This window comes from Lynx rufus, unplaced genomic scaffold (assembly GCF_022079265.1).
Source record: "Lynx rufus isolate CCGP_SWC_20201006 ecotype Redwood Valley unplaced genomic scaffold, mLynRuf1.p SCAF_9, whole genome shotgun sequence".
NCBI classification, from domain to species: Eukaryota; Metazoa; Chordata; class Mammalia; order Carnivora; family Felidae; genus Lynx; species Lynx rufus.
This window is the reverse complement of record NW_025814897.1, coordinates 88905730-89038561: the sequence shown is the minus strand read 5'-3', so window position 1 is coordinate 89038561 and position 132832 is coordinate 88905730. Positions and strand designations below refer to the sequence as shown.

General features: G+C 40.0%; 2 protein-coding genes across 2 annotated transcripts; one reads left to right on the top strand and one right to left on the bottom strand.

Moving 5' to 3' along the window:
- Nucleotides 1-12264: 12264 nt before the first annotated feature.
- On the bottom strand, nucleotides 12265-85027 carry PDHX (pyruvate dehydrogenase complex component X). Its single transcript, XM_047071733.1, has 11 exons — nucleotides 84859-85027; nucleotides 68766-68846; nucleotides 56388-56488; nucleotides 49033-49232; nucleotides 45550-45648; nucleotides 36731-36905; nucleotides 34562-34709; nucleotides 26709-26767; nucleotides 23184-23342; nucleotides 18791-18855; nucleotides 12265-15610 (listed from the first exon to the last, which is right to left on the bottom strand). The coding sequence occupies exons 1-11, from the start codon at nucleotides 85016-85018 to the stop codon at nucleotides 15352-15354; spliced, it is 1506 nt and encodes a 501-aa protein (XP_046927689.1). The 5' UTR covers nucleotides 85019-85027; the 3' UTR covers nucleotides 12265-15351.
- Nucleotides 85028-85271: 244 nt separating this feature from the next.
- Nucleotides 85272-109541, top strand: APIP (APAF1 interacting protein). The gene is made up of 7 exons (XM_047072315.1): nucleotides 85272-85453; nucleotides 95965-96065; nucleotides 101700-101748; nucleotides 102833-102950; nucleotides 104526-104661; nucleotides 107987-108154; nucleotides 109228-109541. The coding sequence occupies exons 1-7, from the start codon at nucleotides 85397-85399 to the stop codon at nucleotides 109325-109327; spliced, it is 729 nt and encodes a 242-aa protein (XP_046928271.1). The 5' UTR covers nucleotides 85272-85396; the 3' UTR covers nucleotides 109328-109541.
- The last annotated feature ends 23291 nt before the right edge of the window (nucleotides 109542-132832 follow it).

The window sequence follows — 132832 nt, the reverse complement described above, 5'->3', positions numbered from 1 at the left end:
GACAAGGATAGTCATGATCTTGGGGTGGGCTGGGGGGGATTTAGTGTAGATATGTGAGACAGGACCAAAGATTGAAGGCGTCCGTTTTACCGCCTGGCTGGTGAAGCCAATTTCACTGCTTGACTGCCACATATGAATATGGACTGCAGGTCTTTTCTTAGCCCTTCCTGGCAAATACACTTGTAGCTCCTCCTCTCCCGGTCCCTCCCTGGCCATCAATTACCTCCAAAGCAAAGTCCCATGGCCCTCAAAGTATGGGACCTCTGGCCACTTGGTATTTGTAATGTTGCCCCCTGAAGCCCTTATGTCTCCTGAGCTCACACACTTGGATTTTGGCATCATATTCTTCAACTGTAAAGCCCTTCACTTCACGGCCATTCAGAAGACCTAACTAAGCAGGCAAGACTAATGCATCTAGGCAATGGCCAATTGACTCCACGGAAATTTGTTCCTCTCATTGCCCAGGACAGCTAGGTTTCACTCTGTCCCTAATAGCCATTTGACTTTGGGGAAAGACCTGTCTTTTCTCTAGATTTTAGTTTTCTCCTCTTTACAAATGAGAAGCTGGCTGGGCAGTCAGTCATATTTGTTTCACCTGCACGTTCTTTTTTTTTTTTTTTTTTTTTAACTTGAGAGAGCGCTCAAGCAGGGTGGGGGAACAGAGGGACAGAGAGAGAATCTTAAGCAGGCTCCGCACTCAGCAGGGCTCCATCCCACAACCCTGGGATCGTGACCCGAGCCGAAAGCAAGTCAGACACTCAACCGACTGAACCACCCAGGCGCCCCTCCGCTGTACGTTCTGTGCTTTGTAATTGAAATGTTGAAGATCAGAACCGCACGCTCCAGAAGGACTTAAAAATAATAGTACCTAACGTGCACTCTCCACGTATTAAGGCATTTAATCCTCTTTAGAATCCTATGAGTGAGCATTGTAATTGTGACTCCTATTTGCTGGGTGAGGAGAATGGCACACAGAGGTCGAGCAGCTTAAACTGTCATGCAGCGGGTGGTGCAAAGGGATTTGAACTCAGACATTCTGGCCGTAAGCTAGGTACTAGAGACCAGGAGAGATACAGGATAATAGGTAGATCTGAGGACAGAGCTCACTTGACGTTATTGTGCTTAGGTGAGAATCACAGTTTATCTGCCAGTCAATAGTAGTTAGCAGGAACCAAGACGAGAACCAGCCGGTGCCCTCTCCACCACCTGCTTGGTTCTCCTGCGTTATTTTGGACACCTATTACCATGGATAAGCACAAGCACTGTGTGGCAGTGGTGTGAATCAGGATGATTCTGGAAGGCAAAGCCTAGAATCACGAAGATAAAACGACCAGCTTGGGATCTCTTCGCCACCTACCGACCTGTCAGCGTATGGATGTCGTTCGGGGTAAGAAATGTTCACGTGATACTGAATGAGGGAACACAAGAAACCTGCCAAAGAGAGCCACTCCCAAGACCCATTTCAAGAAATAAGCTGTGTCTCCAGGGGTCTTGCAAACATAGCCACCCTGAGGTCCTGACTGCCCTATTCTGATGTCCTGGCTGTTCCCCTCAAGAGCAAGTGCCTTTAGTGCCTTTCATGGAAGCCAATCCTAGCCCAGGGAGATCTTTGCACGGGAAAGACAACATGCTCACTCATTTCTAAAACAGGCCCGTTGGGGCGCCTGGGTGGCGCAGTCAGTTAAGCGTCCGACTTCAGCCAGGTCACGATCTCGCGGTCCGTGAGTTCGAGCCCCGCGTCGGGCTCTGGGTGGATGGCTCGGAGCCTGGAGCCTGTTTCCGATTCTGTGTCTCCCTCTCTCTCTGCCCCTCCCCCGTTCATGCTCTGTCTCTCTCTGTCCCAAAAATAAATAATAAAACAAAAAATAAATAAATAAAACAGGCCCATTAAGAACCCCAAACTCAACAAGACTCTACGAGGAAAGTTCTTGCCAGTTCACTACAGAGAGGTAGTGATGAAAATGTAGAAAGCTATCTTGAGTCTAAGCTCATGGCCATTAGGGCCCAAGGTCTTGAATGGGGCCTCTTTTCAACGCTAAAACATCATGGGGTGTTAGACGTTGTTTCGTTCTGTGCCCTTCGGGTCTTTTCCATCTTCAGTCCTCTTGGAGCAGGGTGGGGCTGAGCCGGGAACTAGTGTAACAACTCAGGTTGCAGTTATCCTTGGGCGAACCAGCACAGCCGCAAGTCAACACCACCTTTTGGGGGAATCTAACACACCAGTGCTGTTTGATGACAGGTGTTATGGCCAACTTGGAAGGAATGCCACGCATCGACACTTTCTTTGACCTTATCAACTGAATAGCTATGTGGCATACGTCCTATCATACTGAGTGCAATACCTTTCTTCCCCCGGAGCTAACAGCACGCCATAATAAGAAGTTACAGATTCTTTGCCACCATGTCACTGACTTATCTACTGTACTTTGTAACCCAAAACTATGAATCATCCTTCCTAACTTTTCAGCTAACAAAACGTGTTCCTTTTGATACAATCTCTTCTTTATCTAGATTTATTTGTTCTGAAGCCTGATGCATTCTTAGGGCATTATTTCTTACCGAAGGCACCTCTCCCTCAGTGTTTGTTTAATGATAATTTTTCTTTTAAGCTCTTCCTGAGTAGTATGCTTGTCCTTTCTCAAGGCTTTATACTCCTAGTCAACTGAGTCAACTGTCAGATTTCCCGCCTTCATCAAATACGGGCAAGGGGGGGGGGCATCTTTCCTTTCCTCTCTGAACAGTGCTAAAATTCTGAATTCCTTAGGAATAGAACTCAGAGACAATCTCTTAACTTTCCCCCACTTCTCTTCTTATTCATTAGTTTTAATTTCTAATGAATAGAATTCAGTGATTCTGAGTGATGCAACAGATCATTTATTCATTCCAGCACTAGTTGAAGAGTAACCATTCTTTGTTGGGGACCCAGAGATGAAGAAACATGGTCTGCTCTCAGGACGCTCACAATACGGTGAGCAAGATAAGGTCATGATTAGAAAAGCAATATGTGCTCCGAGAAAAGGTCTGTAAGGCCTTTGTAGGTGTGCAGATCCCAGAAAATCCATCCAAAAGCCAAGAAATGATGCTTGACCTGAACTTTAGGACAAATAGCAGGCCTTTTGGAAGAGTCCAAAAAACAAGTGGATTGATGTGGTTGCAGCAGACAGAGGGACATAACCAAGGGAGTGGCTGGAGTCATGGTCGGTTCATGAAGGCCTTTGTCCCGTGGGCTAAGAAATTTGAACTTTCTCTTTAAAAAGAGAGGACGCACCAAAGGGGAGAGACAGCAGAATTGGAATATAGACGGGTATCACGTATGAAAGAATGAGATCTCTGCTAAGTTCACAGAAGTTAGTGAGATTCTATGTCCCCATTTGCTTCATCTGACACTGCCTTTTGGCCCCAGGCATGGCTTACAGAGCATGTGGAGACTAGTCCGGGCTTAGCGCCAGTTCATGGTGCCAGCCTGCCTCTCCAGGAGACTTACGGCAATGACCTTCTTCAAACTCTGAGAGGGTTGTGCTTGTTCGGTATTCTGCTCTGCACAGTGATCATCCCAGAAGCCTTCTGGAACACGCTCTCATTGCATAAGCTCATGAAATAAGGAATCTAGATGGTGGAGAGCCGTGTAAATGGCACTCGGAGATGGGAAGAGACAGCGTGTGCAGAGACAGTTAGCAAGCCCCACGTGTGACATCTCAAATAAAGGGAGGTAGGGGAAGAGGGGGAAAAAAAGAAAATTCGCTGATTCTCTTCCATGAGAGTGTTGCTGCACGGAATCTTACACATTTCCACCTAGAAGCCAGGGTACCAAGAGATAGAGTAAATGGTCTCAGCCCACACGGCAAAGCAGTAGAAAATTAAGAAAACAAAGCACTTGGGTTTGCTTGCTTCTTTTTTCCAATCTCTGGTCTCCATGCCCAAAGCAGCCTTCCTGTCACATCAGGTTAAACATTCTCCCTTGGAAATCATGCCTTCGCAGAGCTGAAGGAGGCTTGTAAGTGGAAATGTCATTACTTAAAAAAAAAAGGCTCATGTAATGTCCTAATCATCTCCTATTATTGTTCCGATCTGTAGCATGGCCCACGGTGCACGAATGCACTTAAGGCTCATCAGAGACCCGGGAAACTGCTCGGGAGAACAATTTGATGCCTAACGATCCCTGAAAAATTATTTTCATGTTTTTCCCTGGACACTGACTTTCTAAATTTTCCTTGAGAAATTATGGGCACAGCTAATTAATACCTACCAGAATCTGATGAGTGAGCGGAACTTAGTTTATCTGGTTCCGTGAATACCAGCCTCCCTGCTCCACATCAACCCATGATTTTTTTTCCCTTCCCATAAATGTCTTATGATGGATTTTTCAGGACTTTAGATTTTCACCAAAGCCGAGGTTCCTCAATGTTCATTAGTAAGTTCATTGGCCAGAGTGTGTTACAGGGACAAAAAGCAATTTCAAAACTGCTGGCGTAGTGACTCTCAGCGTAGCAAAGAAGAAAAAGTTGTGTCGTTATTGTCCTCAAACGTACCCTATGTGCTCGTATGTGACCCCCTAGTTCCTCTCATTTGGGTCACATTTCCTATTTCACAAGTGGAAAAAGACCGATTCTGGATGCTGTACGATAAATGTAAGTTTCCTGTGTTTAATGCAATCGGTGTGTTTCTACAAGATATTTTAAAAAAAAATTTTACAAAATTTCTACACAAATAAGGATTTTTGTAAGCACCATTTAAAAACGATCTGAAGGGTATTTTCCAGGGACCTTTCTGTGGCTCTTTCCAAAAAACAAAAGGCCCTTTGGAAAAGTATCCATCTCTACTTCGTGATTCCGGTTCTGATTTCCGGTTTTCGTGACCTAAGCTCAAACACTGACGAGGCCCCCATTCTCTTTCCTTTGCCGAGCCGGCTCCGCACCAACCCAAGAGACAATCGAGCTTTGCTCTTCAGCTTTACCAAACGGTGACATTTGGCGCCGTGGACTACCGAAACTGAAAACTTCCCCGTGAGTCAGTAGCCACCCCCAGCAAAAGATCTCACGGTTCCAACTAACGAGCCCACAGCCTTTCATATCCAGTTCTGCTTTTTCAGTGGTCTCTTAAGAGTCGAATTTCTGGTTAGGAACTGAAAGATCGGGTTGGTCCTGACTTCCGTAGAACAGCAGTGGTGCTAGCCGCCAGAGCCCAGGGGTTTCAGGATCTCAAGCGCATCAACGCTTGCCCACCTGAGGCCCCCCACACTCACCTCTGCCCTGTGGGGTTCCAAAGGGACACCGTGTATGAGGGGAGAAAGGAGGCCAGGCGAGAAAGACAGCTTGTTAGTGGGACCCCGCTTCGAACTCGGGAGTAGTGGGTCCAGGGGGACTGGCGTGGACGATGAGCACTCTCGCCAAAGGAACGGTTCCTGAGTCTCCTCGCCCATCGTAATCGCCTGGGGAGCTCTGGGTTTTGCAGCCCGGCCTCTCGCCTCAGACTGATCTCCAGGGGTAGGGCCCTGGATTCTGTATTTTAAAAGGCACATTGGCATGCGTCTCCCCCGTCCCCCAAGCCACGGGCATTAAGGAAGCACCGGTCGGAGTTGGAGGGTGAAGAGCCAGTGGTGCGCTGAGGTTGTCTCGCACCAGCTTGGGCAAGCGGTACCCGGCCTGTACCGCTGTACCGTTAAGGGAAGCAGATGGTTTCAGGAAATTTTGCAAGCCTTTGTTAAAAGTTGTTACATAAGCTTACTATTAAATAATTATCAAAACCCCAAATAATGCCCAGCACTCCTGACCTCCTTCTCATGTACTGTGATCCATGTGCGTGATGTTTTTCACATCTATTGTATCTGTACTAATGGCACGAAATTTATCTAACGGTGCGCAGGCCACGTGCCTCTTCCCAACTCTCTATTCAGTGGCATCACATTGGTAGCCTGAGGTCAGAGCATTGATGTAATAGGCAAAAGCTAAAAATCAGGGCTTGGCTTATTGTTGATTATCTCCAGGCTTAAGGAAGTGCCGGAAAAGTGTAAATAATGCAGATGAAACTTAAAAATACGTCGCATCGATAGCTGGCACGTTGTGAATGGCACAAAATTTGAGGAAATGTGCTTCCAGTATGTGAAAATGATCTGATTTCAGTAAATAAGTGACTCTCTTCATTGACAAATAAGCGAAATTCCAACATACGTCTTTGTTTTAACTTCCATCTTACTCTCTGGTGTGAAGTAAAATATCAACCAACATTCGTGCTGGGAATCCTACTTACTCATCAACTGCAACCATAGTTTGGCTACCGATAGAAGAGTTCCATAAAATCAATGAATGCATTCTGTGAGAATCAATGAGCTCTATAAAATTGACAATTAAGAGCGTTGTATGTTCTAGTACTATTTGTGAATTGTATATTGTATTGCATTGTATTATTAATGTATTTATACACTATTGTATTTTATAGCATATCCTTTCCAACTTGTTATTTATGTATTTTATTATTTATCAGTAACATTTATAACAGACTTACATTTGATTATAGGCACCTATACATTCCCCCCCCCCCCCCCCCGCCCCCACCAGAGCCAGCTGTTAAACATTTACCAGCAGGCCACTGCCTAAGCCAAGAACAAAAACAGGTTGAACAGCTTCCTTGGCTTCTATCCTATAGGTCCACACCCTTATCTCAGCCATTAAGTTTACCATTCTCCTGTCAAGAAAAATACAAAGAATTGTACAAGAACGTGAATCAAAGGGAAAAGAGATTTTCCTAAAGACCCGAAGCAGATAATTTAATCTGCCTAATCCAGCCCTTTCTAAGAAGGTTGCCTTCCAAGCAGGGACAGCTTTGGGCTGATCCGACCACACCTGCCATGTGGAAAGAAAGAAAGAACCGTAACAGATGGCAGTTTGGCCACCACTGCCCAATAAATATCCTCCTAAGATGTACAGAAATGTTAAAAATTCTGTTACTTCCTAGTTTTGTTTGGTAACTTTAGGCCAACAGCCAACACCGATCACTAAGGAGTTTACTTTCATGCTGGAAAAATAGATTGCAATGAAACTTTAAAGTTTTCTTAAAAAGAAAAAGAAAAAGAAAAAAAGCCTGTCCTGTCTCTAATCAAGTCAAATTACTGACTGTCCATGTTAACCCTGAGTCCTTGTCTAGGTGCCTATTTAATACCATGAATCTTTTTCCATTTGTGTCTTATTCCTCCCACCCCATCTTTTCTTTAATGATTTTTCTCTTAAAAAGCGAAGGAGGCAAAAGTCCACCAAATATCTGTTATTATCTGAGTATCGTGAGTTAGAAACCTTTTCTAAAGAGTCATCCTCCATTTACAGAGACTGTAGTCTTTCAATTATGAAAAAAAACCACACACACAATTGATGCAGATAAGGAGACTTCATCATTCAAAAGGCAAGTTGCTTTGGAATGTCTTATATAAGGTATTGCAAACATAAACACACAAGACTTCCTTGACCTTCAAGTAAGAGAGGATTCTGCTACCAGCCGAAAATGTTCATATATCTACCCACCATATACGGGAAATTGGCCACAGAACTCATCTTACAGAAAGCGTAATGTTATGGGTTAGTCTTGATAAATGGTAACATTCTTACTTGATCAGTATGTTCTTGAAACGTAGGCACAGAACTGCTCCAACAAGATTCCCCAGGCCCTTAAAAAAGGAAGTGTTTGGTGAAGGTCAGACTGACACATCAGGGGATTGGGAAGGGGGGAAGACGGGAGAAACCCAGTCTGGAATCCTACCAGGTATGAGTCTTATGTTCTGTATTTTGAATTAATAGCTGTGATGGTGATAGAGGATGAGGGGTGAAGTGATCATGCTTCAAACAAAAACATATCCGAGAAACTTGCAAAACAATCCGGGAAAAATCAAGATGTCTCTACTTACCTGTTATCAGTAACTTATCTGGTGTCTGCACAGAAAGAACATATACTTTCAAGCACAAAGACACTTACTATGCTTCTTTAAAAAATTATTAGACACTTCTTTTTCCATAACTTGTTATCTCAGACAAAAATTAAAGAACTCTGGTCATCACCCAAAAATTTGCCCTGTAAATAAGGTCAAGGTGTCTTCCTGTCTGACCCTCAATTTTTAAACCACATCAACTACCACCCCCTTCAGGAATCAGAAGATTAAAGGAACACGTCACTCATTAATATAAAAGACTAGAGGACAATAAATGTCATATTACTGTGGCTTTAGCAAGACTCATTTCTATGATATTCCTGTAGGAGGTGCTACTGAGTTCAACAAGCTGTTAACACTATATTAACAGAGAGGCATTTCCTCAACTAATGTCTTTTTCACGTGCTAAGCTCCAGAATTTCCTAACAGATTGGCATTTTTGAAAAGAGAAATCTTTTGTGAGGTTCTGGGGCCGGCCTGCCTATCTTGATTCTTGTCCTACTTGCTAGCTGTGGGATCTCAGACAAGCGAAGTTCCGATCATACCAATACCTATCCTGGGGGCTTGTGAGGATTTAATGAGTTAATAATACATACAGAGCATTCAGAAGAATGTTTGGAACACATTACATTATTCAATTAGTATTATATTTTCATGGTCAGCGTATGTGTAGTTTGAAGAAAAGAAAAGCTCTGCATCTACTTATCAAGAACTAAGAACTAGAAAAATTATATTGAATATCTGCCTGGAAAATAAAAGTCCTGTAGAGGACTGCCCAAGTAAAAGAATATTTTGTGCTTAATGTATGTTTATGCATTTTATCAGTTTTTCCATTTTTAAAACAATTTTAAGAAGTGATTTCTTCCAATATTCCCCAACATTGGGAAGACTCCCTTAGGAAATGAGGAAACACATATAAAAGCCCTATCCCCCAATGACTATGGAGTTTCCATTTTGCCCAATTCACAGGTTCGTGTACTCTCAGCTCAAAGGAATCATGGCTTCTGAAAAAAGGGACCAAACTGAGATTTTTAGAAGGAGGATTAGGGTCTCCTGTCAGGAACAGATAGATCTATAAAACTTACCATATAGTTTCATTCTTCTCAAGTTGTATCAAAGCATTAAAAGTAGAATACCTGGAAACTTACATTCTGATTAGATTTCATTAACAAGTTGAGATAAAATACATTGTTATTAATGTATCAATAATGAACAGATGACTTGGTGTCAAAATGAAACGCCCACAGATTGCATAATGTATTAAGTAAAGAAATCAAGTTAACTGAGGGGCTGCATGGTGCTAAGCGGGTGAATGAAGTTGGTCTCCGAACCTACTAAGCTGATATTTAGCATTAAAGATACTGAGTGCTCAAAATAGAACTTGATTTTCACTTGCTCCTATAGTTTTGCTTAGTTAGCTGGAGAGCCCAAAGATGATCACGACTCTGAAAATAAATTTAACAGATGGTCCCTTGAGATGTGAAACAATGGGCGTGAAGATACCCAAAGAAGTATCTGTCCTGGCAGATGACTTACCCCATTAACAGAATGCATCTGTGCACACAAGGCATCTTCAAAAAAGCAGAGGCTGGGGAAGAGGTTAGGGAATAGAGGTATTATTAAAATGTGTTTCAATTAAACAGGGCACGAGCGCTTATTCCTAAACGAACATGACTTTCTTTAGGCATGATGACTTTGGCAAGAACATTTTCTTGCAGATAACAGGGTGTAAAGCTTTCTCTGCCCGTGCAACTGCCCACGGAGTACCTTTCCTTCCAACTCAGTTTCTAAGCACTGTTGGCGTTTAAGTTACTAGTGGTATGCACAGGTACTGAGTCAAGGTTAAAAAAGATGGACTGCTGATACTTGTACATTAGGTGTGTATAAGGTGTTAAATATTTGGCTACTGAAATTAGAGAAGCCAGAACCAAAAGGGAGGTGGTTAAAACCGGTAAAAAACCTGCTTCAAATGTTATCTCCTCTAGGAAGCCTACCTCTCGACCCAGGCCCAGGCACATACTTTGATTACAGAAGTTGCTGAATTTTGTATCACTCCTCTGGAGTTTGCGCTGTGAGGGCAAGGGCCATTAGCTATGAATCCGCAGTGCTGATGCACAGGAGATGCTCAGCACTGTTGAATGAATACTCCATTTCCCATTTTACTTTCATTTCACACTTTAATGGATGTCTCACCTAGGAAATAGGGGAAATTATTTGAGATGAAGTGACCACATTTTCGGTATTTTCGATAGGTTTTTCCCCACAAAGCAGGTCTAATGTAGACTGCTATGCTTTTCTAAGATTTCTTATTATTTGGTGTTATTCCAAATAATGACATCATACTTTACTCCCCAGCCTTCCTGGTTGGGCTTATTGTGCCAGTTACTGATTTATTGTCTCTCAACTTCAAATTTACCCTTTAATGCCTGTTGTAAAATAATGAATGCAATTCTCTGAAGCGTATCTTAGGAAACGTACAGCAAGAACGATCTGTTAAGCTCTCTCGGAAGGCGCGTGACGGAATAAGCAGGTGTCTTCGTTCTTGCCATGTCCGGAATGGCCCTCCTAACGCTATGTCCCCATGGCCCTCTCAGTGTAGGTACCGTGTGCTCCAGGCCTCCCATCCACCGGGGCACCCTGAGCCCTTTCAAGTGCACCAGCCCAGTGGCTGAGGCTCACCTGTGCCCTGGAGAGCTGCTTCTGGTTTCCCGTGGTGAATGTGGACAGATCTGGCCTCAACGACCCAAAGACCTCTGCCAGACGGTGAACCGCAACCAGTGGTCCCTGACTAATAAAGTCAGTATACAAGATTAGACCTTGACTGATACTGGTTGTCCACACAGAAGTCTGGAACCTCCAAAGGAAAAATTGGGAGTCACTACTTTTGCTTCTGAACTTGGACCAGATTCTCAGGTATTTGTTAAGTGTGAAATATGTCATATTTTTATCCGTAGAGAAACTAAGCCCCTAGTTTAAGTTGATATTTTTCCAAGCCTTCCATTCAGAGGGAGCAGTTATATTACTTAAAGTCAGCATTTCAAGTTAAGAGGGGGTGTCCATAATGAAAACAAAAATCCCTCAGCATTCTCTGCACGCAATTACCCGAAAGACACAAAGAGAACTATTACAGAAAAAAAAATGAACTGATTTAAGAGTGGCCATGTAGCAAATACATCAGTGTTACCACTGAGGAACAGGCCCCTCAGTTACTCCCGGGGGAAGGTGCGGTGTGTTAATACCCAACTATCTCAGCAACGGTACCACCTGCACTGTGGCGAGCTTGAAGTTGGGTGCCGCACGGATCCGGGTTCAAATCCCAGTTGCGATGCCTGAACCATGCGCCACTGGGCAAATTACATAATCTCTTCAGTTTCATTACCCTCCCTTGCAATGATGATGTTAAAATAGGCTGGACCCGCTTTATAGAATTGAGATTAAACAAGACTAGCAACCACCACCACCACGGTTAATTTTCCCTCCTGTTTCCTCATTTTTCATAGGTAAGCACATTGAGGCACAGAAAAATAAAAGTTTTTACCAAGAGCACAATATAGATAAAGCTAAACCCAGGTGAAAATACTCTTAATACTTGGAGCACAAAGTACGTACTAAAGGGCAGTAGTTCTGTCGCGAAGGACAGTAACTTATTGAGTGCTCTCCTATAGTTAGTTCCCTGACCCAATGCCATTCTTTACCAAACGGGCTGTTGAGGAGCCACTGGAAAGAAGCAGAAAAAGTGCAATTTATATGATTATCATTTTGACAACTTACGTGTAATACTTTATGCTTTATCAAGTGCTTGACTAATAGAATATCTCATTTGATCACAACAGCCTCATCTTTAAAAGATCTATTTTTAAGTGATGGGGTAATAAAGAATTTCACAACTGAAGGAATTTCAGAAAACGTAAATCGTTTTTGGTGTGAATAAAGGCAAATCATGACTAATTAATGATTTTGTGAATAATTTCTCAACTTTGAATAAAAGCCCGTTTCCTTTCATTGTATATATCATGTGCAGTAGAGGTTAGGTGAGAGGTTTAAAAGTATCCGCTTTCCTAGGAAGAAAAGGCTGCTCGAACTTGTTGCAAAAAATACAGATGAGTGATAAAATGTGAAGGTAAGCTTTTCATAGATCAAAAAAATAAAAGACTGCTACTAACAGAGGCTAATCATTTTTCCAAACACATCTTTATGCCTTATAATTTCATTCAATATTACAAGTCTAGACAAACCACACCTTTCCTCCAACCCAGCACCTGTCCCCATCTGCTGCAACCAATGGAAACACTAGGAAGTAAAATTTAAAAGTCCACAAAACTATTTAACATTATTTTATTGGAAGACTGCTGCTTTTTCCATTTACAGAAAGCTTAAATGTCTTCTGAAATATATCATTTGCTGTACATGACTTAATTTTTTGGATGCCGGTGATGTGGGCCGAGGAGGACTGTGTTTTGGACCAGGAAATTACATTACTGTTGCTGCATTATCTGACCGCACATGCCCACTCCGAATATTTGTAATACACCGCAACATATTAACATGCACACTATTCTTCACCTCCCCCCACCTTCTTTAACCTCCCCTGACCTAGTGCAAAGTCTAGTTAACTCTTTCATTAAGGCAAAAGCTTCCAGATGGTTCCTTGCCGACTGCTGTCCTCTCCTCATTTTGACCTGCCTTGCATATCATGGCCAGCCTAACCTTATAGCAATTCTACGCCGTTACTTCTGGTGACTGAAAAATCAACAGAAGTTTCTCATGAATAAGGCCGTATCTAAATTAACAGTTAATTGTTACCTGCAACATATTTGGTTCTTTTACTTCTTCATGTCACCTGAGACAAAGTCCGTCATGATGCAGTTGTGTAATGAGGATACGTTTCCCTTGAACACGAAGATCTAAATGCCATTTTACTTTTTCTTCCACACTCTAACTATAATCCATTAACTCACAGCACCCCCTATCTTTCAATTAAAAGGTTAGAAAACTAGGCTTGCTTTTAACAGAATGTCTGAATGGCTGGCCTGTACGATTTAGCATGAAATTAAATCCGCAACGCAAAGAAGAAGAAAAAAAAATCTAAAAATAAAAGTTCCATTTGACATTACACATAAGATAGCTGCACTAGCACATATAAATCGCTTAGTATGGTTGCAAACAAAGGAGGTGGGCCAGCAATATATTGATGCCACAAAATAGTGAACAAACTCTGTAAGGGTCACCTGGAAATTGCAAGGGGAGAAGCAGGGCCATTTGACTTATAAACAGTCATTGATATTTCTTTTCATGCCCAAGTGATAAAAGAAATGTGTGCTGCCTTTTCCTTAGAAGTCTTCCCAACATTTTACTCATTTTCCCTGTTTAAATGAGGAAAAAGATGACCAGATATCAAATTTAATTTTTATATCCTCTCAGTGTGATACCTCTCAGTACTACAAAAATGAATATCTATTACACACATACAATAAGATATAAATAATACATATAAAAAGAAATAAACATATATATATATGTATCTATAAAAACTGGAGGAGGGAGCCTGCCCAAACAGCATAAAGCTCGTTCTCTAGAAGAACCCAAACCGCGTTACTCAGATCAGTGCTACGGCCAAGTGTATGTATTACACTTACATAATCAGTGTAAGTATTAGAGAAAACGCTTCTAGTCAGAATGAATTTGTACCAAAAGCTGTGAGGTGAGCCCATGAAAAACCAAAATGCCTCAAGCATACACGGTATTTCTGCTGTGCAGTTCCTGACTTTCCAAGGCAGGCAGTGGTGGCTACGAGCGCCAAGCTCCCTGCCGGGGAAACAGGTGCATTGCCATGTACGCATGTCCGTCTGTGGAAAACAGAGCTCCACACCAATGCTTATGGCTGTCTCAAGTTCTATTCCTCAGATATAAAAATTACGAGAAAACAAGTAATTTCAGTTAAAACTGAGAGTAACATAACTTGCAAGAGTTACTTTGAAAAGAGCATTTGGGGACAATTTTTAGTGTAACTGTTAATATGACAAAGGTTTTTAAGACTGCTTTGAAAAAAACAGTTTGTAAAGAGTAATTGGATTAAGCATATTCTTAACAGCTGATATACTGGGGCTCCGGTGGTTTTAGAAGCTCTTCCGTTAGAGCGTAGGCAGCGTGCTGTCATACCACGTGGTCTGCTTTCTGGGGATTCCGGGTAGCAGACACCAACACAAGCCTTTCTGTGACTGGGTATTTAAATCAGCACCCAATTTCAGGCCAGTTGACGTGCCGATCGTGGTAAAGCTGTTAAAAGAGAGAAACAGCCTCTTCTAACTTTTACAATAATTAGTGAAAAGTTCATACTATTGATGGAATAAAAAGGAGAGTTCCTGCCTACTTCATAAAATTTCCCTTCTACTCTCTTTCAAAGTTTTACACTCCACATCCGTTGTTTTCCTAATGTTAGATCAAGTTTAAATTCTTCCTTTCCTCTTGCAGACTTCCTTATAAGCTGTCCCAGGCAAACTACTAACCAACTTCAAGGATTTGCTAAACTTCTGTGTCCTAACATTTAAAATACAATAGAAACTTTTGTATTTTCTCACATTTTATTGCACAATACAAACTTGACTCAAATGCACTAAAAAACCAACATTTTGTGTTTAAGTTAACACTAATTCAAAATGTTTGGTAGGAAATAGCATAATTTATTTTAATATATTCCAACTTAATATGAAGGTGAACAGTTTATTTCAGAAAGTTTAGATATTTTCACTATAGTTTATTACTGAAACAAATGTTTTGGTCTCTCTCTCTTATTTTTGACTTTTTAATTCTTCCTCTTTATAAGTTCACAGTGTCATAGAAGTGAAAAATAAGACTGATAGAAACCACTCTAAAACCTATGGCTTTATATACATAAAAAATTCAATAATGTTGCCACAACCCCTAATACAATGTGATCCTTATTTACTTACTATTATCCAGAATACACTTCTGTACATATTAAATTGTTCAAGTATATCTAGAGCAGTGCTTATGAAAAGTGAGGTCCCACTGCTAAAATTAATGGGCTTCTCTTTGACGCTCACTTCTAATTTCAACATAATTAGTTCTCACAATTTTTCCCATTTTACAATTTATCATACATTCTCAAATAGTCTAAAATGCTCACATGAGCCAAACAATTTAATTTACATTTCACTTTAGAACAGCACCAGAGGTTAAAAATGAATCTGACGAACCAAATGTTCTCTTTCTTTTACTAGTTACAGTTTGTTATTTATTTCTGTAACATTAAACTCAAGCTGAAAATGAGGACAACTCGGAGGACAAACTCGTTCACCCTAAATAAATAAACAACTCATCCACTTCGCGCTTGTATACCTAATTGTTTTCTTACAGTGTAGGTTCTAGTACCAGCTACTCAATTAACTAAGCCAGAGACCAACTTCTCATGTTGGAGGCTAGGCCAGTCGGATGGGGTTCTCCAGGTTTGCTTTAAAACTTTCAAGAAACCTGGTAGCCAGTTCGTCATCCACCACCCGGCTGTCACTTGACATGGTGACCGTTATGAGCTGGTGCCGCTGCAGCTGGGCATTCCCCTCTTCGTCCCGTGTGAGCTTGAGCACAGGCCGGAATCTCCCGACGGCCAGAATGCAGGCCTGAGGAGGGTTGATCACTGCAGTAAACTCGTCGATGCCAAACATGCCCAAGTTGGAAATACTAGGGGAAAACAGAACACTCTGAAGGTGGCGCGTCCTCAGTCAAAGAACCCTTTCCCGGAAGCCTCCGTTTTTCCTTCACTAAAAAACTGATACAGAACCTTATACCAAGTTATTCAAAGACCAAAGACAAAGACAAACATACCATTCGCAACAGTATCAAAAAACAAGTACCGACACACATATACGTAGTGTGTCTAATATAACATTCATTCAGCATTGAACTGGAAGACCTCGGCAGTAGAATATGACAAGAAAAAGAAACGATAAGGTACGAGAAGGACTGGGAAAAAGAAAGAAAACGGTCACGGGACGCCTGGGTGGCTCAATCAGTTAAGCGTCTGACTCTTGGTTTCAGCTCAGGTCATGAGCTCACGGTGTGTGGGATCGAGCCCCACATTGGGCTCTGTGCTGGGAGCATAGAGACTGCTTGAGATTCTCTCTCTCCCTCTCTCTCTGCCCCTCACTCACTCACACATTCTCTCTCTTTCAAAATAAACTTAAAAAAAAAAAACAAAAAACAAGAAAATAGTCATTATTCATAGATGAATTGACTGTGTACACAGAAAATCTAAGACTCTACAGATAAAATAGGATACGTAAGTGAATTTAGCTAAGTCACCAGATAAAAAGGCCAATGTAAAACTTCATTTTATATCTATATACAGGTTGCTGTAGTTAAAAATGAAATTTAAAAACACTACCATTTACAACAGTAGCAAAAAATAAATAAAAGAAATACATCTAATAAGACCTCTATGTAGAAGATTATAAAACAGAACTGAATGAAACCAAAGAACTGAATAAACAATGGCGTATACCGTGTTCACTGCCTGGAAGATTCAATACTGTAAAGATGTGAATTCTTCTCACGCTGATTAAAAGACTGAATGCAATCCCAATCAAAACCCCAGCAAGGTTTGCATCTATGTGTCTGTATATGAAAAGTGGTAAGTTGACTCTGAAATGTATTTGCAAATATAAAGAGCCAAGAAAGACAGTTTTAAGGGTGAACAAAATAAAAGACCTCCCTTACCAGGTATCAAAGGTTACACCTTGGTGATACCGAGCAAAAGGGATGAACACACAGGCCAACTGAAGAAACAACACAGAACAGACCAAACACACACATGGTCACTTTCTCAGTGCTATGGAGAAGGAGTCAGCCTTTCAATAGGTGATGCTGGGTCAATGTAATTAATATCCATAAGGGGGGGGGGGGGCAGTTACAGAATCTTGACCTTTATCTTCGTACCAGATACAAAATCCAATTTTAGATGGATTGTGATCTACATGTGAAAAGTTGTAAAACTTCTAGAAAATAACATAGAAAAATAACTTCATAATTCTGGGAGAGGCAAGAATTCTAAACAGAAAACAAACAGTACAAGCTGTAAAAAAAAAAAAAAAAAAAAAAAAAAAAAAAAAAACCCTAAAAAACAGAATTTCATTAAAATTCACAACTTGTGTTCATTAAAAATCCATGAAGAAAGTTCCAAAGGCAAGGGACGCAGTGGGAAAGGATACGTGAAATAATACGTATCCTACAAAGAACTGTGTGTCTGGAGCTAAGAGCCTTCCGCATACCATTTTTAAAAATGGACATAAGATATCAACAGGTACTTTATCTGGTAAGTTACCAGATACCGTAAAGGCTGAAAAATAATGAAAATAGTATTCAATAGCATTAATTTGCCTGACCCCAAAGAGTACCACTACATACCTTAAGAACTGTTACAATTTAAAACCTAACGTTACTAAGCGTTGGTGAGAATATGAAGCAACGAGAATTCTCATGCGCTGTTACTGGAAGTATAAAGTTGTATGACCGTTTTGGAAAACTGGCAGTATCCATTAAAGCTTTTAATTCAGGAGTTCCACTTTCAGGTCTATACAACAAATACATTCACTGTAAGACACCGATGAGAATGTTCACGGCACCGTTATTGGTAACAGCAGCAAACTGTAAACAACAACATATGCCCAAGAGTAAAAGCAGACACTGGCGTATTCATACGATATGCTACAAAATACTATATACTGCAAAAGTAAATAACTACTTCACATGGCAACATGGCAATCTCACAGACATTAATGTTGAGTGAAAGAAGTCAGACGCTAAGGGATATATATTATTTACATAAAGACCAAAGGTAGCAAAACAAATCCGTGGTGATAATTTTTGGAAAGGTGGTTACCTTTACCAGGGGGATAATTAGGAAGGGGTAAAGGGAAGCTTCTGGGATGCTGGTAACAGTCTATAACTTGCTTTGGTCGGTTACACTGAAACCTGTGTTCTTCCATTTTTTGAAACATTCACACTACACTCAGTACACAGTGTACTACATACACTGTATGAAGGAGACACTTAAAAACAGAGCTGATCATACCTAAAGGATCCAAATGTTAATATTTTCCCCTGAATTATCTTAAAATAAAAGAGATTGCAAGTAGAAAACAAAAGTAGAAGTTTATAAATGTATTATATTTATAATATATTTTTTAATGTTTATTTATTTTTGAGAGACAGAGAGACAGAGCATGAGCAGGGGAGGAGCAGAGAGAGAGGGAGACACAGAATCTGAAGCAGGCTCCAGGCTCTGAGCTGTCAGCACAGAGCCCGACGCGGGGCTTGAACCCCCTTACTGTGTGATCATGACCTGGGCCGAAGTTGGACGCTTAACCAACTGAGCCACTCAGGTGCCCCTATAAATATACTTTTTTAAAGCTTCAGAACCTGCATGTCATTCTGAGAGCACATGAATAGGTTAACTAGCTAACACTAGCAGGCTCCTACCAGCCTCGATATTTCACTTACAGTAAAAGAAAAGTGTTTCAGAACATAGATGAAAAGGACTGACTTCTAGATCCGGTCGTCTGGTTTTGCTTGTTTGTTTTTAATTTTTTTAATGTTTATTTATTTTTGAGAGAGAGAGAGAGAGAGAGAGAGAGAGAGAGAGAAAGAAAGTGGGGGAGGGGCAGAGAGAGAGAAAGGCAGACACAGAATCCTAAGCAGGCTTCAGGCTCCGAGCTGTCAGCACAGAGCCCGATGCAGGGCTGGAACCCACAAACTATGAGATTGTGACCTGAGCTGAAGTCAAATGCCCAACCGACTGAGCCACCCAGGTACCCCATTGGTTGTCTGTCTGACGTTACTGATAATTCAGAGTTTAAATTTTACCTAAAAGATCCGCCTTGGTATTCTTCAGGTAACAGTTTTCCATCTCTCGCTTTCTTTGATAGAGCCTGAGAAAGAAAAATACACTTTGAGCATGACAACCAGCACCAGGTTATGCAGCTGATTTTGCCCCTTGTAATACTTGTCTGGGGTACACACTCATCGCTGATGTGCCCTCACTGACTCTATAGGACGTATATATATCTACACACACATACATACATACACACACACACACGTCATTTTCTCTAATACAATTCAAAAATGAACAAGTTAGAGCACAGATCATCTAAGAACCTAAAGATGTGAACTGAAACTCTACAAAAATTACTTCCCTTTAAAAATTCTTCCAGTATTAGAATTACCCCATATACCATAACTATGCAGCATGTTTTCTATAGATACAATGAAATTATTCTGCCTATAAAGATTTTTTTGTGAGACAAAGTATTAGAAGAAACCACTCTTGTCGACCCAGTAGCTTTTAAATAAATTTTGTCTAATGACAACCATCACACAACCAACATAATAGTTTTCATCTTTCAATGTTTCCTTCTTTTTTATAAAACTGAAACATACACATCATATCTATCACTTCAGACAGCTGCAAAAAAAAGCAGAATTGTATATTTCACTCTCAATATTATAAGCATCTTTTGTGCTGTTAGTCTTTATAAGTGATTTTTAAATGTCTGCTTAACATTCTAAAGACTACATCTGCCACAATTCAGTCATGCCCCCAGTGTTTTAATTTGGTCCACTGGTTTCAATTACTTCATAAAAATCTTCAGAGGTGCAATTACAAAGCTCTAGGACATACACATTTTTTGGGTTCTTGATCTACAGCTGAAGCAATTCCTGAATGAGCTAGTTTTACACCTGCCACGAGGACTGTAAGAATATATTAACTTCATACCACTCTCAGCAAAATTGATTTCTAAAAACTGACAGAGGAAAAGACAGATGACACTCTGAGAATGACATTAAGAAAAGTAGTTCAGGGGCGCCCGGAGGGCTAAATCTGCTGAGCATCCAACTCTCGATTTTGGCTCAGGTCATGATCTCAAGGTGTGTGGGTTCGAGCTCCGTGTCGGGCTCTGTGTTGACAGACAAACCTGCTTGGGATTCTCGCTCTCCCCCTCTCTGCCCCTCCCTTTCTTTTTCTTTCTCTCAAAATAAACATTAAAAAAAAGGAAGTCGTTAAATATTCCTTGACTTGCGCTTGCAATTGACTACCCTCGTGTTAATTTTTTGTTTTAATGCTTTAAAGACAAAGAAATGGAGGTTGAGTCATTACGTATGAAAAATTAATAAGGAACTAATTTAGGAGGGGAAGAAAGAGAAAAATGAAGCCACTGTCACCTGGGGAGGTAAAATAAATCTGAGGCTTACTTAATTTTCTGTATTATAGAGCTAACATAGTCACCATCGATGATTTAATTTTTGAAAAATAAAACATTCTTTAAAAGTCTAAAAATGATCTCAACATATCACTGTGACTTACTGACAACTGCGATGACTACATATTTCTCGATACTAGTTGGATACAGTTATTTACAAAACTACTTGGATCCAAAATGAATACTGAAAAGGTGAACTTAGACTTGTATGGTCCTTGGACTATCAGAAATATCAGAAATAGGACAATCTACAAATGTGTTTTTTTCTGCCTTAAGCGATGTAGCTGTTCACATGATTTAAACAGGCATGTATCATGAACTTTGAAAGGTATCGATTGATTGATTGAAAGGCAGTTCTTTAAAGGCAGATGATCACAACAATCCTGATGAGTTACTAGGCTAAAACAAATAAAACACATGTTCATTTTAAAAACTGGACTGCAAGCCCACATAATACACTTAAAAAAAACATCTCTCTGTAGACTGTAAACATATCAGCAGGATACTCCTATCAATGAACGCTAAAAGCCTGGCATAAGAATAATTCTGAGGAGCATCACTGGTTTTACAAATTCCTAATTCTCACTGGGATTTCCCAGTAATGTAAACTTAAAATCAAAACACATGTTACCTGAAGCCTCGTGCCGAAAGGATGTAATACAAGATGACTAGGAAATATTTCTAAAATATGTCACATTCCTTACTAACTCATTTAAAAAACATACCGGGTACATCGAGGAAAACTTTGTCTTTTAAAATGTTATAACTAATGAAGCATGGGATCTAAGGCTTGTTACTATATTACTTTATTTAGGGAATAAAAACTTGAACTTAGCCAAGGCATGCCTTTAGCACCACACAATGACATCCTTAAGGTTCGTGAGGGTCAAGAAGTAAAAACTTAGTGCAGGTATTAACCTGGTCCACAGATGGAGCTTCAGAGACCCGCAAACTCCTTGAAAAGTTCATTTCAATACAAGTTTTTATTGAAAATTAAACAAATAAATTCACGGAGCACCTACTATCTCCATGCACTCCTTCTTCTAGAATTGGATATATGGCAAGAGCAAGACCGTCAACATCAGACAGGAAGGAACAGAGAAGGATCAACAAATAAAGAAATGAGGTGATCTCAGAGAATGATCAACTGCAGGAACACAATAACACAGGATAACGTCAGGAAGCTACTTCAGCAATGGAAGCCACAGGAGCCCTAAGAAAATGGCTCATGAATTGTGAAATGCCCCGATTTAAATAAAACCTCACCTCTACTGCTTTCTAGATGCATCACCGTGGGCAGATTTCTTAACGGCACTAAAACTCCATTTCCTCCATTTCAAAATGGGGGAATTAAAGTTTCAACTATGATACTGGGCTGATTAAATACAGTGCTTAGCCTGGTGTCTCACACACGCTAAGAAGAGAGAGTAGGGTGTTGGTCACAGGTGGCAGGGTGGGAGAGGGTGGGAGAGGGTGGGAGAGGGTGGGAGAGAGAAGCAGGGAGAAGAAGAAGCATAGAGGAGCAGCCAGCGCACACTGAAACTTAAGGGTTGCCAGGAATTACAGGAAAACCTCAAGGACTGTCACAGAGGCCCTAGAACATTCCAAAGGGTCAAGGCTGCCCTTCCCATTGCGGAGAGGCTGCTCACACTGCTTCCTTACACCTCAACTTAGCTTCTTTCAGGATATAAGAAAATGGGAACGCTAACACTGCTAATTTAAGAACTATGTATTATCATAGTAAAATTAGTAAACTGGTCAAAAGCAAAGAGACTTTCCTATAATGCTTAATTTTAAAAATTTAATATATAAGAAACACATAAATATTAAAAATAAGAAAGATATAAAAATACATAAGAAAATTCTAACTTTATAGTGAAATTTAACCTCATTTGGATTTCACAAAAACACTAATAATACATGTATTCTCATTGTTGTTGAAAACTTTTGATGACTAAAAGGCACACAACTATCTTAGTAAACCAACGTTACTTTGACTTCTGAATTGGTCGAACTAAGTCACCACTCAATTAAGAAAAACAGTTGCATTTTTATCTATAAAAACACATTCTGCTAATCTTTCCAAAGAGGAGCAAAGAAAGAGCTAACAATGTCCATTCCACTAAGGCCAGCATTAACTGTATCTAACTCGAAGATTCTAAGAGTATGCTTTTAAAAGCGGATTAACTTGTGTTCATGTATTTTGGGCAAGTACATCTACGACGTGTACACTGTCAGCTCCCCAAAGAAATCTTATCTTCTACTTTTAAAAGTATACTTGCTCGTCCACTATGTATATACAACTGGTCTTTGGTAAATAAAAAAAAGAGAAGAATCATTTATCTAAATGAGTCTGCAATATTCAATTCTAACGCTGTAAGAGAGGTGACACTTCCGTCAAAAAATACCTCTGGAAATTATACAGGCTGTCAGAGCCGATCTATTGCCCGCGTTCCCATGCGGTTCAATGGGATATTCTGGGGGAAATCCCACTCCTCCATATTGGAGCTAGAAAAACTGCTTTTAAAGAAACTCAGGAAAAATCCAGTACTTTTGCTTCTGGAAAATGAAGGACTTTTAGTGGTCTCAATTCTAGAGAGGAAATGAATAAAATTAGTTTTGAAGAATAAAACACTGTGAACAGTGAGATCTACTCACCACCTTCACAGAAATACAGTTTCAGCTTTAACTTTAAAACTATCTAAAATATCATCTTTAGAGTGGAATTCTAGACTTTGGGAAATAAAGCATTCACCTGTAACTTGAATACAGTAGATCCTAATCTATCTGTATGTTATTTCTGAATTTTTGAATATTAAATTTTCTTAAAATGGTTCCTACCTAGATAAAACCTTAAAAACTTTCATACACAATTGACAATCACTTGAAAATACTAATACATAAATATCTCTATCACAGTATGACTAGATCATGTCAAGACTTTACCAGAGAGTAAATACTAACATTTTGAAAGCACAGTATTTCCTAAGACATACCTTTACAGAGTCAGCAATTTCCCATATACCCTTAGCGGCAGCATCTTTTATGATTGGCGTAATTAAACCTTTATCTGTTGCCACAGCCACTGAAATGTCAATAAAGGGCAGTTGCTTTGGGCCCTCTCCATCCCAGCTTACATTAACATCTGGCATTTGCTATGAAACAGAAATAGAAAAAACATGTCACTAAAGAAGCAGCTGTAGAGCAAGGCGGTTACAGAAAAATAACTAAAATTATTCTGCATTTTTGAAAGTGAATATAGGTGGACAGAGCAAACAAATGAAGATCTGGTTTGAAACAATGATTTGGATCTCAGTGTTAAATGTCGTCTATGTTTGGGAAGAATAAACATACCATCTTTTTTGAAGCAAGCTTCAGGAAACACTGATGGACCTGTTTTGATCGCTGTATACTAAATCATGGTTAAAAAAAGGTCTCTCTTTGTTAAATCTGATTACTAAAAAGCATTTAACATTTGCCATACTTCCTGCCTCATACAGTGACCAACATGGCCTTAAGGAGAAGAGAAGAAGGGAGGGGAGCGGGTAGCGACATTCAGCCACATAATTCCTGAGGCATGTAGACGGCGCAATTATCTAGCGCAGCCCTGGCGGATATCATCCGGCCCCTAATAAGTGACTTCTGTATTTAAGAGAGATTTCCCAGGCTTCACCAACATATGACAGATACTGTGTATGAGCATGCATGTGTTTAATATACATACAACTACGCGGAAGACGAAAAGAGCAGAGGAAATGGCTAAACGCCTGGAGACCGTGTATACTGACACTGTTGTCAAGTATCGGAGAAAGTGATGGTGAAAAACCGCAAACACAGACGAACTTCTCTTCCCACTCTTCGCTTGGGTAACAGCCTACCTAAGTGGACTTCTGAGCCCTCCCCGAAGAGGCCTTTCCCACTGTGCTCCTCCCCGGCCTGTTATGTTCACTCCTGCTGCTCGTTCATTCAAAGTCATCAAAGCTCATTTGTCAAAATCAGACACGGTGAAGTCGCAAACCCCCCGAAGATTTTAAATTCTCACAGACGACGCTAAAGTAAAAGAGAGGGAAGAAAAGCCCCTCCCAAGTAAGGAATATCTGGCAAAAGAAGTGTAATTACGCAGCCATGCAACAAAAGCCCAGGGGACATGGTCTCAGTTGTAGGCAAAGGAAAATTCATACCCTTAAACTTTCTTATTCGTATTTATAATCATTATTTCACGTTTTCTAATAAAATATTTTCAACCAAAGTCTAATCTAATTCTACTCTGCAGCTAAGGAAATGACGGAAGGAATACATAAACAATATAAAAGACTGAGCACACAAATATACATTAATAACAGCGAGACAGGGTCTAGAATAATGCCAGCCTTGAGGACATTACGATATTAGAAGAAACATTTAAATAACATTAGGCTAGTTAAGCTTGGGAATCCAGATGAAATGAGTGATTTTCTGGGAATATAGAAGTTTCCAAAAGTGATTCAAGAAAACGCTGAAAATTAAACAGCTCAATAATTATGGGGGAAAATGAGAAAGTCATCAAGTCTACCTCCTCAAAATAGAACTAGGCTGAGATATTTTTATTGGTGAATTCTATAAACTTCAAGAAATAAAAATCTTTATAATAAAGAAAAAAAGTACAGAGAAAGGAAAGAGAAAAAGGATCCAAATTCATTTTAAGAAACCGATTTAAAAAAAACCTGATAAAACTAGCACAAAATTTAAATTACAATCACGGTTCCTAATACAAAATTATGAAATGAAATGTAATGGCCACTGGAGATTCACTTAAGGAGGGCAAGAATGATTCATAATTAGAAAATCACTAATACAATTCAAAATATTATTTGGTCAAAACACAAAAGCATATGAACCCTTAGATACGAATGGCTAAGAAAAGGCATGACTTTAAAATTCTCCATTACTGTATTGTCCAAGAAATAAAAACAAATTCCTTATAAGCATACTTTAAATATAGCACTTAATACGCAGTGATCCAGAAAAATAGCCTGGTTATAGAAAGAAAGGCAGGACAGAAAATGGTGCAGAGCAGGAAGGCAGGAAGCCTGGGTTTCCAATCTACGTGTCCAGCCAGACACCCCACCGCTCACCTGCCTTCCTGGCCCCTCCAATGGGACACCATTTGGCTTCTCGAACTGAGCTATGTCCAAATCCAACTCTAGAACTCCTACCTCGAACCTGCTCCTCTCTCACATTCCCAATCTCTGCACGTGGAAAGCTCCATTCCTCCCAATGCTTGGGCTAAAGCCCTTGTCCTTTCTCTCACGCTCCACATCCAATCCATCAGTCAATTTTGTTGGCTCTACTTTGAAACATACCCAAAATCTCACCTTCACCCTAGCCACCCTCCTAGCTGCCACCTGAGTCCACACCACTGTCAGGGTCCACAGCCTCCCAGGAGAGCACTGCTGCCCCCTGGCCTCTCTACAGGCTGCATTCCTCAAACCACCAGAACAGTCACTCCTTTTTCTTTGTAAAGGTGAAGTAGACCATCAGTCCTCTCTCAATCCCCTCCAAAGGCTTCCTTCCCCTTCATAATAAAATCCCTAGTCCTTTCCATGGCCACCAAGGCTTCACCTACTTCAGGGCCCTCTCCACATTCCCTCTTTTAATATCATCTGTTCAATCTCATCTCCTACCTTCTCTCTTCGAGGCACACTTTGTCCCTGGGGCCATGTCTCAAAGGCAGCACTTGCCCCTCCCAGCTGTTGCGTCTGCAGTTCCCTCTGCCTGGAGCACTCTTCTACCAGGTGTGTCTGTGGCTCACACCCTCTTTTTTGGGCCTTGGCTCAGTTATCACCTTGCCAGAGAGGCCTTCCTTGCCTAACTGTGCACAATGACACCCCTACTCCGCTTTCTCTTGCTCCTCAGTACTTTCACTATCTGACAAATACCGGTGTCTTCCATCCAGAGTGTAAGCCCCAGGAGAGCAGAAAACATGTAGGCGTTCGTTCACTATTGTACCTCTAATGCCTACAAAGTACTCAGCACAACACCGGGGATCAATTCGTATTTGCTGAATGGTCTCTGTTCTGCTATAATTAGTCGTAAGCCCCACTGATTCTCAGTTTCATTTGTATTACTGAGGGGGTGAGATTACATGATATATTTTTAGCAATAATGTTATAAAATTTTGGGGACTTAAAAATCAGAGTTCCATTTATCATATAAAAATCCCAAGACATGAGACTATTTAAAATTTTTTTTTAATGTTTATTAATTTTTGAAAGACAGAGAGTAGAGCACGACTGAGGGAGTAGCAGAGAGAGAGAGAGAGAGAGAGAGACAGACAGAGACAGAGACAGAGAGAGAGACACTTCTAATCTGAAGCAGGCTCCAGGCTCTGAGCTGTCAGCACAGAGCCCGACACAGGGCTCAAACTCAGAAGCCATGAGATCATGACCTGAGCCAAAGTCGGACGCACAACCGACTGAGCCACCCAGCCGCCCCAACATGAGACTAAAAGAAGCCAAAATTATTTGGGGTCTGCTACTTACTTTAAGGGTAACAGCTGCTGCCTTGATAATAAAATCGTTTACTGATACTTTAATGTCATCTGAAAGAAAAACAAGCATATCAAAATTAGGGTTCATAATGAAACTTTACCATTGACCATTATGATTGCAAACTTATTCATTAACAAACCATAATGAAAAATATTGTAAGTTTTTGTTTATTCGCTTAGCAAAATTTCCCTGATTAGAAAAACTTATATGAGGCCCTGGATAAATAATATTAGCCATACATGTAGACAATTACTTCTGGAACTTGATTATAATTCTTTTAAAGCTTAGATATCATATACAAGAACTTGAAGGATACATTATAACCGTAATTAGAAAGAACCAACCCCTATCTCTCTAAAAACACAAATGGTCTCTCTATATAGATTCAGATGATTCATTTTTTTCTCTCATCCTTTTCAAATGTCTTCATTCTGCATGAGCTTTGTAATATATTGATTATACTAGAACAGTGGTAACACAGTCACTTTAAAGATATCTATATCTACCTATCTATCTATCTATCCATCCATTCATCCATCTAGAAAGAAATTTCTTACTAATGGAGTGGACACCAAAAAAATTTAAGACCAATGAGCTGCTTTTTAACTTAACAAAACAGGATATAGCAAAGGCCAAAGATGAAGCAATGTTGGCACACGTCCTGGTGCAACGAACAAAATGAGGTTTTCTGTCTAGTTTTATGGTGATTCCATTAAATCAATTTCCTTCCAGTATACATAATGATTTCAAGGTAAAGCTGAGGTCCCCTCCCTTCCCACAGAGCTGATCATAACTTAAGCATTTGATTTATACTTTTGCTTTTCCAGGTGGGTAGGAAAGTATTGAAAAATGTAAACTACACTTGATTCTCCATTGCAATGGCTTCTAGACAAAGCATTTAAGATAAAGATCTCGTCAATGGTATGTGGCAAGATAAACAAATCCCGTTACTATAGTATCATGGAATTTTATATGAACAATAGCTCATTCCCAAGGCATGCTGGAGATTTCAGAAAGACACTAGATGAATTACCATAAACCCAAATACTGCCAAACTGTCACGGTAAGAGTCACCTGCTCATCCAAATCACTGCTCTTTTATTTCAGATTTCCAGAGACATAAATATTTTTGTTTGCTTGTTTTAAACCTCTTTATGAGTAGAAATGTGAGTGGGTTTCCAGTGCTTAGAGAATTTTAATGATAACCAATATAAAAGACTTGGTCTACATAAATTCCAATAGGTGGACAGATATTAGGAACTCATTATGCTTACTCTTCATGGCTCCCTCAACCTCCTTCTCACTTTATCTACTATCCATAGGTATCCACAGTGAAGACTTCCCAAACCATCCACCGGCTGATGATTCCCAATCTACTGCCTGAGTCCACAGTGCTCACCTAAATTCTCTGCCCTCATTGTACTCCAACATTTAGTACTGTTGAGTTGATCACTTTCTTCACCTCAAAACACTGTCTCTTACTGGCTTCTGTGTCACTATATTCTCCATTGTTGTCTTCTACTCTTTACCACTTACTCATTTTCTATCCCTTTCTCTCAAAGGTGGAATCTTCCCAGGCAAGAACTTTCGGTTCCATGACTTTGATACCATTCATATGCTGATGATTCCTTCAAATGCTACCTCTAATCCCCATGCATCAGGAGCTTCAGGCTTATTATATGTCCAATTTCTCACATGACATTTCGCTTAGGCATTGAAAACCAAAAAAGTGCAAAGGAGATTTTTTCAAGTTATTTTATTTTTAACTCTTTATTACGGAAATTTTCAAATATATAGAAAGGAGACTGTTGGTGACATTGACTGAGAAGAATAAGAAATAGTTTGTGAGGGAATATCAAACATTTTCATTTGCCTATCATTACAAAACAGTGCAGACAGGCTTATAGAATACTACATTATAACTATACAAGGAAGAGGACTGGAGATAAATAATGGAGGCTCTAAGAGCCCCTCCTCCCCGAAAATTCCTAATTGCAAAGACATACCAAACTTGCGACCATGAAAAGATACTAGACTAATCCATCCCTCCACTGAAATAGTACTGTTTCCTGCCTCATGAAAGGAAGAAACAAGGAAAATTATTCCCCTAATGATCTCTATATCATGACTAAGCAAGTACACTTAATATCTATAAAGAGAGATTCCAAGGTTAACTTTTTGAATACAGAGAATTTTCTTTGAAGTAGCTTTCCATTTATTTCCTTGAACTTTTAAAAGCTGTCAGGCTGTCTTTGTATGAATTCTTCAAAGTGTGTATCTAAATTGAAATCAGTTCTGTTGTCACTTAACATGTAGAAACCCAGAAGAGAATGTTTTTCCCACCCTAATAGAGCAGAAGAAAAGCAGAAGTTACAAAATCACAACTTTTCTTGAGTCCATTAGGGAGCCAAGGTTACAAGGCAAACAAGTGAACTGAACGTCAAGGGTGATGGCTCCCCTCTGAGGAAGGACGAGCACACAAAATGATTAACCGCTGTTGGAATATGGGAAAGTACAGGATAAAGTATGGGACAATGCGTGTGAACAAAGGGGGTATCAGCAGACAGATGGAAACTATAAAACAGCATTCGAATGGACATCTCAGGGAAAAAAAAACATGCTATCAAAGATAAAGATTTTTTTTGTTAAGATTCACAGACTAAACATAGCCAAGAAAAGAGTCAGTGACATTGAAGCTAGTTCAACAAAAATTATCCAAATGGAAACACAAAGAGGAAAAAAAAAGGTAAAAAAAAAAAAAAAAAAAAAAAAAGAATAGGGGATCTAAGAGCTTTAGACAATTCAAACAATTGAGTATTTATAATCAGAGTTCCAAAGAGAAAACACATCAAGCAGAACATAAGTGGAATACAATGGCTAGGAGTTTTCCGAAATTAATGAAAGACAACAAACCACAAATCCAAGAAGCTGAGAGGAAACCCCAGCAGGATAAAATACAGTATAAAAAAAACGCTAAAGCATATAATAATCAAACTGCTAATGGAGAAAATCTTGAAGACAACAGCACCGGAGGGGAGACATCATTATAGAGGGGAACAGAGATATTAAGAACGGCAGCAGATATTTGGCAAGTCAGAAGATAATGGAATGGGATCTTTATTTCAAGTAGTGAAACCAAAAATCTTTTTACTCAAAACTCTATACCCAGCAGAAATACCAAAAACGAAGGAGACACACCCATCAGGATGGTTGCCAACAAGTGTTGGCAAGGATGTGGAGAAACTGGAACCCTTGGGCACACCTGATAGGAATGCAAAATGGTACAGTCACAATGGAACACAGCATGGCAGCTCCTCAAAATATTACAAATAGAATTACCATATGTTCCAGCAATACTTCTGGGATAGACCCAAGAGATGTGAAAGCAAGGACACAGAGGGGCGCCTGGGTGGCGCAGTCGGTTAAGCGTCCGACTTCAGCCAGGTCACGATCTCGTGGTCCGGGAGTTCGAGCCCCGCGTCAGGCTCTGGGCTGATGGCTCGGAGCCTGGAGCCTGTTTCCGATTCTGTGTCTCCCTCTCTCTCTGCCCCTCCCCTGTTCATGCTCTGTCTCTCTCTGTCCCAAAAATAAATAAACGTTGAAAAAAAAATTTTTAAAAAAAAGAAAGCAAGGACACAGAGAGCTACGTATACCCCCATGTTCACAGCAGCATTATTGACAATAGTCAAAAGGTGGAAGCAACCCAAGTGTCCACTGACATATAAATAAACAAAACATGGTAAATACATACAATAGAATATTATTCAGTCTTAAAAAGGATGGAAATTCTGACACATACTACAACATGGATGAACCTTCAGACAATACACTAAGTGAAATAAGCCAGTCACAAAAAGACAAGCCCTATATGATTCCATTCATATGAGGTACTTAACAATAGTCAAATCCATAGAGACAGAAAGCAGAATGCTGGCTGCTAGACAAAGGCTGGGAGGAGAGGAAAATAGGAAGCTATCATTTTAGTGGGTATAGAATTTCAGTTCTGCACAATGAAGACTTTTGTGAATAAATTGCTGTGGTTGCACAGCATTGTGAAAGGATTATTATCCCTAAGCTGTGCACTTAAACATGTTTAAGATGGTAAATTTTATGTTACACATATTTTGCCATAATTAATAATTAAACAAAGGGAAATACATGAAGGAGAAATAGACTTTTTCAGATAAAAGCTGAGAATTTATTGCCAGCCAACCTGTATTACAAGACACATTAAAGGAAATTCTTTAGGCAGAAGTAAATACCAGACAAGCATTTTGTATCTACACAGAGAAATGAAGAAGGCCAAAAAATGGTAAAAAGAAAATGGGCAAATGCAAAAAGACTTTTTTTCCCTGCATTTTAAAAACTCTTTTAAAGTTTGTTTTAAACATAATTGATTTGCTAAAGCAAAAACATATCAGACATATATGCTGGTGCTTATACCACATGTGGTAATAAAACATGACAACAAAGGCACAAAGGATAGAAGGGAGAAAATCGAGTATGTTGTTGTAAAGTTCTTACATTACACACGAAGGGGTGTGATACAAATTTGAAGGTAGACTGTGATGAGTTAAAGAATTATATCGTAAACCTTAAGGAAACCACCACGTAGAAAGAGAAAGGTAAAACAGAAATAAAAGGAATTAAAAAATTAAAAAGCAACCAATCCAAAAAAAAAAAAAAGTAAGAAAAAACAAAGGACAAAATTACTAAATGTGAATGGTCCAAACACCTTAATTAAAAGACAGAGTATGGATTAGATTAAAAAATAAGAAAATTATTTGCTGTCTGCAAGAAGTCAGTTTAAATATAAAGACAGGGACACCTCAGTGGCTCAGTCGGTTAAGCGTCTGACTTCGGCTCAGGTCCCGATCTCGCGGTTTGTGAGTTCGAGCCCCATGTGAGCCCCATGTGCTGACAGCTCAGAGCCTGGAGCCTGCTTCGGATTCTGTGTCTCCCTCTCTCTGCCCCTCCCCCTCTATTGCTCTGTCTCTCTCTCTCTCCCTCAAAAAAAAAAAAATAAATAAATTTTTTTAAAAATTAAAAAATATAAAGACAGATATATTAGAAGTAAAAAGATATAAAAACATCAGTCAAAGAAATTTGGACTGACTGTATCAATATCAGATAAGGAAGGCTTCAGAGTAAGAAATATTACGCCAGGAATGAACAGAGACATTTCATGACGCATCAATTCATCAGGAACACATAAAATCCTAAATGTGTTCTGTGCCTAATAACACACCTTCAAGATGATATAATACCAACAGTACTCAAAGGGAAAACAGACAAATCCTAATCGTAACCAGGGATCTCAACACTCTTCTTTCAAGAATGGACAGAACACGTAGGAAATCAGAAAGGATATGAAGACATGAACACTACTCCCAGCCAACTTCACCTGACATTTATAGAACATTCCTCAGAGGTAGAACACACATTCTTTTCAAATACACATGAAACATTCATCAAGATAGACCATATTACGACTCTAAAATCTCAACAAAAGTTAAGATTTACATCATACAAAGCATGTTCTCTAAGCACAGTGGAGTTAAGCAAGAAATCATAAAAGAAAGGCTGAAAAGCCCTAAATATTTGGAAATTATATTTACACTTGCAAATGATTCATGGATCAAAAGACACATCACAAGGAAAATTAGAAAACATCTTGAATAGAAAGAAAAATAAAACACATCAAATTCTGTGGAATTCATCTAAAGCACTGCTGAAAGGGACCTTAAAAGCATTATATGCTTATGTTAGCATCAAGGTTTATTATATGATACTGATCTCAGCTTTCACCTTAGGAAACTAGGAAACTAAGGAGCAAATTAAACCCAAAGCAAACAGAAAAAAAAAAGGAATAAAGGTGGCAGCAGAAACCAATGAAAAGAAAATTAGAAAAACAATGAAGAAATTGTATGAAATTAGGTGACTGTTTGAAGAGATCAATAAAATTTATAAATCCCCAGCCAGATTGATCAAGAAAGTCAAAAGACACAAATTACTAATACTGAAAATGGAGACATCACTTCAGATTATATAATGTTAGAAGTACTATATAGTAAGGTAATATTATAAACAACTTTATGCCAACGACCCCTTTATCCATAGTTCTGCTTTTCACAGTTTCAGTTACCCACAGCCAACAGCAGCCCAGAGGCAGATGATCCTCCTTCTGACATACTGTCAGAGGGTCATCAATACCCTAACACTATGTCCCAATGCCTACATCATTCACCGTGCGTCATCTCACCACGTTGGCATGTTATCACCTCACATCATAACGAGAGGGGCGAGTACAGCACAGTAAGATACTTAAGAGACAGAGAGACCACATTCACTTAACTTTTATTACAGTATTGTACTACAGTGTTCTATTTTATTATGATTGTTGTTAATCTCTATGTCTAATTTTTAAGTTAAGGTGCATAGGTGCATAGGTATGTATGCACAAGAGAAAACACAGTATATACAGGGTTTGGTACCATCAATGGTTGCAGGCATCCACTGGGGGTCCTGGAATGTATTCCCTGTGGATGAGGGGGGACTACTGAAAATTTTATCACTTAGATGACATAAACAAATTCCTTGAAAGACACAAACTACTCAAGCTCATTCCAGAAGAAATCGATACATCTATTTTTAAAAACTGAATTTGTAGTTAAAAGTCTTCCCACAAAGAAAATCAAAGGCCTAGACAGACAGTCTCATTGGTGAATTCTACCGAATAATTAAAAAGGAAATAAAATCAATTCTACCCAAACCTTTCAGAAAATAAAGGAGAAGGAAACATTTCCTAATTTATTCTGTGAGATCTGGTAACAAACCCAAGAAAAAAACAAACAAACATCTTTAAGAAAACCACAGGGTAGTTATTATTCATGTGCACAGGTATAACAATTCTTAGCAAAATTTTAGAAAATGGGATCAAGAAGTATATAAGAAAATTAATGATTGATGAGTTTTATACAAGGAATACAAGTTTATTCAACATCTGGAAATCAACCAAAATAATTCATCAAAATAACAGAATGAAAAAGGAAAGGTTATCTCAAAAGACGCACAAAAGCATTTGACAAAATTCAACATCCGTTTATGCCTAAAACTCTCAGCAAATTAGGAATATGAATTTCCTCAACTTAAGGAATCTACAAAAAACCTACAACTAACATTAAAGACTGAATGTTTTCTCCTAAGACCAAGAACGAGGCAAAAATGTCTGCTTTTGCCATTTATACTCATCATTGCAGGTTAAGATAGAGGTCTTAGCCAATTCAAAAAAGCAAGAAAATGAAATCAAAGCCATACAGATTGGGAAGGAAGGAAGGAAGGAAGGAAGGAAGGAAGGAAGGAAGGAAGGAAGGAAGGAAGGAAGGAAGAAAGAAAAGAAAGAAAGAAAACATCAGTTCATGCTAAAAATTCCGAAGTCTCCCAGCAACCTTAGTTTTAACTAATTTGCTGGGAGGTACATTACAAATTTCATAACCTGAAAGTTCATTTTGAAAAAGATATATAAAAAATTAAAACTTGTATAAAGAAGAGTGATATCTAAGATATATGTAAAATCTAAAACATTTTTCAATCATTTTGGATTTTTTACTTTCTAAAATGTTAAGGATTGCTTTGTTCAGATATCATACCAAAAACATGATTTACTCAATACAATGGAATCGGTTTGTTTCTTATAAGAAAAGTGAACCAATTCTTTTCTTTAGTACTAAAATACACCCAGATGATGAAACCAAAATAAAAAGCTGCACAATGTGCCTTTGTAAGTAAAGGATTTCACAACAGTTAGCACATGTACTGTATTAAGTAAATTTAACTTTACTAACCTCTGACCAGACTTTGTCTAGCTTTTAAAACAGCTCCAAGGTCACAGTCAGTAGTAGCATATGCATGTGGTACAGTACTTTTAGATTCAGTTAACCTCTTGGCAATAACTCTTCGAATATTGCTAGCAGGGATTTCAGTGAATGTGCCCTGCAAAGAAATTGCAATCTGTCCATTAAACCATAGATGGAAGTGGAAAAAGCAAATTCTAATACTATAATCTAGTCTCAGTAACTTAACTCTTGGTAATTAAAGATTAACAGAGGAAAAATACTATTAAAAATTCTTAGTATAAGGAGGAATATAAGAAATCCAGAGAGCTTTAATTTTATAGTATACAACTGTAGAAAAAATTGGTAAAACCCATGTCTTAGTTATAAATGAGAATCTTATGTTACTTTGTATAAGATGATCAAAAAGAAATCTACCAGGTCATGAATAATTCTCCCATGGGTGTGTGTATGGGACAGAGACAGACAGACACACACATACCACTGTAAGCAGCTTGTTACAAATATCACTTAATAAAACTCAAAGCATCCAACACATCAACAAACCAACAACAGACAATTCCTACTTATAAAAATGGTGTGCAGTAGAAAAAGATAATGTACTGGATAATCTGCCAAACTATTTCTATTTTGGTTTGTAATTTAAAAAGAAATCACATGAGTATCATATTTCCTAAAAATTCATAATAAAAAGTCTAAGTGAGATAATAAAATCTTCCTATAACTTACTATAGCTTTTCCACTCTGTTCTTTGAAACTCTAACAAAAAGCAGGATGGACATAAAACTACCTGTGATTCCTTCCTTGTCCTTCACTCCACTCTGGGACTAGATCACAGTCACTTCTAATCAAGCAGCTAAAAATATACCTGAGTCCTTAGGAAACTAAACACTTTATGTTAGTAAAGTATTTGTTCAGATAGAATGAATGCTCTCTGTATACCATAAAAATTTGAAAGTAAGGTTTACCTTCCTAATTTGAATAACCTACTTCTTAAAAACGTAAGATTTGATTACACATAAATTTTTTGTATATGAAGTCACGAATCATGAATTTACATTAAAAATTGTTTCCCATGAAATTTGTACTGTTTGCAAATTCTTTAAAATACTATACTGGAATATATTTCTCCATCAGAAAGAGCAAGATAGGTTTGTCTATTTTTTAAGTGCCCAGTTTTTTTTTTTTTTCCCTTTCAGTTTTACATGAACCTGATTATCCTGCATTTCTTCTGATGGGAAACAAATGACATGAAAGATACTAAGAAAGGGAGGTAAAAAGAGGCAAAATGGAATATTCTGACAACAAAAAAGGGCTGTTACTGCCTCCATCTGAGAAAGAATGACTAGCTATACAGTCTCTATAGTTCTTCACAGTCAGAGTATCAATTCCCTCAGTCAAGGGGCGCCTGGGTGGCTCAGCCTGTTGAGCGTCCGACTTCGGGTCAGGTCACCATCTAATGGTCCGTGAGTTCAGGCCCCACATCAGGCTCCAGCTGACGCTGTAGAGCCTGCTTTGGATCCTCTGTCCCCCCATCTCTCTGCCAATCTCCCGCTCATGCTCTTTCTCTCTCAAAAATAAAAATAAACATTAAAATAAAACAGCCACAGATGAGGGCTAGTGGTGGCTACCAACTATTAGTACCACACTGGAGAAAAGCTACGTGAAAAGCAGCATGATTAAACAGCCTACTTATATGGCACTGGACTTGAAAGTTAGCACCACACAAACTGGGTTTGTGCTAGGAGTCTGCACAACATGAAGTATCTGGAGAATTTTTTCTTTATCGCTGTTAGCTACTACTAAAATGGATTGGTAGAATTACACGTAAAACAGACAGCTGGGGCGCCTGGGTGGTTCAGTGAGTTAAGTGTCTGACTCTTAATTTTGGCTCAAGTCATGATCTCGCAGTTTCCTGAGTATGAGCCCCAAGTTGGGCTCTGGGCTGATGGTGCAGAGCCTGCTTGGGCTTTTCTCTCTCTCTCTCTCTCTCTCTCTCTCTGCCCCTCCCCCACTCATGATGTCTCTCTCTCTCTCTCTCTCTCTCTCTCAAAATAAATAATTAAAAAAAACCCCAAAAAACAGACAGTAATGGTTCTTATTGGGTTCCTAGTTCTCACTTAAGTCCGAAAACATACAAATCTATTCAAATGATATTACCACTACATTCGGTTGTCCAGGAGTTGAGACCGGTGGGATCATCGGCCGTGTGTATGGTGGGGTGGCCATGGCCTGTGGGGGCAGAGGCACTGCGGGAGTAGCTAGAGGGGCTGGGGTGGGTCTGGATTCAGTAATCTTGCCCGTTTCTTTCAACTGGACCAGTTTGAGAGCATCCCTGAAGACAGAGATAACCACGATTAGCAACAAGGAATAGAAGAGAACATTTAGAAAATGGAGATAAGGAGGGAAGGTACTGAAATAGAGAGATGTCAAGGCTGTGATGCAAAATGAATTACTTGAGTTACACAAGCAAATCTTATCTGGTCTGCTGATTCATATTATTCACCCAATGGCTACAATATTTGGACATTTTCAAAAACCAAACAATTTGAATTATATCAAAGTTTTGGGCGTAGATATCTTTAAAAAGGAAATCAGTCCTTTTCTCGGGGGGGGGGTGTCATTTGGTAGACGAACAATTCTTAAACCATACTCTCATTCTTTATACTTGTCAAATAATTTTCACATGGCATTCAGAAAATGTCAAGTTTCTGATGACTTTTATTAGTATATTTACTAAATTACTGGATTTTCTAGTGTAAATAACCTTGTTATGGTCAGAAACTCATACCATTTTAAATATTGCTCAAAATGTTAACAGCATCATCTCATGAAATAAACCTACCCCACAGCATCATTCAGAATGAAAGATAACTAAACTAGTAACAGACTTACCCTGCATTAAAGGTATCTTTGTTTTTTAAAAGGATGTAAGTGGGTGACTAAATATACCAAGCTTTCAATTTATGCTAAGTTATAGTGGGTATGAAATAGTACATTTTCTTAAACAAAATGCCTTCTCGAAAATTATAATACCTGACAATTTAAAAGAACTCTTTTCAAAAACAGAATTTTATAGTAAAAAAAAAAAAGTTTTAATCTAAAAACTTTTTCAAAAAGGTTATGTAATCTAAAAACAACTTCAGGGTGACACTAATTTAAAGGCAATTTACATCCTTTAAATTTCTCAAACACGGTTAATTATTTGTTATTGTTTACTGAAAGAAATGCTGAGGGGAAAAACCTAGCATCTGCCGGGCATGTCTGAAATTATCCTTCCCTGAACAAAACCTTTTTACTTAATATGGCAACATGGTAGGCAGAATTCTGAGACGGATGACCCCAACATTCTTGTATACACAGAATTATTATCTGGTTACACACCCTGCATAATCCCTTGTGTAGGCCTGTGAGTATGATGGATGCCACTCCCATGATTAGGTTACATTATGTGACAAACGTGACGGATTTTGTACACACGATTCAGGTCCCAAATCAGCTGACACGAAGTTAATCAAAAAGCAAAAGGAAAATTACCCTGGCAGGATCAGACACATCAGATAAGCCCTTTAAAAGGAACCAGAAATTCTTTCAAGAAGAGATTTGAACGGAGAGAGACTCTCCTGCGGGCACCGGAGAAGCAAACAGGCATTTGTGAACAGCCCGGGGAGATGACCATGTGGCAAGGACCTGAAGGAGGTCTCGAGGAGCTAAGACCAGTCAGTCCTTGGCTAAGACCCAGTAAGGGGCTAGAGTCCAACAGCCCCAAGGAACTGAATTCAGCCAACAACCACGTGAGCCTGGAAGAGGACTCCAACCTTCAGATGAAGCCCAAGCCCTGGGCCAACACCTTGATTTCAACCTTGTGACTATAAGCTGAGAACCCAGCCATGCTGGGCCCTGGCTTCTGACCTACAGAATTGTTAGACGATAAATAAACGTTGTTTTAAGTTACTAAGCTTGTTGTAATTTGTTACGCAGCAACAGAAAATTGACCCAGGCAGGAATGCTCCAACCTGGGGCACATTATTAGAGGAATCCCCCAATGGGTCCTAATAGCATTTTTAGGAAGGAGGGTCCATGCTTTATACCCGGTCCAGAAAGGGGTGCATGGAGTTAACACCAAATATAACTTACTTGCTTCAAAGTTAAAGAGCTGACATTTAATATGAGAGGTCAGCTGACGAAGAAACCTTAAATGTTTTATCATCTTGGATCCCTAACTAAGCATTCAAAGTGGGAGTGAAAGGGGCACCTAGGTGGCTCAGTCGGTTAAGCATCCAACCTCAGCTCAGGTCATGATCTCGCAGTCGTGGGTTCAAGCCCCATGTCGGGCTCTGTGCTGACAGCTCGGAGGCCGGAGAGGCTGCTTAGGATTCTGTGTCTTCCTCTCTCTCTGCCCCTCCCCTGCTTGTGCTCTGTCTCTCTCTCTCTCTCTCTCTCTCTCTCTCTCTCTCAAAAATAAACATTAAAAAAATTTTTTTTAAGTGGGAGTAAAAGTGGAAAAATTAGCCTCTAATGTATGTATTGTGTTTATGCTAATTACATAATTTCATACCAGGCCTGTGAGGGAGGTATTATTATTCCCAATTCAAAGATGAGTAAGTAGGCTCAGGGAGGTTAAATTCCAAGTCTAAGTCAGTATTTCTCAATCACCTACTCTGTTCCACGTGTCAAGGATACAGTGTTGGGGCGCCTGGGTGGCGCAGTCGGTTAAGCGTCCGACTTCAGCCAGGTCACGATCTCACGGTCCGTGAGTTCGAGCCCCGCGTCAGGCTCTGGGCTGATGGCTCGGAGCCTGGAGCCTGTTTCCCATTCTGTGTCTCCCTCTCTCTCTGCCCCTCCCCCGTTCATGCTCTGTCTCTCTCTGTCCCAAAAATAAAATAAAAAAAAAAAAAAAAAAAAAGGATACAGTGTTAAACAAGACACTTCCCATCAAACAGCTTTATTCTCTGTTATGTTAATCAGGCAAACAAATGACAGATAGTGATGTACTACGAAAAAAATAAAGCAGAATAACAGGATGAGTGATGGGTGAGGATGGGGGGCGCCTGGGTGGCTCAGTAGGGTAAGTGTCTGACTCTTGATTTCGGCTCAGGTCAGGATCTCACAGTTCATGAGACCGAGCCCTGCATCGGGCTCCATGCCGTCAGCGTGGATTCTCTCTCTCCATCTCTCTCTGCACCCTCCCCACCACTGCTTGCGTGCTCTCTCTCTCTCTCAAAATACACAAACTTAAAAAAAATAAATAAAATAGGGCAGATGGTCAGGGAATGCCTGAGGAGGTGGTATTCACGTGGAAAGATGAAGGAGCAAGCCTCGAGAAGAGCCCGGAGAAGGATGTTTCCAGGCAGGGAGAGCAGCCAGGGAAAAGGCCTCTCTTAAGGACAGAAGGCAGGTCGGCACGAAGAGAGCAGTGAACAAGGGGAGGGGGTTAAAAGATGAAGCTGGAGAGGTGGGCAGCAAGCAGCCGCCAGGGCTGGCATCAAACCCAGGTACGGCCAACTGCAAAGCCTGTGCACGTTCTACCACTTTTCTAACACCTCTATGCACATAGTATGCAAATATAAACCACGGCAGAGTCAGAATAATTTTTTCTCACATGAACACATCAGAATAGAATTCAGCACATCTAGGATTAACAGCAAGTCTGGGACTGAATGAAAAATGCAATCTATGTAATCCAAAGTTAAACGTAGGCAGTGCTGGTTTTCAGGGCATGGGCAACAACACGGTGACGGGAACAGAAAGGACTGGGGAGAGGAGATACGTGGCCTAGGGAATGACCTTGTGTACCGTTAAGGCCTTGAAGAACAAGCTTACTTCTGTTTGGAAATTAATTTTTAATTTAGATTTAGAACCAAAAGCACCAGTTTCCAGTTAATTATGATAACATTTACATATGAAGTAAATGACTGGCAGCATCATTTCTGGGGATTTATGCCATGAGCCAAAACCCTAGCCAGATAAATAAAAATATGAGCATGGATATATAAGGCCTCTCTGTTGATTCAGAAAAACGCCTTCAATAGAAGATACTTAGCTTTTAAAGGTTCTTACAAATCACAGCTGAACGTTAACTAGTCTCTTCCCATTATATAAAATACATCTCTCTCACAAAACCTATTACTAATCTGGGTTTTAAATCAAATTACAGGGGCGCCTGGGTGGCGCAGTCGGTTAAGCGTCCGACTTCAGCCAGGTCACGATCTCGCGCTCCGTGAGTTCGAGCCCCGCGTCGGGCTCTGGGCTGATGGCTCGGAGCCTGGAGCCTGTTTCCGATTCTGTGTCTCCCTCTCTCTCTGCCCCTCCCCCGTTCATGCTCTGTCTCTCTCTGTCCCAAAAATAAATAAAAACGTTGAAAAAAAAATTAAAAAAAAAAAATAAATCAAATTACAGTTTAGTATCAGAGTGGCATATCTAAAATACATTTTATTTTCTTTATATGGGGATCACTAGTTTACTCTCAGTTATCAGTTAAAAATAAGCAGATAAAAATAACAGGTAAAGAGACTAAAGAATCTAAAATGCCTGAATACACTGATTTAAGACTGGTCACACTAAACTGACACATCTTTATTTTTTTTTTAATTTTTTTTAATGTTTATTTATTTTTGAGAGAGAGCGTGTGCGAGAGCGAGCAGGGGAGGGGCAGAGAGAGAGGGAGACACAGAATCCAAAGCAGGCTCCAGGTTGAACTGTCAGCACATTGCCGGACGTGGGGCTCGAACCCATGAGCCGTGAGATCATGACCTGAGCCGCAGTCGGGCGCTCAACCGACTGAGCCACCAGATGCCCCTAAACTGATACTATCAGCATAGGTATTACTATTTTATCAAGAAAAAAAATAGTTTAGTTTCATTCTTATAGTAATTAAGATTCTTGGGTAGAACAGCTCTTAGTAAAGAATAAAAGCAAGAAGTCATTAATCATAAACAAGAAAACAGAAAATCAATTCTGGCCACTGCTTCACAGTCAGCTTTTATTGCTAATTTCACACTTACATACCTCGTAAAATATAAATGTTAACTATTGTTTAATAACAGCCAACAATTTAGTTTCTATAATGTAGAGAATGATTTTAATGATTCTGTCCATGAAATAATTAATCAGACTAGACTGAAGAATTAGGTAGGCATTAAAAGCTCTAAAAATTAGGAGAAAAACAAATACACCACACACTTCTGCAGAACGGCAGAAGGCACCTTGGTGGTTCACTCAGGGTAGAATCTTCTCTACCAGGATCCCTTAGAGAGTAATTCATTTGGGTGGGCAATGACTTAGTTTTCAAAAGAAATACTACTACAAGAATGCTAGACACTTGCCTGTCACACTGGTCAGATTTTTGATGCTGTGATATGAATACAAACATTAACTACAGCTATGATTTAAGACACAGATATACCAAAGATGTTAGGTTACAGGCAAAGAACTTAAATATATTCTCTCTAAAGGTGGCCCCAGCGCTCGTTTTCCTAAAATACTACATACACAGGCAAAACAAAGTCCATATGCTTTTGCGCAACATATATTCTGAGCGATATGTTTGAGCAACATTAAAATAGCAAGCCTAACACTTAGGATCTACTTCATAAATACAATGCATCAGACGCACTTCTTCAGCAGTTGGAACTGATTTTTCTATTCTACTTGCATTTTTAGTTAACAGTGGAAAAAGGAAGGATGTCCCTCCAAATTCCAAGAATGTGTGCTAAGGGATTTGGGGGGAAGCTTATGTCAAAGCCTGCAGTTTTTCAATCTTATCAGAATATGACATTTTTGTAGATGACAGCAAGTCAAAGTTTTTCCCAAAGTCCACCTTAATGTTAAACTTAAAACACAGGCATCTTTAGTAGCATACAAAGCAAAAATCCTGAATAATGCATGCTTTCAAGGATCTGTTTTTCCACGAAATCTTTTGTAATGTGTCAAATTTTGAAGACCAAAGGTTGACTCCCTTATGATGCAGAGTTAAAGAATAAGGACAGGAAAGAGAACTGGATATGAGGAGGAGGAAGATGGCAAAAACATTAAACATGTAACTCTATTTTAACAGTGCTGCCTTTGGGTATACAGCAAGACAATACCATTTTGTTCTCTTTAATAAATGTTACATTACTGTTATAACTTCAACTGAGGTTTAAAAAAAAAGGTATTTGGGGGCGCCTGGGTGTCTTGGTCAGTTAAGCGTCAGACTTTGGCTCAGGTCATGATCTCGCGGTCCATGAGTTCGAGCCCCGAGTCGGGCTCTGTGCTGACAGCTCAGAGCCTGGAGCCTGTTTCAGATTCTGTGTCTCCCTCTCTCTGACCCTCCCCCGTTCATGCTCTGTCTTTCTCTGTCTCAAAAATAAATAAACGTTAAAAAAAAATTTTTTTTTAAAAACAAAAATAAAAAAAGGTATTTGTTCATCACATATGTATTAAGCACACATGGAAAGAGAAGGGAGAAATGAAGAAAGCACTATTTCATTCCTCTGCTGTCACACCAATGAACTGCCTTCTAAAATGTCACCTGATCACCAACTTCAAAGACTTTTCTCAGATCACACATTCTTAACTTTTTATCCAGTTCCTAGATATCCTCCAAAACAGGAATTTCAGCCTTCTAAAAGTTTACCTCCTGATTATTTCAATTATAACTACTGCTCTACTACCTACCAAACCTCCCTCTCTGGTTCCAAAGTGTTTCCTGCAAATAACATTCACCTCGCTGATCCTGATGCCTGCGAGGCTCATCAGCACTGATAATAAGCTTCAGAGCTACCCCATCACTCACGCCACTGAGACAAATACTTTCCCAAAGCCCTTATTGTATTTATGGAGCCAAAATTTCATGACCCGGATCAGAATCCCAACTTCAGTCCTTGACTGGTTGCTATCCTGGTCTATGCTCCACATTGTCCTTTACGAAGGCTTCTGAATTCTGTCCGTAGAACACTGTCTGCATCAGAAATCTCTCTTTTACTTCTTCCACACGCATTCAAGCATTTTTTATCTTTTACCTGAATTACTTTATAAGCCTATTAATTTATCTCCTTACCTCAAGTATTTTCCTACTCCAATTTATCTTATGCAAATTTGCAAAATTAATCCTTCTAAGGTACAGCTATGATTATTTTACATTTCACCAAATCTTACTCGATGATTAATGAATTAAATATAGACTCTTTGTCCCATCCCTCAGAAATATAGGTGAGTATCCCTGGTTATAAAGAAAGATGCTTTATCCCATTTTTACAGGGAGTTTACTGGAACATAGACTGGTAGATTAATAAAATTAAGGTATGAATAGTAGATACGAAATAGGGATTAATGTGGGAGAAAAACTAGGCTTAACTGGCTATCGAGATACTTAATTTTAATTTTTTATGGCTACGTTTTTAGGTCCTTTAACTAAAAATTCACAGCCTAGGATGCTCTTTTTCAGTCAGGAGTCAGGACAGCTGATTTCCTGCTCATGAAGTATGGCAGAACTTCACAGGATGTGTTTAAGAGAACCACAGACACATGTTTGATGAGCAAATCAATAAGGCTATAATACAGATAAATGAGACTATCTAAGAATTAAGGAGGTACCGCTCCCCATAAAAATAATACACAAACATAAACTAATGCTTTAATGAAGACTAAAATAACCAATGGAAAAAAAAAAAAAAAAAAAGGTCCCTTGGTCCAGCACTGCCACTTAATAGTTTCATAACCCTTGCCCCATTGCAACTTAAAAACTTTTAAGCCAGTATCACCGATCACTTTTTATCAATATTATATGAACAGGGAATAAGCATATTGTTTTAAGACATTAACTCAATTTGAAGAATTTAATATTACTGCCATAGAAATATAACATATAACACTACTGCAATTTTACATTAGTTCATATGCCTAAAGGATTAACCTTTGTCTTCCCAATAGACCAAGTTTGAATAGAGCAGGCGCTATCTGTTCTCATACACTCCTGAAAGAAACAAAATTTAAACAAATGGTAAAACATATCAGTGTTCTTGAACAGGAAGACTCAGGATCATCAAGATATCACTTCTTCCCCAACGTAACTTACAATGCGATACAATCCCAATAAAAACACCATCATCCCCCTGCGGAGTCCCGTCAGCAGGGCAAATGAACGGTTTAAAATTCATTTGGAAGAATAATAAAATACGAATAAACCAAGAAAACTGGTCTATTGAAAAAGAAGAGCAAGGATAACTCTATCAAATTTTAAATCTTACTTGAGAATATTTATAATTAAGAGTGTGGTACTAAGCAAGTGAGGTACTAACTCATGGACAGTGAGATCAGTGCAACAGAAGACCTAAGAGGGCCAACTGCATATGGAAATCTCTTTGGTCATATCATTGACTAAATTCCAAACAGATAAGAATGAAAGTATTTTTAAAAGTATATATCTAGGTTTTAAAAATTTAAATGTGATCGCTAACTTATTTCAAGTAAACGTAAAACAATACAAAGGTTCACCACTCTGCACTCTAATTTTCTGCATTTATCACCATTTCTAAGGATCTGGCTTTGTTACCAAATTAGAACTGTTCTTCACTAATGCTGTAATTATTCAGAAACAACCCTTGCACAGAATATAATTTTACACTGCCAAAGCAATTAAAAATACAAAAGAACAGTATACATCCTTTTAAATCTTAACACTGAATAAGCTCTTCTTAAAATACTTTCAGAAAAGGATGATCATGATAAATAATGGAATTGGTTGTTACAAAAAGCACAAACAGGGGGACCTGGGTGGCTTGGTTGGTTAAACGTCTGACTCTTGATTTCAGCTCAGGTCATGATCTCACAGTTTTGGGAGTTTGAGCCCCGTGTCGGGCTTTGCGTTGACAGTGCAGAGCCTGCTTGGGACTCTCTTTCTGTCCCCCCCCCCCGCTTGCCCGCCCTCTCTGTCTCTCTCTAAATAAATAAACTTAAAAAAATTTTTTTTAATTAAAAAAAAAAAAGCACAAACATACTCTTTAGTGAATATCCCCCGAGGGCCAGTGGCTGTGCCCTGGCTAGCATCCAGGGAGTGTTTTTCCAGAATATTACGAGCAGCTGGACTTAAACGGAACCTAAAAAGAAAACACGAAGAGATTAAGGAAACCAATAAACACTTAAATTTGAATCAAATGTACATAAACGTCAACAATTTTGCTGAAACTTAGAAAAATAAAAACTTACAATGAAATTAAAATGATTCCCAGAGATAGTCACGGTAAAATAAATTAATCTGTACGAATCTGGTTTACTTTACTACCAAAACATTTCATACAAAGTTACTTAGTTACTATTTCAAAATACTCTTTCAGTAAGAGTAAATATTCAGGGTGCCTGGGTGGCTCAATCGGTTGAGTGTCCAACTCTTAATTTCAGCTCAGGTCATGATTCCAGGGTCATGACCCTGTGTCATGAGGATTGTCAAGGATTGAGCCCTGCATTGGGCTCCACGCTGAGCCTGCTTAAGATTCTCATTCTCTCTCTCTCTCTCTGTCTCTCTGTCTGTCTGTCTCTCCCCCTCTGCCCACCTCCCCTGCTCTCACTCTCTCTTTCAAAAAAAAAAAAAAAAAAAGTATTCAAAAGAGGAGAGCTTCTATTTCAAGTAATAATTTTTCAAATGGTTCCTAATCAAACACATCAATACGGAACTAGATAAATCATTCCTTCATTTTTTCTGTGTGTGGTAAAAATACACAAAATTTACAATTTAAAACATTTTTAGGTGTACAATTGAGTGGCATAAAGTACAATTACACCAGCCATCTCCAGAACTTTCATTCTCCCAAACTGAAACTCTGTCCCCATTAAACACTAACTCCCCACTCCCCTAGCTCCCAGCAGACAGCTTTCTACTCTCTTTACCAATTTGACTACTCTGGATAATTCACGTAAGTGGAATCATATTACATCTGTCTTTTTGTGGTTGGCTTATTTTACTTAGCATAATGTCTTCAAGGTTCATCCATGTCATGGTATATGTGTCAGTGTTTCCATCCTTTCCAAAGCTGAATAACATTTCATTGTATGTATACGGCACATTTTGGACACATGAGTTGTTCCCATCTTTTGGCTACTGTAACACTGCTATACATGGTTATACAAATATCTCTGAGTTCCTGCTTTCAACTTTTTTGAGTATATACCGAGAAAAGGAATTGCTTGAGTATATACCGAGAAAAGGATCATATGGTAATTCTATTTTTAATTTTCTAGGAACTGCCATGCTGTTTTCCAGTGATTGCACCATTTTACATTCCTACCAACAGCGCACAACTGTCGTAATTTCTCTGTCAACACATTATCATTTTTTTTTTTTAACAATAGCCAATCCAATGAATGTGAAATGGTAGCTCGCTGTGGCATTGACTGGCAATTCCCTAATGATTAGGGACACTGAGCATCTTTTCACATGTTTATTGGCCATTCATACATCTTCTTTGGACAAAATATATATTTGAGTACTTGGCCTATTTTTTTAAAAAATTTTCTAATGTTTATTTATTTTTGAGAGACAGAGACACAGAGCACCAGTGGGGGAGGGGCAGAGAGAGGGAGACCCAGAATCCGAAGCAGGCTCCAGGCTCTGAGCTGTCAGCACAGAGCCCGACGCGGGGTCCGAACCTGCAAACGGGGAGATCATGACCTGAGCCGAAGTCGGACGTTTAACCAACTGAGCCACCCAGGCCCCCCTACTTTGCCTATTTTAATTGAATTGTTTGTTTTGTTGTTGTTGAATTGTATCCTTTTTATACTTTTAAAAGACATTAGTATTTACATGAAAGCATTATTTTAGATTTACTCCAAAGAGTTAAGAGGCAAAACACTTACGTTGATTATTAGACATGAAAACTGAGACATACCAAAAGGCCACACAACTACTGAGTGTCCACTCTTCGATTATGACCTTTAGGCAAAGCAGCAGGTACAAATAACTATACAGTTTGATAAAGATGTGAAAATTGAAAACTGAATAAAAGGGGCTGGGTCCAGAAGTGTGTAACTAAAAAATGGAGAGGAAGGAACGTGGTACTTGCTCCATTTTAGGGAAACAGCTCTAGGCGATATGGACTCAGTGCTATCAAATCTTTAGATTTTTCAGAAGAAACTGAAATTTTAGATTTTTGGTAAGATTAACTATAACCAATTCAAAACTTTTATTTAAGAAAATCACCGTGTGGGCCAACACTGTGCGGTTCACAGGTCTACTGCTTTATAACCTACACTCCCGGGTCTCAGACTCATTAAGTCTGAGTGATGGATCGTCACAGAATGACGGAGTACACACTGTGGTCTCTGCAACAGGAGAAGAGCAGTGAACACAGCCAGGAGCCTGCCTCTGATTTTCATGGTAAATGAAGGGAAGTTAAAGCAATGCAGTCAGAAGTGCTGTGTAAACGGTGACGGGAATTTACAACTCAGCACTTCAAAATCACTGTGGATTTTTTTCTGACAAAAGCTGACATTGGTAAGCTGAAGGAAAACATTTTTAAAAAGGAAAAATTCTGCACTTTTATTTAAGTTTGAAAGTGGTTCATAAGAGGACCCTTCTCGATGAAGAGCTTTTTCTTATAAAGTAATTTTGTGTAATTATAGAGAATGTTAAAATAAATAAATGAACTTGTTAGAATTTTCTGAGTCCATCCATTTAAGCTATGCAAAGCTGAAATGAAATGGTGTTTACTAAGTGTATTATATAGGGATAAAATTGAGCTCTAATCTGTGTCAGACACTCACATGCAGAATAGTTGCAAAGAAATGCATGTTAAGATGCTAATTCCATTTTACTTAAAAAAAATTTTTTAATGTTTATTTTTTGAGAGACACAGAGAGAGAGGGAGAGACAGAGAGAGAGAGAGAGAGAGAGAGAGAGAGAAAATGAATGAGTGGGGGAGGGGCAGATAGAGAGGGAGATATAGAATCTGAAGCAGACTCCAGGCCCTGAGCTGTCAGCACAGACCTCGACATGGGGCTTGAACTCAGGAACTGTGAGATCATGACCTGAGCCGAAGTCGGAGGCTTAACTGACTGAGCCACCCAGGCACTCCTGCTAATTCCATTTTACATCAGTTATACATTTAAAACTGGAATTCACATTATGGTAACTAGAATTCCATGGATGAAAACATGATCTGAAATTTGGTATATTCCATCCCAGAAGGCTAAAACCTAATTCAAGTTCAACATGGACAACACAGACTGCTTTGTTCTCCACCAGGTGAGCAGAGCTTTCCTACTACCTGGAACAGGGCAGGTATTCAAGAACTATTTGTTTGTTGAATGAACAATGACATAAAATAATCATTCCTAGGCGTCAGTTACCTAAGAGAAAAAAAGGAAGATCAGCCACTTCATATACAAGGTACAAAGATGTTTGATAATGATTAAGATACCCTAGGAGTTGCCATCACTTTTGGTTTGGTTTTGTTTTTTTACGTCAGCATCCAAATAAACATACTCACTGCAGTTTTCCCGGTATATGTTCCTTTTTGACAGGAGTAGAAATCTGTGGTTCTGGCGAGGGGCAAGGCACTGATGGTTTTGAAGCTGGTGATGGAGGACCTACATCTTTGGGGATTTCAACATGTTTCCAATCTTCTCCTTCTTCAACTAGCAAACCAATTAGTGCACCTAGCCGTATATTTTTAGATCCTTCTTCAACCTATATTTCAAAAAGAAAATAACTGCAGAGATGGAAAGGCTCATGACCTCACCAAGTAGTTTACATAATTTGTACTGATTAGAAAGATCTTAATTTGAGCTAAAATCTGCTCCCAAGTCAGCCTGCCTCCTCCTTCCACCCACCACCGTCCTTTCCTGCCTTCCCCCATGTATGCCTTCCTTCACCATTCTCCCTCTCCCAGTTATTCATGCGACAGCCTGAAAAAAAAATCCAGAATCTCTTCTCTGACAGCTTTCATATATGTAAGAGTGATCATACCATCTTCCTTTTGATGTCAATCGTACAAATCCAAACAGGAGACTATGGTTTTATCCTTCAACTACTTGTCTTTCCCAGACAGTTTCTACACAATGGCTTAGGAATTCCAGGAGCTCACAAGGAATTAACTCTTCTAAGTGAGTCTTACTGACTAATGTTAACATAAAATATATTCAGTGAACAGTCTCTGGAGAAAAGAATATCCCATCGTATAAACAGAATTGGTTAACTACTCTGGTTAATGTTGGTTTCTGTCTTTCCCTATATTTAATTTTTTCCCTATGTATCTATTTACAAAACCTGAGAAGTAAAATAAAACCCCATGAATTTTTATAAGTACAACAGAAACACACTGGTGACTCAACTAATCAAACAATTTTTCATAGATAATGTCAATTAAAAGAATAAATAAGATTGAAATTAAAAAAAAAACTTAATGTATTTTAAACATTTCAGCAGCATTCATTTATAAAGGAAAAGTTGCTTTTTATTTAGTTAGTAAGATAAGTCCCTAGAGAACCTTCAGATGACAATGTTTTTAAGTTCAGTACCGGAAGAAAATGTCATTCCTTTAAAATTTGTATTATTCTCTTTCAATTACATTAAATAAAGTTCATTACCGATGTAATGTAGTGAATAATAGAATGCGAGGCTGTAGGATGTTCACTAATAGAGTAATTATAAGAGCTTAACTCCTAAAATGGGTATGACATTTCTGATTAACATTAATTTTGATGATTATCAGTATATGCACTAGTCTAAAAATAAATAAGGCATAAGTTCTGGAAGTTAGGAAGCTTTCAAAGTTTACTAATTACTGATGGAGAAGAACAGAAATAACACTTGGATGAAGCTAAATACATATATAAGACACAGGTACATAAGATAAGGACATTTCATGAAGTGCAACCTGTGAAAAAAACACAAAACAACCCAAGAACAATTTGTTTAGCTGTCTGTCACATACTGAAAAGTTTTAGTTCTGTGGACTACTCATTTTTTTTTTTTTACTATTATGTCAAAAGGATAAATTAATATTATTTCAAATAAAATTTTTGTTTTAAAACAAAAAATACACTCAACATGGATCAAGAGTGGACAGGAGAGGAGTGCCCCATTGGTAAGGGTTGGAAAGTTGCGCTTGAAGGGCCAGCAGGAGACTGGCAGGACTGGGGAGCGGACAGTGGACGGCAGGACAGCAACGAAAGCGAAAATAGGCAGGAAGGCCTGGGGCAAACCTATTTCTCCACAGGACCACACACAGGCTGCTGAACTCCATCTCCAGACACAGACCCCAGGGATGGGGCCTCCTTCTTTACAAGAGACATTCCCATAGGCTGAAATGAATCACGGGCAAATGTGCTCCATACTGCCCACCGGAGCTTCCTCAGTGTATCCGCTAATAGGAGATGCTGAAGTCAGCAGAATTTCCCAACAGAGAAATTATTTGAGGGGGTTCACTCCACTCAAGGTGCTGGGAAAAACTGTATTTTGATTGTGGTGTTAAAAAATAATAAGTTAAGCAATTATTTAAATATTTTCTTCTGTAAAAGAGGACAGTGTGAGAGCTGCTGAGCACAGAAGGAGCATGCACTGCGGTCAGTGGCGTTGAGCCGAGTCGCATGGCTGACTTGGTTTGAAAACTTAGTAACAATTTTCTATCATGGTTCAAACCATTATACAGCTTTAAACTGTATTCTTTAATATACACACTTTAACTCATGTGCACAATGAACTTTGGTCTAAAAGGAAGGCACATAGAGGCGCCCGGGTGGCTCCGTCGGTTAAGCGTCCGACTTCGGCTCAGGTCATGATCTCGCAGTCAGTGAGTTTGAGCCCCGCATCGGGCTCTGGGCCGACAGCTGGGAGCCTGGAGCCTGCTTCGGATTCTGTCTCTCCCTCTCTCTCTGCTCCTCCCCCACTCAGCTCTGTCTTTCTCTGTCTCAAAGATGCATAAATATTAAAAAAAATTTTTTTTAAAGGAAGACACATAAGAAATACTGACATTGACAACAAATCAATGGCAAGCTAAAAATGCACAGCGGGGAGAAAAAAAACACTCATTAGGTCTTTGAGTAACAGTTTGGCATTCAATTGCCAGGCACTGTTCTAGCACTGTGTCAACTCATTTAATTCTCCTAACAACATTACAAGGTAAGTGCTATTATTATTCATTTTCAGATGAGGAAACTGAAGCACAGAAAGGTTAAATAACTTGCTCAATAAGGGAGGAAAGGGACCTAACAATAAAAATTATATTGAAAAACTACAGTCTTTAAAAAAACACCAGTGACACAGTATTAGAGTGAGATGCAGCTAAGAAATTGGAGAACACAAATAGTACCAAAAATAATGAATCTTTGTTTTTTAATTTTCGGATGATCAAGTAAGCCCTGTCCAATGTGGAGCTTCAACTCACGACCCCGAGATCAAGAGTCACCTGCTCCACCGACTAAGCCAGCCAGGTGTCCCTAAAGCAAGTACGTTTTACAATTTTGCTTTAATATCCATGGATTTCAGAAAAAAATCTATTCTTGAAAATTGTTTTGAATAGTAATGGTCTACCAATATTATAAAATCTATCAGTGAATGTTTTGCTAGTCAATAAATTAAAATTTCAAAAAATTATAGAAGTTCAAATAATCTTCACATCCCCACCCTTTTCACTGTCAAAAGTATCCTGGTTTGTCGGGGCGCCTGGGTGGCGCAGTCGGTTAAGCGTCCGACTTCAGCCGACTTCAGCCAGGTCACGATCTCGCGGTCCGTGAGCTCGAGCCCCGCGTCGGGCTCTGGGCTGATGGCTCAGAGCCTGGAGCCTGTTTCCGATTCTGTGTCTCCCTCTCTCTCTGCCCCTCCCCCGTTCATGCTCTGTCTCTCTCTGTCCCAAAAATAAACGTTGAAAAAAAAAAATTAAAAAAAAAAAAATAAATAAAAAAAAGTATCCTGGTTTGTAACAAATCATGTAAGAAGCCAAACCAGACGATCTTTAATAAATTCTCCAAATATGTCATCCTAATATGCTATTTTATTTATTTATCACTTAAAACACGTGCTGTCCAATTTGCCAGATAAATTTAAGACTAAGCTTATGAACTGGCATGTGTGTAAAAATTTAAGGTTTTCCGCACAGCAATTTACCAGTGATTAAATAAGACTTTTTAACAACTCCCTCATTAACTGAGCTAAACTGGAAATGAATCCTAAAATTATCTACACTGACAGCAATTGCTCTTTATTAACATTATTGAGAGCTTCTAAGCTTTTTTCTGGTTCTAATTAAAATGTAATAATTATTAGTTTATATCTAAAATGGAAATCAGATGCAAAAATTACGAAAGAGAAGAGAATGAAATTGGGCAGGGGGAGGAGAAGAATACAAAAACCTCTCAAAGACTATGCAAACAAACCTCCATGAAGAGCAAAACAGACAATAATTTCTAATTGTTTCAAAAACGTGGGCAAACTAAAAACTAGAGCTTTTTGTCATCACTTGCCTTTTAATGAGATCAATCATCCAACTCCTTGACTCTGAAAGTAAAGATCTCTTATATGTATTCTTATTAAAATCATTTTATTATTTGCTCATATGAGAATTATTCCACAGTGAAAGACAGGTGTAACTGGCAGGAGGGTGGGAGGGCTGAGAGTGGAGTAGGGTGAAAGACTAAAAATCCCCAGTAACATCGCCTTGATTTTTTTCACCAGAAAACTGTGTACATTAGGACATGAATATACTCCCATTCCTATTACCCAAAACGCATGTGGAATAATAATAAAGCCACAAGGCCCTAAAATATACATACAATCTTTTCTTTGGCAAGGAAGTAGCCATTTGTGCTGCTAAAGCCCTTATCAATCACATACTCCCACTAGGCCCCCTACCTTTTCAGAGCATTAGGGGCCAGATGAATAGGCACTACCGACCTATAACACTGTTAGCAATGTGAAATGCATTACAAAGCAGCTAAGTGGGAAAAGCTATCAATTCTGAAAGACTTTCATAGTCAAAGGACCCAGAGCTAGGTCTAAGAACACAGCTTGCCAAAAGCATACACAATAAAACGTAGCTGGGTTTGTTACATATTGTAATTCAAGCAATCTTTTCCTTTTTCAAACTCTGCATAAATTAGTTAGAAACTATTTTTTTAATTTTTTTAATGTTTGTTTATTATTTTGAGAGAGACAGAGAGAGAGAGAGAGAGAGAGCACGAGCATGAACGGGGGAGGGGCAGAGAGAGGGAGACAGAATCTGAAGCAGGCTCCAGGCGCTGAGCTGTCAGCACAGAGCCCAACACGGAGCTCGAACCCACGGACCATGAGATCATGACCTGAGCCGAAGTCGGATGCTTTTGGTATGAATATTTATATTTTCCTTATTACGAAGGTATAGAAATTTTAGTTTTCCATTCATATTTCCTCCAAGGAAGTATTTTCAATAATGTGTTTTAACGTGGCTGTTAATACTGTAGATGACAAGTAAAGAAAGTTTGATAATCAGAATGTAAAAAGCAACATTTAAATGACTAGAAAAAAGGGGAAAGGTTTCTAGTAGAAAACACGAATGGAAAACTATACATAGATCTACATCTAAATAGACTGTAACATTCCAAAGTGTAGCCTCTGGATAAAATGTACAAAGGAAGGTGTTCTATCCATGCCCAAAACAGAGGTGAGCTGGTGTCTCAGAACTGAAAACCCATCAACAATGGACTACTAATAGATGTGCGGCGTGTCTGTACCAAACTAGAGGCCCAAATGAATACTAACCATTCAGTCGCGAACAACGAATACAAATTATTAGGTAAAAAAACAGACTGACATGCGAGCTAATGGTCACCAAGAGCTGGGTGAGTAATTGTAATAATGATGAAGACAGCAATATATATTGACACTTGGTGGGCAATAGGTCTTGTAATGAGTATATACGTATTATCTCAATCTCTACTACTATCCATAATGTAGATAGTATTGTCATTATCCTCATTACTAGGAAAAAGGCACAGAGAGGTTAAAGAATTTGCCAACTATTACATAACTAATAACTAGCAGAATTTATTAGCTATATGAATCAGGCAGCAGTTTAACTCCAGAGCCTACAATCTTAACTGTTACAACACATCATTACATGTTCTAGAAGAAACAAACACGCTCCATCAGTGAATATATCATGTAACCCTAAGTAGGCTTTAAGCATTTTATTTTAATTTTCACAAAAATGCTACTATTTCATTATAAAAACAATATAGCTATTATAGAAAATTTAGACAATAAAGAAAAATAGAAAATATGGGGTAGGAGGATCTTAGTTCCATCCCCCAAAAACAACTGACATTTTTACAACACTTTAATCTTTTCTACACATGTTTTTCTTTAAAGTCCTATAAGATTGGGGCACCTGGGTGGCTCAGTCGGTTAAGCGGCTGACTTCAACTCAGATCATGATCTCAAGGTTTGTGGGTTTGAGCTCCACAACTGGGCTCTCTACTGTCAGTGCAGAGCCCATTTCGGATCCCTGTCTCCTTCTCTCTCCCAAAAATAAATAAACATTTAAAAAAAATTTTTTTAAGTCCTACAAGATTATAATCACTGCCCATATACAATTTTTAAATTTTTTAAAATGTTTTATTTTTGAGAGAGAGAGCAGGAGCAGGGGAGGGGCAGAGAGAGAGGCAGACAGAAGATCTGAAGCAGGCTCTGCGCTCACAGAAGAAAGGCCGATGGCTGGGCTCGAACTCATGAACCACAAGATCATGACCTGAGCCAAAGTCAGATGCTTAACCAACTGAGGCACTCAGGCACCCCTGCCCATATACAGTTTTAAAAGCGTTTTTTCAAAAAAATTTAAAAATTTTTATTAATGTATAACATGTAAAGAAATTACATTTTTTTCTAGAAACAATTTTTAATGGCTACATGATATTCCACGTTTTCTTCTGTTAACTAACCTTTCTTTTATTGCTAGACACTTTGAACGTCTGTACTAATAGCTTCCACTTCTAGTAATAGCATTACAGTATTCAAGGCATAGCTCCATATTTTAAATTAGCGATAAAGCAAAGATTGCCCAGAGAGGAATATTCAAAATTACTGCATCTATTTAAATTGGGATCTCAAAGGAAATGACTTCAGTTTTGCTAAACCCACAAGTATATATATATCATTAAAAAGCTCATGAAACAGAAAATATACTATCAATAGACAAGACTGTCAACTCAACTATATTTAAGTATGTGAAAAATACCACATATGTATCTTTTTATATAGATATTTTTAAATGATTGCAAAAATGTCCAAACTGTAAGGATGAGTCAGAGTTGGACCAGGCCACTGAGTGAGGCTATGAAACCTATAGACAAGAATCTGCACTGGACAACTTAAGATATTCTTGTCTGGAGAACAGGAGCTGAACAGATGGTCACTTTACATACTTCCAATCCTGGGAGTCCTGGGGACAGGTGAAGAAAGGATTTCTTGATTTCGTGTGATACAGTAAAACATTCCTTCTTTCTGGTTTAACTGACTACAAACTAGGAAACTGCTAGTGCTGAGCTTTAACCTATTGCTTTGTCTTCAAATTCCACCTCAAAGAGCCTTCTCTCCTCTCAGGCCAGAATGCTTCTCATTCTCTATGAAGAAACCCAAAACACTGAGTACCATTGTCATGGTTGAAATATTTCCATGTTGTCTGATCATCACTGGCTATTATCAGACCTTAAAACTCAACTATTTTAAACATCTGAATTAAAAATGTATTATGTACATACAGATTACACAACACTGTAAATACAGTGGTAAAAATAAAGGGTGACTCTAATTCAAGGAACTTCCCATTTAAGAGATCTTCATCCTGTTGAAGACATCAAAATATAAACTTACCACTATTTTGGCCAAGATGCCATCATCACTTGCATCTAAGGTAACCACAGCTTTGTCAGTCTCTATTTCACATAAGGCATCTCCAGCACTCACAGCTTCACCTACAAAACAAGACTGGGTTTGTTTTGTTTTTTTTAAAAAAAAATATGAATATTAGTATGTGGGCTGGAGTGTGCTTAAGTAAAACATAAATAATAAATACCAAAATATTCGGTAGCTACCTCTGGGCTATAGAATTACAAGTAATTCTCATTGTATATGTGTGTGTGTGTTTGCACGTGTGTATAAATGTATGGTTTGCTGTATTTTCCAAAAGCTCTATAATGGACATAAACTATATCTGTTATAATAAAAGATAATTACAAAAGATTACTGAGCAAATGTTAAAAAATGAAGTTTACATTTTAGAGACAATAGTAACGAATGCATATTCTCCTCCAAACAAATCAATTCCAGACCCATTCCTTTCTTTTTAATATATTTTGACTATCATTCCATGAAGAGAAAAGTTTTACAATTAATAGCGCTTCTGGGTTAACATTGTAGGGTGAGTTCAGAAACCCTGTTGGCACTGCAGAGCATAAATAAAGTATATTAAACAAAATGAGACAATGTCATAGACACAACTGAGGTCAAATAAGAAACACGTCTGTGCAACAGAAAGTATGGAAACTCAAAAATGTTGAGCAGTACCTGCCTTGCTGTTTCTGGACCCAGAAGCAGGTGTGTGTGTTGTGTGGAGGGGGTGATCAGCGGGGAGAATGCAGTGGTTTTCTTTGGAGTAAAGAGAACTAAAAGTGATTTGCTGAAGTGATTTGCAAATGAGAATCTCCCCTTAAAGCCAGGGCTGGATCAGTGCCTTTACTCAAAATAGGGGGCTGATTAAGTGGGCAATGAAGACATGTTGACTAGGACTATGGCTTTACAAAGAACTGCAGTAGTCTAGGAGGTGGGGTACAAAACACTGCCTTAGTACCAGGATCTGAGCCAAGCCCCCCTCTGTCTCCATCACTGCATCCTACCAACATCTCCAATATCAACAGCAAAATCCCTAGACTGGGAGTGAGGAAAGGGAGGGCAGGAAGACATTGAAACACAAACAAAAAGCCTTCCACTGAAAAGTAAATTACAAAATGCAATTCCAAAACATTTGAAGAAATTTAATGCTAAGAAAGAAAACCACAAAATCAATCACTGAAAAAAAATATTTCAGATGCAACTCATTTAGTGCAGCCTGCCAAAGATTTTTAAATAAGTATTTTGAGGATGCTCAGAAATACAAATGAAGGTAAAAGGCCCATCACAACAACAAGAGATAAAAAAGTGTACAGAAATGAAACAAAGTAATATCACGTAGGAAGGAAAGAACTAATTAGAAATCTTGGAAATGAAAAATATAGTCACTGAAATAGAAACCATCAATGGGATGTACTCTAGACTGGACATAGTGAAGTGAATTAGTGAATTAAAGGTAGCATTAAGGAACTACTTGGAACTTAATACAGGCAGAGAAAAAGATTAAAAATAGAAGAGAGCACTTAAGAGACACAACACAGATTGAGGCTGCAATGTCCGTCTAATGGATTTTCCAACGGAAGAGTATAGAAGCAATACATGAAAAGATAATTGCTGAGAATTTCCTACAACGGAAAGGAAATATGTATCCTCAACATGAAAGAGCTCTGAACGAATATAGAGTAATTTTAGCCTATAGTGTATGGACTAGGAGGGGGCACCGGGAGCCTTGTAGCTTGCTAGAAATATTATGAATCTTGACTAGGCAGCGGTAACCTGGTATATATGTGTATGTAAAAATTAACTGAGCTTATACTTTATGCAATTTATGCCTCACTAAAAAAAAAATTCAAACAGAAAAAGAGCATTAGACTGTATAAACATGAATCCACATGAGATACACTGTCATGAAATTCTACACAAAAACAATCTTTTTTTTTTTTTTTAAGTTTATTTTGAGAGTGAGAGAGAGAGAAAGGGTTGGAGGGGCAGAGAGAGAGGGAGAGAGAATTCCAAACAGGCTCCATGCTGCCAGCATAGAGCCCCATGCAGGGCTTGATCTCACGAATCATGAGATCATAACCTGAGTCGAAATCAAGAGTCAGACACTCAACCAACAGAGCCACCCAGGTACCCCAAAAACAATCTTAAAAGCTATCAAAGAAAAAAGACAAAAAAACCAAAAACGGATTACTTCAATGGAATGACAGCCCACTTCTCAGAAGCTGTAATAAAGGTCAGAAGACAAAAAAGTAGTATCTTCAAAAAGCTGGGGAAAAAGAACTGTAGAATTTTATATGCAGCCAAACCATCATTCACGAATAAAAGAAAAGGATTCTTTAGACATATAAAGGCTAAGAAAATTTACCACCTATTGATGAGCTATTAGAAAATGCAGTTCATCAAGAAGAAAAATAGACACAGAGGGGACCCATGGGCTACACAAAGCAAATTACTAGAGATTGACAGAATGGTAACTATTAATCATTTAAAAGCTAATTTCTGAGGGTTTAAAAAATGTAAAACTCAACTTCTAAAAAACAATAAGCTGGATAAGGGAATGTTTCGTTGATAGTTAAAGCATGCTAAGAACTTTGACATAAATAGGCCAAAAAAAAAAAAAAAAGGCTAACTAACTCTAGACTTTATTGGCAAAATTTAATTAAATATGTACCCAAAATACCTAATAGTGTACACCAAAAAAATATACAGAAATATAATCTACAGCATTTAAAAAAGCAGAGGAAAAATTAAGTAAAAACTTCATCCAATTGAAGGCAGACACATGAAAAGAAAAAAACAACACACAAAAATTGCAGAAATAAGTCCAAATATATCAGTAATTGTAATAAATGTAAATGGATCAAAACAACCTACTAAAAGCAGCAGAAATTATCAAAATGAATAAAAGTAAAATAAAACCTGGAGAAATGTGGCTTACAAGAGACAGACCTAAAAACAAAAACACAATAAAAATACAGGTATAGAAAAGCATGTAACATACAAATACATTCCCTCACACATAAACCAAAAATAGCTGGTATAGCAGTATCAATAGGCACACTCAATAAAACAACATGAAGGAAAATCTAAAACCCTAAGATGAATATGCTCTAGAAGTTCACTGTACAGAAACTACTTCACTGTATTCCAAGATGTTCACATAGATGGTTATATTATCTTCAGTTAAAACAGTTCAGAACCATCAATACAACTTTTTTAATGAAATAAACATATCTGTTAGATGGTATTTATGAAACACCTGAAAGGTGATTGGCCTAACCCTAAGGAGATTTTTCTACTCAACAAATATTTATTGCAAATGCATGAGGGCATTGAGGATACAGCAGTGGGTGGAAAACAGTTAAGATTTCTGAGCTCAGGAAGCTTGCTTACTACCTAGTGACAAATTGGAAATTATGGTGGGGATTAGGTAAAGTCAGAATGCTATAGGAACATTCAGGAGGGGTATCAAATTCAGTTTTTGCAAGGTGAAAGGCTTCCTAAACCAAGGAGATATATACAGATTTACATTACTATGTATATTATTTATGTGCATTATGTATACTATATACATATTTGTATGTGTGTGTATGTATATATATATATATATATATATATATATATATATATATATAATCTAAGCCTGAAAAGATGAGGAGAAGACAATCAAGTAATGACGCAGTGATCCAAGAAGGCACAACATACCCAAAGCCCAGGAGGCAAAAGAGAACAGGAAACTTTGGAGGAGCTGGCTAATAGTACCTGAGAGAAGCAATGAGAGATTAGGCTGGTGAGGTAAGCAGAAATCAGACCAAAAAGGAACCTTGTATGTCATACAGACAAAGCAGATTATATCACCTTACACGCTTCTTTATAATGACAGATGTTTCCATAGTTAAAACAGATTGTATTTCAAAAGGAAAAAAAAAATCACACCCTTGTATGTTTCTGCTGTAACCATGGAAAAAACAGTTGAACTAGGCAACCTGGCCATTAAATACTTCTAGACATCCAGAAATTCTTCCCATAGGAAAATAGTAAAATGATATGTTATTACTTGTGTTCAACTATTGCAAATTCCTTTAAAAACCACAGATCAACCATCGATCAACTCAGATGTCTTTCTTCCTATTCCTGAATTCCTACAGCAGCTGTAATTAATTTGAAATGCATCACAAATTGCATTATAAAATGTTATGTTGCTACTGTTAATTTTCTTTTTCGATCGGGTTTTCCTCTATTTACCAGACTATGAGCTTCTTCACGATAGGAACAGGACACATCTTAAATGTTTTACATTCTACTTCATTACCCTGGACTCCAGCTAGTGCTTCACACATAATGAGTTTGAGATTAAAATACTTGAGGACAAAACTCCAATAATTTCACAAGTTCTCATGTCATCATAAGGTATACATCAAACTATCATTCACATTTCATTTGGTTCTAATATTTGATTTGTAGCATGCTTCTAACATTTAACATCTCAGGTAGCCTATTTCCTTTTTACGGTGTTCTAATTTTATGTACACCTATTCACGTAACATAGACATATATATTAGCTATACGAGAATGCCAAGAGAGAGAAAATAGAAAGAAACAGAAAAGGATCGATTCGCTATGTGGCGAACTTTCCTCAGAAACCACAGCAAAGTTTAAAACATCATATTATTACATGAGGGCACATTACCCCTCATTTTATGAAGCTAAGCTTTGAGTTATCAATAATCAAACATAATGTAAATGCCAGAAAAATATTTTGAGACTAATAACGAGCCATGATGATTAGAAGTATCCTCCGTTTAGGCCCTGATCAACAATTTAGTGCTACAATTGAGAAAAGCTGCAAAGCAGAGTAGTTACAAGGAAGTTTTCCAACTCAGACACAGGTTTGATTCCAAGCTCTGACACTTAATGAGTAATCTTGACCAAACTACTTAATCTCTCTGACTCTCAGAACGGTTTTGTTTTGAATATGTAGCTGCTTTAAAAAAAAGATCATGGAACTGGAAATGTTAGGTTAACGCTTCAAATACATCTTCAAATAACACTTCACAACACGTTTAGATAAAAACGTTAGGTATGTTATGGAGAACCATTCATTAAGAACCAGGACTCCTCCTCACTCCCTATCCTATGCTCTGTCATTCCAAACAGATCATTCAACAAACATCAGTATACAAGGCATTATACTAAGCACTGGGTAGAAACGCAACAATAAGACATGGTTCTGTCCACAAAGAGCTTGTATTCTAGAGGGGAAGGCTGAGAGGCCAGGACAGAGCATCATGGATGGTGTGAGGTGACAGACAGCTCCTCAGCGGCCAGGTTGCAGGAGATGGTGGCTCTGCAGTGTTCCTGTGTGTCCCTGCCCCATCTCCTTGTGGTGCACGTCAGCAGCCGAGGTGGAGCGGGCCCGGAGCGAGAGTGCGGGCCCCAGGAGGGGCCAGAGCAGAGGCCCGCCCGGGGGCCGCTCCCCAGCACCGAAGCCAGCATCATCGTCCGTTCCTTTGTCCAGATGGGCGGCTGCCGGAGCGGAGGACTGCAGAATAGAGAGGCTCCCTTTCTCTTTTTAAATTCTGGGCATAAAGTAGAGTCTTGATCAAACACAATGGTGATGTTTATGAACTAAACACATCCTCTGGCTTTAACAAAAGAATTCTGTCCTGCCACAAATTAGCAATACAAGTCTTTATTTAAAAGGGGTATATAGTGGTAGTGGTGGGGGAGAGCTAGATTTTATCTGTAAGACCAAGTAAATCACACCTATATGGACATTAAAGAAAAACCCCTCTTTTTAGTGCTAAGTTGAAACAGAATGGCAGCTCTGATTAGAAACAAAATAATTCAATTGTTTACACGACAAATACTTACAAGCTGCCCCTATGTAAATGACATACAAGACAGTATGGTAAAAAATAATAATAATAAAATGAGACAGACCTGCTTCACGAAGTTCCTAATTTGACTGAAGAGTACAAACAAGCAGGTCTTGCCAATCCCATCCAATCAGTGTTTCCAGCAGCGTGTGAAGACAGAGGAGGGGGCCCTACTCAAGAGTTTGCCAACCCTTTCCACTTCATTACACCCAAAAAGACATTTGTAGGACCAAAGACCCCAGGCAACTGGGCTCCTAGGCCAACAGAGGAGGTCCTGCCCTGAAGGCTAAAGGCATGAGTAGCAGTTAGAGAAGGAAACGTCTGGGCAAAATTAACCTTCACATCCTTCTGACCTCTTACGTTTTATTACACGGCCCATTTCAAGTGCTCAACACACATGTGCCTAGGGGTCACTCACTATATGGGGCAGTGCAGATACGTAACATTTCCATCACCACAGAAAATTCTATTAAATAAAGCGGTAATCAGTAAGGGCACCCCCCAATTCTAAAATTCCGACATAACAGAAATATTAACAATAAATGTAAAAAAGTGTGCTGACGGAATGCTGTTCAGCAATAAAAGGAAGGAACAGCCTACAACATGAACGAACCTCAAAATCATGCTAAATGGAAGAAACCAGTCACAAAAGACAGACGACACATTACAGGATTCTACTACAGGAAATGCTCAGGAAAGGCAAAATATTAGAGCCAGAAAGCAGATCACACTAGGGATGGAAGCAAGAAGTGAACGCAGTCAGGCACCAGGGATCTTTTGGGTGACAAAAATGTTCTGAAACTGGATTTTGGCAAGGTCACACACGTCTTTCTACTTAGTAAAAATTATGGAACTGTGCACTTGAGATAGGTGAAATCTATGGTGTGTAAATCATGCCTCAATAAAGCTGTTAACATAGTCGTATCCTGGAAAAAAATGGTGAAGCTATCTGTGAAATGCATGTTTCAAAAGTTTTTCATTTTAGCACCACAAACATGGATACAAATCCCCAAAAATGACAGACACCAGAGCTCTCGTACGGAAGCCAGAGACCCGTGTAACTCTGCAATGGGCCCTAGTGATAACACTTCAAACAGTCATCAACCCCTTCAAAAACAGTTTCACTTCGGAATTTTACATTCTGCATTAGTGAGATAAAAGCTATTTGAGATAGTCATAATCCCCTGGAATGTCCACATGAAATGCCAGTCTCTGAGGGATAACATGAAGAGGGGCAGCAGGAGACATCACTGATGAAGCACACGCTATGTGCCAGACACTGTGGCTCAGGAAGTACTCCATGTTACTACCTCAACCGAGTTTTGTTCCACAGTGTTTCGTGAGACAGTTCATACTCTGAAATATCTCAAGAAAGAAAACAATGTCTTTCACACCCTCAAATATGCTCTCACAAAAGGGGGGGGGGAATGAGAATATTTTCTTGCTTTTGTTATTCTAACAGATTTGATTTCAATTGATTAAAAAATAAGTTATATCCATGTTAATTAAACTGAAAATATCTGAAGCACATTTTTCTAAGTGACAAACCTGTAAAATAGATGGGGAATTACAGCTCAGTTCACCTTTCAAGAGATTCTGACGTTGTACGTGTTACCTGTCACTTTCGAAGTGACTTCTCTACCAATTTTATAGTGCATACTCTTTACATAATCCCAGACTAAAACTAAGTACTCTAATACTCATTATGAAACCGCTTTGCTAACTAACAATCAACAATGGGAAAAATGTACGTGCTATTGAGTATTTCCAAGACATCCATCAACAAAACGAAATGAAATTGAATTACAGAATTCTAAAGCTAGAGATACTCCTTAGATTTCAACTACTTCAACTCGCCCCCAGATATTTTCATGCCAGAGTGGGAACCCCAAAGGACAAACTGTGATTCCCAGACCAGAGTTCTTCCCACTGCCTTAGCTTAAACACACCCCCACACACCCTTCACACACCCCCATGACATTAGTAATAATAGTTGTGAATTACAGTCTCAGAGAAACACTATAGGTTTGTAAGACCAAACTACTATCCATTAAAGGTCATCAGATCATTAGTCTTTGCTTAAAAATAAACTAGATTTATAATTAGACAAAACACTATTCTTTTCTATGAAAACACATTCAGTCCTCTTCATGTCTGAAGGTCTAAACTCATTGTTTTAAATAACACTGATCATGCATTAAAAAGATCTCAAGATAATTTTTTTAAAACACAGCTAATAAGAAAAAATGGTATAAAGTTTTATGCATGAATATGTTTTTAATACAGAATGACTGAACCAAGTGATCATAAATGTATCGAGCACCAAACATACTTAGAAATACAGTCACATGTGTACAGTACCATAAACATTAGTGAAGTTTCAAGTTACGCTCAAAAGATCACAATTAAATCATAAACATGGAACTTAAAAAAAGAAGACAGCGAATTACTGAATCTTTGGACCAAAGATTAAGATTACTCTCAATTATTTATAGTCTATCAGTAAACAAACATTTCTCTTCAGTTGGCGGAACACAATTTTAAGAGCAACCTTCAGGGAAACATGCTCCAGGGGCTTAAAGCATATCCTGGCTCTTCCTATGTGAAAACGGCACATTGTAAAATCAAAAGGAAAAAAGAACAGAATGATGAGACCATATGTCTCCTGGCTCTTCATCATACTCTCCATACTCTAATGGATGTGAATAACTTACCAGATTGCCAGTGAGCTAGAAGTCTGAAAGACAAATGTGCTCCAAAGAATCCTTCTTATCTAGTTGCCTCAAAATGTGAAGAAATTTAATCTTTTTATAATAACCCTAAAAGGCTGTTCTGTGTCTGAATCATTATGTAATGACACCAACACTCTGTCATATTGAATGTGGAAATAGCCAAAGCTCTGTAATTCATCAGGAACAAGAAACCTAAAAATAGATGCCAATTGATTCCATTATTTATAAAGGTGAAGCTTTCTTAGATACTGATAATTATTTTAAAAGATAGCAGCCACGCAGAGCCAATTGCTCAGAGTGCTTCTTAATGAAGCACTGGCTCTTTCATTTAGTGATATATGTCCTTCTCAAATTCTAGAAAATTCTCTGCTACTTTTGCCTTGAAAACTACGTTCTCTCTTTTCTCCTTCTAGAATTCCTGCTATTGGATTACCGGATGATTTTCATCTTATTCCCCATGTCTCAATGTCTTGTTCATATTTTCTACTGCTTTATGTCTCTGGGCTGCATGTAAGCTAATCTTCTCAGGATAGACTTCTGTTCACTAATTCTTTGCTCAGTCACACTTCAACCCAACCTTGAGTTTTTCTCTTCTGATTTTAGAGACAATATTTTTCATTCTTAGAAGTTCTGTTTGTCCTTTCCAAATCTGCCTAGACATTCTGCAGAGTGTCTCTTTTCATATTTTCAACTCCTTCTCTTACATGTTTAGTCATTTCAAACACACATCTCTATGTATCTAATAATTCCAATTAACTTAAGTCCTTGGAGATCTAGTCCTGAGACTTGTTATGCCTCATGACCCTTGCTCCGAAAAGACTGCTTCCATGTACAATATTAAATTTGAGACTGTGAACTCTTCATAAGTGGGACTTTATCTGGGAATCTTGTATGGCTTGGATTGGAGGCTGTGCCCTTCCAGAATAACGGCTTCTGCCAGGTAACCCAGGAAGATTATCAGCCCAGAACCACTTTACTTCTGCCTGTGAGTTCCAGAAAATGCAAGTACTATAAATATGAACCTCAAAGCCTCATGAGGACATGCCTATGAGAGCAAATTTTCAAGGAAGTAGGCATTCTTATTCCATATCAAGTCAAACAAATGAATTTGCCTGTTATCATATGGCATTAAATTCCATCCATATGCTGATGACTTCACTCATGAACTGCAAATCGTACAACCAGTTGTCCATTCAACATCTTTGCTTGAATGTCTAATAAGCATCTCAAATTTACCACGTCGAAGCCTAAACCTAATTCTTGAGTTGTCTTCCTTCCCTCCTCCCCGCTCAAAAACACCTGTTCCCACTCTCATTTATTCTTCTTCCAGCTCAGGCCAAGTGGGGCACATGGCTTCAACGCCCACCGACCACTATGGATGCTGCGGGCATTTGGTGACTCCCTTTTCTTGTATTTAAGCGCTACTTACCATTAAGAAATTTGTTTTATAGTTTTTTATCCAGTAGTGAGCAGAGGCCCTACCCCATCTCTTTAGATAGTCATACTGACCGAAAGTCCTCAGGGTTGACTTTTCAAGTGTGAGCAGGCAAAGAGGGCTCTTAAATCACCTATAGTTTGCTCTTGATACCAGAGCGCTGTGAGGACCCACTCCGTTCAGTGTAATGCTACTAACAAGGCTCAAAAAAGCACACAGAAACCACTTCCTATAAAATAACCCTAAGTGTGGATACCTTGGCTTTAGGATAGGGACCCTCCCAGACTGACACACTGACGACTGGTATCGATGTTCCTTCCTATAACCTATCTGACCGCACACACGCGGCACCCTTAATGCAGCCTGAGCTACCTGCTGTTGCCAAAATACATGTCGTGATATCTCACTTCCAAGGTCTTGCCAAATCATTTACATTACCCACGTCCTTCCTCACTTTTGTGTTTATTTCTGTTTTTAAAATTTCTTTATTATTATTATTTTTTAATGTTTTTATTTATTTTTTTGAGACAGAGAGAGACAGAGCATGAGCAGGGGAGGGGCAGAGACAGAGGGAGACACAGAATCTGAAGCAGGCTCCAGGCTCCGAACAGACACCACAGAGCCTGACACGGGGCTCGAACCCACAAACCGTGAGATCATGACCTGAGCCGAAGTCGGACACTCAACCGACTGAGCCACCAGGGCGCCCCTATTTCTGTCTTTTTTAAATAAAACCCCAGTATTCTACAAGGACCAAGGCAAATAGTACCTCATCTGCAAAGCTCTCTTAGATCCCTGACACACCGCCTGCTTTTAGCTTACTCTTCCCTCTGCTAATACACTTACTGATCAACCACTTACCGTACTGGCAGGTGTGTTCCAATTACTCTGCTAGTCATAACGGGGGAAGAAGTATCAAAATGCAGATATATTCCCCACTAAGGAACGGAATTAAGTAATGCTTCCAACCAAGCATGGTCTCTAGCGCGGCCAAGACCAGTCATGGTCATCTGGGTAGCCTCAATGTACCATACCTCCTAGCCTCCATATTGGCCCAAACCATAGTCCCAAGCTCCTGCCGTGAGGTCCATTCTGTAACCTATCTTATTGCCTTTCCTAGCACTCCTAGTCTCCCTCAAAGAACGGGGGCTTTCTCTCAAAACTCTCAAGCCAATTTGGCTATGTTTCAGAAGTGAATACTTGTAGCCTTCTTCCCAATCCCCGTAACTGTCATCACTTACAAAAGTGACACCAGGAGTGTCCTGGAATCATAGCATAACTGTCACACTCTGAATTCCTGCCTACCACCTAAATTCTCTCAGTGCCATTTTATAAGCACCAGACTAGACCACTCAATACCAGCATTTGCCTGGATGACATCTGTGCCCACTGAGTCACATACAGACATCCTAGAAGTCCTTGCCAGGGCCGGTCTCTGGAATCAGACATAGCATCCCAAGCCATGTCATCCATTCTGCTCCCCTCTTTCTGTTTTTAACATTTGGTTCACTATTTCTCAAGCTGAAGCATAGTAATGGCTACGGGGAACTCATCTGGTCCATTTCTCTAACAACCTCTAATAGGGACTGGAGACGCATCCTCTTTCCTCCACAAAACTTTAACGTATTGCAGACCGCGTAAAGCACAGGGAAAGATGGCTGAAAGAAGCTGTCCCCCAGTCAATACCCGCGTGGGCGCAGGTTTTCTACCATCGCACATGGCAAGGGCCAGAGGGGCAAAAAAAGGAAAAGAAAGCAGCCACCAGAAAAATAAACTCTCCTTCTCCAGATGCCTTCACAGTAATTGTCCCCATGTCCCTGCATGACAGAGGCATAATAACACACTTACTGTCTAGCAGGGCTAGACTCCTTCTCCACTCTCTTCTTTTGGGAGCTTTCTTTATTATCCTTACTTATTTGTTCTTGCCAATGACATTCATAATCAACTTGCTTAGCTTCAGGAAAAACACACACACACACACACACACACACACACACACACACAGAATCATCATAAAGCCACAGATTAACATAAGGAGATCAACAAATTTATGATGCTGAAACTAAAAGCTAAGTATAAGGACTGAAACACAACAAAAACCCCAAAATATTTTGCCATTCTCTGCTTGTGAAAAGATACAGGCTGAATCAGAAAACCTTTGCTACATTATATTGCCATGGGAAAATTTTATCTAAAAACACTTAGGTTAATGAGTGGAGGACATGATTTAATTCATGTATTGTATAATACAACTGATTGGAAAAGAACCCCAAATGATGAAATGACACAAGGCATTAGTGGAGTACTTGCTTACCTTCCTTTTTTAGCCATTTCACAATATTTCCTTCTTCCATTGTAGGAGACAGCGATGGCATCAGTATCTTAATGGGATCAACTGGAATTTAAAAACAGAAATATTAGATGGGGTGCCTGGGTGGCTCAGTAAGTTAAGCGTTTGACTTCGGCTCAGATCATGATCTGGCTGTTCCCGAGTTCAAGCCCTGCGTCAGGCTCTGTGCTGGCAGCTCAGAGCCTGGAGCCTATTTCAGATTCTGTGTCTCCCTCTCTCTCTCTCTGCTCCTCCCCCACTCATGCTCTGCCTCTCCCTCTCTCAAAAATAAATAAAAATTTTGAAAAATTAAAAAAAAAGAAAGCTAAGTCACAAAAAAAGAATGCACCCTCACGAGGCATCAATAAAAAGGCCAAATACTCTAAAATCAAATTCAATTTGAGAAGGAAAATATTCCAAAACTTAAGACTCCCAAGTGGTCAAATTCAGGGTCTAGTAAATGGCATGGAAACAAGAAAAAAAGAAAAAAAAACTAGGGTTCTCATAACCTACAACAAAGTAATCAAGATTAGACTTTAAGAAACTGTCTTTTTTAGTTCCCTCTCCTATCACACTATTCAAGAATCAAAGGTTCTTACTGGTAAGCACTAAAGTCAAGATTTGCCTTGTCAAAGACGACCAGGCAAGCGAACCTCCATGGTTAAATCGACCTCAGATTGTGTTCCCCACCACAACTTAACTAGGGACCCCAAAAGGTACACCATTCAGTGAAGCACAGCTTCACAGTCTAAAAGGGACACAGTTTCACAGTCTCTACATCTGTCCAGATGTGCTTTCCCAATAGTTGTCCAGTGTCCAGGATTACACTCAAAGAGCACACAGTCGGCACATTAAGTTCACATAAAGTTTACACTAATAAAACAGTTAACAGCATATTCCAGCTATCAGCAGTAGCCATGGTAAGAAATTACATTCCCTGAAACCTTCCACAGAACCTATTCTATCCTCAAATTATTCAACTCTCTGACCCAAAAAAGCAAAACACTATATAGCACATGTAATATTTCAAATCAGGAAGAGCACAGAAAAGGGCTTCTTCTTTTTTCACCCCCCCCCATTGATGTTTTAGGGTTAAAAGCAAGGGAACTGAACACTAATGTTAAAGGAGATTAAATATATCCTTTGGGAAACTAATAATTGACTGTGACTTCAAGGGGAAAGTTCCTATAGCTTCATGGTAAAGGAGTTCCATCTCTGAACCATTTGGAGGGAAGTTTCTGTCCTCTCTCCACCAAGCCCACATACCTGCCTCAGCTTCTTCCTCATTTTATCTAAGAATTGCCTTCCTTAGGGAACTTGCATTTTTCTTTCAGCGCTTCCTGTGCTAGGCATAAATGCACATGCCTTTCAAAGACAGAGAGCAGGCCTACCTCTGTTTCTGCCATCAGGGTCCACTGGGTGTGAGGAAGCAATTCAGGTCTGTGTGTTTGTGTGTTTGAACTCTCCTCAAACGAAAGCCCAAAGTCTAAATATGGGGTGATACTGGGGCGACTGGGTGGCTCAGTAGGTTAAGCTTCCGACTTCGGCGTCGGGCTCTGTGCTGACAGCTCAGAGCCCGGAGCCTGCTTCGGATTCTGTGTCTCCCTCTCTCTCTCTGCCCCTCCCCTGCTCACGCTCTGTCTCAAAAGTAAATAAAACATCAAAAAAATTTAAGAAAAAATATGGGGTGATATTGAGAAGCCTAACTGTAGAGGGCCACAGATCTAAGTCACATTCTCCAATACAACAAAACCGCCAGCATTAAAACTGTTACTTTGATCCCCATCTGACTTTTTTGCCTCTCTCTCAATGGGCACCAAACTCTAAGGACAGAAAAGTAGAATTATCACTCCTTATACCCCAACAATGGTGGAGTCCAAACCAAACTCTAAGTCAATATGCCCATTTCATCAATGAGAAAACTACAAGCCATTGATTAAGGGATTCGAATTCTTCCTGCCTAAACCTCAAGGCTATCCTCTACTACATGGTACTACCTCTCATCATTAATTGATGATCCTCACAAATATAGATCATTAATTAATCACTGTCTCTTCACCCAGAAATTCAAACACAGCAAATCAGACACTGCAAGTCCATGTGAACATTTTTCATATCTTCAGTGAAATATCCCAATAAGCCCTTTCCCTACCTTAGGCTTAAAGAATTCGGGCATTGAGAAACCACTTTTCGTACCGACAATGAATATTCTGAAGATAGCAGAAAACAAGTAATCATTAAGTGCATTGTATCTTGAAAATAACGGAGTAAAAATAGCCACAATGACTTTCCTAACTCCTGATAAATCCTCATTTATTATTTATTAATAATTGACTTATTAAGTCACTTATTTCTTATTAACACCTGATTTATTGTTAAAACACAGTTATCTCAGAAGAGACTGGCGAACGAACACAAGCCATCAACTCCTGTGCATTATGTCTTTCGAGAACTTTCACTGAAAAACGGTTTCATTTAACTTCCAAGCTAGGTTTAGTTGAAATGCAAACCATGAATGTAACACAGCTTACAAAAATCTTTGCATTTTTTCTGTAGTGAAATAAGTCCTCATGGACTAAAAAAGGCACATTAAGATACTGAATGGGTAGAAAAGAACGCAAACTACTATGTACAACCCCAGTGCACTGTTGTCTATAAACATCAGAGTACTAAATTCTGAAGTAAATTAGAATTCGGGGAAGTGCGTTTAGGGAAAGCACAACACACACAGGCAAACTGAACATTAGTGATGCACCTCCACACCCGAACCCTTAACAAGCCTAAGCTTAATTGGAAGAATTCTTAAAAAGTGCTCAACGCTCGACAAACTAACCACATTTGGAAACAATAAAATGAGCTTTCTAATTCCCTACATTATGTTGTGTATGCCTTTTGCATATTTTTCATGGCTTGATTTAGAAAACAAAAACATTTGTCTTCACAAAGTTAAGCAAGTCCAAGCCTCAGCATTTAATTTTTTTAAGTTCATACTGACAAAGGGGGTTTGAAAAAAAAAAAATTACCTTCTAATAGCATGACAATAAGAGGTCAGCCTCTTCTTGAAAAACACAGCTTTAAAAAAAGTCCTAATACATTGCTTCCATCAAGAAGAAGGCTGGTGTTATGAGACAGAATTATTCATAATCACATATATATTAAATTTATAGCAAATAGATTCCACTTCAGAGCAGCAATATAAATGGACTTCAGTGATTCTATGTCCAGATTCTAATTTATGACAAACCCTAAATCAAGTCTTCCAAAACAAAATCTCACTTCAATATTTTTATACCTTCGTTCTAGTTACCATGTTACAATTCATATTTATTTTATGATTCTAACTCCTATCATAATCTCTCACCTACGAGACCTTCACATTTCCATTTTTCCTGATGTTAAGGACTATATTACGAAACTTTTGTATTTATTAAGTATTATTTTCCAAATTACCACATCAAGAACTCAAAAATTTTCATATTTTAAAAATAAAAAGAACATAATCATTCCTCATACAGCCACCCTTCAAGGATGAATTGAAATTGCTTCTCTGAATAATGACAATAAAATATAACAATTCTATAATAGATCACTACCTTTGCTCTGAAGTGAAGGTGATAAAAGACAAAGAAAGACATTTTGGACATGTCTCATATTTGGTACTATCTCTTGATTGATTACACCAGCTTACTAAAGAAAGTAAAATGTGCAATGTATTTTCTGATTAATCTAGCCAATCTACCCTCAGATTCTCATGCCAGAAAATTACGTCAAAACATAAACATTAATTTACTAATAATGGTACGTATTTCATTCCAGTGTATCCTCTTTCGACTGGAACATTATACATACCTTTTCCATATGTATTTTTTCCAGTGATGAAGCAAGTATGCAATCATATCATCTTTGAATGACAGGCTGCACATAATTAATACCGGCCCTTTATGGCTGTCATCAATTCTATTCAGATAGTATGGGCTTTTCTAGACTTCTTGGAATTTTGGCCTATACCTAATATTTTTACTTTCATTAGAAATTAAATATAGTTTCTCTTTCCATTCCAGTAAGCAGTCTGTTCTACCTTTTTCCTGTCGAACTAAGGAGGCCTCGAAATGAGAACCAATTACATTTCCTAATAACTGGGCACAACTATGAATAAGAATAAAGGAAACGTGTTTTATTCTCCACTGGTCCTACCAGTTATTTCAATTAATACTCAAAAATACACACAAATTTTAGTTAGAGTTTAACTCTCTGGTAGTCATTTTAGTGTTAGCATTTTATTTCTTTGTATCAAACTAACAAATTATAGCTAATGGCTTGTGAAGTCCTTCTGTAATTAAAAAAAGAGGACCGTGGCAATGTACATTTCCAGTTTATATTTAAAACATAATGGTTTTAAAAAGTGGAGCCTCAAAAATCACTAGAACTATTTTTTTTTAATGTTTATTTATTATTGAGAGACAGAGAGTGAGCATGGGAGGGGCCGAGAGAGGGGGAGACAGAATCTAAAGCAGGCTCCAGGCTCTGAGCCCGACGCGGGGCTCGAACCCACGAACCATGAGATCATGACCTGAGCCGAAGTCAGACGCTTAACCGACTGAGCCACCCAGGCGCCCCTCACTAGAGCTATTCTAATCTTTTGTTTTCTTTAATAGAATGACACAATCAACCTTTTTTGTTTAGTATATTGCTGCTTTCCATGTCGTTATCAGGCACACAGCAATCTATCAATCACTGAATTTTACAGCAGTTTCTCTAAGTAATTCCTATATTTCTTCAAATCTGGTCTTTCAATCTTTCTGCAGAATAATTGTCTTCAACTTCAAATAAGGTACACTAATCTACTTCTACTTCTGGTTCCCTAAAGAACTTCTTTTATCCTAAGAACAAAACATTCATACTTCAGTAATTACATCAAAGCTTTAAATTGATGATATATACATCAACTCTAAAAGATCTCCAGATTAAAAAAAAAATAATAATATATGCAAACTCTTAAAATATAAAAGCAGAACAGATTGCTCTGTGGTTAATATGAAGCAGATCTAAGCCCTATCACTCTGATGAAAGAAATTAAGGAAATTCAGCAGTTTACATATGAATATTGCTTGAGCATCAGGCTCTGGTCCATTTAAGGGACTATTATGCAAATACACAAAAAATCGTGAAGATAGACCAAATGAAGAAATAAATAATTCAATACTTTCTTAGTGCGCCTCCCTGTTCTTAACACTAATTTGCTTCTTCTCTAATAGGAAGAGATGTTGCTCATTTAAGCGCCTCTCTTTCCAATGCAAGAGCTCATTACATATAATTAACCTTTAGAATTTCTGTTAAAAATAAAACAATTGTGCCACCTGCAGGCTGGATGAGATAACACAGAATGAAGTAACTAAAGCAAATTTTCTTAAAAATGAGTACTTGTCGTAGAAGTCTTCTTTACTCAAACAGTGATTTAGGTATAGTACCAGTGTAAGAATAAATTGAAAATGTCAATGGACAACAGAAAATGTATGCGTAATAGTTTGTGAAAATGGCATTTACAGGTCCTGCCGTGGTAAAAGATGGCCCACCAACAGTATATGCGGCATCATCCATTTCCCACCTGCTTCGCTTGTACACACACAGACTGAAGGATGTGCTCCAAAATGGCACCAGTGGTTCTCTGGCTGGTGATGGTATATATGTGCTTTTTATTTCTTTTGTTTCTTATAATCTACATTTTAATAGTCTTCTCTAGTAAGTTCATCCAATTTCACTCTGTGCCCAAAACTTATCTAACACTGAGAAAACAAAACAAACAAAAAAGTACTTTTGTTGGCTTATTTTTAGATAAACCCCACAAGGACAGGGCAAAAAGGAGGAGTAACAGCACACAAATTTGGAGGCAGAAAAGTAAAGAGATGAGTAATTATTGTCCAAAGAGATTCCAGTAAGCTGAATCCTAAGCCAGCAGTGGGGAAGGCGAGATAATCACCCGTTCATGCAACAGAATTGCCCAAACGCCCAGGAACCAGCTGTACGAGGACCTTTGGAACTGGGGAATGCTATCTGAATGCTAACTGGATCCCCTCCTGCAGTCCAGTGCTGGGTAACAACCCATCCTCATTCAACAGAAGACTGGGACACTGGAGACTGTTTCTCTGGAGAAGGCAAAAGAGAAGACCTTTAGAATGAAGGATCAACTTACACATGTGGGGGTAGACAGGAAGTGTATAAAGAAATTAGCAGATAATCTGATGTGACTGACAATAGGACAAACTGTGCTGAGAAGCTATTAGATACTGCGGGATGAATCAGCAATAGTTATCAGAGAAAACTAAAGAAAAAATTTTAAGGCAACAATACAGAAAAAGCCAACAGTAAGAAAGGTAACAATGATAATTTGGGACAATATAGGACAATCTCAAGATGTATTCAGTGTAAACACTGAATGCGGATTTAACCAAGAATTGCAAAGTAACTACACTGGAGGAACAAGAGAGGGAAAACCTAGGGGATGGCACTGACCAGCACTCATCCACAGATAATATGTAAAACAGAAATAGGGAGACAAACGCTGGAACAGAGAGACAAAACCTGTTGCTTATAAGAAAGAAGACTGGGAAAGCAGGGAGAGATGGGGAGATCTGCTGCATTGTTACAACCTTTCAGTACTATTTGACTGTTTAAACTATATGCATGTATTACTGTGTTAAAGTAAATATTTTGTTATTTAATAAACATGTTTAGTTAATTTTATAAAAATCCTAACAAGTGGCAGCAGCATACCATAGTGATTTAGAGCACAGGCGCTGGAACCAAACCGCCTAGGTTTAGTATAGATCCACCACTTACAAGTCACTTACTCCTTCTGTGCCTCAGTTGCCTCTTCTGTAGAACAGTTTGTAAGGACTAAATAAGGTTAACACGTGCAAAGTCTTCATGGGTGGGGGTGGGGTTGGCAAACAGCCAGTCAGTCTCAAAAACCTTAGCTAATTATTACTGACAGGTAGCACAGAAACGGTTAAAAGGGTGAACTCGCACACATCCAGAGTTGGCTATATGTATTACCATATTGTGCATTACAATTCCTTCCTCAAGTAATGGAAAAATAGATTCACTGTTCCTTTCACATCTCAACCCTAAACACGAAGGTTTCCTTTCTACTCTCTCCTTCACCTAACCTGGCCTCATTCTCACAGCTACAATACACTAGCTCTTGATCTCTATTTTAACTGTAGTGTACGTTTGAAAACCAAATTCTCATTAAAATCAATAGTAAATGTGGGGGCACCTGGGTGGCTCAGTCGGTTAAGCTCTTGATCTCTGCTCAGGTCATGATCTCATGGTTTGTGGGTTTGACCCCCGTGTCCAGCTCTGTGCTGACAGTGCAGAGCTTGCTTGGGATTGTCTCTCTCCTTTTCTCTGCCCCTCTCCCCGGCTTGTGCTCTCTCTCTCAAAATAAATAAATGACCATTTTTAAAAAATCATCAGCAAATGTTTGATCTTCAGTGGTGCTGTCATAACATTCACTACCAAAGCTAAGGAGCAAATCAGGCTCTCAGTAAATGCCTCCTGAGCTCCCATTATCCTAGTCCTAGACCAATATAAGACCAGAATCTTGACCTCCAAAGGATTACAGGTTAAATGGGAAGTCAAGATATATACACAAGTACTAGAGGGTAGTAGATAAAAATGCTGTAAGAGTACTAAAGAGCAATGAAAGCTGAGACTTGGGCTGATCAAGAAAGGAAAAAAAAAATCTGCTATGGCTATTATCAAAAAAATCAAAAACAAAACCAAACAAACAAACAAACAAAAACCCCATCCTAACAAATAAAACCCCCAGAAAACAAGTGTTAGCAAGATGTGGAGAAATTAGAATCCTTGTGCACTGTTAGGGAGAAAGTAAAATAGCGCAGCTGTTATGGAAACCCATAGGATTCCTCAAAAAATTAAACAGAAGTATTACCATTTTCTCCAGGCCTCCTATGTTTGGGTATATACCCAAAAGAACTGAGAGCAGGGGCTGGAACAGATATTGTACACCCATATTCACAGGAGCAGTATTCACAGCAGCCAAAAGGTGAAAACAACCCAAATGTACATCGACAGGTGAATGGAGAAACAAAATGTGCTATAGAACTACAATGAAATATGATCAACCTTAAAAAAAGAATGAAATTGGAATACAGGCAACAGGACAGATGAAACCTGAAGCCACTATGCTATTAGCTAAATACAAAAAGACAAACGATGTAGGATTCCAGTTGCATGAGATACTCTGAACAGGCACATTCATAGTGATAGAAAGAAGGTGGTCACCTGGGCCTGGGGAGAAAAAGGAAAGGGGAGATTTTGTTTAGGGGACACAGGGTTTCAGTTTGGGAAGATGAAAAAAGTTCTAGAGATAAAGACCGTGGCGATGGTTGCACAACGATGTGGATGTATTTAATGCCATGGAACTGAACACATAAAAATAATTAACATGGTGAATTTTATGTATATTTTACTACAATTTTTTTTTTTAATTTAAAAACTTTGTGCTAGGAAAAAAAAACAAAGTGAGAAAATGAGCAGACATTCCAGGTGAGGAGAGCATCACATCCATAGAAGGAGATGGGAATTACAGTTCAGAGTGCCTGGAGAGTGGAATAGAATGAACATAAAAAGTGGGCATGTAAGTTAAAAACGTATGTTACAGCACTATTATAGCTTAACTTGAATACCTCGTTAATGGGTTTGACATTATTTCATCTGCAATGGAAAACTATGAAAGAATTTTTGAGCAAGACAAATACCACAACTAAAAACTGAACTTGTTTGCAGTTCCACATAAACAGCTGACCTTCACAAATCTGCAATTTACAGAAAAAAATAACACTGCACAGTTGCTTTGACAGGGTCGCAACTATAAACCTTGCAGAAAAATTAAAATAGAGGGGCTTCAAGTACCAAAAAAGCTACCCATGAATGTGTTACCTGTTCTCCTTTACTCACTGAGACCGCTTGGCCTGAGAGACTGAAAAGGCACCTAGGGCCTTCCATTAGATCTTCAAATGTCTGGCCTTCATTCTAACAGTGGTAGAGAGAAATGGGAGGCATTTCTGGAAGATCATTTCATGGCAGAGGAGTGGAGTGAAGAAAGGAGAAAGACAAGGACACCTGTTTGTTCATTCACTTGTTTATTCAACAAATATTTATTCAGAGCCTACCAAGCATTAGGTGTTCTTCTAGGGGTTGGAGATATCAAAAGTGAAAACAGACAAAAATTCCTGCTTTCATGGAGTTTTCATTCTAAAGAGGGGAGACAGAAAATAAACATGACGTGTCTGGTGGTGATAAGAAATAAGAAAAGAAAGGCAGGTAAGGGAATACAGTGACAGTGGAAGAACTATTTTATCAGTGGGTCGGAGGCCTCCTTTGATAAAATGAGCAGAGCTGAATGGAAGAAGCCATGCAAATATCTGATGGAAGAGCCTTCTAAACAGAGGAAACAGCAAGCACAAAGAATGAGCAGAGAGTATGCTTGTTGCTATGTTCCAAACACACAGAGAAAGCCAGCGCATGGGAGTGGAGTGAGAAAGTGAGGAAGTATGCGGTCCGCTGAAGTCAGGGAGCGGAGGGATCCTACCATAGGGGGCCTTGTAAACCACAGTCAGAACTTCAGATCTCAGACTGAGTTTAATAAGAAGCCTTGGAGGGTTTGCAGCAGAGAACTGGCATGATCTAATTTATAATTTAAAAGCACTGTGAAAGCTGCATGGAGAACAGTGTACTGGGCCAAGGGTAATGCTAGGGATACCTACTGGGACACTCGCAATAATCTAGAGCAGAGATCATGGTAGCTTAGACCATGCTAGTTGGTGAGGAGTGGTCAGATTACATCTCAAAGGTAGAGCCAAGAGAAATTTCTGATAGACTAGATGTGCCATATGAAAGGAGTCAGGGATGACTCTAATTGTGATACAAGTGAAATAACAAAAATCAAAATTAGATGCCACAGCTCCAAAAACAAAATCTTTCTACCTGTATAAAGCGCCCAAAGAGCCTTATAAGCTATATAGACTCTATTCCTATCCAGTTGTTCAAACGTATACAGAAAAATCCCATTGAACATCAGGTCAGTTACACAGACCCTGTGCTTACTCTTGTGCAAGGCACTGGCCTCAGGACACAATCCAGAGAACTTATACTTGCTCTTTTCCTCTCTCTTAGCATGAGAGCCACCATATTTATAAACAATACAGTACTTGGTATTTCAGTGCTCACCTAAAGTACAAAGTGAGAAGACTGAAGGGTGTGAGGTAGGCGGGGATGGGAGAGATCTCCCATCTGCCCTTCTAAATCTACCCCTCGACTTTCCCCAGACCACTGTGTGTGCCTCAACAACACCCTTCCTTGTGCCTTGAACCCACCGGGGTTCAGCCACAGGGCAGTAGAAGCAGGAGATGAAGGGAGAGCGGAGAGGGGGGCGGTCAAGGTATTTACTTCCCCAGCTCCCTCCGTGTGTAGCCACCTGGGCTGGTTAGATCCTTCAACTGAAGGACACACCTCCATCACAGGATCGTCCCCGCAGGCTCCCTCCTTTCCAGCTCTAGCAACTGCCCCCTTCCCATGCCTCTTCATGATGCCACTCAGCACCTTGCTCTAAATAGCCCCGCAGCACAGCACCACCTCTACACCCGGAATTCACAAAAAGTAGTCACCTAGTAAACTCTCCTCAAATTACCTATTTTTACGGTGCCATCTATTCCCTGCAGGACCCTACAGAAGATTTAGGAGAATAGCATTTAAGTAATTAGAAAAATTTCAACCCGCAGAAGAGGTCACTCTATTTGAAGAAATAGTTCAAACCAAGATTTCCAAATAACTGGCTTTATATAAATGTATTCGCTAGCCATTTATTTATGATGGGAACCCCTATACAAAAACATTCACTTCTTGTTCTCAGATATGGTAAATATCCTTGCAAAATAGCACTATTTTCTGTAGGAAATGACAGACATGTTTATGGAAATAGGCTGGAGACTAACTGGTGTTTATAGATAAATTACAGGGAGATCCACAAGTTTCCTGAAACTACATAGAAAATTTTGCACGTACACATTTTTCTGAAGTGGTATAACTTTAGTCAGTTTTCAAACAGACTTGTGTCTCCCCTAAAACCTAGCACTAGTTCAATCCCAAGGAAGTTCTCCTGAAATGTGCCAACCTTAATTCTTCCCTAAAATTTTTCATGTAATACAAGAAAGCCCTTGATTGCAGCAAAGTATTGAGCAGATCACTAGCTATAGTAAATGTACTGCTTACCGAGTACAAAAATAATAAATAAAATAAAATAAAATAAAATAAAATAAAATAAAATAAAATAAAATAAAATAAAATAAAATAAAATCACCATTCCCTCCATTTTGTTTACAGAATCTGCTAATTCTTTCATACACTTAGTATCCAATGGTGCATCTGTAAGGAAGCTGGCCAGAATTGTAGGTACTCCATGGCTATGGAAATACCTCCTCTGAGTGGGAGAAACTGAACACGACAGAAGAGGTTTCAGCTTGCAATACTGGTCTTCTTGCTATTAAATTATAAAATTAAAATTCTACCTAAATCCATTTATTTTGCAATCTTGGAACAGGACAAAAAGAAATCATTACTTAAGAGTCTAGCAAAAAAATGGACACATGCATAAGTTTGGGGATTTACACATTGGCTGTAAAAGGCAAATGAAGGTCAAGACATTAACAATTAGGCACACTCAGGAGGACAGTTGACCCTTGAAAAACATGAGTTTGAAATTTACAGGTCCACTTACATGCAGATTTTTAAAAAATAAATATATTGGGAAAATTTTTGGAGATCTGCAACAATTTGAAAGAACTCACAAACCACATAGTCTAGAAGTACCAAAACATTTAAGAAAAAGTTATGTATATAAGAATACGGTTGATGATACGTATAACACACAAAATATGCGTTCATTGACTGTTTATGTTATTGGTAAGGCTTCTGGTCAACAGCAGGCTATTAGTACTTAAGTTTTGGGGCAATCAAAATTATACATGGATTGTCCACTGCGTTGGTGGGAGGGGTCAATGCTTCTAACCTCCATGTTGTTCGAGGGGCAACTGTATATCAATTAGAAACTTGCAGATAGGAGGACATTAACATATACTCTAACTCTTAAAGGGTTCTGCCACCCTTTATACAGTCAGTCTAGAATTGTAACTGTTAAACTGTTCTAAAAAAATGATATCATGACTATCACTGAAATACTATTTCACAATGTAGATATTACTAAAATAGCTCTCACTTCACTTAAAAAAAAAAAAAAGTGGAGGTGTTCACACAGAATATAAACATGGTGAACACAGCTTCAGCATGCTGACATCGTTCTGTTGATGGCTACGGCCAGGCCACCACCTGACACTGAGGTAGACTGTGGTTAAGGAAACAGGTTCTGGTGTCAGGCAGAGCCGGGTTGAAATTGGAGTTCTATCAGCAGAGCACAGCATCAGACACTGAGAGTATTAAGTGAATTAAGTCATGTAAAGTGCTGACAAGGGTGCATGGTACATAGTAAGCTCTCAGTGCTACTTGTTCTTCTCAAATCCACTTCCCCGACTCCTTTCTTGCTGGAAGAGACCCAATTTTGTTCAGTCGTGTAACTTTCTTGTGAACATGTGCTCCGAGTTAGTGACCTCATTGCCCAGTGTGTTAGTCCATTTGGACAGCTGTCATAAAATACCTGAGGCGGATGGCTTATAAACAACATTTATTTCTCACAGTTCTGGAGGCTGGAAGTGCAAGATCATGATGCTGGCAGATGTGGTATGGTGGCTGATGAGGGTCCACTTCCTAATTCATAGATGGCACTAAGCATGGGACACATGTCATTGCTCATAAAAATGTTGCCAACAAACACCATTTAAGGAAACCAATACTCCAAGTATGACTCCCATGGACAGAGTTTAAGATCCTGGATTAGATGTATGAAAAGAGAAATTATTCAGTAAGTGTACTTAATTCCTATAGTCTATAGGTTACCAAACAGCTGTTTAGTTTTATGAAATTACAATTTCTAACAAGCTCAGAGAAAAATAAGCCAACACCATGTAATTCATGCTTTGTAAAATAAATAGTTCAAGGACCACCACCTGTATTTACCACGACAAAAACCTGTATGTGGAAAGTTACGAGACAAATTTTAGCTCCGTATATTAGAAAATAAAAAAACCCAAGATTTCCAAATAACTTAAAGCTACCCAACAACACTGTCAGCTACTGAGGTAGGCAGAATAACAACCCTGCCTCCCATCCCCCACTCCTCCAAGATGTCCCACATCCTAACATCCAGAACCTGCGAATACATTATGTTACATGGCAAGGGAGCATTAAGCTTGAAGAAGGAATTAAGGTTGTTAAACAGCTCATGTTGAGATAGGGAAAGAATCCTGGTGGCCCAATATAATCACCAGAGTCCTTATACATGAAGGAAGGAGGAGCTGGGAAACTTAGCTTCCATGAGATATAGTGATCTCCCTCTTACAGATGATGTTCAGGCCAAGTGAGCCAAGTTGTTCATGGTGTGCAGGGGAGTAGGTAAAATGTCATGATGCATCTGGGGCGCCTGGGTGGCTCGGTCGGTCAAGTGTCCGACTTTGGCTCAGGTCATGATCTCGCGGTCCGTGGGTTCCAGCCCCACGTCGGGCTCTGTGCTGACAGCTCAGAGCCTGGAGCCTGTTTCAGATTCTGTGACTCCCTCTTTCTCTGACCCTCCCCTGTTCACGCTCTCTCTCTCTCTGTCTCAAAAATAAATAAATGTTAAAAAAAATTAAAAAAAAAATGTCATGATGCATCAGATAAGGACTGCCTAAGTGAGTTTGCAGAGGCAGAAGTCCTTAAACTGGTTCTAAAGAAAACCCCTGAAACTGCATGCACCTTTCTGTCTGTAACCACCTATGTTCCTTTTTCTGTAGAGAGTCTAAAGCATTCAAAGATTCTCTAAAGAATCTGTTTTCCGGGGCGCCTGGTTGGCTCAGTTGGTTAAACGTCCAATTCTTGGTTTCGGCTCAAGTCATGATCTCACAGTTTGTGAGTTCAAGCCCCGCATCAGCCTCTGTGCTGACAGCACATAGCCTGCTTGGGATTCTGTCTCCCTCTCTCTTGACCCGACCTTGCTCTTTATCTCTCTCTCTCAAAAATAAATAAATAAACATTAAAAAAAAAAAAAAAAAGAATGTTTTCCAAACAAGGTTAAGAAACAGTATGGAGTTTCCTCAAAAAGTTAAAAATAGAACTACCCCACAATCCAGCAATTGCACTACTAAGTATTTACCCAAAGGATACAAAAATACAGATCCGAAGGGGCATATGCACCCTTATGTTTATCACAGCATTATCAGCAACAGCCAAATTATGGAAAGAGCCCAAATGTCCATCAACTGATGAATGGATAAAGTGTGTACACACACACACACACACACACACACACACACACTCTCTGGAATATTATTCGGCCCTCAAAAAGAATGAAATCTTGCCATTTGCAACAACATGGATAGAGCGAGAGAATATTATGTTAAGCGAAATAAGTCAGTCAGAGAAAGACAAATACCGTTAAGATTTCATTCATGCGGAATTTAAGAATCAAAACAGATGAACACATGGGAAGAAAAAAAAGGGAGAGAGGGAAGCATATCATAAAAGACTCTTAACTATACAGAACAAACTGAGGGTTTATGGAGGGAGGAGGGTGGGGGATGAGCAAAACGGGTGATGGGCATCAAGGAGGGCACTTGTTATGAGGAGCACTAGGTATTACATATAAGTGATAAATCACGAAATTCTATGCCTGAAACCAGTATTCCACTTTATATTAACTAACTAGAATTTAAATAAAAATTTGAAAGAAAACAAAAGGATACCTTCCCAAATTATTTGCAACACTGAGCTTTTACTATGCCATGATTTTCTAAGGTAGTGAGTCTTAAAGTATAGCCCAGCAAACACCACCATAAAATATCAAAACTTGAGCTCCATCCCACACAGAATATCTGGGAGCTATAGGAAAAGTTCAATATTTCACAAAATGGAGAAAGGGAAAACAGGGAATTCTATACACAGTTAAAAAAAAACCACTACACCAAGAGGTATTTTATGAAATATTCAACTGAAGAAACTGAAATAAATTGTTCCCATTACCAAAGCTTAAAATCTCAGTGTACTTATCTTACCGTGTGACTCTGTGTAACTTTTTTTTTTTTTCTGAGTCTCAGGTAGCTCAGAATATGTAAGCAATGCCTACTACCCCTAATTTTTTATATCAAAATTCAGACTGTGAAGTGCCAGATGATTGGCAGGTAATACAGCACACTCAAAAAATGTTAGCCATATCCCCCCACCCTCATGTAAAGAAAAATAATGCCCAGCATACTGTATTACCTCCTGTTAAATACTAAAAGAATTATGTTAATTCTGTTAATGTCATTACTTAATGCCTACTTTCTCTAATAACTTCTTGGTATGATTCCCCTCCTAATATTCCACTCTTTCACGCGCATGTTTTGCTTAAAACATTCTTCTCGACCTATGTCTGTGATGTCATAGGTATTTACAAATTAAGTCTCTTGCTTGTCGCGCGGGGCAACCCGAGAGGCCTGGAAGAAAAGATCTCCCAATAGAGAGGGGCCAAGAGAATGAATAAGAATGGCTACCAGTGGCTTTTGAATCTCAGCAAGCTTCGACACCCTGACAGCTTTAGGGGAACCTGAGACTGGGAAGTGGCTTGAAAGAAAGGCGTTGAGGACCTCTCTCCGCGCGTCACAAATAACCCAAATTCCAAGGCAAGGTCACAGAGAAGCCACACTAACCAGGGGCCCAGGAATGGAGTCAAGTTCTCCCAACTCCCAAGAAAAACCCTTCGCGGCATGCATGCACTAGGCCAAGTCAGCGGACCTCTCCCCGAGAAAAGGCCTTAGGAACCGGGAGCCGCGGGCACTTCCACACCCAGATGGGCCTTGAATCCAAAAGCCCCTGACCCAGGCCCATTACTCAGCTACACGGAGAAGCTGAGCGAGCCCCGACCACTCACCCCGCAGCCACTGCGTGCTGTGAAGCCATCTCCAACTAGCTCCGCGACCGAAAGACCATCCGGAAGCGCCCCTCACCAGCCCCAGTCTTCGGCAGCCGCCGGAGCCCAAGAGGTAGCGTAGCACCCGAGGGTCACAGCCCAGCCTCCAGGAGGCCGCCATCTTCCCGGCCTTGTCGCGGGCTGCCCGCAGCACCGCCTGATCGCCCAGTCATCAAGACCCTCCCAGGCCCCGCCTCTTGTCACGTTGGCCACACCCCCTGGCTCCAGTGGTGCGCGTGAGTCTCGGAATCAAGAGGGTCTCCTAGTCCCGCCTCCAACCTCGTTGGCCCCGCCCCTCAGCCGGGAGGCCGCGCCTCTAGATCTACGGTCCGCGAGGTCCTCCAAGACCCGCCTTCCGCCTTTTGGACCCGCCCCCGAGCTGCCCTTAGCGCCGCCCGATTGCAGCGGTGGTCACGCCACAGATTGCTCTTAGCCCAGACCCACCTCGGTCCTGAAGCTGCTCAAAGATAGGAGGCCGTGGGTTCCCCTCATCAGGGCCATGTCGGGCTGTCACGCTCCGGAGGGAGACTGCTGCTCGCAGCGCTGCGGCGCTAAGGTAGGGGCGGGGCCACGGGTGCCCTGTTTGCCCGGACTTGAGGCACAGGTGGCGTGCGGCGGCGGGAGCGGGGCGCCGACCTGGGGGGCCTGGGACCGGTGTGGACGCCACCCCCGCTACCCGCCGCCCTGGCTCCGCAGGCCGATTCGAGGCCACGGCAGTCGCTGTTCCCGAGGCTGGGCTCCGATGACGGGCGCTGGGCGCCAAACGCTGAAAAAGGGAAAATAACTGAGGAGAGCGCTGCGCATCTTGAGTGTGTTTTGAAACAACTTACCGGGAATACAGGGCAAACGAGGCAACAGGAGGCACTGGAGTGGAAATGGAGCTAAGACTGCCCTCGAGCTTATTTTCTGCGCCCTGGCAATCAGCCCGACGTTTGGCAGGCAGTAGGCGCTCGGGAGACGGTGGCCAAACCGAGGCTGTGCTTCAGTAGCCCCCACTTTCCCTCTCGGCCTGCCTCAGTTTAGAGTGATTATGGGATGGTCATCCTTGAGCAGAAGTCAAAGGAAAATCCACCCTCGGGCTGCATCTGCTTTTCATTCACTGGGTATACACCCCAACAGCTTTATGGAATACCTGTGTGCCCAGGGATACAGCGAGGATTAAGACAAATGGCCTGCGGTCTGGAGGAAAACTAGAGGAGTAAACAATTACAATACAATGAGAGAACCCCTGCTTAAGAGGCAGGGATAGCCCCCTAAAATTAGCCCCCTATTCCTCCTGTTCTTTCTTAGGACTGACTGAAGGTCCCAGTTAAAAAAGTCGTAACGTGGGAGATCTTATTGCGAAATACTTGTCAATCTTGTGGGAATACTCCCACAGCTTAGCAAAAGCTAAGCAAAGACAGCTTAGCAAAGACAACTCTGAGGATGGAATGCTGGACAGGAAAAATTGGATAGAAAGGGGGAAGATGTTGGATACAGGTCAGATGGCTAGGCAGGCGTGCGTGGAAACTGCAGAAAGCAACCTGTTAGTAGAATCTCTGCTAAGATGTTTCGATAGCATGTGTGTTCATGCCACCAGTAAGTGAATCTTGGTGAAATATTATCTAAAGGAGCATCAAAGAGAGCCTTTATCAAGGGATCTGAGAATAAACAAGATCTCTCAAACCAAACGTGGCCAACAGACAGCTGGGCCAACAGCTGTGTTTGCTTCATTTACTGTTCATAAGAAATATTAGCCAACCTTTCAAAATGCAGAACACTTCAGGCTTCTGTTAAAACTTTGGTACCTCTGGGGCGCCTGGGTGGCGCAGTCGGTTAAGCGTCCGACTTCAGCCAGGTCACGATCTCGCGGTCCGTGAGTTCGAGCCCCGCGTCGGGCTCTGGGCTGATGGCTCGGAGCCTGGAGCCTGTTTCCGATTCTGTGTCTCCCTCTCTCTCTGCCCCTCCCCCGTTCATGCTCTGTCTCTCTCTGTCCCAAAAATAAAATAAAAACGTAGGAAAAAAAAAAAATTAAAAAAAAAAAAAAAAAACAACTTTGGTACCTCTGATGGCATGGAGCTTGTATTCCTTCATGGGATCTGGGTTGAGCTGACTAGTGAGTACCACCTAAATGTGCTTGCCAGGTTACAGAGCTCCCCTACCCACAACAGATTTGCATATGCACTTAAATAAACCACTTCCAGTAAGCTTCATTCGGTCCGTGAGCCACCAGTTCGTAAGCTCTGATACAGGACTTTTCTTAATGTAGGAGATGTGATCTTAATTCACAGTGTTTATTGGGCAAAGCACTATCTGGTAGGTATATATCAAGAGCATGTTCCCTACTTTGTAGGCAGCTAAGCTTAGCTGGGAAATAAACCAAGAACTACTTCTATTTTTTAATTTTACCTTACATATCATAGTGTCCTATATATGTCAACCCTGAATAAATACTTGTTCTTTGCTGTTATTATAACACAAGGCCTTTCAATACCCTTCCCTTGACCTCATCAGTTCTGTACATCTTTACCCCTCCCCTCCACTCTAGCAACGCATTCCCATGGCCATACCCTTCCCTGCTCCACCACTGCCCCTTCACCTCACACCTTTTTGGGGTGAAGGACTTTTCTTTTTTTACTCCGACAGTTCTCTCTGTGTAGCCCCCATCATAGGATCTATCATACTGGATTACAAATAATTAATTGCCTTTACTTAAATGCCTCCCACGCAGACCCCCAAGGGATGGGGTTTGAGGGAGTGTCCCTCAACTACACACATTTGTGTCTCTACAAATGTTGTGTCCTACTGCAGCTGGCTCCTGGACACCTCCTGGGAGCCCCCCCCCCCCAGGAGCTTCCCTTCACATTACCTGAAGTGACTATCCTCAGACCTCACCATCTCCTCTCATTCTTTCCCCCAAACCTGCTTTGAAGGTGACTTCGCCTCCAGAAACACAAAGAAAATGAGACTGTTAGTTGTGAACATCTTAACTTCGATTTCTTCCTGTTCCCACCTACATTATAATGTTAAGATTAAGAACAAGACATCTAGAATTTGACTGCCAGCGAAAATCTTGGTTCTGCCAGTTGCCACGTGGGCAGTTTTGGATGCATTAATCTTTTTTTTTTTTTTTTTTTTTTTTTTTTTTGAGAGAGAGAGAGAGAGAGAGCAAGTGAATGGGGGAGGGACAGACAGAGAGAGGGAGACAGAATATGAAGCAGGCTCCACGGGGACTGAATCCCACAAACCTGGCATCATGACCTGAGTCAGAATCAAGAATTGGACCTCCAACCAACTGAGCCACCCAAGTGCCTCAATCTTTCTTAGCATAATATAGCTATTATAAGGATTAAGTTGTATATATAAGCTTTTAGAATACTACCTGGCATAAAATAAGTATTCAATGAATATTAACTATTTTTGTTATTAATCGTATTATTACATATCTTCCTTACTTTTCTTCTTCCTCCTAAGATAAATATTTCCCGGGTCTAATTCCAGCTGCTCTGTCTCCACAAAGATTGACCTATTAGGCTTTTGCTTTCCTGTGGTGCTAATCTCTCCCCCTTCCCTAATTTTACCTTTTAGCATGAAAGGAAAACTGGTTATTTCAGAGTTTCCTTTACATGCTAAAACTCTGTTATTAACCAGTTTTCCCTTTGGTTTCCCTATCTGGCCCTTCAGAGCCACACTATTGAAAGAGCCTTTACAATTCTCTGCCTCTAAGTTTTATTCACTTCTTAACCCATTAAGATCTGGCTTCCACACCCAACCTATTAAAACAATTCATACTTTAAGGTTGACCTAATTTACAAAGATAGTTGGCCTAGCAAAAACCCAAAGTGATCCCATCGTTTTTGTGATTGCACCGAGCTGCATTCCTAGAGAAAATTACATAACTGCACTGAGCGGCCTCACTTCATATTCAAGATTTCAACCCCAAATTGACCCTTAACACTGCCCAACAACCATCCCATGTTTCCCCGGTACTTTACTGTCCCACTCCCTGAGAGGACTAGTTTATACCTTTTATTATCTTTTCAAGCCTCTCATACCCCGTCCCCACATCGTTCCTCAGCTGATGGCTTTGTTTATACTTAAGAAAATAGAAGACACCAGATATGAACTTACTTGCCTTCCTACCACAAAACCTAGCGACCTGCTGAAACGGGAACCCATCTTCTCATTTTTCAAGATGGCGGAAGCCCAATCTCTCCTCTAGTGCACAGGACCTGCCTCCCCTCTCACATTCAGAAGTTGTTCCTGTCCCTCTCCCTGTCTCTCTTACTGTGAATCAGCCCCCTCTCGGCCAGACTGTCCTCATCAGCATGGCTTCCAAGGCCCTGCGTGACCTGGCCCCTACAAGTTCATCTGCCTCTCTCAGCACTTTCCTTGTCAGCACTCTGCTCCGGCCACCTGGCCTTCTTTCCATCAAATGTGTTAAGCACTGTCTCACTCCAGGGCCTTTAAATCTGCTGTCTTCTCTGCCTGGAGTGCTTGCCGCACCCCAGACAAACCTTGTGTGTGCAAGCACATTCATTTATTACACACTGGTTTGTTTGTTTTTCACATTCTGTGGGCTTTAGATTGTCAAGTGCTCAGAGAGGCTTTCCTTAACCACCTTATTCAAAATCAATCTCTGCTACGTTTCTCTTAAGTTCCTTGTTTCCTTCTTCCTACTTATTTAAAAAATTTTTTTTTAATGTTTATATATTTTTGACAGAGAGCATGAGCGGGGGAGGGGCAGAGAGAGAGGGAGACCTAGAATCTGAAGCAGGCTCCAGGCTCTGAGCTGTCAGCACAGAGCCCGACGCGGGGCTTGAACTCAGAGTGGAGATCCCGACCTGAGCCAAAGTTGGACGCTCAACAAGACTGAGCCACCCAGGCGCCCCTCCTTCTTCCTACTTATTATAATTTATTCCTCTCTTTGCTCTTTTAAAACTACCCCCAGAATGTAAATTTCTTTAGGGCAGGGACTTTGTCAAGTGTTAGTGGCTGAATTGCCAGGAAATGCTTGGCATACTCCCACCATCCTTCATTGAGACCTGACTCACCCTTCTCTCCTCTGTGAAGCTTTGCCCAACTCCTGCTCCCTCCCACCACTAGCTTCTTCCTCCCACCGGTAAGTGGCTTCCTTGGACTGCCCTGTATTATGTATTGCTTTGTCCTTTCATAACTTCTATACTAGATTGTAAGCTTCTTGAGGGCAAGGGTTTTATCTTCCTCCTATTCATTTCTTCAGGGCCTGCAGAAGTTTGCCAAATGAATGAATGAGAAGGCTCTATAATAAAAAACGAAAGGACGGGTACACAGAGCAAATGCTGTGGCATGGGATTAGAGGAAGGAGCGATCACTTCCTGCTGGGATGATGGCAGAAGGAATCACAGGGGAAGTGATAGGGGGCCTGGTGTTAACGCTGATAAGCAGGAGCCTGACAGCTAGAGTCGCAATAATTGAAAATCCACCACGAGCAATAACAGTGCAAAGAAAAAAAAAGACGCACTTGGTTAGAAAGAAAATATGTCTTAGTTAACTAGTGCTCTCCATAGCAAGTACCCCAAAACTTGGGCTTAAAACCCAAACACTGACTGTCTCGCAGAGTTTGAGGATTAGGAGTCTAGGGGAGTTTGGCTCAAGGTTCTGGCTCAGGGTCTCTCCTAAGGTGGCAGACAAACTGTCCCCTGGAGCTACTGTCGTCTCGAGGCCTGATGGCAGCTGGAGCTGCAGGCATGCCACAGTGTCGTTGGCGGGCCTCCATTTCTCACTGATTATTGTCCATACACCTCCAATTCTTCACCACGCGGCCTTCTGTGTAGGCTGAGTACCCTCTCCATGTAGCCGCTGGCTTGCTCCCCCAGAGAGCAACCAAGACAGAAGCCATAGTGTCTTATATCCTAATCTCAGAAGTGACACGCTGTCACTTCCCCTGTCCTACTGTAGTCCGTGGGCCACGCAGCCCTAGCACGATGTGAGAAGGGCCTACACCGCGAGGTGTGAATACCAGGAGGCAGAGATCACAAAGAGCCATCCTGGAGGCTGACTACAACTAAGTTGGATAGAACGGAGAGATTTGTATCAAAATGGACTGAAAGAAAATGGGCGAAAAGTAAAATTGGGGCAAGAAAGCAGAAAGACTTAAATAACAGACCAAGGAGGTGCACCTGAGCATTAAGTGATTGGAGGGATGGGGTGCAGTGATCAAAGCAGTATATTCTTTTAGTGCTCATGGGAGAGAGGAGGGTAAGCTAGAGAAGAGGGAGAGAAAGGAGAAATTGTAGGCAAGGAGACCAAATAGGGACAGATAACCTTATTCCTCCCCAAATGAGTCCTTGAAAGAGTTTTTACTCAACTGTTGCAAAATGAGAAAGTAAGGACAATCAAAAAGTGAATTTCACAAAATTAACACATTCGGTTTAAAGGACAACCTTTTATTTTGAGATGAACCTTCCTACTCTTTTCTTTATGTTAAAAATGTACTTTTTGGGCGTCGCCTGGGTGGCTCAGTTGGTTAAGTGTCCAACTCTTGGTTTCGGCTCAGGTTATGATCTCTTGGTTTCGTGAGTTCAAGCACTGCATCGGGCTCTGTGCTGGCATTGCGGAGCCTGCTTGGGATTCTCTCTCTCCCTCTTTTTCTGCCCCTCCTCCACTCACACTCTGTCTCTCTCAAAATAAATAAACTTAAAAAAAATAAAATTTTAAAATGTACTTTCTTTTTTGAAAAAGGTGATAGTAGCTGGTTAAATGTAATTACCGTTATAACTTGGCAACCTTATGTCAGTCCCTAAAATTTAAACTACAACAGCAACAACAAACCCTGGTTTAAAAAAAAATTTTTTTTAATGTTTATTTATTTTTGAGAGACGACAGAGGAAGACAGGGCGTGAGTCAGGGAGTGACAGAGAGAAAGGGAGACACAATCCAAATCGGGTTCAGCCTCTGAGCTGTCAGCACAGAGCCTGATGTGAGGCTCGAACCCACAAACGGTGAGATCGTGACCGGAGCCGAAGTCGGACTGTCAACCGACTGAGCCACCCAGGCGCCCCTACAAACTCTGGTTTTGAAAATCAGAAGTCTGGAAATCACTGATCCAGATTATTAGCATAAGGAAACTGATACCCCGAAAAGGGTCACAGACTTGCCTTAGGGCATTCAGCTAGTTGGGGGTCAAAGCTGAAGCAAGCCTCCACGCCTTCTCATTTCTTCCAGTCAGTGCCTAACTGGTGTGAAAAAGAGTTTGTAAGTGTGGTGAAAGTGGAAGGGAGAAATAGGGTCAGTGGAGGTAAAGTTGCAAAGTAAACCAGTACGCACGGAGAGGAGAATGAGATGTGTAGAGAGAAACAAAGCCCAGAGACTGAAAAAATGCCGACAACTTGGCCGTGTCTGAATCCAGTCCCTCCCTTGGGCCAGTGTCAAGAATTTTGAAAGACTGAAATGAGCAGAAAAGATCACTAGGTGTCATGGGCTATCTTTGAGCTATTGTGCAACTCTGTAATTGTAGAATCCTGACAGTAATGCAGATGATTACTGACCCTAGAAATGCAGGCTGTATTCTGGATATTCAGTTGGTTGCTGCCTGGTGGATATTGTCCAGTTTTTCCTCATTTATAAATCCAGAATTCCTAATTACTTATATGGGTGATGTTTTGCCTTCTCTTTGGACACAGCAGTATCATGTTTCTGGTTCCCTCACTAGCTGATGGGTTAAATAATATATTTGACACGTGTTTATTTTATATTTGTTTTGAGAGTCCCCCAGGCAAACCTCTGTCCAAGCAGTACCTCTCTTATGCTTCAATTGAAAGAAAAGGTGGGGGAGGGGAGTAGAATCCTTGTTGGCTGTGAGCAAGTATTTCAGTGACAGTGAAACTGATTTCCATAAAATAACGGGACTGAAAAACCGGAAAAATTAAGTATTGCTTCAAAAACTTTTTAGGCTTTAATGTTTTTGCTATATACAAAATACTGTTAAATGTTTCTCCCTCACACTATAGGACCTCTACTGTCAGAAGTTGATTGCAATCTATCTTCAGTTATGTCTTTCAAAATTCTTACAAACCCAGACGTAATAGTAACAGATAAGTAATATTATTGACATTCAGGGGAGAAGTAAATATTAACTAAGCTTCTTGTCAATTCTTAGTGAAATATACATTCTGATACTTACTTTCTTACCATTCTGAACAATTTAGATGATTGCATTTTTACCAAATATATCTGTTAGTTCCCACTGCTACAGTTTCCTAAAATTGAAATTTTGTGGGTATGAACAAATGAATGAAACTTTATTAACAGGAACGGCCTTATCATGGTTATCACTGTAGTATGAAGCTGGCTAGTTGCTACAATAACTCAGGACTGGAAGACAAAAGGGAAAGGGGAGACCCATAATAACAGATTATTTTCTATAATGTTTGCAACTTTCTGTGCAAATGGATGGTTTTAAGGATTGGAAAACTGTAGGAGTTTTCTCCTTATCTGTTCTTTAATATATAATTAAAATATCATTTGTATCACTAAAAAAGAAAATGGCAAATTATACAAGGCATGGATAATTCTGGCTAGATTTTGTAGGGACAGATATAAGGAAAACCAACACAGCTTTATTATTAGTTTCAATTCCAGAATTTTTAGCACTTTAAATGGGAGGGAGGTAAAACTTCCAATTATAAAATAAATAAGTCATAGGGATGAAAAGTACAGCATAGGGGAATATAGTCAATAATGTAATAACACTGTATGGTGACAGATGGTAACTGCATTTACTGTGGCGAGCATTGCCTAATATGTGGAATTGTCAGAGTTTATTGTACATCGAAAAAACTAACATAACATCGAAAAAAATGGGAGGGAAACTAACATTGTCACACATTGTCCTGGATGCTTTATCTCCATTTTTTCTTATTTTTAAAAAAACTTATTCACTCTATACCTGGAAGCCTGTAGCACTGTATCTCTTTTTACTCCTCATAATATTCTCATTTTGTAGATTAGTAAACCGAAACCCATAGTCATATAAGCAATAAATAGTGTAACGAAGGTTTGACTTTATGTCCGTTAACTCCTAAGCCTGTGTTGAATCAGAACTTTAAAAAATTTTAACATTCCCATGTTCTTAATTTTACATTTTGAAGTCTACTCCATCAAACTATTATTTATGATAAAATACAAAGTGTATGTAAAATATTAACAGTGAATCGGGGAAAACACTATAATTTCAGAAAGCCAGTGAAGTAGCTAAAAACTTGGTGTGCTGAAGAGTCAGCCCTCTCTGGGCCCAAAGGTATTTCTCCCCTTTATCCAGTGCCAAGATTTATACAGGCAAGCTTCCCAGCTGTGCTTTTGTGCACAGAGGGTCTATTTCTTGTTTACCCTTACCTGGGGGGTATAACCTCTTATCTGGTTTCAAGGCTGTGGAGGGATTTCCTATTAGGTACCCCATTCTGAGCACACCCTAGGGTTTATTTCGTGTTTCTGACATCTTGCATAGCTATCAAAATTGAAGGTCAAGCTCACCAGAGATCTGCAAATACCTTCAGGGAAATGGCTTCAGAGCTTCCCTCCGGGGTAGACTCACTCTGGTTTCTTTTTTTTTTTAACAACTATTTTTTTTTTTTTGATGTTTATTTATTTTGAGAGAGAGAGTGAGCTTGCACAAGCAGGAGAGGGGCAGAGAGGGGAGAGAGAATCCCAGGCAGGCTCCCCGCTGGCAGTACACAGCCCAATGTGGGGCTCAATTTCACGAATCATGAGATCGTGACCTGAGCCGAAATCAAGAGTTGGATGCTTAACTGACTGAGCCACCCAGGAGCCCCCACCCTGGTTTCTTTTATGGCCACTGTGAAGCCTTCTTTACTTTTTTGCTAGCTCAACAATTTAATTTGAAATTTTGTTTTAAACTTTATTCAGGAAAAAAAAATTACTCAACATTTTCAGTTGTTTTCAAGGTAAAAGTTAGATTTCATACTGCCAGAAATGGAATTCATTGCATTTTTCATTATTGTTTTGGGTTTTATTAACTTTAAAAAATGGGGAAACATCATATTTTTTTATTCCTAAAGAAGTAATCATTAGACTTAATAAAAATAAGCTCTTACTTTAACTAGATTTATTGTGCTGATCACTTACAATATATACAGATACCTACTCTTTATGTTATCCACTTGAAACTAATATAAGGCTATATGTCAATTATACTTCAATAAAAATACATGAATAAAAGCTCTATGTTCATCCCAGCATATATACATTTGTTCCTATACACACATATCTTCATACAAATGGGCCCAGAAAGTATTACTTGTGATTGCTTCTGAGTGAGTCCTATGTTTTTTTCTTGACTTTATATTCCATAGTGAGTATATATTGATTTTGTAATAAGCAAAAACAATGTAATCACTATGGAGAAAAGACATTTTAGAATAAAAATAAAATCAGACCACACAGAATATAAATAGCTGTCATATGTATATCATGACTTAACTGAATAAGATGTTTTGTGTAATGAAATTTGCTGGACAGACCAAAACATGTTCCTTTCAGCACTAAATTCTATTTTATTTCAGCCATTGCAGTAGATGCTTTGCATTATATACTGGGCATTTCCCCACCTTGTTCTTATAGCCTATTCCATAGTGTTGGACTATATGGCCCTATCCTGAATAATTCCAGGTTGCCAAATAACATAGATTCACTTTCTAAACATCAAAAACAAAGTATGGGGGCACCTGAGTGGCTCAGTCAGTTAAGTGTCTGACTTCGGCTCAGGTCGTGACCTCATAACTCGTGGGTTCGAGCCCCACATCGGGCTCTGCTGCCAGCTCAGAGCATGGAGCCTGCTTTGGATTCTGTGTCTCCCTCTCTTCTGCCCCTTCCCAGCTCACACTCTGTCTCTCTCTCTCCTTCAAAAATAAACATGAAAAAAAAAAGTTTTATAAAAACTTTAAAAAACAAAGTATGTCTCGTAATAGTTTTCTCCCTCATGGTACCCTCTCTATAGTAGATTTTCTTGGCTTCTTAGCAAAGATGTCAGCTAGAAAAGTCACCCAATAATATAATGTCTGTTTGAAAAATCCTTATCTTCTTTTTAAGGACAAGGAACATCCAAGATACCTGATCCCAGAGCTTTGCAAACAGTTTTACCACTTGGGCTGGGTCACTGGGACTGGAGGAGGAATTAGCTTGAAACATGGGTAAGTGTCTGCCTGATGTCATTTCTGAGCATTCTCCACGTAAGTAGCCCATGAAGAGCCTAATATGTGTTATGTACAAAGAACAACTGGTACTCAGTTTTATGTGATAGTGAAAGTATCTAGTTTCTAAATGGAGAAATGAGTATTTGCGTAACTGAATGACAAGTGTGTAGAAGTTGTACATACAATAAATACCTAAGGATTTAAGAATCACAATTTCTAAACAGAATAATTTGGTCCTCGGTCTTTGGAGTCCCAAAGTTAAATTGCACACTGCCAAGTATGTTTCTATGTCTGGAATTAGAAAGGGTCCCTTCTTGGGAATGCAAGCTGGCGCAGCCACTCTGGAAAACAGTATGGAGGTTCCTCAAAAAACTAAAACTAGAACTACCCTACGACCCAGCAATTGCACTACTAGGCATTTATCCAAGGGATACAGGTGTGCTGTTTCGAAGGGACACATGCACCCCCAAGTTTATAGCAGCACTATCAACAATAGCCAAAGTATGGAAAGAGCCCAAATGTCCATCGATGGATGAATGGATAAAGAAAATGTGGTGTGTGTGTATATATATATATACACATATACACAAAATAGTGTATTACTCGGCAATCAAAAAGAATGAAATCTTGCCATTTGCAACTACGTGGATGGAACTGGAGGGTATTATGCTAAGTGAAATGAGTCAGTCTGAGAAAGACAAGTATCATAGGACTTCACTCATATGAGGACTTTAAGAGACAAAACAGATGAACATAAGGGAAGGGAAACAAAAATAATATAAAAACAGGGAGGAGGACAAAACATAAGAGACTCATAAATATGGAGAACAAACAGAGGGTTACTGGAGGGATTGTGGGAGGGGGGATGGGCTAAATGGGTAAGGGGCACTAAGGAATCTACTCCTGAAATCATTGTTGCACTATATATATACTAACTAATTTGGACGTAAATTAAAAAAAATTAAAAATAAAATTAAAAAAAAAAAAGGGTCCTTTCAAGGTAAGCAGGATTTGTTTCAAGGGTTCAGATACATATTTTAAAGTCACTTAAACACAGATTACGAACCATCAGAAGTACTAAAAATTACCTTTTATTAAGTCAAAAGACGACATTATGCCTTTCTAAGTGCATCATGTATCATCATTCATGGATAGCACCTGCTGGTCTTTGTTGCTCAGACAATAAAACAAGAAACACTGGTTGAAACAGAAAGAATTTTACTTGTTCATTAGGTAAGTTCAGTGTCTTTCCTCCAAGAAGTTAAAGAAACAAGTGACTATTAGTAATGAAAATACAAGTTGTAGAAACTCATTCTTTCAAGTGTTTCTGGAATAGGATGAATATTTTTTTTCTCCTGAAGTGTTTTAGGAATAGTACTGTCTGGAGGCTGAATGTTAAACTGAGTAACTTGATTTCTTTCTTTATCCTAATTCACTTTCTTTAACAAAATTGAATTAATATAACATTTATATAATATCGAATCTATATAGTAATACCACCTAGGGGGCTGCATTTCATAGAAAGGAATGGAATGGAAAATTTAATCAGAATGCTTAGAACAAAAGAGATTTTTCGGTATACTACAGGATGATGCCAGTGAAATTTCATCTACTTCAAATTACCAAGTAACTCATGGAATAGTAATTGAACTGTGGGCAACGTCAGTAGGGACCCAGCTGTCACAGTTCCATATATAGGGATGCACTCAGTCTGGAAAGGTCATGTGACTCATGGTGCATCGCACATCCATCCATGCCTCCTCTCTGACTGTCAACCCAGTGCTCCATCAATCCAATTCAGCATTTGGCAGGTTTTCAGATTATTTTGCCAAAGCTTTCAAGTTGACTGTTCAGAGCAAAGTCCTAAGATAATGACATTTGTCACTAAGATAATGACATTTGTCACTGTTGTTTCATTTATCCATTTAGTTGAGTTCCCAATAATTTGGTTTCTCAGCTATATTTATAATAAATCCTATTCTAAACATTGCCTTTAGTTAACTGCTTTTTATTTGCATATGCAGAAATTTATGTATGTACAAATATGTACAAAATACTTCTATCAAACTGAGTTCAAATAACCATTTTTGAAGTGGCTCTTTAAATAAATGGCAGTGATGGGGCACCTGGGTGGCTCTGTCAGTTGTATTTGACTCTTGAATTTTGGCTCAGGTCACGATCTCATGGTTCGTGAGATCCATGCTGTCAGCGTGGAGCCTGCTTGGGATTCCCTTTCCCCCTCTCTCTCTGCCCCTCCCCTGCTTGCTTGCTCTCTCTCCCTCACTCTTTGTCTCAAAACAAATAAACATTAAAAAAAATGGCAAAGTGAAAATGGAATGCAAATCTCAAAAGTAAATTTATTTATCATAAAGACATAAAAGACTATGTTCTTTCTAGAAGAAGTTTACTAACCCATGCACTGAAAATGTGTGTGGTCACCCTAAAACACTCACGGGGCACCTTTTAAAATTAAATGGTTTTTACAGCACTACAATCAATTTATGGGGACATTGCGTCATAAGCGAAAATGTTTGGTCCTTGGTTAGGTTCTTAATGGGTGAGGAGCTCCTCCTGGAGGTCACGGGTGGAAACAGCCCCAATTTTATGGCATTGTTTGGAATGTTATTAAACGTGTGCTTTGCAAAGTAAGATGGGTAATTTGTAGTAAAATGTTGAATTTTTTTCCTCGTATTTAAATGACTTCATAAACCCACATCATTAACTATCTGCTATGTTATTCTCGTGTTATAGGTGAAAGTTTGGTTTTCTTTGTCTGATGCTTAAAGCAAATAAATTTGGAATGAAGGACAAACCCAACAGATTATGTTTGGAGATATAAAATTATTTACTGATTCCAAGGTTTGGCTGATACCATTTTAGATTATACTACTTGTGTGTGGTACCAAAAGATGTGTATAAAAGACAGCTTAAGATACATATGAGAGTTAAATCAGAAGGAGGAAATAGAAGAGCAAGAAAATGACAGTAATCGAAGCAATTCCAAGACACTGAGCAGCCATTGTGTTTAGGTTGGGGCACTACCATTCACATTTAGCATTTCCTGTTTTTTGGTTTTTTTTTTTTTTTAAATGTTTTTATTAATTTATTTTTGAGACAGAGAGAGAGCATGAGCAAGGGAGGGACAGAGAGAGAGGGAGACACAGAATCTGAAGCAGGCTCCAGGCTCTGAGCTGACAGCACAGAGCCCGACGCAGGGCTCGAACTCACGGAGTGTGAGATCATGACCTGAGCTGAAGTTGGACGCTCAACTGACTGAGCCACCCAGGTGCCCCGCATTTCCTGTTTTCATGGTGTGATATTGAAACGTGTCAGAGACACCAGTCCTATTCATGCTATTTAAATTTGATAAACCTGTAGTGTAGACAAGATATGTGAGGTATATTATGATTTAAATTTAAAAAAAAAGGTTTTTTGAGAGACCACAAACAGGAGGGGCAGACAGAGGGGGACAGAGGATCCAAAACAGGCTCTGAGCTACAGCAGTGAGCCCAATGGGAGGCTTGAACTCAGGAACCACGAGATCATGACCTGAGCCAAAGTCAGACGCTCAACCGAACCACCCAGGTGCCCCTAGATTTAAATTTTTTTAAATAGCTAGGCAGTAAATAAAAGTAGATGCAACTGAACATAGATGTATTTTGAACTCTTGAATTTTGTTTCCCTCCTTATGGAATAGTGAAAGAGCAGGCAGTACCGAGAAATAAATTTCAAAACTTAGTACTTCAGATGCAAAATGCTTTTTGTTTGTGGCTTACGGCACCAAGTAAATACTTCCCTTTTAGTCTTTGGCACATTTCCCTCCTAAAATAAAGGCTCTCGGGGCGCCTGGACGGCTCATCAGTTAAGTGTCCAACTCTGGATTTTGGCTCAGGTCATGACCTCAGGGGTCCTGAGATCAGGCTCTGTGCTGGGCATGGAACCTGCTTAAGGTTCTCTCTCCCTCTCCCCCTCCCCCACGCTCTCTCTCAAAAATAAAATAGAGTTTCTATCATCTTTACATTTTTATCCAGGTACCTCCTTCTTTGTAGATGTAAATATATATTTTTTCTAAAACATATTTAGCTAATCTTTTAATTACCCAAAGTTGATCAGTTTTGTTTTCTACAAAGGGAGCAATAAAAACAGATTCAGATTACGAAATCACTTGAATAAACAGAATACCCTGGATTTTTCCCACTTTGTAGTTGAAGTGTATTTACTAACAGCCTGTTTTAAACTTTATTTGGGTCTGTTCCCAGGACTGCATACATTTCTCCCCACACAAGAAGACTTACCCTACAAGTCCACTGACTATATATCACACATGAGTCTAGAATTTCTTCCATGTTACATAAGGAAAGAAGATTTGGATCCCCAGTATTTGCAAAGAACTCTTTCTAACTGTATGATCCCTCTGATTCCACTGGTTCCAGAGGAATGCCACTCTGTTTTCTTATGTCTTGGGTTTTTTTTTTTTTTTATGCAACAAAGCTCTAAAGCGAGCTATTTCATGAAAACAACTGAATGTAGCTTACTGTGGTTTGGATTTCACTCCCATTACCAGACATTTCTTTTCCAGATCTTAGTTTACCAGTGGACCCTTAAAGGAACTTTCATTTTTGTCAATTACAAGTCTATGGGTTTATTAATAACTGGATTGATGGCTTGACTCAATATAGGCCATCATCCTCATTTTTCACCCGGAACCAGTGTCCCTACATCCATGTCTCAGCGGCAGAAGCTGGAGCATTCAGGTGCTGGTATTTCTTTCAATCGCATGTATGTGGCAGCTCTTTACTACCTTCTGGGAGCCACTGAAACTGACAAAGAAGCCAAAGGAACCTTGTTGAGGCTGGAGAGAATTTAGAGAAGATTTTGAAATTAATTTCCCAATCAAATTTGAGAGTACTTTGTGACAAATGGTACATTATAGCATCTCCCCTAGCACAACATTCTGTAACAGACACATCTCCAGATGGAACCGTGCCTTTTATCCGTATTTTTAACTTTCCACAGTTGTTTCAGCTTTATTACCAAATAGTTTCACAAGAAAGATGTGCTTTTCAAATAGGAAGCATATATTCCACCCAAAAAGTAGCTTAGTGTTAATGCTGTAATTTAATAAGGTGTCCAGCAGGGGTCCCTGAACTTCATGTTTTATAAGCAGAGCATTTCAAGCACCAAAATTAAACTTGATCCCTTGCGAGACAGAGATCATCTGCTCATGAGCATATCTTCACCTGACTGGATTTTGTAATAACTGTTCTACATTTAATGAGATAAACTGCAATCTCATGCTTAAAGATGCCAAAGACTTGTTTTATTTCCCATAACCAGATAAAAATCTGGTTACCATTGATTTTGCACTGTAAACAGAAATAAAGAAATATATATGAAAACTGTCAACATTTTACTGCATCACCAGCATTACGTGTGTAATGTAATTACAGCGCATTAGTAATTTGTTATTCTTTCTATACAGCACACATCAGTAATTAATTCAAGCAGCTTTCTGTGTGATTTGATTTATAAAGAATATTGATGATTGGACTGTAAGAATACACTTGCCTTTGTTCAAAAGCAGAACAGTAGAGTTAAATACATACCAATTTCTACATTTTGTGTTACCAGCGATGAGATCTACATTGCTCCTTCAGGAGTGCAAAAGGAACGGATTCAGGTATGTTAAAGGTTCCTTCTGGACCCCAAAGCTCTTTTCTTCTCTACTTGACTATTATTGTTTTGTGAAATGGAATTAATTTTAAACGAAGTTTTGAGGGGGGGTTATATTGATAATTTAAATGAATAATCAATAAACATTTCTTAAGTAACTATTAAATTTTTTTTTTAAGGTGAACCTCCATGCAACTAATATTTTTGAATTGTCATTCAACCTCTAGAGGGCACAAGTGAATGGCACAATCTTAAGTCCTACTACAAAGTGATTATAATTTTGCAGCATTATAACACTGTCTTTATCAGGCTGGTAGGGTGATCACGTTGATGGTCTCAATGAACCAAACTGACTCTTATTAAACAATAGCAAAGCTATTCCAATCTAAGTTATAAAACTTTATTTCAGATTTTTGAGAAGTCTCATTCCATATTAATGCTGGAGTGCTGAAAATTTAAACATAACACTTAACTCCTAAGGCATAATCCTTCATTAATAAAACATTTATATTGTAGTTTGTAATAAACCCTGGCACATGAAAGTCACAAGTCAGAAGTATGCATGCACTACTAGGAAAAATCTGTGGATCTGCTTAATTACTTCAACTTTAAGAATAATATACCTTACTGAGATTAACATGTCTGAGTACCAGTTCCCTTTCTCAGGAGATAAGAAAATTCTACTCTATATTTTTCCTCCTATGATGACATATGAAGAAAAAACTGTAACCCCCATCTTAGAATGATGATTTCTTTGTAGAGTTTCTCTGAAATATAGTTGTGAAATGACAGGGGAAAGCCAAGAAGCTAAGTTGATGAAGTATCATTACATGCATATGAAATTTTCCATATCAATTGTTTCTTCAAATTCTAAAGGAAGAATTGCAGCTCTCTTGAGAATATTTTTATCAGTAGAAACAGTTTTTATTTCTCAAAATAGCTAAAACATTTTGGAAGAGAAACAATTATATGAACATTTAAAAGATGGGTTAAATATGCATACGTACATCTTGGCACACACCAGAAAGGGGACACTTCTAATTGATATCGTATAAGCCTTTTTTTTCTTCTCTGCCCCCCTCTACAAACAGCCTGAAGACATGTTTGTTTGTGACATCAATGAACAGGACATAAGTGGACCTCTGCCGCATAAGAATCTTAAAAAAAGCCAGTGCACTCCTCTTTTCATGAATGCTTACACAATGAGAGGTAGGCAGAAAATGTATTCACCATAAAGAACTATTTGCTACAGAGTAGGTTTTCTAAATAATTGTAATTATTGTTGTAGTTAACATTTCTCGAACACTTACTGTGTGCAAGAACTTTAATTATGTTAACACTTTCAGTGCTCACAGCAGCCCACATGGAAGGTCCACTGTGACTCCATTTTATATACGACAGGACAGAGGCTCTGGGAGATTTTCCTAAAATAAATAGCTAGTGAGTACTGGGGCCAGAATTCCAACCTAGTATGACTCCACTAGATTGTCAGGTTGACTGACAACACTATATTTACAATCAGATGCCTACTTCTAGTGTAGAGGTCTACCTCTGGGAACTTGTAGAAGTTAAGTAAGATTACAAGTGAGGGAAAATTGTGGCCTTTACTTTTAGTGGGAATAGTGCTGTCTCTCTCTCTCTCTCTCTCTCTCTCTCTCTCTCTCTCTCTTTTTTTTAGTGTACCATATGATAAAAGTAGGAGTCTTATTTCAATTCCCAGAATTTGTGATAGCAAACCAGTCTGGAAAGGTTGAGCCTAGAGGACGGTGTGAAAATAGAAAATTATACCTGAAACACCAGAGCAATAAAGTCATTACAGCCATGCTTTTTATAGCCCCTGAATGAAATCTGTTCTGAGCATGGTCTCATGCTGTGTTCTGTTCCCGGATACTGTCAGCTGCTCCCGACAGCGTAAAATCTCAGGAACAGATGCTAACAGCATGAAACATCTCTCCCAGCATAAAGCGAAATAAACTTCCAATTGCAAAAGTAGCCATTACTGAATTTTATAGCATACAAATCCTTTTTTTAGGTAAATCCATTACACTGTACCTTAAAACCCTGCAACCCCGATGCCACCGAGACATGGCCCGCACTCTGAAGCCTAACTCCATGATTAAGGGTCACCATGACCGCAGTTTAAATCCAAGTGCCACCACTGCTATCTGCGAACCGCAGACAAGTGATTTAACATCTCTGAACCCCTGTTTCCTTGAAAATTAAGTCGGGGGGATAGAATTGACATCTCTGGTTGTTGTGGGGGACTCAAGATCAAGAGATCACACATAATGGGGATTTGCCCAGTGCCTGGCACAGAGGAACTCCTAATTAAATGGGAATATTGGACTATGATCTCCATGATTATTCTAGTTACACTTCAGACCATCTAAAAGCTATTTCTTAAGCATGTGTATTGTGCATTGCCCTGATGCTGATAAAGTTTAAATGCTTTTTGCAGCTTTGCAGCTTCTGTTAGTATTTCTCTCTTCCTACCTCCATCCCTCCCCTCCTGTCTACTGCCAACTTATTATTCCATGCCAAGAAAAACAAGGTCATCATCATATACAAATAAATGTATGTGATATATAATATATATGATATGTGATATATAATATATATATATACTATATATATATAACATATATATATAACATATATACTATATATCACACATATGATATCACATATCATATATATTATATATGAAGTCACATATCATATATATATTTTTAAAGGTATCATTTCGTGTTCCCTGAGTATGTGACTTTCTTCTCCCTCCTCCAGGAGCAGGTGCAGTGATTCATACCCACTCAAAAGCAGCTGTCATGGCCACCCTTCTCTTTCCAGGACGAGAGTTTAAAATTACACATCAAGAGATGATAAAAGGAATAAGGAAATGTACTTCGGGAGGGTATTACAGGTATTTTTTTCTATTTTTGCTTAAGTAATTTCAAAAGTATTTTTTCTGTCTTTTCATAAAGAGGCTACTGATCTTTTTTATGCCTTTAATGAGATGTTGTGGGATCTATGTTAAGTAATACCCCACTTAATATTACACTTCCAGATCTGTTCTCAGTGACACAAATCAGACGCCACCCTTCCTCCTCCCCACCACCACCCCAGCCTTGGTAAATTATTAGCAACATGAATAATGAAACCGTTTGTCAGAGTTAAGTGGAAAACCCTTGGCTGAGCTTTCTATAGAGATGGAAAGATTATGTTCCTGTATGGAAGCACCCTGAGAGCGTGGTCCCCTCACCTTCATTTTGTCTCCAGGAAGCTTCAGCCCTGACTGAAGCTTCATCTTGATTTAATTTAGTATGTCTAGGGGAGCCTGTGTCGGTTAAACATCTGACTTCAGCTCAGGTCATGATCTTGCAATTCATGAGTTCAAGACCCGTGTCAGGCTCTGGGCTGAGTCTATGTCTCCCACTCTCTCTGCCCCGTCCCTGCTCGCACTCTGTCTCTCTCTCTCTCTCTCAAAAATAAATAAACGTTAAAATTTATTTAACATTAAATAAATGAGTTCAAGCCCCGCATCGGGCTCTGTGCCGACAGCTCAGAGCCTGGAGCCTGCTTTGGACGTGTGTCTCCCTCTCTCTCTGCCTCTCCCCTGCTCATGCTCTGTCTCTCTCTCGTGCTCTCAAAAATAAAAAAAATAATAAATTAAAACAAATTTTTAATTTTTTCAAATTTAGTACTTCTAGAATATTCTCATATTTACGATTATTTCAGTTAAGTAGATCTATGTATTTTTATAATTTTTCAGTATGCAAAGTGGCATAGATGGTATAGAATGGAGGCCTTCTAGATAAAATCAACCAAATCCGCCAGCCCACCAAAATGTTCGCCAATCTAGAATACAGGGATGGGAAGAAATGCGTTCTCAGTGTTCAGGTACAAGCTAAGCATTTCATTTGAATGTACTGGCATTCTTATTCCTGAGCTGCTTCATTTGCCAAAGGGCCTGATCCTACCTTACCTTGCTTAGAGGAAACGGGTGCCAGTTTTTCTAAAGTGTTCTTAACAGCAGTATCTTATTGTTAATCCACGTAGTAGAATCCAAGTACATGTTTAAACTGGTGTGCTGGGAACTTAATATGACTTGATTTTAGTTACTATTTATTGTATGCCTACAGCATTACTCAGCACTGCAGAATATCTATTTACAAAAGTGAAATGTTTAAATTATGAAAGTGTACATACTAAGGAAAGGATAGCCCCACATTGCCTTTCCATGCTGGGTCTCCAAGGAGAGGCATTGTGTGTGCTATTAATTTCAGCAGCGTTTGGTTGCTTTGGTGAAGAAATAAAAGCAGGTGAGAAGGAGGCGTGAAAGGGCGGGTAGAGGGGCAGCAGAGAGCCTTCTGGAATTCTGTGAGAAAAAGAATGGCCCGAATCAAGACATGCCACTTTTTATGCATCATAACATACACGCTTTATAGATCACTTTAAACGTTTCTGATTTTAAAGAATACAAACCTTTTTGAAATGTCTTTTGCTATTCTATTTGATCCTGGCTGGGAAGTCAGTAACAGGGTCATTATCACAGCTCAGGAGGCAGTGTTCTTTCTTCAGAATTTGGGGAGAATCCTAAGAGTCCAGTTTTCAAAAGAAGGGGCAGTGAAGGCTGGACGAAGGAACAAAGGAGGGTTTTGATGCTCTGTATTTTTTAAGTCCAGCTTGAAAAACAACAACTTTCAAATACACACCTAATTCTCCTCAGGGGAGGTTACCGTATGTATGTAAGTATGGTTGTCCTTCCTTCCGGCAGCAACACGGGTGGCCTGTGGCAGAGTGAAAAAAGCACACTGTTTAGAGGTCAGAGGGCCGTGTTGGCTCTGTTCCTCATTTGACTCAGAAGGAATAGTGTTCAGTCTGTAAAGTGGGTGGTTTGGGTTGAATTTCAGGTCTCATTTTGCTGTGATATTATTTTACTCAGGAAAAGATGTCTGACTTTTCAGTGTATGCTAGAGGAAAATATATGTTTGTGATTCTCTTGGCCAACATTAGGAAAGATCTGGGGGGCGTCTGGCTGGCTCAGTCCGTTAAACGTCTGACTTCGGCTCAGGTCATCAACTCGCATTTTGTGAGTTCGAGCCCCACGTCAGGGGCTGACAGCTCAGAACCTGGACCCTGCTTCGGATTCTGTCTCCCTCTCTCTCTGCCCCTCCCCTGCTTGCACTCTGTCTGTCTCTCTCAAAAATAAGTAAAGATTAAAAAAAAAAAAAAAAAGAAAGAAAGATTTGGGGCTAGCAATTCATTCTTTCCATATTTTAAGAATATCCTTCAATTACCTCTATTTCACTTAAGTGAAATAATAAACATCTCCATAATGCTGCTGGTAGTGGTTGGCCAGGCTGTTTATCACGTGACAGCTCCTTAGCCTATACCTGCCCTAAAGTAGCAATTTTTGGTAAAACTTTACTTAGAACTTCTTTTGTTGTTGTTAAGTTTGGCCATTATAGAGGTAGTGACAAAGGAGATGTTCCTTTAACAAGGGAAGAGAAATTTATGTAAAAGGGAAAACATGTCCGAGTTTGACTGGGTAGAAATGACCTCAGAGATAGACTTAATTTTACCAGTATCTAAGTTACTTGCGTAAATATTATTACATGAACAGAAAGGAAATGCATATTCTGATTTTATCACATGTATTTACTGAAAACAGGTGGAAGTAAAAGAAGTTCTAATGCCACAGACTTGAGAATGTTCTGAAAGGACTATCACACCTTTAATAGTTATTTCCAGAAGGTTCTTGCTAACCCAGTACTATAAACCACACCTGTATGTATTTATTTGCCTGAGACACTTTGAGGTCTTGCAGAGATAAAATAAAATGATATTGTATCTTTGGAAAATCCATACTTAATATGTAGTTCAATTGTTAATCCTTTCTATGTTTCTGGTTCTCGGATCTATCATTTCTCATCTCCTACTAAAAATACTATGATTGTCTCTGCCTCAAGGAAATACTTGTATGATCTTGATAATTTCTTTGTTAGGTTTTGGTATCCTATACAAATTTCTGCCACTTAGAATAATACCTGCCAAATTCCCAAGGCGTCTTTTGATACAGCTCTCTATGCAAGATATACAGAATAACATGCAAAATCTTGTTCATAACGTGGAGTGGCTTTCAGATACAAAGAGAATGTCTAGTTGGTCCGTGAAAAAATTGTAAATTTTACATATGAATACCTTTATTTGCTTTAGCGGGAAAAATGGCTTGTTTTGTCCCATAGGTATGATGATATGTTAGTGGTACCCATTATTGAGAATACACCTGAGGAGAAAGACCTCAAAGAACGAATGGCTCGCGCGATAAATGAATACCCAGACTCCTGCGCAGTCCTGGTCAGGCGTCATGGAGTGTACGTCTGGGGAGAAACCTGGGAGAAGGCCAAAACCATGTAAGTATCCATCAAAGGGCATTTGGGACAAGTCACTATACTCCAGATGTGAAGAGGGAATGAAGTGTGTTTTATGATTTGAAAGGAAGTACGACTTTTTTGTGTGTTATTGGTCAAAGTGGTTTAAATTTAAGTCATCTGGGGGCGCCTGGGTGGCTCAGTCGGTTAAGCGTCCAACTTCGGCTCAGGTCATGATCTCACGGTTCGTGAGTTCAAGCCCCGTGCCGGGCTCTGTGCTAACAGCTCGGAGCCTGGAGCCTGCTTTGGATTCTTTGTCTCCCTCTTGCCCTGCCCCTCTCCTGCTCATGCTCTGTCTCTCTCTCTGTCTCAAAAATGAATAAAAACAGGGGTGCCTGGGTGGCTTGGTCAGTTAAGCGTCCGACTTCGGCTCAGGTCATGATCTCACGGTCTGTGAGTTCAAGCCCCGCGTCAGGCTCTGTGCTGACCGCTCAGAGCCTGGAGCCTGTTTCAGATTCTGTGTCTCCCTCTCTCTCTGCCCCTCCCCTGTTCATGCTCTGTCTCTCTCTGTCTCAAAAATAAATAAACGTTAAAAAAAAAAATTAAAAAAAAATGAATAAAAACATTAAAAAAATTTAAATTTAAGTCTGTTATTTCTAGATACTTGATTTGCATTATGTATTCATTTATTACAAAATATTTATTGGACAAGCTGTTATTTGGCGAGACACTATGCACTTGATACAAAGGAGAAGGAAACAGCTTTTTCTCCCAAGTGTAAGGCTAGAAGGGAGAATAAGGCTAACCCAAGTTAATAATGATTTGCTACATTTATTTCAAAAAGTGACACAGAGTAAAAAATTTAAATTTATGTAAGTAGTATATTTTAAACTCCCTTTTATTTCCTGAGATGCATGTAATATGGTTGCATGATTCAAAATGATTCCTTTCCATGTTTTAATAATGCTGGGGGCAAAATGAGAAAAATCTGGCCTGGAATTGAGAAAAAAACAATGCACTAGGAGCCGGCTTAGCCTGATGGAGAGGAGAAATGTGGGAAGGCTGGAGAACTCTCTTTCACTAAGAGCTTCTGTTCTTTGCTTTCTCTTTTCTAGGTGTGAGTGTTACGACTATTTGTTTGACGTGGCCGTGTCCATGAAGAAAGTGGGCCTGGATCCTACACAGCTTCCGGTTGGAGAAAATGGAATTGTATAAGCCAAGTGAAAATGTAATTCTGTACCCTATCTTGATTATTATGCAAATGAAACTTGATTACTCTTTTTAATGAATTGAACCTTCCCATGATACTATTAAGTCACTAAACACTGAAGATGGTCACCCTGAATCTACTTCTGACGTTGGACGATATTTGCTTATATTCTTGGAATTTTAAATGGCAATGCGGTGGAATAAAAAATTTTATAATGAAGGGTTTTTTTTATGCTTACTTTTAAATCCTTAACAGCAAAATAGCCTCGCTTAAATTAATTCTTTTTTTACGTACACTCCCAGAGAAACCCTTTTATTCTCTAAAGTTGCTGAGGATACCAAATTCGTGAGAAAATTTCCATTCATTATGAAATGAGCATTTTCTTATTTTAATATTGGCATCATGAAACGTATGTGAAAAGTTAAAGCCAAATGTATCTCTCCATATTGGCGTCAAAACAATTTACAGGTTTCCCCTGTTTGCTGTAGTGCTTCCTTGTAACAAAGCATAAAGGCACTCATTTCATACCGGAATCAACTGTGAAATTCCCACTGACTCCAACACTACTAGCCAAACCACCCCTAACCAAACCAGTGATATAATCAGAAAGCGTTTTCCTTCAGGAAGCCAAAAGCAACATCACCTTGATCATAAAGGTTTCACTTGGTTAGTGCTTTTTTCAGTTGGAGGAGAAAATCAATAAGGCACCATCTGCACAATCTGAAGCTCATCTACCCCCCTCTCTGTTTACTGCCCTCTCCCCTTCAAGTACACTGACCCTAGTCCTCTCACTCCAGGCCCTCGACCAGACCCTTTGTCGTTATCCAGGACCCCCTTCATGCCCTTGCTTCCCTCCTTTTGAAGCCCAGATGGCGGCCCCATATTTGCAGCATTTCATTGCAAACATCCCAACGCCCTGGGATGGGGATGGCCCGGTGGGGAAAAATTACACAACTCTGTTGACTGATCCCGCTTCAGATCTAGGACCACACACGTCAGGTGGACCCTCAATACTGCCAAGCAAACTTTCTATGATTCCGTAGTAAATTCATTCTCCCAATCTCAGGACTGTCTCTCCTGGCCCTTATCTTTCATCAAATTTCCAATATTCACCCCCTTCCCCAACGCACACACACACACACACACCAGCCTTCAGTTCATCCAGCACCTTTAGAGCAAAAATTTTTGAAAGAGTTGTCCACTTTTCTGTCAACTATTCAAACTTGTTCCTGACTCCCTCCAGGCAGGCCACATCACTCCACTGAAAGAGATTTACCAAGAGTAACAAAACCCCCCACCTCCTCAGTCTCTTTGAATGCTTTCTTTCCTTTGTCTCGAATTAAACCCTTTTCTCCCCCAAGACACAGTTTTCCCTGAGGCTCTCAAGTGGTGGTAATTCTCACTTCCTCGTACCCCTAGGCATGGAGTGAGTGAATTCCTTGAACACTGAATATTTTTCCCCAGCTCTCATTCCACGGTACTCAGCAAACCTTCAGCCACAGCTAATTCCGGCTCTTCTGACTCCACACCTGTACCTGTGTGCCTTAAGGTGCCTGAAGGAAAACACATCACCACCTTAAGGTTAAGTGGGCCTTTAGAGCTGTTTCCGCCCGCCCCCCCACCCAATTTTACTGCCTTCCTCCATTCATTCCCCCACTCTCAACAACTGTCTCCTCAAACTTCAAACACTTCCTCCCTGCATATTCCCTCTGACGGATGACCCCGAGCGCTCTTTCATTGAAAAAATAGAAGCCGTCCAGAGAGAGCATAGCATAATGTATAGAGTTGTCCAATCGCTGAATCACTATATTGCACAGCCGAAGCTCACGTAACATTGTATGTCAACTATACTTCAATTTTTAAAAAAAATTAATTGGAAAAAAGAGTTTGTATGGGCTTGCACCTTTCTGCTTGTATTTTGCTGAGGAGCTGCCCGCACCCCCACGGAGGCTGGCCCCTTCACTGAATGAAGCAGATCTTCGCCCTCCTCTCATGTTTAAGGACAATATCCACAACAGAATCTCGAATTTCCTGAAGTCCTCCTCGGCTCCATCCTGCCAACTGCTCAGGCCCATCATCTCGATGTTACGCTAGGTGGTTTCTTTCACATGCTACGGACACACACACCCAGCTGGTCAGCAAATCCAATCTGCTTTAGATCCAAGGTGTATCCAGAGTCTCTCAACTTCTCACTGGGTTCACTTTGACCACCTGGCCCAGGGGACACCATTTCTCACCTAACCTATTGCAGTTGCCTCTTAACCAACTTCCCTACTTCAGCCTTTGCTTAGCACCCCACTCCCGTCCCCAAGAGTCTATTCCCAACACAGCAGCCTACATGAGCCTGTTAACAAGGAACTCAGCCAGCGTCCCTCCTCTGCTCAAATCCCTGGCTTCCTGTCTCACAGCGAAGGCTCCCCACAAGCCTCCCCCATGCCCCCATTTGCCCCCCCTCGATTACCCTCTTCCTCACTCTGCTCCAGCCAGGCCAGTATCCTGGTGAGTCTTTGTACCTTCCAGGCAATTTCTTTGGCAGGTGTTCTCCCCCTTTAAGGGCTCTTCCTCCAGGGCCCTGCATAGCTCATTCATGCCCTCTGCTCATTCAAGTCTTCAAAAGTCACCTGTGTGGTTCTCCCTGCTCACCCCATTTTAATCACCACCCTGCCCTACCCACCTCATCCTGAACTCGCTTCCTCCCTGCTTTAGTTTTCTGCAAAGTGCTTATCACCAACCAGCATGCTATTGTGAAAATTAGTAAGGGGGAACCTCCCTAAAATAAAGTCGGGAGGTTTCCACAGGGGGGAGCATTGACACCTTACCACTCAGTAGTCAATTGCAGGCCCAACAGGAAGAGACTGACTTGACCCTGCCCCAGATACTCCTCTACGCGGCCTGCTGGAGGAGGACCGGCTTTCCTTAACCCCGCCCCTCCCGCAACAGCTCAGCCAATGAGAAGCCACCGCGCTTCGAACTCCCAGTTTACTCCAGGGGACTTTTAGTCCGCAATAGCCTTGCCAAATTACCCCCTTTTCTCCTTGAGCATGCCTCTCCTTTGTCCCCCGCTCCCCACTTGCCTAGGGTTTTGCTACAGCTAGTTTGTCCCAGATTGCAAATCCTCTTTTACTCCCAAATCAACTCTTTTGCAGGTAAAATAACAGGCAGGTCTTACTTTCAAGGTTAACACTGTGATTTAATTGTTCACCTTCCACCTCCCCCCGCCAGATTATGAACCCCAGGAGGACAGGGATTTTCATCTGTTTTGTTCACTCGTCCCTTGAGCAGTATCTAATACAGAGTTGGTACTAAATAGTTATTGAATAAAAGACCAACTTTTTGCCAAAACTAGTGATCAGTTCTCTGTATTTTACATGACTTTATCGTAGCTTTACTAGGGATTATTCCCTCCATTTTTCTCTGGGTTTCCATGACCTCAAACTCCTGTGATTTTCCACTGACCTCTTTGGCCATGTCCGTGGTTCTTTTCTCGACTATTTCTCCTCTATCACACCACAGTGTTGGAGGGCCTCAGGGCTATCTGCCCTTAACCCTGTGCTCCATTTTTACTCCCCCCCCCCCCCGAAATCTCATTCAGTGCGGCAGCTTTGAATATTATCTATATGCTGATGACTCAGTGTTCTATCTCCAGCCCCGACCTCTCCTTTACACTCCAGACTTGTCTCTCCACCTCCTACTCTTCATCCTTGGATGTCTAACAGGCATCTGAAACCCAGCATGGCCCAAAACAGTGCTATCGATTTTTCTTCCCTATAAGCCATCACCCTCCCCTCATCCCCAAACATTTTCTGGATGCTTATGCTAAAGATCTCTCTGAAACAGAGATTTACTACAACCAAGAAAAGTGCCTGACACATTATAAGCACCCACTAAGTATTTATTTTCTGGGTGCTAGGTTCTAGCTTTGGTTACTTCAGCTTAATTTCCTCATTAAAAAAAATTTTTTTTTAGGGGTGCCTGGGTGGCTCAGTCCATTGAGCGTCCAACTTTGGCTCAGGTCATGATCTCACGGTTTGTGAGTTTGAGCCCCACATGGGGCCCTGTGCTGACAGCTCAGAGCCTGGAGCCTGCTTCTGATTCTGTGTCTCCCTCTCTCTCTGCCTCTCTCCCATTCCCTCTCTCTCTCTCTCTCCTGCAGAAATAAATAAACATTAAAAATTTTTTTTTAAATTTAATGTTCTTATTTATTTTTGAGAGAGAGACAGAGACAGAGAGGGAGACACAGAATCTGAAGCAGGCTCCAGGCTCTGAGCTGTCAGCACAGAGCCCAACATGGGGTTTGAACCCACCAATCGCGAGATCATGACCTAAGCTGAAGTCTGACGCTTGACCGACTGAGTCACCTAGGCTCGCCCATTTTCCTCATTTTTAAAATGAAGCAGGGGGCGACTGGGTGACTCAGTCAATTATGCGTCCAACTCTTGATTTTGGCTCAGGTCATGATCTCACAATTTGAGAGACTGAGCCTGATGTCAGGCTGTATACTGACAGTGTGGAGCCTGCTTGGAATCCTCTCTCTCTCTCTCTCTCTCTCTCCTGCCCCCTGCCCCTCCCCCACCCAGTCTCCTTCTCTCTCTCTCTCTCTCTCAAAAATAAATTTTAAAAATGTTTAAAAATAAAATGAAGCTAATGAATGAGATAAAGCATGTGAAGAAATAAACCTACTTTTAGTAGGTATTCAATAAATATTAATTACCCTCCTTTCTAGAAGTCCCATTTAATTCTCATGAGAGTGTTTTGAGGGAGGTATTATTGTTCCATTCTTTTTTTTTTTTTTTAGGATGAGGCAATTGCAACTCAGATAGGAATAATAAATATGTACAATTTACGAAAAAGTAGGTAAACATCTTACCGCAGTGCCTCAAACTGTCAATGCACCCAAGCATGCTGTAAAATTTCTCTCCTAAACACCTGTCACTTAGCTAGCCTCCAGGTAATTGTGATGCAGGTAAGTCCGTGAAGGCCTGTGACACTGCAGCACATCTCGGATTGTATGTTTCTTCCCACCGGAAGTGCAGAAAGGATTTGCAAAACCTGACCGAGCGGTGGAGAAACAGCTCGTGGGAGTTTGTGTCACCTAGTTGGTTTTTCTAAGATCCCTACGATGTGGATCAATGTGGATCGCTACGCTAGAAGCCGAGGTCCAAAGGTGAATACAGACACAGCCCTGAGAGTATTTGTTTGTGCAGGGAGGCAACAAGCATCCTTCTAACGTCCTTGTGACCTGTTCTCTCCATGATTCCTCCTTCTTCAAATAAGGCGGGGGAAAGGTCAGTGATGAATGAAGGATTCAACTGGCAAGAGATCCAGATCAAACACATTCATTTGTTAATTTCGTTAAGTGCGGGACATTCCATTCACTCTCCGATTGAATGAGAGATTAACGTATTTTAGTCAAGAGGACGTCATTCTTTCTCAACTGATTTCAGAGCTGTTTTGTCCCACCCAGCTCTCTTTCGTGAGAAGTACCTCAAAATGATATAGTTCCCCAGAAAAAGTCATAGGTGAAGTCCTAACCTAAAACAGAGTTTCATCTTGTATTTCAGTTTGTTCCGATACTTCCCCTGTGATGAAGAAAATGTTTATCTCATCAGCAATTCTGGTCAAGGGGGTCAGATGTGGGACTCACTATTGGGAGCACGTTTCGAGGCGCAATTGAAATTCTCCCTCCAAGATTCTTTAAAACAGGACTCGAGAGAAAGAGAATTTGGTTTTTAAGTCATTGATCTGTCATCAATAATCATCAAATCAACACATTTCGGATGATAATCACAGAAAAAAAATGTTCTTCTTGTGTGGTTATGCGTTATAAACAATGTTCATCTCTGGCTCTGTCACAGTCCTAACTGGGTAATTCTGTCATTGGAAAGTACATTTTCTGAAAATTAAAATAAACGACTTAAAATAAAAATAGATGCAGTTTTCCTCCGTTTACTGCTGTTAAATTACAAAAATTCACCTAAGTAAATTTTAAAGATCCAACTGGCTTTATTAATTGATTTATGAATTGGGCAGCATTCCATCTAGCAAGTAGAGGAGAGCTGTAAGGAGTTGTTAAAAAAAAAAAACCGCAGATTTATATAGGGAGAAGAAAAGGCAAGAAGCTATTGATGAAAGAAAATAAAGGATTGTTACAGGCCAGATCACCTTTCCTTCAGGGGAAGGGCGGGGGGTGTCTTATCAGGTCCAGGAATGGGGAGGCCCTTGTGACAGATTGCCTCATCCGTGCTGATCAGAACATTCCTGGCTGAATAGTTCAGACTACATTTCTGGGGCCATTGAAACTGAAGTTAGGTTGGGTATTAAGCCCAGTTTGATGATTTGGCCTAAGTGACACCATTTGGGGCCTGTGGATTTCATTTTAATACCGTCTCCTTGTTTAAAATTCTACAAGTTTTTCATTATTGGACTTAAAAAATTTTTTAATGTTTATTTTTGAAAGAGAGAGAGGCAGAGTGCACAGAATCTGAAGCAGGTTGCAGGCTCTGAGTTGTCAGCACAGAGCCTGACGCGGGGCTCGAACTCGTGAATCGCGAGATCATGACCTGAGCTGAAGTTGGACGCTTAACCAACTGAATCACTCGGGTGCCCCCTCATTACTGGACCTTTAAAAGCCAGAGAATAAGCAAGGCAATTCTTATAAATATTGTATTAATCTCCTATATGATTGTTCTTGAAACTTTCCCATTTACAAGTAAAGGCTGTAAGGATAAAATGAATTTATTCATGTAATTAGAAAGGCCAGGTACAATTGTAGTAATCATAGCAGTTTGTATTTTTTAGGAGCCTAAGCAGTACATATGGTAAGGACCTTTAAATGCATTATATCCAATTTTTATAATAGCCCTTGAAAGTATTATTACCCCTCATTTTACAGATGAAGAAAATGAAATTTAGAAGTTAAATTACCCAAATAAAAAATTTACCAAGATCACTCAGTAAGCCCTCTGTGCTTTCCCCCATTAATTAACTTTATGTCATCAATGTAATACCAACTGCTCCTTGGGTATAAAGGGAGTTTGCCTCTTAAAGTAGATGTGGCTTCTGAGATAGGCATTAGGGACTTAGGAGTCTAAGAATTTTCATATGTTTGCAAAGAAGCATCTTTAGCTTTACTGACTTAATACTTCCCAAAATTTCTTTGGGGATCATTTATTGATCATGCATTGAGTTTCTTACTATTCAACTGCATGATTAATTTTTATCCTTTTGAATATAAATATCATATTCTATTCCTTCTATTAGTTTACTTATGCTTTTACTAAATACCTTTTAATTTCCTACTTAATATTATTTTATAGCAATAAGGGCCACATTTTTGCAAATAAAACCAAGGAATCATTTCTCAATATATAGTAGAGCTACATCTTAGGTTTGAAAGTCAGGGGTGCCTGGGTGGCTCAGTCGGTTAAGCATCTGACTTTGGCTCAGGTCATGGTCTCACAGTTCATGGGTTTGAGCCCCACGTTGGGCTCTGTGCTGACAGTTCAGAGCCTGGAGCCTGCTTCAGATTCTGTGTGTGTGTGTCTCTCTCTGCCCCTCCCTCACTCTCTTTCTCTCTCAAAAATAAACATTAAAAAACTTTTAAAAAGAAAGTTAATGAATAAAGTGAAAATCTCCAGTAGTCAAAATTACCTTAAAAAATTCTTTAAGGGGCGCCTGGGTGGCTCAGTCGGTTAAACGTCCCACTTCGACTCAGGTCACGATCTCGCGGTCCGTGAGTTCGAGCCCCGCTTCTGGCTCTGGGCTGATGGCTCGGAGGCTGCTTCCGATTCTGTGCCTCCCTCTCTCTCTGCCCCTCCCCCGTTCATGCTCTGTCTCTCTGTCTCAAAAATAAATAAACATTAAAAAAAATTTTTTTTTAAATTCTTTAAATCACCCATCAAGTATAGTACTATGTATGTGATTTGTGAATTTAGCCTAGTTTTTTTTTTCATTCTTTCAATAGTAAGTATTTATATATGGCCCTCAATCACACTTATTTCCCATCTTAAGGATATTGACCAAGCCTATCACCAACCATTTATCTACTATTTGAACAATGTGTTTTAAAATCACTCAAAAATTTTTTCCATTGGTTTCACAAATATTCATTATTGGTGTTAGGTTTCATTGCATACATCACTTTTAATATAAGAAACAAGAGATACTGTCCTGGTATACAAGCCCTTTAAGTTAATTTGAACGTGATTCAATACCACAGTAATTGGAACTTACTAGCTGGCTAAGATTTCTTCCCTTTCCTCAAGTATGGATGAACTAGTCAATTAATAAGCTTTTCTTTCCCATGCTATAAATATAAAGCTATTGTGTGTGCATGTGGATGTGAATGTGTGTATGTGCATGTGTAATCTTCTGCTCATTTTGGCTTCTATTATTTTATAAAAACTGGGTAAAAAGCAAAATAGCCTATCCCAAGGAAATCCAATATGTTAGTGTAATAAGTTCTCTCTGGAAGCAAGCAGTTCTGTTGGTGCTCAATGCATGGCTTTCTCACTTGAAATCCAGTAGTCAAAGGTGACTGGTGGTCATCTGTAAGCCTATCAGTTTGATATAAATCAACTAAAAGACACCACCACAAGATTGATACAGCAGTCAAAGGAATGAAATAGATAGACATCCCCAGGGTACTGAATGTTCCTGCCCAACACTGGGTGGGAAATCTTGACCCTTCAAATGATATGGCTACAAACCAAGGATGGTAAGTAGATGTCAACAGATGTTGAATGAATGACACTTGCCCCGTCTCCCCCATAAACATTAAAGCAGATGGGAATTAGGAGTAACGTGAAATGTCTGCCTCACCTCCTTCTCCCAATTCCACCGGGAGAGAAATGAGTCTAGGAAGAATGAATGCCCTATTAGCTTTTATATTATGGACATAATTGGTCACGGTAGTTAATGGAGTAGGACTGGAAAAGTCTTAAATCCCTGGTTGAGACAGCATTGGGAGGGGGAGTTATAAACACACAAATCAGTCATATATTGCATCGCAAAAGTGGGGATTAGAAAGACTAGGATTATAAAATCTTGAGTCAATGAAGCTTATCTAATATCTCCTTACTGAAATGTCTTTAATTTTGAGTCCTCCCATTAGCAAACTATGAATCACTTTGTTCATTAACTTTATTTAATAATAATAATTGCATAAAATCTTGTAGTTTAGCAAACACTTCTACTCTCCTAGTCAGCTTTTCAACAGCTCTGTGATTGTAGCGTTACCACCATCCACCCACTCATAGAAGCTTCCAGGGAACTAGCACCCTGTCCTACTGATTTCTATAGCGCTGTGCCCACACATAGCAGGCAATCCTTGTTTTTTGAATGTAAACCTTGATATTACAGATGAAAACATAGGTTTCGAAAAATTAACTTGCCCAATACTCATGAGTAGCAGCGGTAAGAATATGTCCTAAGTTGGGGCGCCTGGGTGGCGCAGTCGGTTAAGCGTCCGACTTCAGCCAGGTCACGATCTCGCGGTGCGTGAGTTCGAGCCCCGCGGCAGGCTCTGGGCTGATGGCTCGGAGCCTGGAGCCTGTTTCCGATTCTGTGTCTCCCTCTCTCTCTGCCCCTCCCCCGTTCATGCTCTGTCTCTCTCTGTCCCAAAAATAAATAAAAACGTTGAAAAAAAAATTTTTTAAAAAAGAATATGTCCTAAGCCTTTCACTCTACATTCCATGGCATTTGTCCAACCTGGATGAACAAATTTCTCTCGGTAAATACAGATAGATGCATTTGATTTAGACATTTTTTTTTAACATTTATTTATTTTTGAGACAGAGAGAGAGCATGAACAGGGGAGGGTCAGAGAAAGAGGGAGACACATAATCTGAAACAGGCTCCAGGCTCTGAGCTGTCAGCACAGAGCCCGACACGGGGCTCGAACCCACGGACCGCGAGATCGTGACCTGAGCCGAAGTCGGACGCTGAACCGACTGAGCCACCCAGGCGCCCCGATTTAGACATTTTTAAATTATTCAAGACTTGGGGAGCCTGAGTGGCTCAGTGGGTTAAGCGTCCAACTCTTGATATTGGCTCACATCATGACCTTGTGGTCCATGAGGTTGAGCCCCACCTGGGGCTCTGTGCTGACAGTACAGAGTCTGCTTAGGTTCCTCTCTCTCCCTCTCTTTGACCCCCCTCCTCCTCGCTCTCTTTCAAAAATAAATAAATGGGTTTTTTTAATTGTATAAATTGTCCAAGACTTAAAATGCACATAGGGACCTTTTTTAGGTCGACAGCTGTTTTTATTATATAAATTTCAGGTAGGGACATTTTTAGGTTGACAGCTAAGTTTTTATTCCTTATTTAAATTTCAGGTGTATTCTTTCTGACAGTTTAGTAAAACTGCATACATATTTTAGCAATATTCATAGAAGTGATTAACATCACAGTATTAGAATATTAGGGTATTATTAAAGAAACAATTATTGGGGCGCCTGGGTGGCGCAGTCGGTTAAGCGTCCGACCTCAGCCAGGTCACGATCTCGCGGTCCGGGAGTTCGAGCCCCGCGTCAGGCTCTGGGCTGATGGCCTGTTTCCGATTCTGTGTCTCCCTCTCTCTCTGCCCCTCCCCCGTTCATGCTCTGTCTCTCTCTGTCCCAAAAATAAATAAACGTTGAAAAAAAAATACTTAAAAAAAAAAGAAACAATTATTTTCCTTTCTCTACAATTGCTAACAATGAACTTATGCTAACCGGTAGGTCTGCACATTTCTGCCCTTTCTCCTCTGTTCTAGTAGTTTTTCGCAGATGCGGAGATCCTGATAACCTCTGTCCCGTGTAACTTAGAAACGTGTTGATTCTGTTCTAAATTCAAACTTCTAAGGGCGCTGCACCTAAGCGACCCTTTCCAATGGCACTTTCAAAGCCATTCGTTTTACAGCATGTCAGGTCGAATTCTGCCCTTTAAATGCTCTTATTTTCAACAATTATCTCAGTTAATTTAATCGCATGGCATCTCTGACCGGTGATTTCATCACACAACGGAATGAAGTAACTCATTGCAACCCATATTCAGCAATGTCACAGCAGCAACCCTTGTGCGCTTTTTACAGAAATTCTCTGAAAAAGACTTCTTTCCTCCAGCCTCCTACATTTCAGAACCGGCTGTCATTTTCCCCTTTGCCTCTTTTTACCTGGGAAGCAAAACTGAACTCTTACATCATATTTGCTGATTTCCCTTCCCAGCCAAGAATGACTGTTAAAAAACCTCACTCTGTTGTGAAAGCTCGCTGCTGTGAAGGATATTACTTTGGCCAGGGTGACTTACCGAGAATTACCTCTTAGCATTTACAATGATTCTGACTCACCAAGCTTACACATGAGTGTGATTTTTTTAACCCAGGCCTTAACTGCTTCTAGCTGTTAATCTTCAATCATTCAATGCCATTCACATATTCATCAGGCATTTTTCCTATTTACTTAAGAAACAAATCACCGCCTGTAGTCCCGATGTGAAATCAAAACTTTACCCTTAAACCAAATCCACAATACACTAAAGTACGCATTATCACTTCTAATTTCATAATGCTTTCACATCTTGAGAATGAGGTTTTCCTACTTGGTCTCCTTCTCTTTAATGTCTTCTGCCCACCCGTTGTTAATAAAGGAGATTTTGTGTGTTGCTTTATTCTATCCCCCCTCCTTCTGGGGGGTGCTTTTTCTAGTTTCGCTTCCTTTTTACTCATTAAACATGTATTTTTATTTTTGTTTTATTCCTTTAAGCTTCTCTCTGGACTTCTACTTTCTCTCCTGACATTTTTATCTCTCAGCAGCTAGTACTTTAAATATTTTACACTGACCTTGAGCAGAAGCACTTACGTCCACTGTTTGGCTGATATCGCCTAAGGCTCTTTTAACTAACTTCAACTATTCTTTTTAAACATAGTGGGTTTTTTTTTAACCTTTATTTATTTCTGAGAGAGAGAGAGAAAGAGAGAGAGAGAGAGAGACAGAGTGTGAATGGGGGAGGGACAGAGAGAGAGGCAGACCCAGAATCGGAAGCAGGCTCCAGGCTCCAAGCTGTCAGCACAGACCCTGACGCGGGGCTCGAACCCACGAACGTGAGATTATGACCTGAGCTGAAGTTGGACGCCCAACCGACTGAGCCACCCAGGCGCCCCTCAGCTATTCTTCTTTTCATACTCAGTTCTTCCTCGGTACTCAGGTATTGGTTTGCAGGTAGTGGTAAGCTGTTGTTCGAATCTGCCCCATTCTCCTCACTTCCACCCTGCCTGCTACCCCATGATATTCTGGAACGACGGTCAGTCACAAAGTCCTGCCTGCCCTCTGGGTGCAGGCGTGAGTACATAACCCAGGCCTGGCCAGTCATGGCACACCACTCCCCTGCCCACAGGGATCGCTCCAAGTTTGAGGTTCCTGACTCAAGGAGAGCTGCTGGGTCTCATCTTTCCGGCCACACGGAGGAAATCTGTCTCTGGTTGAAGAGCATGAAACCAACACAAAGAGCAGCATAAAAAGGAGATATGAAAATAGAGTGCTGGGGTGCCCGAATGGATCAATCGATCAAGCGTCCGACTTTTGATTCTGGCTCAGGGCATGATCTCCTGCTTTGTGAGACTGAGCCCAGTGTGGGGCTCTGTGCTGAGAACACAGAGCCTGCTTGGGATTCTCTGTCTCCCTCTCTCTCTCTTTTTCTCAAAACAAATAAATAAACATTAAAAAAAAATGGAGTTCTAATAGAGAACTATCTACTGAAATAGTGAGTTTCAGTACCTGGATTCAGCAGTGCCTTTGGCTTTACTTTCAGCCTTTTGAGTCAGAAGGGATGAACAAATTTGCTTTTTTTAAAACTTCAGTTATTTGGAGATGTATTCTTTCATAACAAAATTTTAACTGATCCCGTGTCTGACTAAGAGGAGAGGCTACGCAACCGTGTGAGATAAAAGGCTAACTCACACGAACGTCGATGAGTTACAGGCTTCTAGGCACATTCCTTCATACAGAAAGTGGCAAAAAGGGAAATGAGGCCCGCGCACCGGCGTGGCTCGGAAGGTGTGTCGGTTCACGCACAAGTTTTCTCTGCGCGTTGTTTTCAAGCAGCCAGGGGAAGCTCTCACAATGGAGAACGTCTTAGAAATGCATGAAAACCTTGGGTAAAAAGCTGAAAAGCTGCAAAAGTTCATTCTTTATTTTTTTTTTAATTTTTTTTTCCCAACGTTTATTTATTTTTAAGACAGAGAGAGACAGAGCATGAACGGGGGAGGGGCAGAGAGAGAGGGAGACACAGAATCGGAAACAGGCTCCAGGCTCCGAGCCATCAGCCCAGAGCCTGCCGCGGGGCTCGAACTCACGCACCGCGAGATCGTGACCTGGCTGAAGTCGGACGCTTAACCGACGGCGCCACCCAGGCGCCCCAAAAGTTCATTCTTTAAAGCAGAGGGAAGAGGGGAGGGGGCGGATAAAGGGGGGGCTAATGGAATTGTTTCGCGGGCCATGGGTATTTTCACTCTGTTAAGCTATCCAGGGCAGGTGTGGATGAAGACGCAAAGAAGAAATTTCCCCTGACATAACATAATGGATTAATGGGGAAGGTTTCAGACTGGATCAGATTTTCAATTTGATGAAAATAGAGTCTTTTAGAAGCGAATGCCTCATAAGAACTACATCTTAAAAGAGGAAGAGCAACCCCATGGAATTCTAAGGAAATACATGATTAACGGTGTTGCTCAGTGCAAACACTGGAAGAGAGTTAACCCTGCTAGCCTTTTTATTAGTGATGTTATTGTTTTTATTTGTATTCTGGTGCCTGGTCTCATAAACATGCTAACATGTTTAGTGGTCTGCCTCAGCCCTGTTGACCCCATATGCCATATATATATATAATATATATATAAAAAATATATATTATATATATAAAATATATATATTATATATATAAAATATATATTATATATAATATATATTATATATTATATTATATATATAAAATATATATATAATATATATTATATATATTATATTATATATTATATATATAAATATATTATATTTTATATTATATATTATATTTATATTATATATATTTATATTATATTATATATATTATATATAAAATGTATATATATTATATATATATAAAATGTATATATATTATATATATAAAATGTATATATACACACAAACATATATGTGTGTATATATACGTATGTGTATATACACACACATATATGTATGTATGTATATACACATATATATACATCCACATATATGTATGTGTGTATATACACATATATATACATCCACATACATATAGTGTTTTATACGTATATATACATATATATGTATATACATGTATACATATGTATATGTATATGGCAGGGCAGGTATATGTATATGTATATGGCAGGTATATATACATATACATATGTATATGTATGTATATATGTATATGTATATATATACATATACATATAGTAGATGGCATTTATATTTTGTTTATACATAGCTACAATCATTCTGCAAAGGATTGAGGGTCATATAAAAATTGACATAAGAAGTTGATTTGTGGGGAAAGGGAAGGGAAAGGAAGAAATAGAAATGGAAATATTAATACTGAAGGGTAAAGTTAAGGCTAAAACAAAATGAATGTGGAAAGCCCAGTGTTGGTGGATATGCTGTTCGGAGTTCACGTAAAATCAAGTGGCAGTTCCATCTCAACCCCGTTTGTTGATGTTACCGTTCATCTCTTGCTGGCCAGCTGGCTATGTGGGTTTAGGTTGAAAAATAAGAACATAGGGGCACGTGAATGGCTCCGTCGGTTAAGCGTCTGACTGTTGATCTCAGCTCAAGTCTTGATCTCAGGATCGATCATGAGTTTAAGCCCCGCATTGGGCTCTGCGTTAGCCATGAAGCCTACTGAAAAAAAAAAAGAAAAAAAAAAAGAACATTAACTTGGTGGAATCTAAATATTTTTACCCATCTGGTTAACAAAAGGTGCGGTAGACTTTTAGATCTCTAAGAACAGCGGTTTAATCAATTTCTCATTTTTGGAACTCTGGGATCCTGGGACATAGTAGGTGCTTAAAAATATTTGTCAAATTAGTATTTTTTTATTTATTTTCAATTTTCTTTAAAATTTATTTTGAGAGAGAGAGAGAGCACAAGCATGGAAGGGGCAAAGAGAGGTTAAGAGAGAAAAATCCCAAGTAGGCTCCATGCTCTCAGCACAGAGCCTGACATAGGGTTTGATCTCACAAACTGTGAAAGCATGACCTGAGCCAAAATCAAGAGTCAGACACAACCAACTGAGCCACCCAGGAGCCCCAGAGTGGATTTTTTAAAAAGACATTTTATATCCTTAGGTGTTATTTCTTAACTTATTTCCACGTTTATTTATTTATTGCCTAGATTTTTCGACCTAAATTCATGTTTGCGAGGTACGTATGCATTTAACATGAGAAAAATATGCAAAATGTGCAAAGGAGCGTATCATTGGAGTATTTCTTTCTCCCACTTTGTTCTCCTGGTTGCCTGGTTGCCTCTCTTTGGAGGCAACCACTGATACAAAGGTCTTATGCGTCCCTCCACGGATGTTTATGCAGATATATGAATGTGTTTACATAAATTTGTATTGGACACAGGCATGCAGCCCCAGATCCCTTTCCAGGGAAGGACTTGTTGCCCCAGCCCATAGGAGTGCTGTCCACAGGCAGCCTTTAGCTGTTAGCCCCATTCAGAGATTGTCTCTGCAATAGAGCTGCTCTCCCAAGGCCAGCCCACATCTAATGACTGAGGAAGCAGACCCATTCAGCCTGATACTGGACATTTCTGATGGGCCAACTTAATTCAAGCATTCTTTCTCCACGGGGCCAGCTGAGGCCATCAGGCCTGCGTTCCAGCTTGACTTATCCCTCCGTTCAACCCTGATTCTGCATCCTCCCTTCTACAGATCGGGTTGCTAATCGTCCTGGTTTTCCAGGGACACAGGGCGTTTCTAGGAGGCTGGATTTTCAGTGCTACAATCAAAATGTCCCAGGAAAACCAGAATACATTGGTCACCCTATCCACACGTGTTGATTCCAAGGACACCATCAAATAGCCTGTATACTGAACTTGGTCTCAGTGTCCGCTTCCTGGGCTACTCAGCTTGTGGTAGTCGCAAGAGTAGTCTGAGAAAGCAGGTATAAAATAGAATTCGGGAGCTGAATCTCTTATCCCCAAGCTGGCATCAGGGAAGTGATAGGCGGAGTTGATAGCCCCTGGCACAAGGGGACGGCCCAACTGGGAAGACTTTCACCAATGGTAGACTGGGATAATATACTAAGGAAGGGAAAACACTAGCACACACAGTTTATCAGGCTTTTGAAAATGATGGACACAGTAGTCACTACAAGGACAGTGGGTTGGATGGCCACTGTGACTGTTGCTCTCGTGACAGTGATTAATGGGCAGCTAAAAGCCAACAGTGAAAGTCAGAGGCTCCCTTGGCAACCAAGGCACCCTCACCTCCTGCAGGAGAAGAGCCAAGAAGGCTGAGGAATAGGCTCAGGTTTTAATTAGCAGAGGATCTGAGATGCAAAGAAGGTTCAACTCCCAACTCAGGCCGGTCTGCCATAACACGGCCAAGGTTCTTGTCGGGAAAAAAAACCAGACCTGGATATAGCGGATGGGAAATCAGCATAGAAATCAGCCTTGATGTCCCTGAAAATCTTTAATTCCCAGATTCCCTGAACGTAACGAGCCTGCAAAATTCAACTCTGCTTCCTATTAGGAGCAAGCCCTCCTGCCTGCCTCTCCCCCTCAAAACAATATCCCTCAAGATCTGTTCCCACCTCCCCTTCTGGCCATGAGGTGCATAACTAGGATGGAGTTGTGGGATGATCCAGCCAAGATGGTCCTAGGCACCATAAGAGAGGAAAGGGACCCTCAGGAAGCCACGACACCCAGCTACAGGTACAGGCAGGAGGCAGAGGAGTTTTGTGGGAGTGAGTTCTAAAGACCGAAGGCTGAGACATAAAGCTGGTAATAAGAGTTCATTTATTTTCCTGGGCAAAGCGGGTACACCCACGCATTCAATAACTGCTAGACAGGGGGTCTGAGATGACACCGATAGATGGAGACCCAAAGTGTCATCACGATCCTCTGTTAGAGTGAGGTCAGAGGGAGTCAAGTTATAAACGGACTGTTGACCAAACTCTGGCTCACAGTGGGCCCATAAGTCCATGGACCCACCTACCAGTCATTTCCAAATGTGTAAGTGGAGTAGACGTGGTTGGTGGTGGTACAATCCCCACATTGGATCCTTGGCCTGTGAGGTAACATCCGTCATAATGCAGAAGGCCAAGGAGCAGCCTTTGAAACGACCACTTGCTCCTGTCCTGCCCCCGGCCAAGATGCTAAATAAAAAACAAATTCATCTTCTTAGAGGGATAAGAGAAATTAATGCTACCCTTAAGGATCCAAAAGAGGCATTGGTGGGGAGCCCCCATATTGTCTCCACTTAATTCACCCTGCAAAAATCAGGCAGATCTCTTGGAAGATGATAACAGATGATCACAAACCCAACTGCACCTGCCATACCAGATACGGCATCCCTGCTAGAGAGAATTAACAAAGCCTTAGGTACATGGTAGGGAGCCATCGATTTCTCTATCTCACAACACGATATTCATCCGCTACATCGATGACATTATATTAACTGAGCTCAAGGAGCAAGAAGTAGCTAACGTCTATCCGGGGACTGGGAGATAAACTAGACTCTGGGGCTTGACCCATGAGGGGAAAACTTAGAGGTCCAATAGTTAGAGATGTGTTAGGATATCTCATCCAGAGTGAAAGACAAATGATTACATCTTGGTCGTCCTACTAAAAAGGAAGCCCAGGAGATTCCTTTGGGTTCTGGAGGCAACATATTCCGCACATGGAAATACTGTTCCAGTCTATATACTGAGGGTCTCGGAAGGCTGCCAGCTTTGAGCGGGTCCCAGAGCAGGAAAGAATTCTGCAGCAGCTCCAGATCGTGGTGCAAGCAGTGACAGTGCTTGGGCCGTATCACCCAGAAGACCCTGTTGTATTGGAGACAGTAGTGGAAAGGATGTCATGGCTAGGTTATGGCAAGTCTCACTGAGAAAGTCACTATGCAAGTCCTGGGATTCTGCAATGGAAAATTATTTGCCTTTTGAAAAATCTTAGCGTGCTCCTGGGCCTTTTTAGAGAGGTAGAACTTGTCTATGAGACACCAATGGTGATGGTTAATTTTATACATCAACTTGGCCAGGTTATGGTGCCCAGATGTCTGGTCAAACATTAGTCTACATGTTTCTATGAAGGCATTTTTTTTAGATGTGATTAACATTTACATCGGCACACTTGGAGTAAAGCAGATTATCCTTCATAATATGGGTGGGCCTTATCCAATCAGTTGAAGGCTTTAAAGGAAAAAAATTATGGTGCTCTGAGAAGGAAAAGATTCTGCCTCCAGACTGCTTTCAGTCTCTAGATTGCATTGTTAATGTTTCCTCTTGCCTCTAGGCAGCTGGTCTGCTCTGCAGATGTTGGGCTTGCCAGGCCCACAGTCACGTGAACCAGGTTCCGTAAAATAAATCTCTTTCTCCATATGAATATGTAGATATGCGTGTGTGTGTGTGTGTGTGTGTGTGTGTGTGTGTAAGATATAAAATATATAACCAATGTTTCTCTCCTATTGCTTCTGTCTCTCTGGAGAACCCTGACTAGTATACCATGTGATCATGCATCTAGAACACCCATCACCCATCGTCATGCTGGGTTTTTCAGACCCACCAAGTTGAAGTACAGGCAGGCCCAGCCACAATTCATAAGATGGCAGTGGGACACCTAAGGTCAAGCATGAGCTGGGCCAGAGGTCACAGGAAAGTTGCCACAACAGGTAGCTCAGGCTTTCGTGCCACTTATTATTGTCACATGAGCACTTCTGCCTTTGCTCACACCGACGGTCATGCGGTGGATTACTTACAACCAACTGACAGAGAAGGAAAAAGCCTGGGCTTGCTCTATGCATAGGTCTACTCAGTATGTGGATAAAAGCCAAAAATGGCCAGCAGCTGCACTCTCTTCCCACCCAGGGTGGCCTTCGAAGACAGTGGCGAGGCAAACATTCTTCCAATGGGCAGAGTATCCAGTGATGAATTTGGTCACCGGCTTTGGATGGACCAAAGAAGTGGGCCAGCAATAAAATATGTCAAGAATCATTGGCAAATGCCCTGACTGGCTGATGCGGTGCCTGGAAGGAGAAAGATAGGAAAATTGGGATCATATTGGTCTGGGATGACAGCATGGAGATAAACACATGAGAGCAGGCGTGACAGGTACAGAGGTTTGCATCACGTGTTAATACCCACCAGAAGCACATGATACAGGAAAGGCATGAAACAAGGGGAGAGCATGGCTCAGCCAGTAGATGTCATCCAGCCTCTAAGTCTCTCTCTGATTATACCTCCCACAAATTGTTTGATTAATTATTTAAGAATGAACAAATCCTCAGTGGACCACACCCCTAGTAACTTAAGGCCAGCCACCAACTTTGGCATCCACAGCCAAGTTTTATGGGAATATTTGAAGACTCACAACAGGAAGAGGTAACCAAGGGACAGATCTGGAGGCTCTGATAGGGTCGTGACTCTTCATAGCTATGAGCTCATTATTCTTCCATGCCTAGACTTGACCTGGAATTAAGTCTCCCTGGGCATTCAATACAAGGACACATTTACCCAATGAGTGTGGTAACATTGTCACCTTCTAATGAGCGACCAGTGGCTTTCGATCCAGTGATCCTTCTTCATCCATGCCTACTTAGCAAGGACTCCACCCAGTAGCTGCACTGACACCTTCTCAAGGAAGCTCCAACTCACATCGTTGGAAGGAACCAACCTTCTCTTCTCCCGTACAGAAAGTCTACATAGCTGCCTTCAATGGGAAAAGAGGAGAGTCCAAATGGTATGGCTGCCCCAGCAAACTGTCAATCAGTCTACTAGACTCTTACCACCATTTCATAGCAATGACAGGTAGCTGGAAATATTTGTCTAGACTTTGGAAAAAGAGTATCTGAAAAATCTCAGCAGATAAGTGACTCGCCCATTTAGGCATGCATTCATTCATTCAACAATAGTTATTGAAAATCGACTATATATCATGTACTCTGCAAGAAGCTTGCAAAATAGGACAGATCTGGTCTTTGTGAGTCTGGCATTTACAATCTGTTGAGATCATAGAAGGGTTGACTGAAGCCATGAGTATAGGTCATCTTTCCAAAGGTGAGGAGAAAGACAAAGCTTTGGGGCACATTCTAGGGTCTAAAAGAGATCAAATAAACCAACAATAGAAACAGAAAGAGGACGTAGGTGAAAACCAGAAGAGCATGGCATTTCGTTTAAAACGTGAGAGTTTCAAAAGGAAAAGAGAAGGCTTTAAAATGTCATCTGCTATAAAAAAAAAATCAAGAGTAAGACTGAGAAAAGGAAAGTATAGCATGATACTGTTAAGAATGTGGACTTAGCTTCAGAAAAATAAACTTTGAGTCCTGCCTCCTCCATTTACTGGCGATGTGACTTTGGTGGGGATTAAAACGCCTCCTTTAAGGGCTATATAAGTGAGACCATGGATGCAAAGTATCCAGTATACTGCTTAATAAATAGAAGTTTGGTTTTTTATTTTGCTTTGCTTTTGTTTGTTTGTTTATTTGTCTCGGCACCTTTGAATTTGGCAAAAGGGAGAATCAATACGTTCTAAAAAATGTGCCTGAAATCTTCAAACTTTAAAATCCAACAGGCTCTTCATAAAAACCTTCCAAGCTCTGTGTATCTCAGGCCACTAATCTTTCACTACACACCCCTCTGATAAGACACAGGAAAGAGAGTCATACAGGGGACATTTGTGATAGTAATTTAGGTGCCCAGATGCCTCAACCTTTTAGCTTAGAGGATGTGGTCAGACACACAGCTGGATATTTAAGCAAAGTACATAGCCACACTCTCACAACTCAGAACTTGGGGCTAAATTGGACTCTGTCTCAATACCATATGGTTTCACTCTTATGTGGATCCTGAGAAACTTAACAGAAACCCATGGGGGAGGGGAAGGGGAAAAAAAAAAGAGGTTAGAGTGGGAGAGAGCCAAAGCATAAGAGACTGTTAAAAACTGAGAACAAACTGAGGGTTGATGGGGGGTGGGAGGGAGGGGAGGGTGGGTGATGGGTATTGAGGAGGGCACCTTTTGGGATGAGCACTGGGTGTTCTATGGAAACGAATTTGACAATAAATTTCATATATTGAAAAAGAAAAAAAAGAGAAGAAAAAAAAAGAAAAAAAATTGCCACAAGTAAAAAAAATTTAAAAAAATAAATTGGACTCTGTCTCACACAGCCAGTGTAGCCCATGAATAAATCAAGCATGAGACTCGCTCGAAGTGAGAAGGCTACAAAATATTTTCCTCTTGCCTGTACTTGGACTCTGGAGGTGGACAGTGGCAGAGAACCATTAAAAGAAATGGCAGGGTGACCACGGAAAGCACTGACAAACACAGATCCAAAGGGGGAGACGGTCGAGCTTGGGGAAGACTGAAAAGTGAAAGCCTAATAATGCTGGAGGGTTAAGGAGAAGACCCCGAGGAGCACGCATAGAACACTCATTGGAAAATTCTGTCAACTTCAGCCCAAGCTTCTCCCACGTCCTTGAAGTAAGTCCTCCTTGATGAGTGGGTTTCTCAGACAAGCAGTTTGTCTCAGCCATCGCCCAGGACCCGGCTTTCTCAAGTTCCATAAGCAGTGAAGATCATAATCCCTACTGAGATGTCAGTAAAGAAGACTCTCCTTTCTAGTATGCCCAGTCGGCAGATAATGATCTTGCCTAGAAGATTGCCAGGCCGTTAAGAGCAGTTAGGATGCCAGGTCACACTGTCTGTCCTTCTTCCAACTGGGGAGAGAGCATTCTTCCTATGCGTTCGCTTAGGCAAAGAAAACAATCGCTAAAAGTCCCGCTCTCTGCAGCGACGCCAGGTTTCATGTCAGCTCCTCCTCTGGGATACAGGGAGAGCAGCATCTAGGCCATCTCTGAATCTGGCCTTCCAAATCACTGACGGGCTATGGCTGAACTCTAGGGTCAGATCATGTTCTCAACGAGGACCTGGTCAGTGATGGAGGATGAAGACTACGGTTTGGCTCAAAATTGGTAAGACCCTCCTTCTCATCCCAAATCTATTGCAGAGCCTCTTCTACTGTGGGTTCAATTGCTCCTAACCCTGACCCTAATCAACTGGGGGAGACTGGACCTTCCATTTTGGCTCCTACTTCCAACCCTTGTCCTCATTTGCTGAAGTGGCTCTAACAGTCCGTGTTCACACAGCTGGATTTACCACTGGGCCTAACTTTTGACCTGTTGTGTGCTTGTCTGTACCAGCCAGGGCAGTGAGGGGGGGGTTTCCAGAATGTTCACCCCAATAGTTACAAAGCGTGATGAACAGGTGTTTATAGCGATGTCTGACTGATGGATTTTAAAGCCCCTATAGCTTAAGGTCCAAATTTCATTTTATTTTTGTTTTTATTTATCTACTTTTTTAAAATTTTTTATTTTTAAGTAATCTCTACACCCAATGTGGGACTCGAACCCACAACCCCGAGATCAAGAGTAGTGCGCTCTACTGACTGAGCCAGCCAGGCACCCCGAGGTCCAAATTTTAAGTTAATCTACATATTAGCCTCATGGCCATAAAAAGTCCTTGCCAGGCTTTCTTCTGAGTACATTTATACCTGGCATAGGTCGTTGGCTGGCTTGAGACAGCCCAGCCTATCACAGTGATAAAGTGGGATGTTTCTATAGGTGCCCATTGTTGGATTTAAATTAAAAAAAAAAAAAAATTTTTTTTTGATAATAGGTTCCTGGACAGTGAGGACAGGACTAAAACAAAGCATTACATTTTTGGTTTTGTTCATTCATTCGCTCAACATGTATTTGTGGAGCGCTTGCTGCTGAAAATGCAGCGTGAATTTTGCAGGTTCCTGCCCTCATGGAGCAGGAAGAAACAAGGCAAATCATCTTACAAGTAAGTAGAAAAGTTCAATACTATAAGAGAGAGCTATGGGGTGCTACGAGAATGTATGAGAAGGAAGTTTGACCCGTTTTTGGTGGGAATGATGGCTCAGCTAAGGCATATATCAAAGTTTAATCGCCAAGAATACAGAGGTCATTAATAGCTCACAACACTTGATAGCCTTGGGAAAGTCTTAGTTATGGCGTCCTTCCTCTATTCTCCTCAAACCGTTCCATGTTTCTTTCCGGACGGAAAGAGAAGACTAGAGAAATCACACAGGTTTAGGGGATACATTTGGATAAAGAAGTAATCCAATAATAGAGCACGATTTCTCAATTTACTAAGTTCAGGGCCAACTATGTTCATTGCTACTTTCTAAATGAAAACCTACCAGGTAGAATCACAAGACATCGATTATAGTCAATCTTTTTGAACCATAATTGCAGCAAATTCATATGGTTTGGACTACCT

Coding starts and splice junctions, on each gene's coding strand:
- PDHX (XM_047071733.1), bottom strand. CDS start 85,018: ATGGCGGCCTCCTGGAGGCTGGGCTGTGACCCTCGGGTGCTACGCTAC. Junction 68,847..84,858: donor CAGCACGCAGTGGCTGCGGG/GTGAGTGGTCGG, acceptor TTTAAATTCCAG/TTGATCCCATTAAGATACTG. Junction 18,856..23,183: donor AAATTGCTGACTCTGTAAAG/GTATGTCTTAGG, acceptor TTTCTTTCTCAG/GCTCTATCAAAGAAAGCGAG.
- APIP (XM_047072315.1), top strand. CDS start 85,397: ATGTCGGGCTGTCACGCTCCGGAGGGAGACTGCTGCTCGCAGCGCTGC. Junction 96,066..101,699: donor GGAATTAGCTTGAAACATGG/GTAAGTGTCTGC, acceptor TTGTGTTACCAG/CGATGAGATCTACATTGCTC. Junction 108,155..109,227: donor TGGGAGAAGGCCAAAACCAT/GTAAGTATCCAT, acceptor TCTCTTTTCTAG/GTGTGAGTGTTACGACTATT.